Genomic DNA, 144,179 nt, shown 5'->3' with positions numbered 1-144,179 from the left:
CTTCTGTAAGTTGCCTTGGTCACCATATTACCAGCACACACCACCATGCCCAATTTGTCCCTGGGTTCACCTGGAACTCAGATTCTCCAGTTTGCAAGGCAAGTATTTTATTGACCAAGCAACCTTCCCACCCCTGCTTATGATACTTTTTATTACTGCTAAAAAGAAAAATATATAAATAAAATAAAAAACAAACAAAGCCCTTAATTTAATGTAATACTATCTTTGTCTTTTCTCCTCAAGACAGAGATTTTCTGTGTAGCCCTGGCTATCCTGCAACTCACTCTGTAGATCAGACTGCCCTTAAACTAAGAGATCTGCCTGCCTCTGTCTTCTGAGTGCTAGGATTAAAGGCGTGTGCCACCATGCCTGGCCTAATGTAATACAATCTTCATCTTTTATTTTCTTTACATTTAAGTTTTTGGTATATGGCCTAAGAGATATTTTTATAGCAAAAGGGTTTTTTGTATCTAATTTGAATTTCTTTATAAAACAAATTAAATATTTAATTAGTATACAAAGTAAAAGACTTTATTTTGGTGTTTCAAACTTAATTTGTTTTTGTTGAATTTCCTTATTAATGTAATTGAATATATAAAATAATAACTTTTATTATGGCCTTTTCATATGTAATTTGACCCATTCTTCCCACCCTGGACCCTTCCATCCCCAGTACTCTCATGTCAAATATATTCCATTTTTTGTCTTGATGACAGATTTTCTTCAGACACTTAACTTTTCTCTTTCATTTGTAGAACTATTAGTCCACCTGTGATTAAGATATGGATATAAAACTTTTAATAAAAAACAATTTTTTCCAAGACTAACCAACTCAGCTACCACCCAAGCCACACATCCAGGGCTTTGAGTTGGCCCATCCCAACATCTCCCCCATCTATGACATCCTGTAGTGTGTGAAGGGACTGACCTTGCAGAACCATAGCCACAGGATCTCCATGAATCAGGACAACAACAGGATATCCAAAAGGAGTTTCAGTGAGGATCCAGTATTGATGATGTAGCAGAAGCCAGAGGCCTTGGACCAGACCAATAAGACATTACACAATAAACATTTGCAAGTAAAGCTGTCTGGGCATACTGCATACACAGAATATAAAATAGTATGCTGCATGATACACAGCAGCTCCCAGTGCCACTATGATGATGAAGAGGTGCTGAAGAGGCTGGAAAGATGGAGTGGTGAAGTAGTTTTTCATTTGTTTCTTTTTCTTTTTTAAATTAATATTTTGTTTTATTTTGAGGCAGATGATACAAGAATGAAGGGAAGATATGAAGGGACTGGGGGTGAGTGGGATTGGTGGACATGATGTGAAATTCCCAAAGAATCAATAAAAAATATGTCTAAGAAAAGAAAAACCAGCCAGGTGGTGGTGGCGCACGCCTTTAATCCCAGAATTTGGGAGGCAGAGGCAGGCGGAACTCTGTGAGTTCAAGGCCAGCCTGATCTATAAGAACTAGTTCCAGGACAGGCTCTAAAACTACAGCGAACCCCTGTCTCGAAAATCAAAAAAGAAAAGAAAAGAAAAACCAATTTTCCTAGCAATATGTTTTAATAGCTATTTTCCCATTGATATGTAATTCTAACTTTATAACACATTGAGTGCTCATATATGAGTTTGTTTCTGGGCTTGATCTCTGTTCCATTGATTTATTTTTCCAATCCTTGCACTGTTTCACTATGTCCTAGTTTCTGTAGCTTTAAAATGACTCTGAATGTTTCCTTGTGTTAGTGAATTTGACAGGATCTAGAAAGAGCTGGGAGATGGGCCGTTGGGCACAACTGAAGGGGTTATCTTGATATAGTTATCTTGATTAAGTTAACTGGATGTGGGAGCACCACCTTCATTGTGGAATCCCCTGTTCTCCGGATAGATTTTGGATGGTGTAGCGGAGAAAGTGAGTTATGCAGCATACCTAAACTCATCCCTTTCTCTCTGTGTGTTTATTTTTAACACCATGTGACCAGTCGCTTCAAGTCCCTCCTTCCTTGACTTTCCTGCTGTGATTGGAAATACCTCAAATTGTGAGCCAAAGCAAACGCTTCCTTAAATGGCTTGGGCCAGGGTATTTTATCACAAGAGAAAGATGACCAAGATGCTCCTTGAACAAGCATCATCTTCCTTAAAACATGGCACCCAGAATCATATCCTCCCTCTTCCCTGGATGTAGAAAGGTACTGGGGATTTCCCACACACTCAAAATCTATCTGTATTAAGTAGGAAGGGACTGTCTCAAAGGCCACTTGAGAGCCATAATAGAATATTTGCCGCTATGGAATTACCTTGGATCTAGCAAAGAGAACTTACTTCTAGAAAGAAAGAAAGAAAGAAAGAAAGAAAGAAAGAAAGAAAGAAAGAAAGAAAGAAAGAAAGAAAGAAAGAAAAAGGAATATGCATGAAATACTGATTTCTAAAGGTGGATCCCAGGTGACTGGATAGGGGAAATGTATTATCCTGCTTTGAATAAAATAGCAGGTGAAAGAATCTCAGAAATGGAAAAGAGATGTCAAAAACAAAAGGCCTACAAACGAGCTCAGTGCTAGAACAAGTCCAGTTTTAAATTTTCTTTAGCACAGGATGTTTAGATACCAGTTGGTAACAGAGATGGACAAACAGAACCTTCCCATTGTTCCTCTTCCAGCCCCTGCTTGAACTTTCTCTGAAGGAATCAGAGGTTACACACCATGAACTCGTGAGAGGTGAAAAGGGCTCAGTCAGGGAAAGCGGGTGAGACACTCTGCACCCTCATTCCCATTATGTTTCTCCACCTGCTACAGGCTCAGCTTGGCCAGACAGAACTCCAAGTTTGTGAGTGACTTAGCATTACTAGTGCCGTGATGAACTGCCATGGCCAAAGAAAGTTGGGGAGGAAGCAGTTTATTAGGCTCACACTTCCACAATACTGTTCATCATTGAAGGAAGTCAGGACAAGAACTCAAACAGGGAAGGAACCTGGAGACAGAAGCTGATGCAGAGGCCATGGAGGGGTGCTGCTTTTTGGCTTACTCCCCATGGCTTGCTCAGCCTGCTTTTTCTAGAACCTAGAACCACCAGCCCAGGGATGGCACCACCCACCAAGGGCTGGGTCCTCCCCCATCAATCACTAATTAAGATTCCTACAGCTGAATCTTATGGAGGTATTTTCCAGTCATGGTTCCCTCTTTTCAGATAACTCAAGCTATGTCAAGCTGACAGTAGACTTGCCAGCACAGTGAGGTTGGAAGCTTGGACTATTACTTGGAGCTAGATATCTTTTTTTTTTAATTAGATATTTTAATCCATAAACTAGAATGGCTTTTCATGGTTGCTGTAGCCAGAAAAATCAATGACATCTGCCAGAGATTTCATTAAAAAGCAACAAAGAATTAGCCTTACAATTTCGTTTTCTAGATCAATAGCAAGAGAAAAGTATGGTGATTTATGATCAGTCACATCGCATGAGTCCTATTTATTTAAATATTTAATCTATAGTTTTTAGTGCACAGCTTAATTATCAAAACATATCTATTAGCAAAATAATAGAAGTTGTTTCTCCACTGGGTCTGTGACTTCCCTAGCTAAAGGTTTTTGTCCTGGCTTACATGTCTACATGTACACTCTTAAGTAGGATTTATACATAATTTTCTTTTATTTTTTTCCTTGTCATCTTCAGAACCCAAGTTATACTAATGTCACACACAAAAAGAGATTTAAGTAGCTTCCCTCCTTGGCTTTTATACAAACAAGTTGCATAATATAAGGATCTTATGTTTGTTGATGGTGGCCTCTAAAACCACCACCAAGTGATGTCAAAGGCAGCAGGCTGATAATATGATCCATGCTTCTACTTTGGTACAAGTAAAGTCTCATTGCCCAGAAGCTAGTGAAGACTGGGATAATCACTAGCCCCCTCTTATGTGGGACACTACTCTCAAGACACCTCATTTGCCATCTGTGGCACCAGGCCCAAGACTGAATAAGAATGTTAGTGTTGATTTAGATATTAAATTGTTAGCAAAGTTACATTTCTTTCATTTAAAAAAGTATATTATTTATCTGTGCATTTCTAAATGCCTGTGTGAGTGTATGTGCACTGGTGTGCGTGGGTGCACACACCTGTGCAAAGGTGTGGAGGGCAGAAGAGGGTGTTTGATGCCCTCCTCCAGCACATTCCTCCTGTTCATTTTGAGCAGGGCCTCTCCTTGAACCTGGTGCTCTCATTTTCTCAAACGGGCTGAAAGCCAGCAGGCCCCAGCAATCCTCCCGACTCCTCCCTCTCAGGGGCAGGCTGCAGGTGTGCTTGGGATGCACCACTTGTCACCCAGGTATTGGGATCCAAACTCTGGTCTTCATGATTGTGCTGCAAGCTCTCTTAAGCAACCAACCAATCCCTCAGCCCACTTCATTCCTTTTTTTCGGAATAAGGTTTGAATAGTGTCCTGGAGAACAAACTAAGCAGGCTCTGAAGCCAAAGCAATTTTCTCCATGGAGAAAGGAAGAGGAAGTAAGGGCAGTGACCACTTCTGGAAAGTTTAACCTTCAAGAGGTGTCCCGCGCTCGGCCTCGCCAGCAAGAACGACACGGGGCACTTAGGATCCTTCTGCAGCAAAGCTTTAATGCGTCTTGAGAGGGAGAGCATCAGCTTCCAAAGCGGAGACCCAGAATGAGGGGAACCCAGCCCTTATAAAGGAAACAGTCCTCGCTTCTGACGTGTCACTCTTGGATTGGTCCGCTGCCCATTATCCCAGGTGATGCCTCGGGAGTAGGCAGGGACGCAGCAGTAGAGAGTTACCAAGCACATGCGCTGGGATTAAAGGCATGTGCTACAATACCTTGAACTCACAGAGATCTGCCTGTCTCTGCCTCCCAGGCATTGGGACCAAAGGCGTGTACTACCACACCTTGAGGTCACAGAGGTCAATCTGCCTCTGCCTCCCAGGCATCAGGACTAAAGGCGTGTACCACCACACCTTGAGGTCACAGAGGTCAATCTCTACCTTTGTTCCTTGAAGCAATGGAGAATGTGGTTGCGGCCCTCCACAAAGAGGCTGTTGGATATTGTGCATTTCCACCTTGTTCAGGAATAAGATCTACCGCACACACTTAATAACAAAAAAGATTCCCATGGTTAACCCTGATTACTGAATCAAAGTGTTCTGGGAAGAGCGCCTGAAAATCTGCACTTTTAATAAGTATGGTAAAGAATCTTCGCATGGGCAAATGCGGGAAATACACATGAGGAGAATAAACATGTGCTGTGGAATTAGGCAGGGGACTCACTTTTAGTTCTTGTGTGGCTTTGAGCATGTCACTTAACCTCCCTGTGCTTCCATTCCTTGTTCAGAAAGGAGACAAACCATTCCTCTCAGGTAAAGTAATCTCCAAGACTCAATGGGAGGGTACAACACAAGGCTGGCACTCAGTCAGGCGTCGTCTTTACTATGGAAAGGTTCTAGACAAAATCATGAAACATCAAGCACCAGGCTACAAAACTAATTCTGAAGTTGAGAGGGAAGAACAGGACCTCAGCTTTTTGTCATTTGTTCAGTATCTGCTCCCCAGTTTTACAACCACGGTGTCTGGATTTTCTTAGTCTATACAATTCTGGTGAAAGATTCAATCGCGTCTTCCCACTCCAAAGATGAGAATGTCTCAGCCTACCCAGTCAGCAAACTGCATCCTCTCTGGCTGTCAGGGTCGGTTCAGAAGAGGACTGTGACATACACTGTCAGTTGAGATTCCGCTTTGGAATGTCTACTAAGGCTCTGTTTTCTACTAAGCTGCTACAAGGGGGAATGAAGGAGAATAAATTCCCCACAATCTGAAGCTCCCATAGCCACAGGAGATGAAGGAGATGAAGGGTGCAGAGGAGCAAATCTTGAAGCTTCATTTCTTGAGCAATGGAATCTAGATATGCGAGAGAGATCCTATTCCAGGACTTTGAAGTTGTATAAGTTATTAAACATCTTTCCTTAAACAGTTTAAGTAAGACTTTCTGTAACTTGAACTAAGATAGATCTTGACAATAATTCTTACTTATGACATTTTTTCTATTTTTGTCTCTAGCTCACTGTGGGGTCATACAAGCTTTTTTTTTCCCTTTTTTTCTTTCTTTTTTTTTTTTTGGTCTGATACATTCCCCTAAAATTTGGCCACTAGGTAGTAGAAACTGCTGAGGCATCAACCATCTCCGGGGAGCAGAAATTCAAACCTGCTCCATCTAAATGGGTCCTTTCTTTCAGAATAGGAAGCTGGTGAGACTGAGGTAAGTCTCTGCGCTGTTCTCCAGGCTATGAGAAAGGTTGCCATGCAAGGGCACAACAATGGAAAGCTGTGGGGTACGAGAATGACAAGCTTGGTTGGTATGCAGTACTGTGTCACTGAGATTAATCTCAATTAATGAGCAGACATTACACAATTGTCTCTTTCAAGTTCAGAGAGCTAATACATAATACACAATCAGAGGGCTTTGTACGTCGGAATATAACTCATTAGCCAGTGTCAGTTCCTTACCCCTTGAAATGAAATTTCAATTCCATTGCCTGTCAGAGCTTTATTTTAAGTCTGTCAAATTTGCAGCTATAGGCCCGGTGAGGATTCCAATTTGGGAAGAAGCCAATTGGGGTTAGAAAGAGGACTTCCGGTAGACATCCATCAAGCCCAAACCAGTGACTCGTAGAAGGACAGGCTGGGTGGTGAGGGAGAGGCAAACTGGAGTTTGACCTCGAGAGACTCCCACTCAGAGTCCCAGTCAAGGACCTCAGGTAAACTAGCTGAGGCAGCATCTGGCCCTTGTGAGGGACATCCCAGAATGGACATGTCCCTGTGTGACTTACCCAGTGAATACCAAATGGATTGGGTCATTTTATTCAAACCTGGAGGACTTGGCTGCCCAAGCACATGCTCTGTGGATGAACTCACTCTTCCTTCAGTCCCACATGGTGGCGGAAGGCTGAGCAGCTCAGACAGCAAGCGACAGCGGAGAGGAGAACGGAGGACAGATGATCAGAGAAATCCAAGGAAGGGGATTAAGTTACTGTCAGATCAGAGAGTGTGTGAGAGACTCCGGGTCAGACTTGTGGAAGAATCTACGCGCCTGGCAGAGAACTAAGAACTGGCACGGCCCACTGGAGTGAGCCAGCTGCCCTTGGTGTACAGAGCACAGGCTAACTGCGCAGGAGGGAGCCTTAGCAGTCACCCCGAACACGCGGCAATGCTCCAGCTCTACAGACTGGAAAACAGTACATGCTCTCTGGACTCCAAAGCCCCCCAAACCCAAGTGATAACTGTGTTACCCAGTTCCTCGCTGCATGGGGACATGCCCTGCTAGTCTCTCCGCAAATACTAAGAGCCTTCCAAATGCCATCAGCTCTGCTAGGTGCTGGAGTGATGGAGGAAGAAGACGTAGTATTTCCCTGGAGAAGCAAACATCTAGTGAACAGTTTCCAATGTAGTGTTGTAAGAACAGGGTAGAAAGAAAACACAAGGTCAAACAAAACAGACAAAAGTCCTAGGGAGTTTACATCCTAGTGGTGTAGGGAGAAGTTTTCTGGAAAAATGAAACAAGCACAATAGTGAAAGATGGGAATGGGGGGGGCATGTATGTAGGACGATGCTTGTAGCTAGCTACCAAGCATGTCTGCACATTCTAAAACATTACATATGTGCACGCTAACCCATAGCAGCCTTTGCTTTTAAATAGGATGCTGCCACGGAGTAGTTTAGGTAATGGTAAGGGGTTTGAACAGAGTGAACTATCCACGGGCTCTTGATCTGACCTCCAACAACCACAAACAGAGCAGACATTTGCTAAGCCTCTGGCTCAGATGGGTGAGGAAAGAAGCCCCAGTCATGGGAGCTTTATTCTCATTCCAAATGAAGCTAAACCGTTCCGGGAAGTAATGTCCTGACCTTTCACTCTCATCTTCCACCAACTAGCTTCAACAGCACACCCAAAGGAAGACAACCAAGGTGTGAAATATAACCAGAGCTCAGACGTTGAGTTATTGCGAGCCCTGCATGGCTGTGGGGGCTACTGTTACCAGGTGAGGTCGTGCACAGCCGATGAGAGGAAGCTGTTGAGTTGGGCTCAGTGGAAAATGCAGGGGGGGAAGGGTGGTTTATGCGATTAAAAATCTAACTCCTCAGCTTCAGATCATGACTTATGCGTTTTGGTGCCTATTTCAGGGCATAGTCCCGGAACAGTCTCTGCTCCTAGTCAGTAACTGGATAGGAGTTAGGCATGTGATCGGGATGAGGCAACACACTCTTCCCGCAGAAGGATCTCTGAATGAAAAAGAGGTGCTTCCTATTGGAACTGTTAAACTGAGAGAAAAGATTTTGGTGAATCCTCCTAACTAACACATGGCTTACTTAAAATGGTGTGAAAATAAACAAACAAACAAGCAGGGCCAGGAAATGAAAAGGTACAGAGTCCTCTGAGTATATTCAGCCTTGCTCACAAGGCGACAAAAAAGGTTTATAATGGTCATTCTTGTTTGATTGCTTGAATTTTTTCATTATTATTGACTAAATAATAAAAATTTGGCTATGCAATAGTGGCACACACCTTTAATCCCAGCACTCAGGAGGCACAGGCAGGCAGATCTCTGAGCTTGAGGTTAGCCTAGGTGGTCTACAGAGTGAGTTAGTTCCAGGACAGCCAGGGCTACGCAGAGAAACCATGTTTTGAAAACCACTATGTGTGTGCTTTTGAATATGTATATATACTTGCATGTAGATCATTTTGTGTATGGATGCAATGTATGCTGGCCAATCTCACTTTCTGTTTCTTTCATGTTTGCATCTACTAATCTTGTTTTGTGAGCCACCAAGATTAACCAGGGTCATCCGTGTGACTATGGATTTGGAGCTATCAGCTGGATCTGAGTGGGCTCAGCACTGGGTACACAACTAAAGTCAGTGTTTCACCTCTCCCCAAAACGACCCATAGCTAATAGTTCAGAAGTAAAGAGTAAGGCCCCTGAGTCCCTCCCTGTTTTTTGTGTGTTTGTTTTTTGCTTTGTTTCTTTGCTTTTCGAGACAGGGTTTCTCTGTAACTTTGGAGCCTTATCCTGGAACTAGCTCTTGTATGCCAGACTGGCCTCAAACTCACAGAGATCCACCTGCTTCTGCTTCCAGGGTACTGTGATTAAAGGCGAGTGCCACCACCACCTGGCTTCTCCCTGTTTCTTAATCAATCAGTGATAGGACAGGTCTTGTGTGAGCCCAATACAGGTCACTGCAGTTCCTGGGAGTTGTACTGTATAGGTTTTCCGTCAACTTGATGTAAGTTAAGGACCTCTGAGAGAAGGGAACTTCAATAGAGAAAATGCCTCCCTAAGGCCTGGCTGTGAGCAAGCCTGTAGGACATTTTCTTAATCAGCGGTTTATAGGGGAGGGTCCGGCCCACTCTGGGTGGTTCTGGGATCTATAAGAAAGCAGGCTGAGCAAACCATGAGGAGCAAGCCAGTAAGCAGCACCCTCCATGACCTGTGCAGCAGCTCCTGCCTCCAGGTTTCTGCCCGGTCTGAGTTCCTGTCCTGACTTCCTTCAGTGATGAACAGCAATATGAAGTATAAGAAAATAAACCCTTTCCTCCCCAACTTGATTTTTGGTCATGGTGTTTCATCGCAGCAACAGAAACCCTGACTAAGACAGGAGTTCAGAGAAATGCATTTCTAAGTCCTCCCGTCAATGGATTGAAAAACAAAACACAACAACTGGAGTTTAATGAAACCATCTTGTTATCTGCAGTGAAAGAGTTCTGAGTCTCTTTAATAGTTACTACACTCCCACGCTAATATTAAAGAGATGGGCTAAGGAAGTAAAAATCTGTAGGGCCCATGGGTCTACACCTCCTCCCGGGGTTCATCTTGAGGACAGTTTCTGGCCAGATATCTTGTTGCACTAAACATCCTGCTTCTTCCTGTGCTCCCTTGGCCCCACTGGTGATTAGCTATAGGGCCATTGTTTACTCCATCTTGGGCGTGGTAATTTCCCCACCTGAGGGGAATTCCACTGTGCAGCAGTTAGGTATATAAGGGATTTCCTAAACTCGAATAAATGGCATTTGGCTTATCTCCTCTTCAAAGACCTAGGTCTCTTGTGTGTGTTCTTTTTAACTTCCAGGCCCTGTACCGGAAGGAGAACCACGGGCATTACAGAAATCAATCCCAGGTGATAAGATATTTACACTCAGTTCCCACAGCTTTTGTTTTACCGTACTCAGCCTCCCAGCCTCGACACCTCCCTACTCTGCAGCGCTTCCTCACAGGACTCTCTTAATGTGAGGAAAGGTCACATTAAGTCACGAGGCCGGTTGTTACTTTGTCGAAGAGACCAGACCCTAGATGAGATCTGTCTGATTTCTACTCTTCAGCCTTTCTTTCCCTAAAGCAAAGTGGCTGTCCTCTGTGCTTTTGACCATAAGGTAGGAAGGGCCATGATTCCAGTGAGGTCATAACTGGACTGCATCCTGGATTTCTTCTCGTGCCAGGAGGAGGAATGTGTTTTTCTGAAACCGATTTTGACTTGGGATTCCCTCATACTTACCATCTAGACTATATTATCCTTGGAAAACAGAGGAAATTCTGAATTTCGACCAGGTCTTCTTAAAAATTCTGTTTCCTCTGGCATATTTGCTATGTAGTTTTACAATGAGAATGTTCCTTGCTTTAGACTGAAGTATAAACTTCTGTTAAAATGTAAATACTTTCTTAAAATGTTCATATTTGTGCTTATGACCCGTGTCCAACCTAGCATGAATTTACTTGGCAGGTCAGGCCGTAGAGCATATTTTCAAGGAGAGAGGGAAAGCAAAAGAGGAGAAGTTGAAGCCGAAATTCAAAAGGAAAAGCAGGAGGTGATACAAAAGAGAAATTAGTACGGAGCTGGAAAGATGGTGACGGTTCAAAAGCTTCCTTTCAAAAGTTACTTCTGAGGGAGAACTGCAAACCGATAGGCATGCTAGGACGTGCTGATGGGAAGCGTCCTGAAGAATCAAGTGGGCCGGACAAGGGCTCTGCGCCCTGAAGCGCGGCTCTAATGTGGTTCCAGAACAAGCTCTCATTCTCTGCACATGCTCCTCTACTGGGTCACTTCTGGCATTGCATAAGACCATTCATGAGCTCGAATTAGAGTCGCATCCAGAAATCAGACCCAACCATTCACAGCATGAGACTGCAGCTGTCCCACACTGTCAGCAAGCACCAGCCCCTCTGCGATTTACTACCTGGACAGAACTCACGGGAGAGCCTTATCTGCTCTCAACTGCCACCAGTGTCTTTGTCGATTCTTCAGCTACACAGTTTTAAGTCCCCATCAAGCTCCTTCTGAGTGGCTCTAATGTGCTAAGACTGACCTGGTCATCACAGTTATTTTACAACTGAACATTTCCGTTACTTGTCGGGTCCTCCAGTGCCCTTTGGTGATGTTACAAGTGAAACTAAAATTATGTTGAGAAGAAATACATCAACAAAAAGCAGACTAGAAAGTTTCAACTCTCTCCTGGAGAAACATAGAGGGGCAGGGAACTACTTGAATGGCTCTGTTAGTGTTATAGGCCAGGCACACCTGGCCCCGCCCCTTGGGAGCCCTGCACGCACAGCAGGTAGTACCCTGGCCTGCTGTGCGCTCCCTGCTGTGCGCTCTCTGCACACGTGCTGCACCCCATCCCTTTAAAAGATGGAATCTTCTCTCTCCCACCTCCTCTCTCTCTCTCTCTGGCTCTCTGTCTCCCTCTGCATCTCTCTCTCTCTCTCTCTCTCTCTCTCTCTCTCTCTCTCTCAGCTCTATGGCTCTCTGCACAATTAATGTTAAGACTATGAACTTTTGGAGTCTTACTAGAACAGTAACATAAAGAGAGGGAGAAATCTGGAACAGGTTTCAGTCTTTCTGATGTCTCGAATCACTTTCTCAATAGCAACACTTAAGTCTTTTTATCCTCAGACCTCTATAACTTGCATGTGCACACCTTAATAACTTGCATTTGCAGACCTTAAAACACCTTCTTAGACCCGAAAACGCTCGTAGATCCTCATATCTTACGCTTTCCATCTTTACGTAAGTGCACCTTAATGCGGCTGCTCCTTTCCCGTCCTTACCTTGACGCTCCGGAGACACAGGTGATTGATTGCTAAGTCACTGCCAAGGAAGTTCCTTTAAAGGAAGGAATGGTAAGAAGTTGCACTGAAGTTTGTCTTGAGAGTCTATCTCTCTTTCTCTTTTTCGAGTCTGGTAATGAGGCAAATTGTGTCTCGACCTAGTAGTATTGGCTCTAGGCAACTGAGACCCTGTCTGCTGCTGCCAAACTGGCAAAGCTATCATTAGCCTCGTCGTCAAACAGCATCAGAGTTCTAAGAAGGATAAATTCTACCCAAGCTAGCAATTAAAACGAGAGACGAGAGACCTACTTGCTGGCTACATATATATAAATATATATATATATATATATATTAAATATGAGTTGAATAAAATCCATTAGGTATATCTAAATCAGACATGTTATTTAGGCTTAAGTTTGCCCTCACTAAAAATGCGATTGAAGTATCTCTTTTAACCTCAAACAAATTGGTGGCTGTCCACATGGTAGTTAGGTCATCTGACCTGTCTGTTTTTGCCCTTGGCCAAGATGGCGCATGCTCACGTGTTGTAAGGTTTTGACAGACCACGTGCTGTTTTTTAGAGCAGTTTTAATTTGGAGTCAGAAATCTTACAGATTTTAAACCATACCCAATTAGCAAGACACACATACAGTGTTAGGCCCAGATCCGCAAAATTCCCCAAAAACCAACAAGGAGACTGAGTCCTATATGTAAAAGCAAAGAGCCTTTATTTTAAAAAAAAGTTTGTAAACTTGATCTCTCCACGTGTCCAACATTTTGGAATGATCTCAGAGTCCCGAGCTCAGTTAGAGTTGTATTTTTATAGTAGTAAAGGCAGGGGTAAGGGATTTCTAAGGTTCAGGATCCCTGATTGGCTGACATTTGTCTAGGGGGTGCCCTGGTGAATGTGTGCTGGCAGGTGATCCTATCTACAGTTGGAACGTTAGGAATTTCCTTTGGATGGTCTGTTCCTGGGTGGTGCCTGAGTGTCTCCGTTTAAGGTCTTTCTTGCAGCCAGGTATTGCCTTAGGGAAAACTACTGAGACCCAGGCCTCTATTAAGCTTATCATGACTGGGTCCTACGTATAGGGCAGGTAAACTCAGGTGTTCAAAACAATCAGAAGCACCCATGTGTGACCACACCATTCATACATATTTTTTCACACATATGAAACAAAACTTTGGGGCGGGGGGGGGCGGGTAGACGCTCCCAGGTGGAGGGAGGATCCTGCCCTAGACAGGCTAAGCCTTAGCCGTGGTGGGAAGCAGCGGGAGGCCAATGTGGTCATGGGATACAGGATCTCAGTGTGGCTGGATCACACATGGGAAACAAGAAGCAGACAGATAAGCAAAGAGAATAGGGAGAAAAAACAGAGAGAGCTTGGGACAATGGGCACTCCTTTCCAACTGTTGGATCACTGGAGGAAGTTGTGAAGGTCCCATGAAATATTAGGATTTAGAATGCCAGTAAGTCACCATTTGGATTGATATCTAGGGGATAAGACACAGTTCCCACGAGTGAGGTTAACAAAAGAATAAGGGGGGGCTGGAGAGATGGCTCAGTGGTTAAGAGCATTGACTGCTCTTCCAGAGGACCTGGGTTCATTTCTCAGCACCCACATGGCAGCTCATAACTTCTCGTATCTCTTGTTCCAGGGGATCTGATATCCACACACAGACATATGCGCAAGCAAAACACTAATGTACCTAAAATAAAAACAAATGATTAAAATGGAAGAAGAGGAGGAGGAGGAGGAGATCCAATAGCCTTTTATCAAGCAAGGATCGAACTAATGGGTCAAGCTGTCCAGTGGATCCTCAACTAAAAGAAGAAGAAACAGAGGCAGAGGCAGGGGCAGTAAGCCTGAAGGACTAGAGTCTGAGAGGTCAGAAGGCACGGAGGCTGAAGAGCTGAGCCAGAGGGATGCTTAGGTCCGAGGCGAGAAAGGCTTCAGTCACGGGGAGCAAGCCGGAAGTGAGGAAGGAGTAGCTTACCAATTACGCCGGTGTTGGGTGGGTGGGTCTAGAGATCCTTCAGGTGGAAAAAGGGCGAAGTTGAAGGTTGCAGGATCAGAGTGCACCTCAAACCTCAAACTACCGGTGGTAGGAGGAACAGCCAGGAGGGCCTGCCGAGTCTTTCACAACACCAATGTAATGATGATAAGGCAGGAGATAGACCTTGGTTGGGTCCAAACCAAGGCGGGTGAGGGACAGAGATGCTATTTAGACAGAGTTTACATGGGGAGTTTTATTGAGGAAAGGGAAGGGAGTAAGGGAAAGAAAGGGGGGGGGGAGAGAGAGAAGAAAGGGCCTTGTGAAAAGAGAAAGAAAGAGAGGGAAAGGAAGAGAGAAGGAGAGAGTAAGAGAGAGTGAGAGAGGGAGGCAAAGAGACAAATAGAGAGAGGTGGGTAAGAGAGAGTGGAAAAGAAAGAGGAAAAAGAGAGAGGAGTAGGCAGAGTTCCACCTTTTAAAGGGACAGGACACACACGTGTACAAAGAGACCACACATCTCTGTATGCAGAGATGACTCACTCTGCCTGATCCAGGGGCAGGGGCAGGGACAGGTGTATCTGAATGCTAACATAGCCTTCAACGGGTGAGGGGGAAAAAGTGAACACATTTGATTTTCAGAGTTTCCGTACTTTAGTTTTCAACAACAACGAAAGGCCCAAGACATACAAAGAAGTAGTGACCTGGGCTGCATGGCAACCATTGCGCTTGACAAAGTTCTCCGGCACCTTTTAACTTTCATTGTTAACGATTCTCACCTTAATGCCTTCTCCTTGGGGAAATTTTGTGCAGGCTTTGGTAAAGGACGAAACTGTGCTCCAGGGAACCGGGAATCCCATTGTGTCCTCCTAATTACACCAAGTCAGAAAAGTTAGAGATTTGCAAGACACACCTGATCCCAAGGACGAAATGCCTACAGTTCAGATCCAGAACCTGAGACCATTAAGGGCAGGAGTTCAGTTAATAAATATAGAGAAATCAGAATGATACGGTATGATGGGAAAAGAGTAAGAAAGACATCAGGACCTTCCATTTGAGAGCTTCATGATGGGCCCACGTAGTAGGACTAAGAAATAGTAGTAAAGTGTCTAGTCCCCAGAAGAAGTCTTTTTTCCAAGGTCAGACTTTCGGATAAGAATCTCTATTCCCTCGGGGGCTTGAGGAAAGTTTCTTCTTGCCAAAATAGTCATTCCCCTAATCTCTGGAAAGAGGAACTTGTGGCCCCTTCATTAACAAATGACTAGCGCCTATTGTCAAGGTCAATTCCTCAACGCCCCCCCCCCATTTCAAACGGAGTCTGAGCTCCTCCCCCTCCCTTTTCTACAATTTAATCCTGTGTACTAACATAGATTAGTGTATTCTTTTTTCATTTAAACACTGTTGGCAGTCATCCTGATTTACCCTCAGAGAGTGTCCATCCCAACCACACTCACCCACACCCATGACTTCACACCTCCTCTTTGGGACTTGATCTTCAGCAAAGTAGGAAAACCTTTAAAAGAAAATGATGTCTGTGAGGAAGCCCCGACATCAGATGCACTACACAAAAATCAAAATATGATCCAAGGGTGAAAAGAAAATGTGAATCAAGAAATGAAGAAAATCACTATTTGCAAGTTTATGTGTATCCAAGTCTCAAGGCTGAATTCCGAAGACCTCAGGTTTTGATACAGGAAGTGGGCCTTTGGGAGCTAATTAGACCGTGAGTGGCCTTCAAGAAGAGGCTCATGAGAGGCCCCTCACCCTTTCTTACCTTTAAAGACAAATAAAAATGGTAGCCATGCACCAGAAAACACACCACATACCATGACCACAAATATTTTCTCTAAGAAATTTGGGTCTCTGACTTCTATATTATTTTGTGAACGTACCCTAAGCAGATGAAAGCATATGATGCACTACTGAAGATTTAATATTAACAAAAAGATAGGTGTTCTGGCAAAAGGTCCACTTCAATCCCCCTCCCCCATCTTCCCCCAACCCTCCCCCCCCTCACCACACACACACACACACACACACACACACACACACACACACACAGTCTCATCTCAGAAAGCCCACCAAACACAGCTCCACCCCAAGAGATGCTGAAGACCACTCCCACAGGGTAGTTACACTGCCCCCCAGAAAACAGACATGTGGTATTTTGGTCTCTCTTCCCCATCTCCTCTCTGGGGGCCAGAAAATCATCCAGGAGCGTTTTACCCATTAAACTTGCGCTTTTTCTAATTTAGTTTGATTTGGTCTGATTTGGATTGCTATGTCAACAGAGAGTCTTATGGGGTGTAGAAACTTTTCAATGGGAAAATATAAAACAAAACAAAACAAATTCTGGAGCTAGGAAGTACAACAACTGAAGTGAAAATCTCACTAGAAGGAATCAGCAGAGCCTGACTGAGCAGTCAGAAGAAAGGATGTGCAGATGTGTGGTCCAGGCAAGCTGAAACTGCACATTTTGCAAAACAAAGGGAAATGGAGTAAAATGAGCAGAGCCTAAGGGAGTTTACAGACATCTCAACAGAGGATGAGGGGCTGGGGGCCTGGGAGAGGAAAGATTATTTCACGAAATCCTGGTCAAGGAAAGCTTCACAAGTTTGATGAAGTGCATCATCTAGTAACTCCAAAGAAGCCAAATGAACATGAAGTATGACAAACTGGAAAGGCTGCATCAAGACACTCTGTAAGTCAAACTTTCAAGACAAAATACATTGACGGCAGCAAGAGAATGGCTCAACACGTGGGAAGGGCTTTCAAGAAAATATCACCGGACCCCACATCAAAATTCTTGGCCAGAGGATGCAGACTGACATTTAAAGCAGTCAAAGATTAAAAACTGTCAACCCACTTACAAATTGTTTCCTCAAAAATGAAGAACCAGGACGTTGTATTGTCAAACAAACAGAAGCTGACAAATTCATTGTCACCTAAACAGGCCCTGTGAAAATTGCTAAATGGAGTCTAAGGCATTAAAATATAAGATGTTAGGTAGACACTCAATTGCATGATGAAATAGACCTAATAGGATGGCATGGTTTTGTGTCTAGTAGGCAGGCAGTCCCCAGCACGGAGTAAAGATCTCTTGCAAAGAACTTTGAAGATACATGTGTTAAACATTTTTAATAAAACTATATTATTGAGTACTTGGGTTTGAACTGTGCTCTTCACATATCCATATGTTGAAGTCCCAACGTTCAATATATCAAAATGTGTCTGTCGTTAGGCCTAACATCATTATAGATGCCATAGTTAAGATGAGGTGACAATGCAAACGGGTATCCCTGAGTCTAACAAGAAACAGGAAAACACTGGAGACAAGCACACAGGAAGGATGCCATGTGAAGAACAAGGATCATAATGAAGATAGGTGCCAGGGGATTATGGGACAGTTTTCCTCTCACAGCATCACTGTGAGGAAGCAGACCTCCTAGTCTCCCAACTGGGAGACAAAAAAATCTCCCACATATAAACCAGCCAGTTTGTGCTATTTTGCTATAGCACCCGTTGGTAACTAATATAAGCACACAATGCAATACAAGCAGTTTATAACATCAGTCACAGAGAGTGAGACGGGAGGACATATCTGCACAGGACTTTTGTATATGGTTGGAATTAAGTCGCCATTAATTAAAATCACATTATTATTATAATTTGGGGATGCTATATAATATAACTATAGTAGCCATAAAATATTGTGGTAGAATAGATACAGAAGGAAATGAAAATGGAATAAAAAGATGTAACTTCAAAACAATCAAGTAAATAAAAAAGAAGGCAGTAAAGAAGTAAATTAGAAACAAAAAAGCACCTGGGTATGGTGGTGCATGCCGAGACAGGCCAGTCTCTGAGTTAGAGGTTAGCCTGGTCTACAAAGTGATTTCTAGGACAGCCAGACTATACAGAAAAACCCTCTATCAAAACAAACAAGCAAATAAACAAAAATAGAAATGAGAACGCTCCCCTCTATATAAAAATAACAAAATGACAAGTATTAGTTGGTGTGGAATGATCCTGCATAGTGTATGAAGATATGTCGCTATGATTGGTTTAATAAACAAGCTGAGTGGCCAATAGTGGAATAAGATAAAGTTAGGCAGGAAAGCGAAACTGAGGAAATGAGGAAGGCCCTAGCCAGAGCAGTCAGCAGCCAGATGCACAGGGAGCAGGACAGGTACAAAATGAGGTAACAAGTGATGAGTCCTATCACAATACATAGATTAATAGAAATGGGTTGATTTAGATGTAAGGGTTAGCTAGTAACAAGCCTGAGCAATAGGCCAAGCATTTTAAACTAATATTAAACCTCTGTGTGTTTGTTTGGGACTGGGTGGTCAAGACAGAAAAACTCTACAATTAGTCTTTATTTTTTAATTAATTTTATTTTTATTTTTTAAAAGACAATCTTTTTTCATTTTACATACCAATCCTAGTTTCCTCTCCTTCCCCTCCCCTTCAAATATTCTTTATTAATGGAGCTGTAGAGATATTCCACAGCTAAGAGCACTTGCTGTTCTTCTAGAGAACCTGCAGCCCACAACCACCTGTAACTCCTGCTTCAGGCTGTCTGTTGCCCCCTTTGGCCTCCATGAGCCCATGTGCACACATGGCATATACACATACAGATGCATATACATTTTTAAAGGTATTTTAAATTTTATGTACATGGATATTTTGCCTACATGCACTTAAGTACACCACGTGTGTTTATGGAAGGCAGTACCACATCAGTCAATGCAGAAAAACACTTGAAAAGTAAGCCAACACCTTTTCATGATTCAAAAGATATTAATAAAGTAGAACTCAAATTAATACACTTCCTCAAAATAATAAGTGCCAAAGATGAAAATCCCACAGCTAACTAGTTTCAGAGCTAATTACTTCTTTTTTCTAAGATGAAGCACAAGAGGAAGGCTGTGGCATGAATAATAAAAACCCAGAGACAGATATTGGGGTTCAAGCTGAAGAACAGAAAAGCAAAGGAGCCAACCACTAGAGAGACCTTTTATCTCTACTAAATCTTCAGACCAAAAGGGTGAGATCCTGTTCCCGTGAACTCTCAGACTCCACACTCCAGTGAGCTCCTGTCTTTTCCCCTTAATATTTCTCTCTCTGCCCAGTCTCACTCCTGTCTCTACCTCCCTAGTGCTGGGATTAAAGGTGTGTGACTCCCAAACACTGAGATTAAAGGTGTGAGTCACCACCACCCAGATCTGTTTCTGGACCAATCTTGTGTAGCCCAGTTTAAGATGTAGCCTTAAACTCACATATGCCTCTGTCTCCCAAATCCTGGGTTTCAAGGTGTGTACCATCACTCCCTGGATTTACACAGCCAGGCGGTAGTAGCACACACCTTTAATCCCAGCACTCGGGAGGCAGAGGCAGGCGGATCTCTGTAAGATGGAGGCCAGCCTGGTCTACAAGAGCTAGTTCCAGGACAGGCTCCAAAGCTACAGAGAAACCTTGTCAAAAAAAAAAGTAGTTCCAGGACAGGCTCCAAAGCCACAGAGAAAACCTCTCTCGAAAAACAAAAAAACAAAACAACAAAAAAGCTTGGGTTTACACTCTGATCTTCAGGCAAGCTTTATTTATTAAAATACAAATAAAATATCACTATAGACAGTATCTTCTTCAGCTACTTCTGTTCATAATAGTACTGAAAATGCTAGCCAGAGCAACTATGCAAGGAAATGAAATAAAACTGCACCACACTTGAAAATAAGAAATAAAATTATCCATGCTTTAGGTAACATGATTTTATATTAGAAAATCTTAGAAAATCCACTAAACATCTATCAGAACTAAAAACTTGCAGAATGTAAAAATCAACACAGTCATTTCTATATACAGACAATTGACAATATCAAAGGGAAATTAAGAAAATAATTCTATTTACAACGTGTGGTAGTTTGAATGTATGAGCCCCTGTAAGCTCATAGGGACAGGCACTATTAGGAGGTGGAGTAGGTATTGCCTTGCTAGAGGAAGTGTATCCGTGTGGGGGCGGGCTTTGAGGTTTCCTATGCTCAAGATACTGCTCAGTGAGACAGTCAGTTTCCTGTTGCCTGCTGATTAAAATGTAGCCAGCGTGTCTGCCTGCATGCCATCATGCTCCTCAGTGATGATAATGGACTGAACTGTAAGCCACCACTCAATTAAATGTTTTCCTTTATAAGAGTTACCATGGTTACATTGTCTCTTTACAACAATAGAAATCCTAACTAAGATACAATGGCATCAAAAAGAATAAGATGCTTATGAGAAAATTTAAGAGGAAATAAAATATTTATACACTGAAGACTAGTACACGTGCAGTCCTGAGTTCTATGCCCAATACCACATACATGTAAAGGCAGCACACATCTATAATCCCATGATTTGAGAGGAGGAGATTAGAGGATCAGATATTTAAGGTTATCTTCAGCTTCATAGTGAACTTAAGGCCCACTTGAAATACATGAGAATATCTTTTGAAAAAAAAGAATCCTGGTGGGAGAGATGGCTCAGTGGTTAAGAGCACTGGCTGCTCTTCCAGGGGACACGGGTTCAATGTCCAGCACCCACATGGCAGCTCATAACTGTCTGTGACTCCTGTTCCAGGGGATCTGACACCCTCACACAGACATACACAGAGGCAAAAACACCAGTGCATACAAAATAAATATAAATAAGTAATTTTTAAATTATTTATTTTAAATTGCTGGAAAAAATAAAGATGGAAAAATGAGGGAAAATTCTAACTTTCTTGGATTGCAAGATTTACTATTGTAAAGATGTCAGTACTACACAAATTAATATACAGTTTCAATGCAATCCCTATCAGAATTCCAAATATTTTTTTATTTGTAGAAATAATAAAATCTACCCTAAAGTTTAAATAGAAACTCAAGGGGCCCTGACGAGTGAAACAATCTTGCAAAATAGGGAGTGAGGTGGACCCATACTTTGTGGTTAGGTGTCACAGTATCAGGCCAGTACAACACTAGCAGAAGGACAGGGCTGTAGACCAGTGAAGCAGAACAGACAGTGCGGAGGGAAGTTTTTGCATATATAATCAAATCTCAAGAGTGGAACCAAGTCATGCCCGCAATCTTAGCTTCTGGGAGGCTGAAGCACAAGAATCATAATTTTGACAGCCTATGGCCAATAGCCAGATCTTCTTTGCAAACAAACAAAAATAATTATAATAATAAAAATAAAACTATGCTGCCAAAGAGCACTGGGTGAAGGACAGGAGAGAATAAGCTCGGTGAGGCTGCTTGTTGAGATGTGAGACTGTCCCAACGTAAGAAGGAGAGAAGTTCAGCCGGGCGGTGGTGACGCACGCCTTTAATCCCAGCACTCGGGAGGCAGAGGCAGGAGGATCTCTGTGACTTCGAGACCAGCCTGGTCTACCAGAGCTAGTTCCAGGACAGTCTCCAAAGCTACAGAGAAAAACCAGAGAGAGAGAGAGAGAGAGAGAGAGAGAGAGAGAGAGAGAGAGAGAAAGAGAGAGAGAGAGAGAGAGATTGCTGAACAAAAATGGAGACAGAGAAAAACTGAAAAAATTCTGATGTTCATCGATTGGAAGACTTGCTAGTGCTGTGGTCGGTGACTCTAGAAAACAGTGCGGAGGGTAAACGAAAGCTACACACTGGCCACGTTATCTAGCAGGTCTCCTTGTGTATGCCAAATGATCGAAAGCAGAGCTTCAAGCACACACTTACACATCAGCGTTCATAGCAACACTACTCACTATCTCAAATGAGTGGGTAAATAAAATGTAGTATACACATATGCATTCATACATACACATTCATACCTAACAATGAAGTTCTGATACAAGCGATAGCTTGACATGTATATGTGAGGAAAATATATTGACTGAATTAAATCAAACACATAAAGACTAAGAGTGTATAATTATACTTATATGAGTATATAGTAGCACACTCTAATTCCATCACTCAGGAGCAGAGGCAGGTGAATTACTGAGTCAAGGCCAGTTTGGTCTAGAGAGTGAGTTCCAGAACAGCCAAGGTTATACAGAGAAACCGTGTCTTGAGAAACCAAAACCAGGCCAAAGTCAAACCAAACAAAAACTGGTAAATTGATAGAAACAGAAAAAAAAATGGTTGCCATGAGCCAAGAGGAGAGAAAGGGAATTGCTGTTTGTTTAAGGGATACAGAATTTCTGTGTGAAATATTGAAAAGTTCTGGAAAGGGTTAGCAGTTATAGTTGGACAATGATTTGATATATCTAAGTGCCATTAGAATCTAAAACAAAACAAAACAAAACAAAACAAAAGCCTGGCTAAACCTGGGAGAGCTGACCCGGATGGCATGGCATGGGCCTAGGAGAGCTGGTTCTGCCCTTCACCTGATGGGCCCATCATAGTGGCCTGACCAATATGCTCAACTACCACCCAGACCCACATCCTGGGCCCAGGGTTGTCCATATCTGTTCTCTTCTAGAAGGGATTGGTCTTGCATAACAATAACCGCAGGATCTCTATGACTCTGGGTAACAGCCGGGTATCCGAGAGGAGTTTCAGTGAGGGTCGAGGGATGATGGTGTGCCAGAGGCCTTGAACCAGATCAGTGACTCAATGCAATGAACATTCTGTGGATGGGCCTATTGGGCAAAAGGTTAAACTGCTTGATACACCAGAGCCCCCAGTTCCACTAGGATGAATGAAGAGGTGTGGAAAGATGGGGAACGAAGTGAGGTTTTTTTTGTTTTGTTTTTAATTGATTGGGGAGGGGTTCTTTGAGGAGGATGCTGCAAGGGTGAGGGGAGGATCTCGAGGGACTGGGAGGTGAGTGGGATTGGGGTGCATGATGTGAAATTCCCAAAGAATCAATAAAGAATTGTGTTATTAAAAACTGGCTAAAATAAAAAAAATTATGAGATATATACCTGTACATATATAATATCACAAAATTTAACTAGTTCACATTAAAAATTTATTTCACAATTCTCAAAGGCCACCCATTAGCAGATCAATTAACTTGATTTTCCCTTACTCAGCCAAAATGTATTTAATACCATCAAAATAGTAGTTCTCTTGCCATTTCCCAGCTTCCAAAGACAACTAAAATAAGTCTCTACTATAAAAGACTTAACTGTGAGTTCCCTATAGTAGAACATGCCTATAATACCAGCATTCAAGGATGAGGAAGGAAGATCAGTTCAAGTCCAGCTTTGGCTACATAGAGAGTACAAGGCCAGCATGAGCTACAAGAGAACCTGTCTGCTTGGAAAATCAAGGGAGTAAAACTAGAAAACATCCCATGTGATGAGGAATGCCACAGCGGTAAGAATAGGGAGGTTAGGAAACAGAGAAGTAGGAGCACTTAGCTCAGGCAAGAAACGTCTTGAAACACTTATGGGAGGACAGAGATAAATTAGCTGCCGTGGTAGTTTGAACGTAATTGGCCCCGTAAGCTTGTAGGGAGTGGCCCTATTAGAAAGTGTAGCTTTGTTGATATAGGTATATATGTTGCAGGAAGTGTGTCACTGTGGAGGCCGGCTTTGAGGTCTCATATATGCTCAAGCCATGCCCAGAGTTTCAGTTCAGTTCCTATTGCCTTTGGATTAAAATGTAGAATTCTCGCTGGCCAGTGGTGGCACAGGCCTTTCATCCTAGCACTCAGGAGGCAGAGGCAGGCAGATCTCTGTGAGTTTGAGGTAAGTTTGGTCTACAGAGTTCCAAGACAGCCAGAGCTACACAGAAAGACCCTGTCTTGGAAACAAAGAATTCTCAGTTCCTCCAGGACCATGTCTGCCTGCATGCTGCCATGTCCCACCATGATGATAATGGACTAACCCTCTGAACTGTAAGCAAGGCATCCCAATTAAATGTTTTCCTTTATAAGAGTTGTCGTGGTCATGGTGTCTCCTCACAGCAATAGAAACCCTAACAAAGGCAGTTGACTTTCTTGTCATTATGACAGAATGTCTGACAAAGCCATCTTAAAGAGAGGAAGGGTTTATTTGGTTCACAATTTCTATTAATCATCATGGCAGTTGGAAGATGTGAAATGTTAAAATAGATTTTCAATGTATAATGTATATATTGTGTGCATGATGTGTGTTGGGGGTACACATGTACCATGGCCTACATGTGGAGTTCAGAGGACAACTCTGTGGAGTTGGTTCTCTACATCTACCTTTATGTCATTTCTGGGGATTGACCTCAGGGTCTCAGATTTGCATGGCAAGACCCTTACCCACTGACTCCAGTAAAGTAGATTCTTTACCTCACAGTAGATAAAAATCACAGAGTGAGAAGGGACCAGAAACCAAGCAAAACTTTCCAAAATATGTCCCCACGTGATCTTCTTCCTCCCATTTGACCCCACCTCCTAAAGTTGCACCACTTTTCAAAATAGTACCATGAGCTGGGGACCAAGCATGGATCAGTAGGAGTTGGTCATTGACCTGAGTCATAGTGAGTGTGAAGTAGTCAGACAAAATAAAAAGGGGTTCGAAGATAAAAGATACATCATGTGAAGGCACAGGCAGAAAAGAGAGCACAAGGAAATTAGAAAACTTATATGAAATTGGTAGAGATGGGTGATGAAACGAAGAGTGAAGAGATGGACAAGATTCATAAAAGTAACCTTATACACTAATGAGAGCTCATGTGTTAGCCTAAGGGCAATGAGTACCCACTGCATAGTTCATAGAGTTGGGAAAAAGGAGTCAGTCATGTCCCTAAAACAGGCCTCCCTGATTGTCTGGTGAGAAAAGACAGAAGAGGAGACCAACTCTCCAACCTTACAGTCTATAGAACTGATAAAAGGCATGCTCATGATAAGGGATGATCGCGAAGATAAATAGAGTCAAGGATTGTTGATGGAAAAGACTCAGTTAGTAGTTAGATGTAAGTGATGGGAATGCTTGGGTTTCTAGCTAGGAGAATTTGGCACGGACAGTGGTGGCAAAAAACTTTAATCCCAGCATTCAGGAAGCAAAAGCAGGTGGCTCTTTGAGTTTGAGGCTAGCTTGGTCTACGAAGTGAGTTTTATAGTTTTCTAGACAGAGAAACCCTGTCTACAAAAATGAGAGAGAGAGAGAGAGACAGAGAGAGAGAGAGAGAGAGAGAGAGAGAGAGAGAGAAGAAAGAAGAATATTTGGCCAATGGTGGGATAATTCACTGAAATGAGAAACCCAGAGGAAAAATAGGTCTAGTGGAAGGGAGGAAAGAGCTCTGTTTAGAATGTATTGACAGCAGGATGAGGGGTAGGGAGAACAGATGGTTTTCAGGAGTGGAGTCTGGGAAACGCATGGTGTGCAGAGATTGAAAAGCCCACTGGACATAAAGGAGACATGGCCTGAAGTTTAAGGGAATTAATGTCTAAATGCAAATTTCCATAATTAGAAATAAATATAATCTTGCCAGTGGGTAATTTAAGCAAGAGAACAACTTCTCTATATGACATCAAGATCAAACCATATGGGCCATTGCCCACTCAGCTTTACATATAATAAGCTTATGAGAATAAATCAACTAAAGATAAACGTGGACACTTTCCAACTGGTTTTCATCTTGAAGCAAAAAGATGTTTTCTGTGGCAAATCAAAATCCTAAATTCTTTATATTTGAAACCAATCTTTTAGGGCTCTTGTTTGCAGAAAAGAACCAACAAACAAAAACAAAAACGAAACAAATGCTGTCATGTTCTGTTCTTGTATCAAAGAGTAAAGCATCATCAGTTTTTCCTACGGATGACAGGAACCCTTCCTAACCAGTCAGTTCTATCTGAATAATTCCCGAAGAACTGGATCAGATCAAACAGAAAGGAAGACTGAGCAGGGTGGTGGTCGTGGTGGTGGCGGCACTGGGGAGGCAGAGGCAGTGGATCTTTGTGAGTTCAAGGCCTGCCTCGTCTACAGAGTGAGTTCAAGTACAACCAGAGCTGTAACACAGAGAAACCCTGCCTCCAACCCCACACCCACACACAAAGGAAGAAGACTGGCCTTTAGATGAAGAAAACGCTAAACTGAAATCATATTCCATTTCTTAGAACATGTGCTCATGCAGGGTGTGGTTGCTCACACCTTTAAGCCCAGCACTCAGTAGGCAGAAGCAAGTGGATCTCTGTGAGTCTAAGGCCAGTCTAGGATACATAGTGAGTTCCAAGTTATCCAGGATTACAAAGAGAGACCCTGTCTCAAAGAAAGAGAAGGGAGTGTGGAGGTAAAGAATCCTCATGCAACAGATGACTGTACCTTCTTATTGATTGATTTTTTTTTATTTGACTTTATTTTATGTGCACTGGTGTGAAGGTGTCAGATCTCCTGGAACTGGGGTCACAGAGAGGTGTGAACTGTCATGTGGGTGCTCAAAATTGACCCTGGGTCTTCTGGAAGAGCAGCCAGTGGTCTTAACCACTGAGACAATTCTCCAGCCTGACTATACCTTTTCAATGTCATTGCTGCCAAGGGCTCTCTCCTGTTCATTTGGAGACTTTGACACTGTGTTCACAGGATCCTCTCTAAATTCTGCAGCAGCCTAAATGAGCCAGGGCTCTGCAGGGAGACAGAACCCATAGGATATATGTGCAGCCAGAGAGACGTTTATGTTAAGGAGTCAGCTCATGTAAGTGTGGAGGCTGTCAAGTCTGAAATCTGTTGGGCAGACCAGCAGGCAGGATTTCTACATTGCAGTCTTGGGGAAGAATTTCTTCCTCTTCGGGAAACCTGTTTTATTCCTGGAGTTCTTCTTCCTAGTTAGCTTCAGCTGTCATCTTGACACAGCCCAGAGTTATCTGAGCAAGTCTCAACTGAGGGAGAGCCTGGATTATACTGGCCTGCGGACATATCTGTGAGGCAGTTTCTTGATTGCTAACTGATACAGAAAGGCCCAACCCATTGTGGGTGGTACCATCCCTAGGCAAGGGGTCGCGAACTATAAAAAAAAAAAATGCTAGCTGGTGGGAGCTAAGGAGGAACCAGCAAGTAGCTTTCTTCCATAGTTTTTGTTTCAGCTCCTGCTTGCATCCCTGCCTTGAAATCCCACACATGGGAAGAAGTGTTAGCTGAAATGAACCCTTTCCTCCCCAAGGTGATTTTGGCTGTGGTGATTATCACAGCAGCAGAAAGCAAACTAGAGTATCAACTAACAGAAAAGCCCACATCCATCAGGAGCTCAGTCTGGATACAAATAGAGGAGCTGGTGAGATGGCCGAGGCAGTAAAATGTTGTACAAGCATGAGGACCTGAGTTTGAATTCTACATAAAAGCCCAGCACAGTGGCATATGTCTATAACCCTAGTGCTGGGAGAAGGGCAGAGACAGGTAGAGCCCTGAAAAGCCATGGCAAGTCAGCAATTCTATTCTAGTCAATCTGAAACCGAGGTTCAGTGGGAAACCCTGTCTAAAAAAAAAAAAAAGGTAGAGGGCTGGGAGACAGCTCAATGGGTAAGAGCACTTGCTCTTCATGAAGACCTGAGTTCAAAGTTCCAGCACCCTTGTAAACGCTGGCCATGGCTGTGAGTACTAGCAATGGAGGACACAGACAGGAGGATCCTGAGAGCTCACTGGTTACCCAACATTCCTGCTGAAACAAGTTTCCACCTCAGTAAGAAACTGTATCTCCAGGCAATAAGGTGGAGGACAATAGAGGAAGACAGTCGATGTTCTGCTGTAGCCTCCACATAGGAGTATGCATAGGGGTGCATGTTTACACACACACACACACGCACACACACCCCAGAAAGTTAATAAAGGTGGAGAACAACAGAGAAAGGCACCTGACATTAACTTCTAGCTTACAGGTGCATTCACACAAGTACACACACGTACACACACACACATACACACACACACACACACACAGAAAATGTGAATAAAATAAAAAGACTATGTGGTGGTTCAGTGGACAAAAGCATTTGTTGCGTGTCCTAGTTAGTTTTAATTCTCAACTTGACAGCCTGGAGTTGTCTGAGGGGAAAGCCTTGGTTGAGAAATTGCCTAAATCTTGCTGGTCTGAGAGAAAAGCCTTGGGTTGAGGAATTGCCTAGATCTGGTTGGCCTGTGGGCATGAGGTATCCTCTGGATTGTTAATTGATGTAAGTGGCGAGGCTCACTGTTGGTGGTGCCATCCACAGGCAGATGGTCCTGGACTGGGTAAGAATCTCGGTCAAGGCCCAACTGGAAGCAGAATTCACCAAAATGGTTTTGATGAAAGGGCTATTTTTAGAGCAGTTATCTCATGTAAGCAAACACACAAGAAAGGCCAAGCTACCTAGCAAAGGCTGGGAAGGATCTGAGATTTTACTAACTTGAAAGATAACTAAGTAACCTATTCGTGTTTCATGGGTGCTGGTGGGAGACATGGCACTCCTCCATCTGAGATGAAGAACATTGTATCGCATAATAACAATAGTAACCAGGGCATGAGCACTTTAAAAAATCATTAGTGTTCATTAATTGTGGAAAACAACTGGGTTTCAATGTGACATTTCTGTACATGGATATGACGCACTTTGAGCAGTGCGCCAGCACTTTTGTTCTACTTTGCCAAAGCTCAGAATGACATGGAGAGAAACATGTAAAATGTTCACAAGCAGAGGGACTAAGTTATGCCAACAAGACCTTGAGTTTAGAGAACTTAATCCCTGATAAAGGACACTAAGCCTCTTGCTCTGAAGGGAGATGGTAGAAACATGAGATCCATGCTGTGCAGAATTCTCTCTCTCTCTCTCTCTCTCTCTCCTTACTGTGTAGCCAAGAGTAGCCTATAACTCACTAACCACTCCTTGACCTTGCAATCCTCCTGCCTCAGTCTAAGTCTAAGAATCACAGGCATGTGCCAGCAGTCCTGGCTTAAGAATTCTATCTCAGCAATTCCTATTAACAAAAGGTATTAGAAATCTGTTACCGCTCGACAATCTGGTCACCAGGCAGAGGCGACTCCTCCCTGCGGAGCTCTCCTGAATCCCGTCCCAGCCTTTATCCAGAACCCTCATCTGGTGATGGATGGAGATGGAGGCGGAGAACCACGTTGGATCACTGGACCTAGCTCCCTAGGTCCAAATGAGAAGCAGAAGGAAAGAGAACGTGAGCAAAGAAGGCAAGGGCAGAGGAAACCTTCATCCGACGTTGGATGGCGATACAGATGGAGACCCATATTGGAACACCGAACTGAGCAATCCACGGTCCAAATGAGGAGCAGAAGGATGAAGAAAATAAAAAAAGTAATCAGGACTGCGAGGGATGCGAGCACCCACTGATACAAGGGGACTGATATAATGAGAGTTCACCAAGGCCTGTTGGACTGGGACTGAACGAGGACGTGATCCAACCAGATTCTCTGAATGTGGCTGGCCCGGAGCCTTTTTGAAAAGCCATTGACAATGACACTGGGACTTGCTTCCTCTGCATATACTGGATTTTGGCACTCCAGTCTGTTTGGACTCTCACCTTCCCTGGACCTGGAGGGGGGGGGAGGAACTTGAACTTCCCACAGGGCAGGAAACCCTGACTGCTCTAGGGGATGGAGAGGGAGGAGGAGAGGGAGTGGGGGGAGTGAGAGGGTGTTGGGAGGAGGGGCTGAAATGGAAACTTTTATAATTTAATAAAAAAAAAAAAAAGAAAGAAATCTGTTACCATTCATAGAGCCAGGATTAGAATGGCAAGAAAAAGAAGTTATCTGAGCCCAACGACATATGGGGCCTGGAGAAAAGGCCACCCAGTAAGGAACAGTCATAAGGAAGTACAGCGACTTACTACAGAGGCAGAGCTGAAGCTGAGCGAGTGTGGAAGAAACACTCCGATTCTTTTCTCTCACTTACTGTCCATGGCTAATGCAGCAAGTTTACAAGACCTGGTTTTATTCCTCTTTCTCTTCTTGCCCTTAAGAGCTTCATTTCTATGTCCCTGAAGTAGAAGCAGGTTAGCTTACATGCTCAACAGCTCACTCAGCTATGATGCTCAGCTTCTGACACTAACTGAACCAGGTCATGTGCCTGTAACCCCAGCTTGTTGTAGGACTTTCCCTGGACTGCCAGCTCCCAAATAATGACACAGAGACTTCTTATAAAATCTTGGCCTTAGCTTAGACTTGCTCCCATCTCTTATAACTTAAATTATCCCATTTATATTAATCTACTTTCTGTCACCTGGCTTTTTAGCTCTCCTCCACATTGTATGTCCAATTTCTCCGTGTCTTGCTGGCAAATTCTTCTTCCCAGAGTTCTTATCTCTGCCTGAAAATCCTGCCCATCCTCTTCTGCCTAGCTATTGGCCATTCATCCTTATTAAACCAACCAGAAGATGCCTTGGCAAAGACACATTTTCATAGAATACAAAAAGATTATCCCGTAACTACTTAACCAGCTACTCAATCTAAGGAAGATCACAAGTTTAAGCCAGCTTGGGCAACTTAGCAGATTCTGTTTCAAAATAAAAATTTTAAAAGAGGGGCTGGAGAGATGGTTCAGCGACAAAGAGCTCTGCCTGCTTTTCCAGAGGTTCTGAGTTCAATTTCCAGCCACCACATAGTGGTTCACAGTCATCTATAATGAGATCTGGTGCTCTCTTCTGGCATGCAGGGATGCCTGCATGCCAAACACCATACATGTGATAAATAAAATTTTTAAAAAATCTTGAAGATAAAGAAGAACTGGCTAGATAGTTCAGCAGTTAAGAGATGTATTGTTCTTGCCTAGGACCCGGGCTTGGATTCCAGCAGCAACGTGAGTTGACTCATAACCATCTGTAACTCTTTTCCAGGGAACCTGATGTCCTCTTCTGGCTTCTACAGATACACACACACACACACACACACACACACACACACACACACACACACACTTTAAAAGGATGGAAAAGAAGAAAAAAGAGAAGGAAAAGTTGAGGCCTATTTCAAGGACAGCATACACGTTCATTATGTCTGAAGCCCTGGATTCACACCAGAGCACCAAACAAAACAGCAAGAACAAACAAACAAAAACCCCAAACACTGGTCAGTCCCTTGCACAGCTACCTCTTCACTCATATGTGCATTCTTCTGTTTCCCCACTTGTTTTCAGGAACCTTCCTCAACTCAGGCCATCTCTCTGGTGTCTGGAATCCACAGTACACATTTAAACACTCTACCTCTTGAATCCAGCATTGTGGACTTCCTTTATTTTGCGTTACCCACCTCTGCAAACACTCAAGATTGGATATAACCAGACACTGTCTTTCTAATACATAGCCACGACAGAAGCAAATAGGAACTTTTGAGTAAAACACCACGGTGCACAAGGCCCATCTGCGCTCTATGCGTCGCCGTACAGTTCCCGAGCTGGGTAAGGGACTGGAGATTGAAACACACAAAGACACAGAAACAGAGAGAGATGGGGACATGGGTCATCCTTGAAGCCAGAATGCCCCCTTTATTGTAGTCAGAGGCAGCTTATATAGGGATAGCCACGCTCCAGCCAAACACACCAGAAACCATTCCCCTGCCACCAGGAACTCCTGAGGGTCTCGGGCTCAGAGCAGCTGTAGGCACTCAGATCAGGGGAAAACAAGTTGTTTACAAGAAATTCAGGATCTGGGGGTTCACAGCTCCCAACAAAACACAGCTCAAGTTGCATCTCAGGTCTGCCAGTTACTAAGTAAATAGACATGGGCAACCTATCTTAAGCCTTCATTTTACCTCAATAACTATTTCTACATATTGCATTATATACAATAAACACATAATAATATTTATCTAAGTGTTATCAGAATTAATAAAATAGTGAATGTAAGGAGCTTAGCAGAGTTCCTGATGCCATCAATAGATAGTGGCCATGGTAAGATTCTGCTCAAAATTCTCCAGATTGATGCTTCATAAATAGACTGTTCTCAACCTCTGCAAGATGTGTGTGAGGTTTGAGGATATATCAGGCTCTACCTTTCCAATTCCCTGTCTCTGCTCATCAAGGTCAAGCCACAACCCACAACTCTGATCTTGCTCTCAGCAGGAAACTTTGCTTCCTATGTCAGTGAAAACATTGGGAGAATCAGGTATCAAGGAAGATTCTCCTGGCAGAATCCTGGGACAAACATATAAAACATAATCCACTCTTTTTCAGGGTCTCATCAAATAGCTCAGGCTGGTCTGAACAATATGTAGACCAGACTGACCCTGAACTCACAGAGATCTCTCTCCTCTATCTGCCAAGTACTGGAATTAAAGGCATGTGCCACCCTACTCGGCAAATATCCATTCTTAAGAAAGTGAATGAGGAAAATAGGTGCTAATGAATGTCCTGCCCTGAACTTAATCATCCTCCTCCAGAAGACACAAGTTCTAGAACAATGACCTCTGTGTTTTGTATTCCTTTTTCTTTTTCTCTCTTTTTTTTCGATTTATTTATTATGTGTACAACATTCCTTCCATGTTCACCTGCACACCAGAAGGGGGCACAAGATCTCATTACAGATGGCTGTGAGCCACCATGTGGTTGCTAGGAATTGAACTCAGGACCTCTAGAAGAGCAGTCAGTGCTCTTAACTGCTGAACCATCTCGCCAGCCCATGTATTTCTTTTTCTAATCTGCCCCCTCAACCTCTTTTTGAGACATATGGCTTAGTTGGCCTCAAGCATGCTATGTAAACACTCTACCTAATCTATGTTAGCACAAGGGCCTGAGTTTGATTCCCAGCACAATAACAAAATAAACAAAAAGGAATGGATATTCTGCTCGTCTATTTGTCTTTCATTTTTTATATATGTTGTACTCGAGAAGTGGTGCAGTATACGCACATTTCATTCATTGATTGCAGATGGGCTTGGGAGAAGACAGCTTTAGGGTCGAGTTACCTAGTGAGTGAGCACCCAGAACAAGCAGAAGCCGCCTCTGCTGGCTAGTTTTGTGACAACTTGACACAAACTAAAGCCATCTGAGATGAGAGAGCCTCAACTGAGAAAATGCATTTTCTTAGTTAGTGATTGATGGGGGAGGGCCCAGCCCATGGCGAGTGGTGCCATCTGTGGGCTGGCGGTTCCGAGTTCTATAATAAAGCAGGTTGAACAAGCCATGAGAAGCAAGCCAGGTAACAGCACCTCTTCAAGGCTTCTGCATCTGCTCCTGCTGCCAGGTTCCTGCCCTGTTTAAGCTCCTGTTCTGACTTTCTTTGATGATGAACAGCAATATAGAAGTATAATCCAAATAAATCCTTTCCTCCCCCAATTTGCTTAGGTCATGGTTTTTTGTCACAATAGCAGTAACCCTGACTAAGACAATGGAAAACACAAATCTGTCATTCCTTCCGCTGGTCTCTGTTTCTGGGTGCCGCTCATGGCTCATGGGGTGAGTAGCTAGCAATGAAAACTGGAGTCTAGAGTTTCTGAAGTCAAGCCACTGCCTTCCTCTCCTGTTCAATGAAGGAACGAATTATCTGCTTGGGCAGAGAAGAGAACTCACAGGGCTGGGCTAATTGAGAGAGACATGGCAGTCTCTCGTGGCTCATAAACACAATATGACTTGCTTTATAAGTGATTTAAGAGATTTTAAATGTTATTTTGACTATACATAATTACTTGTAACATATTTGCTGTATTATGTAAAACTTTTCATTTGACTGGAAAATCATAAAAATGAAGAGACCAGCAGAAACTGAGTAGAGAAGCAAATGGCATATGGAGCATGTTAGAGAGAGATAAAAATAAACAGACTCCATGCTCTAACCTACATAGACAGGGAAGAGGGGACCAAAGTGTAGCAAATATTCATGATTTGTCTTAGCTAGGGTTATTACTGCTGCAATGAACCATCATAACTAGAAGCAAATTGGGGAGGAAAGGAGTTTTTTGGCTTACACTTCCACATCATTGTTTATCATCAAAAGAAGTCAGGACAGAACTCAAGAACGGGTGGAACCTGGAGGCAGGAGCTGATGCAGAAGCCATGGAGGGTGTTGCTTACTGGCTTGCTTTTCATGGCTTGCTCAGCCTGTTCTCTTTCACCAGGACCACAAAGTTCATGGATGGCACCACCCACAAAGGGCTGAGTACCTCCCCTATCAATCACTAACTAAGAAAATGCCCTACAGGCTTGCCTACAACCAGATCTTATAGAGGCATTTTCTCAATTGAGGCTCTTTCCTCTCAATTGAATTTAGTTGGGTCAAGTTAACATAAAACTAACCAACACACTAACAATACATGAGACACATTAAACTTTCAGCATTTATGTCTTAAATGAGCCACTCACGGTTGACGTTGCTAGTCCTTTGTCTACCTTCCTAACGTAAACGGACGTAGAACTACCCCATCAAGTTGGTTGGTAAGATTCAGCTATTGGCCAGCAGAGCTGCCCTGCAACCTCTGCTATCTTTCAAATATAAAATTACATAAGCTCCATGTATCTTCAATCTATTGGACGCCTATGCTCAAATATGAACTCTGATCCTCAGATCCACATCATAAAAGAGGAAAGCAGTAGCATGATAAATAAAAACCCAGAGACAGATACTGGAATTCAACCTGAAGGTCAGAAAAGCAAAACAGCCAGCCACTGGCTCTTAACCTCTACCTCATTCTGAAATGGCGATCCTGCCCCCAGTAATCCTCAGAAAGAAGAGTGACTGAAAGCTGCCTGCTCCTGTCTTATAGTCCTCTCTAGATCTGAGATTAAAGGCATGCACCACTAACTACCCGGTTTCTGTGCCAAACTAGTGTGGCTACTAAGATTAAAGGTGTGTGTCACCACTGCCTGGTCTATACGGCTGACCAGTGCAGCTGTTTTACGCTCTGATCTTCAAGCAAGTTTTATTGATTAAAATACAAATGAAACATCACTACAGAAAGCTGACATGGAAAGAGACGAACAGAAATATGAACATTGCAGAATCCACAGTCAGGTGGCATGGTCTTCCACTCCACTATACCTTATCAACTATGTTGATCTACCTTATCTCTTTCCTCATATCTTTCACTGCGGTCTCTTAAATTTTACAATCAAATACAATTCAAGTTTCTTATTTTAGTCAGTGGTTCTGTTGTTGTTTTTTGTTGCTTAACTTTTTCTGGGAAGGCAAAGAAATTTATTCATACCAGACAAAGAAGACATCAGCAAGCCAAAGAAAGGATTACATCCAAGTAAAGCTTGATAAACCAACAAGTGTTTAGGGTCAGCTGTGTGTTTCCTTTTTCCCAATAAATGCCTTTCTTCAGCTTGATTCTGTCTGCTGCTAATGGTGGTGTCTAAGATTTCTCTACTGCTATCTGTCCTGCTCCAGATTTTTCCTGCCTTTTAATTCTTTAATTGAGAAAAGAACAAAACAAAACAATTAAGACCCCTATACTCTTATCACAAGGAGGGAAGGATCCTCATGAAGTTCTGAGGAAGGCTAATGCATTTTGTGAACCTCATGTAGCCCCATGAGCCACACAAATTTTGTGTACTCCCCCTCCCTCCAGGAGGGAATGTCAATGGGCCTAATGTCATGAAAGTCCCCTGTGGACAATCATACTACTCTGATTCAAGATGATCATATCCAACCCAGAGGAAACAGGTATACAATACTACAGTTTTTCTTTTGTTTCTTCCCACCTCATCTTCTTGAGCATTGGAGGTAATGATATAAAAATTATATAGGTATTATTCCAGAAGTTTGACAAATTATGAGTTTCCACAATAATTATGGTAAGAAGTTTCTATTACCGGCAGCTGTCATGAGGAGCAATCTACGGGTATAAATACAGATATTTAGAAAGGAAATTTATAGATACATTACATCTGTTTAACAGAGCAATAGCAGCAGCCCCTCCGCTCCTGCACCATCTTCCTAGCAATAGTTTTCTATCTGTGGTTACAATATGAAATATGAATCCTCTCCTCTTCAAGGCTTCTGCATCTGCTCCTGCTGCCAGGTTCCTGCCCTGTTTAAGTTCCTGTCCTGACTTTCTTTGATGATGAACAGCAATATAGAAGTATAATCCAAATAAATCCTTTCCTCCCCCAGTTTGCTTAGGTCATGGGGTTTAAATCCAAGCAGAAGATAGCAGGGTGCACCCACAACAGTCATGCCAATGTTGTACCAATAGGCACATCTTGCCAGGAATGGTGACAGCATAACATGCCGAGAGCATAGCTGAGCAGGACCTTTAGTAATAATTGTATCCCAGCAGCCCACATGTGTATCAGGCATATAAATGCTAGCCAATAGGAAGGAAACTTACAGCACAGTCCAAGTTTGACTTTTCTGTGTCCCACAATCATACTATATAGTGTCGTCAGACATAGGAACTTTCCACTTAGTTCTAGTGTGTAAGCAAGAGCAGTGAGAAGAGCTTGTAGGGGACGCTGGTGGAGAACAGGAGCTTCCCTGGACAGCAACATATAAAGAAGCAGCCCACTCTGTCACTGGCAATTTTAACCAATAACCTTCGGGCTTTCAGAATGCTCTGTCACACTCACACAGGGAGCCTTTGTTCAAACTCATTAGCTATTGTTTTCACTGTTCTCCTGGATGTTGTTCCAAGTCCAGAATACTTTTGAATCAGCATTATATAATGAAACCTTTGCAGTGTGTGTGGACAGGATCTAGGAAGCTTTGGTGCCATCATTTCCAAGCAAATACAGTTTGGTCTTGGGACCTAATAGCTAAGGGGTTGTTACTTAGGAGGGTCCAGTATAGCCTAAAAAGACCTGTCCCAACACTTGTGTCATTTGTCCCATCAAAGGAGAGATACTGAACATACTGTTGTGGAGGAGGAACCTCACATGCGAGGTATCATGATAATCTTCCTGGGGGAACTATTCATCTATATAGAGTAGCACTAGCAGACTCAAGATAGGTTCCACCCAAGTCCAGATTGGGGAAACAGGGACTATATTGAGATTGCTGCAGAAGTATAGGTGACACAGGCAACTCTGCCACCAGGAAGACCCCTGGGCAAATGTGGGCAGCTCCATCACTGAGGAATCCCACCTCTACAATATCATCCATGAAAGAAGCACCACTTTAGAGTCCCTTGACCAATTTCTGAGAAACTGTCCTACTGAGGAGTTCCCAACCCCCAATCAACCTTCAACCTCCTATGTAACCTTGGAAAGTAGAGGGACTCTGTGAAGATTTCATGCAGATTCATGAGCCCCATTAAACGAACTCCAGGAGTTTCCCCCCTCTTTCCAAAAGAGAACACTAATCTGTCCAAACTCTTGAGGGCTGCCCGTACTAAATCATGGCTACTCTGATACAAGATGGAGATGGTCACAATCTAGAGGAAACAGATGTAGAACTCTGCTGTTGTTTTCACGACTACTTTTCCTAAGGCTTTTGGAAGCAAGCGTTGCCCCAGGCTAACTTCTTGTATAACACAAGCTCACTTCAGAAACTTTGAAAAGAAAAACAAAAAACAAACCTGTGGTTTTTACAGTTTCATCGGTCATTAAATATGTCTATTAGAACATAGGTTGAACAATTACATGCAATCACATTCAGATCTCATCAATAGTCAGTGGATCTCTGAATTTGAGGGTCACCTGGTCTACAGATCAAGTTTCAGGACAGCCAGTGCTATGCAGAGAAATCCTATCTCAGAAAACGAACAAAACACCGGGCAGTGGTAGTGCACGCCTTTAATCCCAGCACTCGGGAGACAGAGGCAGGCGGATTTCTGTGAGTTCGAGGCCAGCTTGATCTACAAGAGCTAGTTCCAGGACAGGCTCCAAAGCCACAGAGAAACCCTGTCTCAAAAAATAGAAAACAAAAAAAAAAAAAAAAAAAAGAAAGAAAACAAACAGAACTCATGAACAGAGATTTAGGACATCAGTATTAAGTACAATAGTTGGCCGGGTCTCTTCCTTGTTTCACAAAGAGGATGTGAAGTTTCTGTTTTACGTGGAACAACTGCACCATGAGTTTACGAAATGAGAAACAGACAAAAATGTATATGCAGTCAGCATAGGCGGCACACATCTATAGTCACAGCCTATGGAGGCCAAGAAAACAAATCACTTTAGCTCAGGGTTTAAGATTAGCCTGGACAGCAAAGTAATACCCCATTTCAGGAGAAAAAAAGAAAAAAGAAAAAAAAAGGAAGAGAATGAAATGAAGGAAAGAAGGAGGGATGTGTGTTGTGCTCTTTATGACATCATCTGCTTGGTCTGTGCCTCCTTCTAGAAGAGGCATTTCATAGCCTCATGTCTGGCTTGGAAGCTGCATGGTTTTGTGGGGCCTCAGCTGCCTTAATTCAAGTTGACTGACTGAGAAATGAATCCAAATGGACTAAACCAGGAAACCTGGGAGTATGAATTTAAGATCATACACATTTGTATGGTATATTCCTGTGGATTACAGTATATTAGGGTTATGTACTGATACCTTGGGTTCTGGAGACAAATTACTTCTAGTTAAATCCTGATTTTGATATTTAATATCATATGATCTTGGGTAAATGTCTTATAGTTTTGATTGTGAGCCTAGCCTTTAACGACTGTGTCATCTCTCCAACCCATGGGCAAATGTCTTCACCTCTCTTCAGTTACCTCATTTGTCAGACTGATAACCAGAGTATTTGTTTCATATATGTACAGTGAACAGAGCATAAAAGAGCATCTTCTACCCATGTATGAACACGCATGCATATCAAGTCTTTGTCCGGCGTTCCTTCTTATACTATACCATTAGATAATCAAATAACAAAAGAGGATTAATTTCCTTTGTAACTAATAAAATAAGATGAATAGAATTTGTAGGTGGATTTTTCTTTGGGCCCCCAGCTCACAGACAATGACACAGAGACTTACTATTAATAATGAAAGCGCAGTCTTAGGTTAGGCTTGTCCTACTGGTTCTTATGACTTAAATTAACCCACTTATACTAATTTGTGTTCTGCCACGTGGTATTACCAAATCTCCTTCTGCCCACTCTGTTTCCTCCCATTTCGGCTAGCAACTTCACCTTCTTCTCCAAGAGTTCTCTCTCTGCTCAGAAATCCCACCTATACTTTGCCAAGCTATAAGAGTTCAGCTTCTTATTACACCAATCACAGCAATGCATCTTCACACAGTGTACAAATACCCCACACCAAGAATTATTATATCACCACATAAAAACTCCTAATCAATTAGTTGATATAAACATTACTCATCAGCGGCTGTTAGCATTGCAAAAAGAAAAAGGCTAGCATACATTTTTGTATTGCCTAATGGAAAAACACACAGCCACCTATGAAGTCATCTGTCCTAAATAAAAATTGAATCTGATAAGACATCTAGAGCCCATTACTGATTCACACAAAAATGCAGAAGGGAAGGGAACATGTTATACATATCAAGTGTCAAAATCTACACTGTGGCAAATAACATAATATAATCCTTTATCCCCAAAGAGATACCAACCAAGCCAGGAGTGGTGGTGCACGCCTTTGATCCCAGCACTCAGGAGACAGAGGCAGATGAATCTCTGTGAGTTGGACCAAGCCTGGTCTACAAAGAGAGTTCCAGGACAACCAGGGCTATTACACAGAGAAACCCTGTCTCAAAAGATAAATAAATAAATTAAAAAAAAGGTATCAACCAAACACAAAATAACTCAACAAACTGGGAAAAATATTATATTATATGCAAATGTGTATGGGCCCAGAGAAGCTACGGTAGTGGTTGCTCAGGACTGGAGGGCTGAGATAAGGAGAGTAATAGCTAGTAGGTCTGGGTTTCCTTTTGGGTAATGAGAAAGTTTACAGATTGACTGTGGTGATAGTTGTACAACTCTGAAATATTAAGAATCTCTGAATGGCACACCTTCAATGAGTGGATTGTGTAGTATGTGAGTTTCATTTTAATAAAAACTGTACACATATATTACATACATTACAGATACATATGCTACATATGGTATGAATTATTGTTGGTCTGCATGGGTCTGAAGATGATAAACAGTAGCTGGACTTCCAGGTTTGAATGAGCAAGTTTAGAAGAACATAGCATGCAAAAGAAAGAATAAATAGGGGCTGAAGAGATGGCTCAGTGGTTAGGAGCACACTGGCTGCTCTTCCAGAGGTCCTGAGTTCAATTCCCAGCAACCACATGGTGGCTCACAACTATCTATAATGAAATCTGTCTCCCTCCTCTGGCATGCGGGCATACATGGAATGTTGCATACAAAATAAATAAATAAATCTTTAAAAAAAAAAAGAAAGAATAAATAGCTGGGCAGTGGTGGCGCACGCCTTTAATCCACTTGGGAGGCAGAGGCAGGCAGATCTCTGAGTTCGAGGCCAGCCTAATCTACAGAGCCAATTCCAGGATATCCAGGGCTACACAGAGAAACTCTGTCTTTCAAAGCCAAAAGGAAAAAAAAAAAAGAAGGAATAAATAAGATAATAAGGAGCAGATAGAAAGCAAAACATTATCCAATTGGGTACTTAAAATATCTAGCAGGAATTGACTGGGGAAGCCCCACTGAGGCAGCCAGCTAGAGTTCCTGACTGAGAGAGCGAAGAGTCTCCTCAGGGGACGCTTCTAAGGGAAAGAATAAATAGCAGCAGAAAGGTAACATCATCAAATTGGATTTTTAAAACCATCTGGCAGAAACCGACTGATCAAGTCGAAGCAGTCAGCTGAACCTCCAGTTTCCTCTGACTTCTGCAGGCGGCATTTTAGTAGCATGGGATAAACAACAGTAACCTCTGCTAGAAACGGTTTGCCTCAGGGCTGTTTTCGAAGACTCGCTGTTTTTACTCTTGGCTTGTTGGACTATTTTCATCCTCTTGCTGTTCCAGAAGTGTGTGTGTGCTAGGATGGCAGCTCATTCACAGACAAAGAAGCCTTGGAAGAGACTATGAGAAAAACAGGCTTCCCTCTTAAATGGGGAGCAAGGAGGCAACCCCATTTCCAGAGACAACTTCTCAGTGAGATCAAACAGCACATGAGCATTTACCAATATTATGTACAGTAGTTTATGTAACAAATATATTTCACATTATTCAAAGTGTATCACATAGAACTATCAAATATGTAAAAGAAGAGTTCTGAAAATGGAGGAAAATATCCAAAGAATGGAATATTACAATTTAGGGAAAATAATGTAATCAAGAAAAAGCATGGTATTTTAGAGATTAAAAGAAAAATCACTCTGTGATTGTCATGTTTCTTTGAAGAAGACAAGGAAGGACCCTGACAGTAGTGTTATGAAAACCACAGTAAGAGCTTGGGACTTTACCTGAGAACAAGAAAAATTGTTGGCTGTTGATTGACAAGGTTTCCAAGCATTACAATTCTGGCTACCGTTTGGTTAGTGCAGAGAAGAGGGAGTCAATTTTGGAACCAGGTAAGCCATGTTACTATTTTCTAGGTGCCATCTGTTCTGTTTCAGGATGGTGGCAGTGGGAATGAGCATACTTAACAGGAGTTGTTCAATTGGACTGACTTGCAGTAGGGTGGGAAAATGACCAAGATGACCTACCCAACTGAGCGGATGATGAAATGGGAACATTAGAGAGAGGCACGTTTCAGGGTAAGGAAAAGAGTTTTTGTTTATATAGTTGGAAGAATCTAAGAGGAAGAAACTTGAATTGTGTTGTAAGTAAGTAGTGGACTCTTGCTGAAATAATTCCAGTCAGACTAGAAATCTTTCTGGTGAGTATAAAGCATTCTATCTCTGAAATATGTTTTGATTTAAATAACTGAGTTCCCATTCAACAGTAATGATCTACCACAAGAAAGTACCGTTTTTGCAAGAAATGAGTCTCCCAAGCAACTCATGGATAAAATAATACCCCCCTCCCCGGAATTTGCCTGGAATTTGAATTCCTCAGAATCATCCACACTGGGTTAATAATTAAAAGTCCCTCACACTGTCTAGTTTGTTTGTCTCACCTGTGTACAGGATTCCGATTTCACAAAATCCTCCCAACAGAATTATTCAACCTGGTGTCAAAGAAAGGTCTACCTAGTCTAGCAACCCAAGGGCAAGTCTCTGCTAGCTCGGGAAGAAAAGAGGTGGGAGGCTCAAGAAGCCACAGAAGCTGATCCTGCCCAGAACCAAAATACAGAAGAGGCTTCCAGCAACAGTCAATCTTCTTAGCATTTTTTTTTCACAACACCTTCTCCAAGCATCTAGAACTCCCCCTTTAAGAGACCAAAAGTCATTTGTCAATAAATTCTTCAGACATCAGGTGGGAATGGGATGAGAGGATGATAACGTTTTCGAAGCCAAATGAGAAGTAGACAAAGCTTAAGAGAGAAAAGGAAATGAGATGAGAGAATTAAAGCTGTGTGCGTGTGTGCGTGCGGGCGTGCATATGCGTGTGTTTTCTGCCCAGTCTGTCAACATTAGCTACCACCTCAGTCCCTTGAGTCACAATTAGAACAGTCCAATTGAATGCTCTTTTATTGACTGTCTATTAACTATCCTAAGACTCTGTCTACTTTATTCCCACTAGATTCTTCACCAGTTGTTTCCATGACACATGTTTTCGGCACATACGCCATCAAGGGCTTTAAACTCAGGCACCACCCTAGACAGCGAGATTCTTCAATTCTCAGTGCAAAGACAGGCCCAAAGTATTTTAAAAACATGATAGAGTAATACTAAGAAATCTATAGATTAGGTTGTCGAGGATTGAATACCTTCTATATACTTGAAAATTTTTTGGAAACTGTGAAGGACTACCGCAGACCTTGATTTCGTTACCTTTATTTGAAAGAACCTTTCTTTGGGTAGGGAGCTCCGATGCTTGGAGGTCTGCCTCGTGGAGGGTGGATTAAAGTCGGAGGTCAAGTGTCCAATGCAACCGGGAGATCAACCTACCTCGCATGAAGAAGTCTTTCGGTTTAAAAGCTGGAGGTGTGGGTACATAGTATACATATACAAATGCACAGCGCCCAAGGTGCAGAGCCTTGACTGGCATCCTGCCCTCCTCCACTCTTCCTTGGGCACAATGCCACTTGTCTCCGGGGGTACTCCAGGAGTACACCCCCCACCCCCACCACCCCCACCCCCGGCTAAATCACCACGTCGGGTTCTCTGAGGTCTGAGGAAGTCACGACTTTGGGAGTTTTAATACCTAAGCACTGATTTTGCAGGCGACCAAAACTTGAAAAGCCCTTTAGACTGTAACTGTCAAGTGACCCGCACATTCCCTCCCCCAAGAGCAGAGAAGAGTCGGTGTACGAGGATGCCTGCCATTCACGGTTGGGGAAGGAATAGTTCACAGTCACTTTAGGTTATAGACGCCACTCTGTGTTGGGGAAACGAAAGAGGCATGGGAGCCGATTTTTTTTTCTAGTCATCTCAGAACTGCACTTCCTGCCACGGTAATCAGAAAAATGCTAGGGCCACCTCACAGCACTACTAGGATGTCAGGCGCGTCAAGACGCTCTGTGGTACCACTTGTAAGCGATCCCTATCCATCATGGAGAAAGCAGGAGGACTCGCCAGGTTCTCAGCGGCCCTCGTGGCCTCGCCTTGGTAGGCCTCAGTTTCCACGTGCGGAAAAAGGCCACATCACCTGAACTCCTTTCCCGACAGAGAAGGACTGGGGTGCTTTGCAGCTACAACTACTAGAGAAAAACAGTTTCTTTAGGCTTTTAGCTTCAAGGAAAACCAAACCGTTCGAACGTTTCCCTTGGTGGTGCAGCTCAGAGCACGGCTACAGAAGGACAAACTGGACAAGCCTCATGGCGCTTAGGCACGTGTAGAAGCACACAAACAAGTGCACAGACCGGGTCAAGGCCCCACGGTGCTTCTGTGTCTGGCTGGCTCGACAGGCTAAGGACAGCTCGCTCTGCGCTTGCGCAATAGCCGCGCCCCGCCTTCAGCCCAGCCCCGCCCCTCCCCTTCCCGAGCCCGGCCGTCCGCGCGGAGCATTGTGGGACACAAACAAAGTGCCCCCAAACAGGCTGGAGTGAAACGAGCGGCTACGGCGGCGCCGGCCCGCACGCGCGCTGCGGCGGCTCCCTCCCAGCCTCCCCTCCCCTCCCCTCAGTCCCTTTCCCCCTTCCCCACCCCGCCCCGCCGGGCCAGCGCAAGCCGTCGCCCGCCCTCGGCAACCGCCCCCAACGGCCGCCCGCGCGCCGCGGGCTGGGCCCCTCGCTCCTCCTCTCAGGCCCCACGGGCGCCGGGCGCTCTCCTCCCCGCGCCTCGTACTCTCACACCTCGCGGGCACGCGAGCGAGCGGCGCCGCCATGCGCGCCCGGTTCCAGGCTGCACACTGGCCTAGGCGCGGCAGCCCGAGATAGGGTCCCCTGAGCCTCCCGGGGGAGGAGAGGAGCCAGCCGCGCGCTCCGCCCCCTCCCCCCGGGGTTGCCGGCGCCGCCGCCGCCGCCACCTCGCCGCCTCAGCCAGGCGGGGAGGAGGAGGAGCAGGAGCAGGCCTCCGGACCCCCGCACCGCCGCCCGCAGGTAACGGGGAGGGGAGGGCCGGCGGGAGGAAGGGGGGAGGCGGCGGGCCCGCCCCGGGACCGACACCACGCGTCGCCCACCTGGATGAGGGGGGCGGGAGGGAGGAAGCCTGGTTTGTCACCCCGGTTCGTACCGGGAAACACCCCACAGGGCCCCCTCATTGGCATTTAATCGGGGAGCTGGGGGGGCTGGCCTGGGTCCCTGCGGACCTGAAGTAGTCACCCGGATCTTCCGAGGGAGCAGATTTGCAAGACAATCCGCCCAGCAGCAAAGGCGCTGCTGGCGGGGTGTTTGTACGCGCTCACCTGGTCGCCCCGCGAGCCCTAGACCTGTTTATTCCCTCCCTTCCCGGCTGCTTCCTCCAGCCCCCCCCCCCCCCAACCCGTTTTTGAACGACACTTTTCTTTTAAAAGAAAAGAGGAAGAGGATGCAGACACACACCGCACACACACACACCTACCTGAGGATCTCTCTCTATCTGGTCATTTTACTGTCGGCCTAACAAAAAGAAAGAGGTACCTGCAAGTGAAATGACGACTAAGTTATAACCGATTAAAGGAAATTGCATGTTGGATTTTTTTTTTTTTTTGGAACCAGAATCTATTGTAAACTGCGATGTTCGTGTACTTTCTGGTAACTTGCAGAATTTAAGACCAAAACTTATTTTTTTAATATGTAAGCTTACTAATCTGTTGAATGTTTATCGAAAAAATTCTTAACTTCCGCTTAGTATCATTTTATGCGGAGATAAGTTAATACCCAAAGCAAACTACAGTATAATAGATACCAGAGGCTGGATAAAGCGTTGATATTGCTTTTGCTCTTTTGATAATTCTTGGTTTAAAAAATACTATATAGATCTTAATCTTTTTCTCATTCACATTGATTTCCAGTTGACTTACAATGTTTGTCTTCTGTAGTTTTCCACGTGGAATGTAAAAATGAGTGTTTTCTCAATATTTTCTGATTTGATTTAATAAGGAGAACCAGACTTTGTGCAACAGTGTTTTGCTTTTTATATGTGTAGTCTTAGTCTCAGAACCCTATGATGTAGGTAACTTTTGAGTTTTATAGAAGAGACAGAAACTTAGTAACATTACTTGTAACTTGTCCTAGGTTATGCAAGTAGTAAGCTGACAATTGAACCCAGGTGTCTTTCTGCTGGTCTTCTCAGCAGTGATATTTCATTTATGGCCTGAAAGTTTTCAGTTTTACACAAGTTGTCTGGAAAATACAGTGACTGTATTAGTACAGATTCAGTATTCAATGTCTCTTCCTGTATTGTTGCATGTTTTGTTCTTGTTGAGACAGTGTGCCTCCTCCTGTTTGATTCTTAAATATTTCCTAAAAATACCAAGTCAGTAACAGTGCCCATCAAAATTTTTTGTATTCAAGTTTCCTCAGTAGTCCCAAAGTAGATATCTCCACAGCTGTAGTCAATCGAGATTCCTGTACTGCATTTGGTGATTATGTGTATTTAGTCATGCCTATTGTTCAAAAGGGTAGTACCCAGACTATCCTTGGGGGGGGGGGGTGCACTTGACTGACCAAACCTGTTGTTTTGTAAAACATTTGAGCCTTGACCTTGTCCTCTTGAGTGTCTTTTTATTTACTGCTCTTTCTTTTTAAGTGAAAGTTTGGTTCCAGACCTGCCCAACTATGTTTGCATAAGGCCAAGGATATCTATGAATACAACCCAACACAGAGTTGTAAACTGAAAATATTAGGTTTTTGTGTGGATAACATGATTATGTGGACCTTTGAGAACTGCAGATAGTAATGATAGTATCTTGTCAGGAGATTGGACATCTCTGGAACAGATTTCATTGGTTTAAAGTGAGGCTTTGTGCGGCAAGAATGCTTAAATAGGTGATGCCCTATGCTCCGATTGTATGTTAGGAGTTGATCGTGTTGGAACACCACACACTTGATGGTGTTAAATAGAACCACTTGATTAAAGGGGTGACTGCCAGGTCTTTTGTAAAGGTGTGGTTTGACAGTCTGATTATATGTGGCCTTAAGATAATAACTGACAGGAAGCAAGTAACTTATTTCTGACCATACTTTCTTTCCTTAGTGATTTTTAGCTCTTAATTGCTTTATTGAAGAAACTCTAAATTTTCTTTTTTAAGTATGAACTAAATTACTTCCTAAAAGTGCAGATTAAATGCTTGATTTTATCACCTTAATTGTTGGTTAATTTTAGAGTAAAGAGCTAGGGAAATTGTTATCCTAATGAGCATATATATTTTTTTTCTTCGTTTTACGGGGGTTATTAAACCATTACGGACTTGGGATTTGAGGGAGTAATATCACCAGGGAATTTATTAATTTTATAACCAATTAGAATCCTTTCTGAGGGCCACATTGTCACCAGTTTGGACATAAGAACCCTTTCAAACTGACTACAGTGTCTTTTGATACTTTAGGCTCACCTCTTTATCTTGGAGCACTTTCTTGTAAAAGGTTCCCTTGGCTGCTTTTGCTGTGCCATCTGGAAAGGACTGTTTATCCAAGGAGTCTTGGTCTTTTCAATGAGAAATGATATATGTATACATGTATGTATGTATATATATATATAAAGATCCGAAAGTTTGGCATAGTCATTGCTGCCTGAATATTACTGTTTCTAGACTTGTTTGAAAGGATAGAACTAAGAATTTATTTAGACAAGGTCTCACTCTGGAACTCACATCCTTCTACCTCTGCCCTCAGGTGCTAGGCTGCCACACCTAGCCATTTTGCATTTGTTTAATCCTGAGTTCATAGTGATATAGCCAATTCAAATTAGCAAGATACACTTTTGTCATCTTTGATTCTACTTTATCAAAAATGAAGTTTTTTTTAATTTTTTTTAATCTTTTTTTTGAGACAGGGTTTCTCTGTAGCTTTTGGAGCCTGTCCTGGAATTAGGTCTTGTAGACCAGACTGGCCTCAAACTCACAGAGATCCGCCTGCCTCTGCCTCCCGAGTTCTGGGATTAAAGGTGTGCACCACCATCGCCCTGTCTAAAAATGAAGATCTTGCTAACAAAAGTATGTTTGTTTTCTGCTCTATTTAAATCATTTAAAAATTGCAATACCAGTACTACCGATTTTTACTAAAATTGGAGATTTATTTTAGGTTATGTTTTTTAATATTTACCATTTTTTGTGTGGGGGTGTTTTGCATACTTATGTGTCTGTGTACCACATATGTACCTGTTGCCCTCAAAGTCTGGAAGAGGGTGTTAGAACCCCTGGAACTAGAGTTACAGTTGGTTGTGAGCTGCCGTATGGGTATCAGGAACTGAGCCTGGGTCCTCTGCGTGGAAGCAAGTACTTAATTGCTAAGCCATCTCTCTAGCCTCAGGCTTTTAGTTTTGAATGTATAAAATACATACATAGTTCTAAAATAATACTGTAAAAATTATGCCTTTAGTCAGGCGGTGGTAGCACACGCTTTTAATCCCAGGCAGGAAACAGGCAGGCGGATGTCTGTGAGTTTGAGGCCAGCCTGGTCAACAAGAGCTGATTCCAGGACAGGTTCCAAAGTCACAGAGAAACCCTGTCTTGAAAAACAATCAAAAAAACAATACCTTTAGAACCTACACTTAAAGCTGAGTGTTTAATCCCAGTACTCGGGAGGCAGAGGCAGGCCAATCTCTGTGAGTTCTAGGCCCGCCTGGTGTACGGAGCAAGTTGCAGGACATGCTCCAAACCCTGTCTTGAAAAACAGACCAAAAAAAAAAAAACCTTCAGAAAACTCCACTCAAGGGCATAGGTAGAGACTATAGTACTATCAGAAATCAAAATCAAAACCTTGGCTCAAGTGCCAGAGGGTTAGCAGTAGGGTAGGCTGAAGCCACATAGTACTACAGTTTTACAGTTGCATTCAGATGCCTTTGGCTAATCTTCAGAAATTTGCAGAGTAGATTTGAAGCCTGCTATTGCAGGTGTCATATATTCATGAAAGAAAAACTGCAATTATTACTTGGAAAAACCTTGTTCTGGGGAATGGGAGTAGCTCTGTGGATAAAGTACCTGCTATAGCAAGTGTGTAGACCTGGGTTCAAATCCCTAGCACCAGTGTGTGGAGAAGTGGAAGCCTAGGATTTGAGGTGTGTGTAGAAGTAGCAGGATCCTGAGATTTGCTAGACAGCCAGTCGAGCCGGTAGACGATCTCAGGAAAGTAATAGAGGAAGACAGGAGACTAACCTTGTACCTTCCTTGTTCCCCACTCAAATCATCCTTAAAGCTGAATATATTTGATAAATGTTTGTGAATATTTGCTTTTATACTATACAACAAAATTGGCATGCATATGCTGTCTGCAGATGTAAAGGTCGTTTGGACACATGATCAATGAAGATAACACTTTTTGTTTGGATTAGATAAATTGTGTTAAAACTCATAATTATGTGGAATGAAATCCTGTGTCCATAGTTTTCAGAGGAAGCAGTGGTTGGCTAAAGTGTAACCATGCAGCAGCTATAGTTTTTGTAGTATGCTGTGTGGGCTAATCTGATTGTAATTACTAGCCATTGCTGTACCTTTCCTGTGCTAAATATTTTGTGAATTATCTCAGTTAAGGCTCAGTTTAACACTTAGATATTTTTACTAGTATTTTATTTTGCAAGTAAAGAAACTGATAGCTAGAAGAATTAAATGACATGTCTAAGATGTCACAGCTAGTGAGTGGCAGACCCAGGTTTCAAATTCAAGTGTATTTTCAGAGTTAGCACTCATCTAGTTGCTGTACCTCACAACTGAGTATAACAAGTTAAGACAATGAACTTATTTCCGGAACTATATGTAAGGAACCACATGACTTTACATTATAGGGTAGGAACACTGAAATTGTAGACCAGAAGTCACAAGTATTTGTCATTATCTATTATAAGTCCTTAGATTTTCCTTCTAAGAAACTTGGGAGTCCTGACCCTGTGTCAAGAATTGTCTGTAAGATAAGATTTTATTTAAAAGTGTCAGAAATCAAGATGAATTGTTAAGTGGATAGGTTTGTTTAAAAAAAAAAAAGCGGGAAATTACAGTTGGGGGAGTGATTAAACATCCTTTTTTTTTCCCTCCTCCTCCTTTTTCCTTTTTTTTTTTTTTTTTTTTTTTTTGAGACAAGGTTTCTGTAGCTTTGGAGCCTGTCCTGGAACTCACTCTCTCAGCCGCTTGTCTTTTCCTCCTGAGTGCTGGGTTAAAGGGATGCTCCACCACCACCCAACTAATGTCAATTCTTATTAGAATCCAGGACTGTAGCCCAGCAGGTGGGGTTCTGGCATCGTGTAAACTGAAGGTAGTAACAGACATGATGAGCCTGTAATGCCAGCACTCCAGAGGTGGAGGAAGCAAGAGGATCATTCTAGACCTAAGCCAGTTTAGGTCACCCTGGATTGTTACATGTGATCCTGTCTCAAAATCTCAAAGCTACAATAAAGTTCGTCAAGAGTTCGTCAAGACAAAATAAACAACCACTCTTTACCTCCAATATTATGGCAGTTAACACAGAGACACACACCACCCCTCTACACACAAGGCCTACACACCCAGTCACTGCTGTACAGAGACTAGGAGATGTGATGTACTTAGCCTTAAATGAGACATATTACTTCCAAGGCTTAGGATCTCCTAGGAAGATGGGCAGAAAAATTGCAAGAGCAAGTCAAAGGTGGTGGCTGACTTCAAGGAAATAGTACTTTCTGGACACAACAGGGTTGCTGTTCACATAAACTCAGTGATTGTGACAGCATGAGCAAGACCTGCACAAGATCAGGCCAGACAAAATCCCTGCATTGTGGGAATGGGTGTAACAAGTCTTTGTCCTGACAGCCAACTCCCAAATAGCAACATGGAGAGTTATTAATTATGAAAGCTCAGCCTTAACTTAGGCTTGTTTCTAACTCTTAAAGCTTAAATAAACCCATTGCTACTAATCTACATGCAGCCATGATGTGTGTGGATTTTAACTCTCCTGTATGTCCTGCTTCCTCTGTGTCTAAATGGTGACTTTCTCTTTCTTCTTACCAGAGCTCTCTCTGTCCGGAAGTCCCACTTATACCTGCTGCCTAGCTAGTGACCATTTAGCTTTTTATTCAATGAATCACAATGACATATGTTTACACAGTCTAATCAAATATTTTGCAACAAATGGGCAGTGGAGAGGGGCACAAAAATCCTATGATAAGCCGAGGAACCATTGATATTTGATAGTTGTTGAAAGAGACAAAGTTGATTTTCTATAATGTTAAGACTCCTGGTAAATTGACCACACTATAGGGCAGACCCACATGCAAGAGTAAGTTGGGCAACATAAATTGGATTCATGGAAAAAGGAGGAGAAAAGGAAAATTGAAAGTTAGGTGGGCAAGGGAGTTGAGGTGGCTTTGAAAGGAGTTGGGATAAATATGATCAAAATATGTGAAGTTCTCAAAGAATTAAAATACTGTTTTTATCTCAGTATTGACAACTACTTAAAAATCAGTAAAATACAGTATCCCCCGTGTCTTTGTGTACAGTAATCCCCTGAAACTTCTAGTGAATCTTTATAGTTTTTTAAAAAGATTTTTAAGAAATTATATTGGGGGAGATGAGCATGTAAGCTTAGGTGAGTGTAGTTAGTTATAAGTAGTTGTGAGCGTCCTGACATAAATGATAGGAGCTAAACTCCAGTTCTCAAGCATCAAGGGTTAAGAGGGCTCCTATCTGCTGAGCTATCGTTCCAGCCCCTTTTTAGACTTATAAAGGGAGTTTCCTCATTGCTTAAGAGGCTCTTAATTAAGTTCCTAACAATAATTTTTAGTGCCCTTATAATTATTACATATGTCAAAAATAATTTCTCCCTGTGGTTTCTTGATATTTTGTAGAATGCAATTCATATAATTTTATGGGGTAGTTTTGTTTTAAATGCCTCTTCATTATGAAACAAATAGTTCTCCCACTAAATAAGGATTGGTTAATAATTGGGTTAAACTGAAAGTCTTGGGGAAGTTGTTTGTTGTTCTTTGTATTAAAAATACTTTGTTTTACATTATAAGCTGAAAATCTTTAGACTTAGTCACAGTAGGTTTTTGGTATTAGCGATGTTTGCTGAGATTGGGTTTTATTATGTAGACTGTTTCGTAACTCAGTATGTATGCTAGGCTATCCACGAACTCCTGACAGTTCACTTTCCCCAGTGTTGGGAATTGAAGGTATTATACCACTATCTATGCTTCAGTTTACTCAATAGTGACTGCATGTATGTTTGCCTTTAAAACTACAAAGAAACCGTAGGTTCGCATTATACTCTTGCCTGAATGCTACATTAATATCTTCATTTAACATTGCTGTCTTAGATGTTCTTTCTTGGCCAGCAGTTTTACTTATTCCTTATTCTGGAGTAAATCCTGGTTCCCAAGAGGCCAAAAGTAGGTGTCGAATCCCCTAAAACTGGAATTATAGGCACTTGTGAGTCATGTGAGACTAAGAACTGAACTTGGACTCCGAAAGAGCAAAAAGGTGTTCTTAACCACTGAACCATCTCTTCAACCACTCTGAATTTTTAAAATTTTTTTCCTTACATTTCATTTTCTTCACTGATAAAATTGAGATTCTAAATGTCTATCTCAAATGGTTATGTGAAAATGAAATCATGTACTATGAAAAAATACTTTAAACATTGCTAGGCACTTGTTATTAATGATTATTGTTACTGTTTTCAATAAAAGAGAATTTTTTTTAAGTTTATGAGATACAGCTTAAATGTAACTCAAAAAGCCTTGGGTCATTCCTGCTACCGATGTTGGCTCTCTGATTTAAATTGAGTTGTCAGTGGCTCCTTGCAGTCCTTCTGGTTTGGCTTGGTTGGTTGGTTGGTTGGTTGGTTGGTTGGTTGGTTGGTTTGGGACAGTCTCGCTGTAGTGTGCATGCTGGCCTGTGCAGCACTCCTCCTGCTTGAGCCTCCCAAAATGTGGGATTACAGGCACTTGCATGTATGTCTGTTTTGCTTGAAAGTGTGTCTATACCACATGTGTGCCTGGTACAAGTGAAAATCAGAAGAGGGCATTGGATGCCCAGGACCAGTTACCCCATCCGCCTGCAACTTTCAAATCAGATGTGAGCACTTAGCTACTGCTCCACCATCAATCATGCCTACCTGCCTACTTACCACTATGCTTCCTTCAATGATGATCATGGAGTAACACTCTGAAACTGTAAGCAAGCCCCCAATGTACCACCCTTTTATAAGCTACCTTGCTTGGAATTTTTTTTTTCACAGCAGTAGAACAGTAAATAAGACACACTGTAAATGGAAAGTGTCATAGAAATAGGGATTGCTAACATCTGGGGTAGAGGGAGCAAAAGAGTAGAATTTAACCTGTTGAGAGCATTCAAGTACAACTTCCCAAAAGGGCACCAGAGGTTGAAAACTAGAAATGCATATGTTGTATTTAAAGAATGAGGAACTAGAGTAGGTTTTGCTGAAGTAGAATTCATATTAGAATCTGTGGAGAGATAAATGGGAGCCTAAAGCATCTAAAAGAGTGGAGAAGATAGTATGTATATATGAGTGAGAAAACCTAGCAGGCTTAAAGTTCATATTCTGGCCTTGTGATGTTTCCCCTCCCTTCTTTCTTTACTCCCTCCCTCCCTCCCTCCCTTCCTTTTTTACTTTATGTGTGTGGTGTGTGTGTGTGTGTGTGTGTGTGTGTGTGTGTGTGTGTGTGTGTTCTGTACATATAGGTATGCATATGGAGGTCTGAGGACAATGTGACAGAAGTTGGTTTTCCCTTTTACCATATGGATTCTGGGAATTGATCTCAGGTCATCAGGCTTAATGACAGGTGCCTTTATCCATTGAGCCATCTTGCCAGCCCACATTTCTTCTGAGTCTCCATATCCTTGTTAGTATAGGAAATAATGATTCTTAGGTTAATAATCTTGTATCTTAAAATCAGTATTAAATGTTCTAGCCTATGAAAAATGCTACAAAGCACCAAGGGTTAATAGTTGTTTAATGTGCTAAAACATGAGCTAATATCTGAACTTCAGTGATTGTCTTATTTAAGTAACAGTAGAGAATTTAAGTTTGGGTAAACTCAATAGTCAGGATACTGGTTTGGGGGTTTTTGTTTGGTGGTTGTTGTGTTTTTGTGTGTGAGACAGTTTCTCTCTGTGTAACTCTGGCTGTTCTGAAACTTGTTATTGTAGACCAGGCTGGTCTCGAAATCACAGAGATCCTTATGCTTCTGCCTCCTAAGTCCTGAAATTAAAGGCCTGTACCATCATTCTCTGCTAGATACTGTTTTAAGTAGTCTTAACATACTTGCAATATAGAAAGGAATTTGGTCGGGGCTGGAGAGATGGCTCAGAGGTTAAGAGCATTGCCTGCTCTTCCAAAGGTCCTGAGTTTAATTTCCAGCAACCACATGGTGGCTCACAACCACCTGAAATGAGGTCTGGTGCCCTCTTCTGGCCTGCAGGCATACACACAGACAAAATATTGTATACATAATAAATAAATATTTTTTCAAAAAGGAATTTGGTCTTAATGAACAGGTCTATGTTGAAAGGAAAATAAAAAGAATTGTATTAATTTCTAGATTATCACAAATTATGTAATTTACAATCATATCTAATACTTTTCCATAAAGGTGACACTAGTAAATACAGATTAGGTAGGATCAGGACATTGTGGGGAAAGTATTTCTATTTTTGTTTTTGTTATTGCTTCCTGGAGGCATTGAAACTTAAAACGTACTTTTGTAAGGCATGAGAATAGAAGTTGGACTTTGTATTAGTCAGGCTTTTGTAACTGATCAAATATCTGATAGGAACACTTTAAAGGTGGGAAAATGTATTTGGAAGGGGAGAAGGAAGGAAGGGGAGGGGGGAAAAAAGAAGATGTATCAAGGTTTGAGAAATTTTTAAACTGTTTCTGTCAGGTGGGCATGGGGAGTTCAACTCATGAAAGCCTTAAAACAAGAGAGATTTTTGTTTGTTTGTTTTTTGTTTTGAGACAGGATTTTTATGTGTAGCAGTTGTAGCTGTCCCGGAACTCGCTTTGTAGACCAGCTGACCTCAAACTCACAGAGATCCACCTGCCTATGCCTCCGTGATTATGAGCATATGCTACCACTGCCCAGCTAAGAGAGAATTCTTAACTGGTTTTCTCTTTTTGTTTCACCCAGGACCCAGCCTATGGTGGCATACTCCCCACATTCAGGTTCTACTTTTTCTCTAGTTACTACTCTCTAGAAACATCCTTACAGAGATAGAGTTAAGCTTTTTCAGTCTCCTAGGTTCTTCCCAAGCTTAGCAAGTTGACAGTCAAGATCAGCCATCATAGGGCTGGAACGATGATTCCTAGTCAAGAGCACTTGTAGCTTGTACTAGTTAGGTTTCTATTATTGTAATAACACCAAGCCCAAAAACCAGCCTGGGGAGGAAAGGGTTCATTTCTTCTTACAACCCTAGCTCACAGTCTACCATTAAGGGAAAACAGAGCAGAAACTCAGGCAGGAATCTAAAGGCAGGAACTGAAACAGATATACATGGAAGCATAATGTTTATTGGCTGTTCCTCATAATTTGCTCAGCCATAGCCATCTGTCCAGGAATGGCATCACTGTCTGAGCTGTGGCTTCCATATCAATTACTAATCAAGAAAATGGCCCACACAAACTTGCCTATAGGCAACCTTGTGGAGGCATTATCTCATTTGTGGTTCTTCTCAGATGACTATCTTGTCTTAGGTTAATTAAAAAACTAACCAGTACATCCTTTTTGGAGAAGACCCAAGCTCTGTTCCAGCACCTACATCAGAAGGCTTACAGCCATCTCTAACTCTAGTTAATAGGGGATCTGAGGCCTCTTCTGGAATCCAGAGCACCTGCACACATACATTGCACATGCATACACTTGGGTACACACATATAAAATAAAACTTAAAAACAAATCTTAGCAAAGATAAACCATCACTGACCATTTGAAGTATCTATGAGATAGCTATATGAGGATACTAGTTTTATATAAAGTAATAGCAATCTTGATTTGAGTAGCTAAAGCAATAAAAGCATCTGTCATTTCAAATAAGACATAAACACTACAGGAGTGCAGCTATGGGGTTGTTTTATTTAACAACTCAATGACATCATACACTTACATTCTCACATTTTCATTTTGCCATTCTTACATTAGCTCATTGATGATTACAAGAGACTTCTGATTCCCAGTCTTAAATTCAGAGATGAAAACACTGAAAGGACTTGTTTTGTGCTGTACCCCCCCCCCTTTTTTTAAACCAAGAGATTTAACTGAAGTTCCTTAGCAGTTTCTAGTTTTCTTGGCCAGATAAACATATTTTTTACAGCTACACTGAGAATCTGTTGAGGTCTGTACCTCTGCCCAATAATACAAACATGTCCTTCCTTTATGACATTTTAAGTGTTAAATGACAGAACAAACTATTTGATCACTTGTCATGAGACACTGATTTATTGTTTTTCAGGCACTGGTTAGTGGTTAGTGTTGTCTGGGGACTCTTGTGGGGATCCCTAGAACTTTTAAGACTCACTGAGGTCAAAGCAATTTCATAATAGTTTTTTTTTATTATTATTATTATTTGATTTTGGTTTTGGTTTTCAAGACAGGGTTTTTCTGTGTAGCACTGACTGGCTATTCTGGAACTTGCTTTGTAGACAAGGCTAGAGCCTCAAACTCAGATTAGCTTGCCTCAAAGATATGTGTGTGGTGAGAAAGCTGTAAAGAGCATTTAACAGGATTTAAATGCTCTTTATGGCTTTCTTTTTCTTTTCCTTTCTCTGATGTACAGTAGAGATTTCCAGAACTAGGCATGGTAGGTAGTACATACTGGTAATTACAACATTTGGGAGCCTGAGGCAGAATTACTAGCTTAGTCAGAGCTACAGTGTAAGCTCTAGGACAGCCTCGGCTAGAGTGAGACCTGCCTTCCAGAACAAAATCAACCAACAATAGAAAATTCTGTGAAACAGCAGCGTGCAAGTGCAATGGAAGAATTCTGTTGATTTCCAGTAACCAGAATCAACATCACACTTTCTGCCTCCCCTTCTTTTGTCTGAGAAGTTTTTTTTTTTCTTTCTTGAGCACTGGCTGCTCTTTTATTTTTTTTAAGATTTATTTATTCATTATGTATACAGTATTCTGTCTCCCATGTATGCCTGCAGGTTAGAAGAGGGCGCCAGATCTCGTTACAAATGGTTGTGAGCCATCATGTGGTTGCTGGGAATTGAACTCAGGGTCTCTGGAAGAGCAGCCAGTGTGTGCTCTTAACCACTGAGCCATCTCTTCAGCCCAAAAACATTAAAAAAAAAAAAAAAAACTATTTTATGAGGTGGGCGGTGGTGGTGCTCACCTTCAATCCCAGCACAGAGGCGGGCCTCTGCAAATTCAAGGCCGGTGTGGTCTACAGACATTCCAGGGCAGCCAGGTCTACACAGAAACTAGCCTTAAACCAAACAACAACGAAGTTCTTTTGTGTTTACGTGTGATAGACTTGTTTTTAACGGAATGATTTTTTCCATATTTCTATTGTGTGAGTGTAGGTGTGTGTGCTCGACAGATTAGCTTGCAGGAGTCACTTGTCTTCATCTACACGGTGTCTCCTGGGGATGGAACTCGAGATGTTTTCAGGGGTGGCAGCAAGCACCTTACATGCTGGGCCCTCACACCAGCCCTGAGGCTTTTTTTTTTTTAATTTGCAGGTTTTAATTTATAATATGGGAGGTGTTAGAAATATGCATTTTACATACACTTAAGAGTATAAAGAGACAACAGAGTCTGAAATCTGACTGCTAGGGTTAATGTCATCCTAGCAGCGTACATCAGAGTTTGTTTCTTGTTATTTTTCTGTCTCTTTTCTTGATTATCAATGTACATACCATGGCTTCATATGCTGTAAGGGTTCTTGAGGGTATTTCAGTCATTCCTGCTATTTAGTATTTGTCCCATTGATAGGGCAGTGTGCTTAATTCCCCCCATTCTTTGTTAATCTAGCTATTTCTGTACTTATTTCAATCAGAATGTCCTATTTTTGTTTCTTAGCATTTTTTAGCATTTTTACTGGGTTTGTACCCACAAAGCATGATGGATTTTTTTTGGTAAGATTTTAAAACTAAGCACAGAACAAAGCAATAAAGATCAGAAATCCAAGAAATAGATGACATTATAAGTTCATTATTATTGACTGTACATGTTAACACATACATATAATATAAACTCTCAGAATGAGACTGAAGGTCTACCAGATAGATGTTCAAGGCAAGCCTGGACTATATAGTAAGTACCAAGCTAGAGGGGGGCTGCATAACAAGACTGGTCAAACAACAACAAAATTTTGTTATTTCTTAGTAGTAGACACAGTTAATATTCTTGCTCTGGAAAATGGCTTTATCATTAAACGTAAGTAGAAGATAGTCCTTAATCTGAAATTTTGGCTATAAAGGAAAATACCTGAAGGGTGATTTCCAGGTTTTGGTAGGTTGGGTTGGAGAATTATAAATGAACAGTTTCCTTTGTCCGCGGCTTGACTTTTGCCCTTTGAGCTACTCATGATAAGTTGTAAATGCCTTAAAAATTTTTAAGGGGGCTGGAGAGATGGCTCAGTGGTTAAGAGCACTGACTCCTCTTCCAGAGGACCAGGGTTCAATTCCCAGCACCCACATGGCAGCTCACAACTGTCTGAAGATCCAGTTCCAGGGGATCTGACACCTTCATACCAATGCACATAAAATAAAAGTTAAATAAACTATAAGAAATGTAAAAAAAAATTTTTAAGAAAAAGATGAGGTCTACATAACTTTCGGTATGTATATTGTTAAAATTGTACTATGTGGTTTTTGTTGTTCATCTCTTTCCAGTTAGGTCTGAATAATAGGGGTCAGTACTATTACTACACATAGCTTCAGGCATTCACAGAGGCTTTTGTAGCCTCAAATAAGAGGGAACTATTACTCTTAGATTTTAAGCTGAGTGGCTGGTCAGTTGAAGACATCCATCATTAGAGAAGCCCATGCCTGTAATACTAGAAGAGGCTCACATAGAAAAAACCATAAATCTGAAGTCAGTCTGGGACTCAGTAAGTCCTGTCTCAAAAAAAGAGGGGTATGAAGAGAAATTGTGTAGCAGAATGTTAGCTCAGTTTTAGATACTGAATTTGAAATGTGGCAAACACATCCAAGTGGAATTATCAAGCACTCTCACTGGTCACTAGAAGCCTGAAATTGAAGTTCAGGAAGGATGTTGGAGACTTGAGATTGATTTAATCAGACATAGTAGTCAAATAAACCATTGTTTACTCAGTGCGGTACCACATCTGTGTGTGTACTGTGTGCTAACACTGGGATACTTTACATATCTTCATTTCATTCCTATACCTAACTTAGGTCATCCAGCTTCTTTGGTAATACAGTGATGATTCAGGGTTCTCCAACCACAAAACTCTTTCTGTTTTTGTTTTATTAAACTAGGCATTGAATCTAGGGATTCATACACAGCAAACACTGTATCGTTGAGCTATGACCTCAAACCAGTTTTACTTTTATTTTAAGACAGGGTCTCATTAAATTGCCCAGGTTGTCTTTGAACATTCTGTTAACTCAAATAGGCCTTAAACATGTGATCTGTCTTTTCCTACTAATTTTATAGGAAGTGAAGGAGTCTTGCTACATTTGGGGCACTACAAAAAGACTGTATTTTTAAATTACAGTAATGTACTAAAGGCTTGGTGGATTATTAGATGGACAGATAACGGAAATGTCTGTCACGGCAGATTTTGAATTAGAAACCTTAATTGGAATTGAATAGCTATGATTTAAGATACATACAGTTTATTGGGAAGACTTGAAGTAATAGGTTTCTAAGAAAATAACTGAAGTTAGATCCCATGGCTTGTTTCTTGACCCTCGGAGCTAGGTTCTGTAAACCTGCCTGGAGCTCTGATGGTTAAGATAGACATAGTACTGTAAAGCAGGAATCAGATGAGTTGTGTAATTTGATGGAGACATGTCAGCAGCCGGATAAACAGTGCATTCATAATATGTCAAATGGTTGAGAAGGCAGGCCAGCTAGTTCATCTCTGTAGGGGAACAGTAAGAGCGGGGATGCAGCATGGGAGAAGGGACCAGATGACTGTAGAACGTACTTTTTGTATGTACTGCTTAGCAAAATGTTAACCTTTTGTCAATATTCCTGCTTGGACCAGGAGAAGACCTTATCATTCCATGAGTCTGAGGCATTGGAGTTACTAACTTGGCCATGCTCCAATCATGAATACTCATTTACACAGGAGTAAACTTACTCTCCAAAGGCATGAGCCTGTTCTTGTCCAGCTACTAGGGTTGCTAAAGCAGCATAATCTCTTGAGTCACTTTAGTTTTAGTTTTGTTTTTGAGACAGGGTCTAGCTATGTAACCATTTCTCAGTCCTGCTCAGCCTCACAAGTGCAGGGATTATAGGCGTACACTACTATGCTAGACTGAGCCCAGGAGTTCAAGGCCAGATTTAGCAATAAACAAGATCCAATATTTAAAATAAAATTAAAGGGACTGGCGAGTTGGCTCAGTAGTTAAAAGCATTTGTTCTTACAGAGAACCCAGGTTCAATTCCTAGTATCCTCATGGCAGTGCAGGGCAGTCTATAACTTCAGGGAATCTAACACCCTCTTCAGACCTCTGTGGGCACCAGACATGCAAGCAAAACACTCATGCACCTAACAAGAAAAAAAAATCTAAAAAAAAAAAGTTTAAAAATAGTTTTGTTTTGTATTTCAAGACAGAGTTTCTCTGTGTAGCCTTTGTTGTCCAGAAACTCACTCTGTAAACTAGGCTGGCCTCACTCAGATCTACTTGCCTCTGCCTCGGTGCACCACTACTGCATGACAAAATAAATAAATGTTTTCAAGAGGCTTTTTTTGTAGTTTTCATTTTCACTTGCAGATTGAAAAGTATTTCTCTGAGACACTCAGACAAGACAGTCTTATATGCTACTGTCTGGGTCTTCATAATCACTTTTCCTTGCTTGGTTTTCAAGCAGCAGCGCTACATGAGAGAGCTTTTAGAATTCTAGCCCAGGCTGTGGCTGTGGCTCAGAGGTACTTGCCTAGTGTTCTGTGGTGTGTGACTTGATCCCTATCACTTCAAAAGTGACAATCATTATTCTAGCCCAACAATAACTTTTTTCAATCTTTTGTTTTGTTGTTTCAGTCAATAATAGTGACCTTTAATTTTTTTTTATTTTTAGTCTTTTGGTTTTTCAAGACAAGGTTTCTCTGTGTAACAGTCCTGGCTGTCCCAGAACTCACTCTGTAGACCAGGCTGGTTTCGAACTCACAGAGATCCGCTTGCCTCTGTCTCCCGAGTGCTGGGATTAAAGGCGTGTGCTACCACTACCCAGCTTTTCATTTTTTTTTAATCTTAATTTTTTAAAAGAACCGTTACTAATGTATAGTATTATTAATAGTGTGGTAGTTATCAGTTATTGGAGTGATTTTGATTATTAGAATTGTAGTATTTGGTGTTTGCTTATCATTATCACTACTTTGCAGTTCAGGGGATTCAATTCAAGGTCATGCACATATTGGGGAAGCACTGTGTGTTTTCATTGGGCTACATCCCAGCTCTTGCTATGTGAATCAGCTGTCTCTGACTCCTGAGTACTGGAATTAAAGGCATACATCACCATACCTATCCTGAATTTAATATGTATGTATATATATATATATTATTTTATGTGTATGGTGTTTTGCATATGTAAGCTTGTGCACCAAGTATATGTCTGGTGCTCATGGAGGCCATTTCGAAAAGGATGTTGGATTCCCTAGAACTGCAGTTATCCTTCACCATGTGGATGTTGGGAATCAAACCCAGGTTTTCTGCAAGAGCAACAAATGGTCTTAACCTCTGAGTCATATCTTCCTTCCCCCCAGCAATCATTATCATCATCGTCATTATTATTAGGTCGAGACAGGATTTCTTTGTGTATCCTTGACTGTCCTGGAACTTAGTCTGTAGATCAGACTGACCTTGAAGTCTCTGACTCTACCTCCCAAGGACTAGCATTAAGGGTGTGTGCCACCACCACCCAGAACATTAATAATTTTTTTAAGGGAAGAAAGAGTATGATAATTGTTGTCATCCATATTACTTACAGGCATCTAAGATAATAATGAAAAAAATTCCAATAATACCTTGTGTAGATTATATGAGTTCTAATATTAAATTTGTGAAAATTTTTATTTATATATAATACATGTATTTATCTTTGATATCTGGAAGTAAAAAACAAAGATTTCATATGGTCAAAATTGTTTTTTAAAATGAGGTGGAATATATTAATTATATAAAAGCAACAATTTTGTGCTGTTAAGATGGCTGCACTATTACAAGTCCAACAGCTTCCATGCCATCTCTGGAAACTATGTAAACATAGCCAGAGAGAACTGACTGTACAAAGTTGTCCTCTTACCTCTCTGTTATCATGCCTTCCCACACATAACATGCACACGTATGATAAATACATTGTTTTAAGGAAAAATTTGCTGCCAGATATGGTAACAGATGAGACTGTTAACTTGGAAAAGAAAGAAATGTGAACCATTTAAAGTAGCCACTGTTCTGAAAATACAGTAAAATGCTAGGATTTGATGTTTGAGAGGTCTTCAGTCAAGTATATTAGAAGGCTGTAGGGATGCATGGTCATTCAAAACACCTTTCTAAAGAGTTTGAATTTGAGCACATCTCAACGGGTAAAACAAGTGCGATACGTTCACACAGTGTTGTAATATTACTGAGTCTTAGAGAGCAGGGAAAGGTTGATGAGCTGTGGTGTAGATCAGTTAGGAGAGAATTGTGCAAGTGACTACTTGAAAACCTTGAATTGTGAACTGAGACAGAAAGTAGGAAAGTGTCTTCTAGGAGCCAGGGACAGGGAAGGCTGAAGAGTTGCTGTTTTTTGGGAACTGAGTTCCAGTTCAAATTGGTGAAAACAGTTTTGGATTACTGTCTCCCAGAAGTGTAAATATACTTAATGCCACTGAAGTGTAGACCTATCTCAGAGTAAACTTTAAGTAGCAAGTGCTCTTGAAGGATGAGCCGTATTTCCAGCCTCAAGAGGTTTTTAATTACTTCTTCAGTCATTTACTAGTCTTGAATTTGTCTTTCTCATTTTGGTTTCATGAGTCCATCCATTTGAATCTTCTCTTGAAAGGGCTTAAGCATAAAAATGCTTGTTATCTTTCTTTTCCTGACAGACTACTGGTACAAAAGCAGCTTATGGTACTAAGGGTTTGGTTTGTTTATTTTGGAGATAATGGTTAGAGGACAGATCTGTGGATTTTCTCTTGTAAGAATACTTGGTTGACTTCTGAGGCATTTTGTTTTGGGGGGAAACACTTCTAGGTAGCCCCAAAAGGTGTCAATAACATTGAATAAACCACTTAATTATCTGTATTTAGATATGCGTGAAATCCATTTGCCAATCCTATCTAGATATGTTTTCCCTCAACTAAGTGGGAAAGAAAGAGGTTAGCCTGAGATGTCCTTGAGGACTTACAGGCCTGCAGATAGAGCAGTTTTTACTGAATTAAAATTATAATTTAATTCCTGGTTTGAGAAGTAGATAAAGGGGAATATGGAGATTGTGAGAGATGTTGCCTTGTTGACAGAGGAAGGATTATTTTTTTTTCTTGTAGGAAAGCCAGAATCATTCTTTGTTAGCTTCTTCCTTTATTGGTTCCTCCTATCTTTTAGCCATACTCAGGAATGATTGAGGAAATGAATAGCCAGGGCTGCAGTGACTGGGAAGGACAGCTTTCCTTGCTTTTTTTTAATCCATCCTGATATTTTTGCAGTGTTTCTGAAGCTTGAGTCTTTTGTGTCCTGTGCAGTAGATAACTGCAGCCTGGCTTGGGTTTTGGGCAGCCCCAGTTAAAAGTCCTCTTCTAGATTGCTGCATGTGAATGCAGGATGTGGAAGGCATGTTAGGAGTCAGTATGTATGTTAAGTCTTGTACTTTTTCCAGAATGAGAGCTCTGGTAAAGGCAGTAAGTTATATGTCTTGAGGGTAGATGTTGTTTAGGGGTATGTATAGTTTTTATAACTAAGAATCTGCCCCCACGCAATATGTATGAGATTGTCTATAACTTCAGTATTCATAAATCAAAAGATAGAAACAGGCGGAAGAGAGAACTCAGTGGCTCAGGTACTTGTTGTATAAGCATGAGGATCTGAGTTCAGCTCCCCAACACTCATAAAATGTTGGGCATGGTGTTACGGAGCTGTGATCCCAGAGCTGGGGACACAGACAGAAAGATCCCAGGGACCTAATTGTAGTTTTTGGTTCTTTTAGGATTGAAAGAGACTACTACTCTTCCAACTACTGAATTTCTCTGTTGCTTGTTGACTATGTATTCGATTAGCCTCCAATCTCTGATGTAGGTTCTGTTATCGCTGTTTTACTGCTGCAGAAATTAAAGTACAAAGGTTAAACTTCATATCATACATGACGTGATCAAGATGATAATCCAGTATTCTGGTTCCATTCTATGCTTTTAACCACTTCACTCTTGGCTTTTATATATTGTTAGAAAATAATAGTATATTTCCCATCTTGGCTGTTCTTTAAATCAGACTCATATCCTTCAGAACTTACCCAAGTATAATAGGCCTGAGATAAAGAGAAAACATGCCTCTGCTTTTAAAGTTAGGCCATTAAAGTGATTACTTTAATTGGCACCATGTAGTTGAGGGCAGTCATTATTTTTTTCCTTTCAGGAAAGAAGAGAGTTGAATAGTGTTTGGAATTCAGGACTCACTGATTATTGGCAAAACTCCTCTTTTAATTTCTAGCTCTTTAATTGTAGAAGATGGAGGTAACACCAGATTGAAAAAGGTTTTCATTACTTTCTTGTCTGGATAGCCTTGAACTTTCTTGAAGGCAGGTACAGTATCTTAGGATGTCCACCCAAATCAAGTTTGAAGTGGTCTGATTTTGGGATTCTGTTGAACATTTTCTAACTATCATGCTTAATTTCTAGGTTTTTTTTTAATACCTGAGTTCATGCAAATGGTCCCTAGGCCTTGAGCATCATTTGCTCTGAAGGCATGCTTCTGCTATCAACCACATGATGGGAATCAAAGTATATTTACTGACATACAGTCAATGAACAACACATGTATACAACTTCCTGTTATACAAATAAGAGAAAAGATTATCAGATTCATTAAGTTATTTTCTGCCTAGATCAATCCTAATTGTATTATCTCTTTGTGATTACATTGGGGTTTTTGTTGGTTTGTTTAAGTTTGGGGTTTGGGTGTTTGTGTTTTGTTTTGTTGTTTTGAGTTTTTTGAGACAGAATCAATGTGTCGCTGGTTGGCCTGGAACTAACTAACCATGTAGGTCAGGTTGGCCTTGAACTTGTGGTTATTTTCCTAATGTACTGCCCCTACAGTGCTAGGATTACAAATGTGCTGCAATACTATGTCTGCCTGTGATTACTTGTATTTAGGAAAAATATATGGAGTAGGACTTGTTTTGAGGTTATCTTTAATGATCTTCCTTGATTTTCTTCTCCTTTGGAGGATTGAGCAACACTTCATTCTGTATAATAAGTGCTTCTGTAGGTTTGAATTTGGTCAAGGCATTATTTCTACAGTGTCAGCTCTCTACCTTCTTAAGATTCATTTTATGTTATCTTTTATGATGATGTCAAGTGGGGAACAGTTTTGTCTCTTGTCATTAGATTATTCAGACTTTTAAAAAATCTTGAAATCTTTCTTTGTCCCTTCTCCCTTTCTCCCATACCTTTATCTGAATAAAACATTTGACAGAATCATTATATAATACTTGCCTGACATTATTTACTGCATGTTCATATTTAGAAGCAGGGGTAATTATATACCTTCTGAGCAAGGTGTCTTTGCCAGTCAAAAGATTGTCATGTATTAAGTATTTACAGCAGTTTCTAGCACATAAAAGCACGCTATAATTGTCACCTAACTATCATTTTAAAATGCTGTTCATTACTAAGACCACTGGTTAATGGTGTAGAGAATATATTTTTATTATTTGTGCATTCATTGTATTTATTTGATATAGGATCTTATCCTATAGTCCAAACTGGCATCAAACGTACTGTGTAGCACAGGTTGGTCTTGAGCTTATGGCAGTCTCCTTACTAGGATTATAGGAATTTGATACCACAACAGGCCATAAAATATATTTTAATACATCCCATACCTGAAATTTTTCTCTTTCACTGTCTTATTTTAGGCTTTTTATTTGACACAGTGGTTACATGAAAATAGTATAAATAGTCATTTTATGTTTTGTTTTCTATATTTTTTAGGACATTTCTGATTTATTGCGTCCTTGAAGAGCATCAATAGAAGAGGAAAAAAAAGATGGGTGTGAAAACATTTACTCACAGCTCCTCTTCCCACAGCCAGGAAATGCTGGGAAAACTAAATATGTTACGAAATGATGGACACTTTTGTGATATCACTATTCGTGTCCAGGATAAAATCTTCCGGGCTCATAAGGTGGTACTAGCAGCTTGCAGTGATTTCTTTCGCACAAAACTTGTGGGCCAAGCAGAGGATGAGAACAAAAATGTGTTGGATCTGCATCATGTTACAGTGACTGGCTTTATACCTCTTTTAGAATACGCTTACACAGCCACTCTGTCAATTAATACAGAAAATATTATTGATGTTCTAGCAGCAGCCAGCTATATGCAAATGTTTAGTGTTGCTAGTACCTGTTCAGAGTTCATGAAATCAAGTATTTTGTGGAATACACCCAATAGCCAACCAGAAAAGGGTCTAGATGCTGGGCAAGAAAATAGTTCTAATTGCAATTTTACTTCTCGAGATGGAAGTATTTCTCCAGTGTCTTCAGAGTGCAGTGTTGTGGAAAGGACCATTCCTGTCTGCCGAGAATCCCGGAGAAAACGCAAAAGCTACATTGTTATGTCTCCTGAGAGTCCCGTAAAATGTAGCACACAAACAAGTTCACCCCAGGTATTGAATTCCTCAACTTCCTATGCAGAAAATAGAAATCAGCCAGTTGACTCTTCTTTAGCTTTTCCATGGACTTTCCCTTTTGGAATTGATCGAAGGATTCAGCCAGAGAAAGCAAAGCAGACAGAAAATACCCGGACTTTAGAGTTGCCTGGCCCATCTGAGGCAGGTAGAAGAGTGACTGACTATGTAACTTGTGAGAGCACGAAAACCACCTTGCCTCTAGGTACAGAAGAAGATGTTCAGGTCAAAGTAGAAAGATTAAGTGATGAGGAAGTCCATGAGGAAGTGTCCCAGCCTGTCAGTGCATCTCAGAGCTCACTGAGTGATCAACAGACAGTGCCGGGAAGTGAACCAGTTCAAGAGGACCTTCTGATTAGTCCACAGTCTTCCTCTATAGGTATAAATGCTTCCTATATTTTTCATTTTTTAATAGTTCAAACTTTTTATTTTCTGTGCTCAGTCTTATAAAAAATCATAAAAGGGGGAGGTTAAAACATGATAATTGAATTTAATTGTTTGTTTGTTTGTTTGTTTTGGGTCCGGGTCTCAATATATAGCCCTGGCTGGCCTGAAACTCATAGAGATCCACCTGTCTCTGCTTGCAAAGTGCTAGGATTGAAGGTGTGTGCCACCATGATTAAAGTCTGATGTTTGGATTTTTAAAATTATTATTAGCACTATAAGTTTTGTGTGTGTGTTAAACAAGTTACACATTGAGGAAGAGGGTCAATGGGGGATATAAGGTCAACAGGGGATATAAGGGAGAAAGGCAGAGATAAAAATTGTGAGTTACTGTTTTTTTAAAGAGACAGTCTTACTTTGTAGTCCAGGTTGGCCTTGAATTGCTGTTTCTCTTAACCTCAGTCCTGGGTGCTGGGATGACAGGTATATATACCACTGCACCTGCTGCTAATCACTTTCAATATTAAAAAACCCAGATTTTTGAAATCTAGATAAAGAATCTAGGCACAGTGATGCAGACACTAAGAAAACACAAGCAGGAGGGCAGTACCTCACAACTGTCCTCAGCTACATAATCGAGATGGCTGTGAGAGGTCCTGTGTGTTGTGGGGATCCACTTACTGTTTTGTTCTTTATTAAAAATAGGTGAAGGCATTTGCTGCCAGAGGACCTAAGTTTGAGCCCTGGAACCTCTCTGATAAAAGACAGATCTCCCTTCCCTTTCTCCCTTTTCCTCTTTTCCCTCTCCCCTCTCCCCAACACACACACACACATACACACACAATACATAAATGTAAAAAATAAAAATATTTATTGAAAATTTAAACCGTGTGCAATGCATGGTACTATGTAAGGAGAAGACATCACTCTTACAACAAAAGAGATAAAGATGTCAGTAAGTGACTACAACAGACTAATGAAGATCCTGTGTTAGGCAAATTAAAGGCATTATTAGTGTAGCAATAGAAAGAGCAAATTAACCACATATATTTGAATGGAATCTTAAATAACAAGAATTTGCCCAAATAAGCCCACAAAGTGAAGATGTTAAGAAACAAAGCATCTAGTAGGAGAGCTTGATGGTTTAGAACATCCAGTAAGCAGCAGATTTAATGCAAAGTTATATATAAAGGAAGCATGGATACTTGAATCTTTGAGGAATGAGTGGAAAGCCCAAAGGAACTGTAAGAACAAATTGTGGAGAGCCTTGAACACTAGTTCCAGTTAAGGGTTGCATTCAACTGCATGTAACAGAGCCCTTCTTCAGTGACTTTACCAAACAAGATTTTATTTTTATTGCATGGTATGTTCTAGAATAGGAAGTCTAGAACTTGTAATGTAGATCTACAGTGTAATCAGTGTTCCAGGCTAATTGTATATTTATAACTTAACCATCTTTAGTTACCAGTTTAGATGTAGGCTTATTTGCTTTGTGGTGATGACTTCGTCTTGATTTGTCTTCTAGAAAGGGATAGATAGCACTTGTAGTCAGAAATGCACTAATGAAGGTTTCCTAGAAGCTCTTCTTAAGATACTAGTGCTAGTTTGTGCTGCATGATCTTTCTTAGCCACAGAGAATCTGAGAAAGAGATTATTTGTTGAGTAAATGACTACTTTGAACAGAATTAGAGCAGAGTAGAGCTGATTGTAGCAATGCATGCCTTAACTACAGTATTAGGGAAGTAGATGGATCTTGAGGACAGCCAGAGTGCTATATAGTAAGAGCTTATCTCAAAAATAACAACAGCAATAAATAGCACAGAGGATATTGAATATGCACAAGCATTGCCCCCCCATAGATAGGCTAAGTAAGCTTATATTTTACCCTAGTTTATCTTTAAAAGAATTTTTAAAGTATGCATATACTTAAGGAAAACTAGTTAGTTTGCTTATTTTATTTACTTAATGATTTTTTTTTAAATGTATGAGTGTTCTGTCTGCCTGGCCTGCATGCCAGAAGAGGAGCTTTTTATAAGATGGTTGTAAAGGCACCATGTGATTTCTGGAAATTGAACTCAGGACCTCTGGAAGAGTGGCTAATGTTCTTAACTGCTGAGCCATCTCTCCAGCCCCTAAAATCTTTTAATTACAATATTTTATAAATAACACAACCTAGTAATGTTGAGTGTGTACAGTGAGACAAAGAAGTCAAAGTACTCAGGATTAAATTTTTTTCTATTATATTAATTGATTCTAAGTAACAAGTTTAGTTTATTGTCTGAATTCAGATGTATCTTACTATTGATAATCTTTGCCATTATTTTTTTCTTTCTTAAGGACACAAAAATTGATAATTATAAGATGGATAGAATTTTTGTCATCTAAACGCAGTAACTACAGTATGAACATTGGTAGGAGAAGGTTGGAACCTCACTTTTAAGAATAATCAACGAGATCAGTTGTGTGTGAATTTTGCTTGAATATGACCAAGCAGTGTCAGGCCACAAAGAAATCAAAAGGTGGGATTGATAATAATTTACAAATTTGACTTTAAGAAACTATGGAAGAACCAAAACTCTTGAGAGATTCTTATACTCAAGGTTGGGAAGTGATAAAACTAATAATAATTAGTAATGATCTCTTTAAAAGGTTAAAACACTAAGAACATATTAATTTTGTTAATTTCTTGTTTGACACACTGTTGAGTTTCCAGGACTGCTACAACACAGTGTCACAAACTTGATAACTTTGAAACAGTACAAATTTATTTTCTCAAAGTTCAGAAGGCTCAAACTCCAAAATAAGGTGTAGAATATCTCTGTTCCTTTTTAAAGGCTCCCTGGGAAGAACCCTTTCTTGCCTCTTAAAGGTCTCACAGTTGCCAGTCATCATTTACATTCCTATAAATTACAGTTTTATCATTAAAATCTCGACTTTCCTTGTGTATCCAGATCTGTCTCTGAATCTCTGTCCTTACGAAGATGCCAGTCATGGTACATAGGACCTCACTTGGTCCTATGTAACCACATTCCAACTTGATTCTATCCACAAGAGCCTCATGAGCAAATAAGGTCTTATTTTTAGTACCAAGGTAGGACATCAACTTTTGGGAGACAGTTTTATACTGTCTTATACTGAATTTGAGTCAAGAAATTTTTGAAGACTTTGAATAAATATAACATTGATAAAATGTTCAATGTATACAGATCAGAGCCATTTTGAGTCTTTAGTCTTAAAACTATCTTAGTGTCTTCTAAATAGTAAATAATTACTATTTACTTATCTGAAAATTTAGAAATCCAAATATTTAAATATCTTGGTAACTACATGTGAAATATTCATTCATTACTTCCAGGTATATCTAGTCAGTTTATATTTTGCCTTTACAATCTTATTAAGCATTGGTATATAAAGAAATAAATATGAGTAGACAAAACCTTTAAGTTATATAAGCACAGTTTTGGCCTGTATTGTGGATTCTATACCATGAACATAGGAATATCTGTCCTAGATATCATGTAATCACATACTCTTAAATGGATTTTTTCCTGCTTTCATATCAAGTGCACTAATTGCTTTAATCTATCTTACATCAACAGATTTCTACATTAAAGCAAAAGTGTAAAGAACAAAAATAAATAAATAAATTCCTAGGATACTCTGGTTAGTCATTCTGTATTTCAGAAGAGCATTAATGTGAATAGTTCATTTTACTTACTAATTCATTAAAGAAACCAAAGTGATACCTTAACATTCCACCGACTGATAAATTTGATACCTAATACATTTATTTTGAAATTCTGAAGTAGTAAAAATTTGACTACCAATAAATTGTATTCAAATGGAATTTTACTTATATTTTAAGTCCTTATTTTCACCGATTGCCCAGTAAGAGTAAAATTTAACACCTTGAATATAGGGTAAGTAAAAGCATTTGTTAAAACAAATCTGAAAGGGAAAAAGTGTTGCTGAGATGTATCTTATTATCCAGAAAGATATGGCTGGAGCTGGAGAGATGGTTCAGGGGTTAAGAATGCTTCCTGCTCTTCTAAAGGAATAGATTCAGTTTCCAGCACCCACCAGGTAGCTCACAACTGCCTACTAACTCTAGCTCCAGGAGATGCAGTGCCCTCTTATGGCCCTTGCAGGTAGTACATTCACATGCACGCTCAATGCACACACAGGTAATTAAAAATAATTTTTTTAAAAAAACAGAACAATTTGTAGAACATTACTCTTAGATGTAATGTCTTCATTACGATATTTAAAGTATTCAGTTATCTGTATTCACCAAGGACAAATATAAATGACTTTAGATAAGCTAGCAAAGGAATTCTGAACTCTAGAATTCTACCATTAAAAATAAAGTGACTAAAGTTTGCTCAGTCACCTTTTCCAGAAGACCAAAACTCAACTTTATGAGATTGTCAGGAGCAACTCTTAGTGTTATTGAAAGCAGCCCCTCACTGTTTGCCATAGAGTTGGAGGCAGCATGCCCACTTTAAGAGTAAATCATAAGAATCAAAGTAAAATTCCCAAATGTAAAAGACTGTCTATTCTCTTACATGTCTTATAGAAGACAATAAAACAATTTGTTTCACCAGGGAACAATTTATATCTGGTTAAATGCCAAAATACTCCTAAAAAAACCGTACTTATAAGAAGCAAAATAGCTGGAATGTGGTGGCGCACACCTTTAATCCCAGCACTCAAGAGGCAGAGGCAAGCAGATCTTTGTGAGTTCGAGGCCAGCCAGCTCTACAGAGCAAGTTCCAGAACAGGCTCCAAAACCACAGAGAAACCCTGTCTCAAAAAAGAAAAAAGAGGCACCAAATAAGCTGAGAGGTGGCACACACTCTAATCCCAGGATTTGGGAGGCAGACGCAGGTGATCTCTGAATTCAAGGCCAGCTTGGTTTACAAATTGAGTTTTAGGACAGCCAGGACTACACTGAGAAACCCTGTCTAAAAAAAACAAAAACAAGACAATGAAGAAGAAACAAACCCAGCAGCAAAGAGCAGTCACTGAAGTATTTGAGCTTGGTTCATGAATTTACCTACCAGGCAAGAGCAGTTTGCATCTCAAAGGATTTGCCCGGCTAGCTTACATCCTAAATAACCACACAGAAACTGTATTCATTAAAACACTGCTTGAAACTAGAAGCTCTAGTTTCTTATTGACTAATTCTTACATCTTAATTTAACCCATTTCTATTAATCTGTGTATCACTATGTGACTGTGGCTTACCAGCAGGATTCTAACCAGCGTCCGTCTCAGACAGAAGATCCTTAGCGTCTCTCACTCTGCCCTTCTTCCCAGCATTCAGTTCTGTCTTCTCCACCTTCCTAAGTTCTGCCCTATCAGGCCCAAAGCAGTTTCTTTATTCATTAACCAGTGAAAGCAACACATGAACAGAAGAACCTCCTACACCATTTCCCATTTTCTGTTTAAACAAAAAGGAAGGTTTTAATTTTAACATAATAAAATTACATATTCTAAAATTACACATTCTAGTCTTCAGTGTTAATTAAAGAGCTTTAATGCATGGCAGCTAGGCAATCTCCTAGGCTACCATTTCTGTCAAATCCTGTCACCAAAGACTATAATGAACAGTTTACTTCATCACTCCTTTACAAGGATGATCACACCACAAGGCTTTTAGGGCTTTGGGGTTTTTTTTCTTTAAGATGATCGAAGAGATACCAAATAAAGTTACCGGAAGGACCCCAACTCAAAATGGCTTACAGATCACTAGAGCCGATTATTTTTAGTTAAGACCTTTGTCCAATTCCGTGTTGCAAAATATTGCTTGTGTTGGGCAACGTCTTCTGGCTCTGCAATCAGAAATGCTCCATTTGCCATCATGCAGTGCTTAGCCAGGCAACCTGTTAAACACGGAACACTGCCACCTTCTCTGCCTTATGAAAACTGCCAGGTGAAATACATTTTCAGATATGGTTTTCTGGCCCAACTTTCTTACAGTGTTGAAGTTGAGGACCCTAGCCAAAATGGAATAGGACCCTGATAATATCCCACATGGGCATTTGGCCTCACTGTTCATAAAGTACTCACATTGGTGCCTTGGCCTGAGCTATGTGATAGTCAAGATCATGAAGGCCACGATTGTGAACCTTACCACCAACCGTATGTACTTGCATTTCAAGAACAATAACCAGCCTTATATCTTTATTCCAATTCCCTCGACTTTCAGGTTAGTAAGATGGGACTCAAATACTATCAAGCAGGTATGTCAGGAGTAGTGTTTCTCACAGATGAGCTAACACACTGTTGGTTCTGAAGAATGATAGTTGTGTGGTGATAGACTCCAGGGAAAACCAGAAGATCCAAGGGTAATATACTTTTTGTTCCTAAGAAGCCTCTTGGCAAGAAAACAACCATCTGTGATAGCAAGAAGTGTATGTGACCAGTTAGAAGTACTGATGTCCAGAACTCCTCGAAAGCCTGAATTCTACCTCTGGAGACTGTTTGAGTATCACAGGTTTTGTGTCTCAGCTACTATCTTGTGAACCCTGACTTTGCCTGTCTGCTGCAGTATCTACTCTAGGCTTTTTCACGGTGACCCAAATGACTTCTTATTTTTAACTATCAACAGCAGTCTTCCAAATAACCTACTATTGATCATGAAAGAATATCTGGACATAAGACCCTGCTGTGCAAGAACCAAAAAAGTCTGGTATCAGCCATGACAGAACCTTCTTTGCTGTACTCACACCATTGTATTCTTTATAGTAGCTGTACATTGGTCTGTGGTAATTCTGAAAAGGTTTAGAATCCTGAATGGGAAACAGAAAGTTTGAAGGAGCTCCACTTTCAGGTTTGCCATTATTTGAGTTTTGATTGTGAACCATCAAGTTAGACATCATGCTTGTTTGTTCTTTTCTGGGAGAGGTTATTTTTATAGCTATCTATCTATCTATCTATCTATACAGTATTTTGCCTGCATGTTAGAAGAGAGCACTAGATTTCATCACAGATGGCTGTGAGCTGGAAATTGAACTCAGGACCTCTGAAAGAGCATCCAGTGCTCTTAACCATTGAGCCATCTCTCTAGCCCTATTTTTTGTAATTTTTAAATAGTTTTTTCTAGCTCTTTAGAAGCTCTTCTGTATCCTTGCTGCTCCTCCTTTTTTCCCTTTCTCTGAAAGAATAAATGAGGTCTTCTGTTGTGTAATCAAAACTTGTAGATTTTCAGCTGGGCACGATAGTGTGCCTGTACTCCCAGCACTTAAGTGAGACAGGAGGATTAGAAGTTAAAAGCCAGCCTCTGCTTTGTAAGGAATTTGAGACCCACAGGAGCCACATGAGAACCCTGTTTCAGAAAAACCCACACTGAAAGGGCCTTATTTTTTTTTTTTTTAAGGGTTTTGGTTTTGTTGGTTTTTCAAGGCAGGGTTTCACTGTGTAGCCCTGACTGTCCTGGAACTCTCTCTGAACCAGGCTGTTTTTGAACACAGAGATTTGCCTGCCTCTGCCTCCCAGGTGCTAGAATTACAGGCATGCTCCACCACCTACCTATGGGCCTTATATTTTTTAAGAAGAATACAGAACTAACTAGTCATAGACTCTCTAGTTGAGAAGAGAGTGTTGAGGGCTTTGCTAGACCCAGAGGGAAGAGTATGGAAACCAGGTTTCTATATGAGCAAGTGCAGGTTTTTTTCAGTCTTAGGTTGCTCACTTTAAAAGACTGGATCACTAGAACTAAACCTGCTCCTTGTCCTTCAAACTCTAGGACTAGTCTGTAGCAGTCATCTATGACTGTTGGCAGATTAGAAGAGGGAGGAGGAAAGTGGGGAGGTAGTTTATTGGGTAAAACATTTGCCAGAGTTCAAATCTCCTAGCAACCACATAAAACCAGGCAAGCATAGGATTTATAATTGTTTAGAAGATAGGACCACCCCCCACTACTCCCCCAGAGCTGGCTACACTACACTAGCTGTATTGGTGAGTTTGGTGAGAGACTTTACTGAATTCAGTGTATTCAAGAAAGAGCCAGGTGTGTACATTTGGCCTACACACATGACTACATGCATATGAAAGAAAGAGAAAAAAAAACCACTTCCCTGAAAAGTGGTCACCCACTAGATCACTCACACATAGTCAGTCATTTTGGGTATGCAACATGTGGACAGGCCAGTAAACTCTGCAATATCCTCTCCCTTATATTTGCATGTTTTATCAAACCCTCTTTCTCTAATAGTCTCTATTTTGTCTCTTCTCAACAAAACATTAAAATGATAAGTTTCTGTCATCTTCTCTTTGTAGGTGTGTCTCTCTGTTGCCTTGCTTCCTTGCTTAACCCGGTTGTTTGTGGACTTGTTTTCTGTCTTTTATGAATGTAAGGGACCAGGCCAGCAGTGGTGGCACACACCTTTAATACTAGCACTTGGGAGGCAGAAGAAGGTGAATCTCTTAATTTCAAAGCCAACCTGGTCTACAGAGTGCGTTCCAGGACAGCTGGGACTACACAGAGAAACTGACTCTACCCGCCCCCCCCCCCAAAAAAATCCAGACAAATTCATGCAGAAATATAAGTATTACTTATACAACACAGTGATATCTGTAGGCCTAATCATACAAAGTACCAGAAAATTTGTTATAGAATTGAAACAAGTAGGAAAGGGAGTTGAAGCTGTTGACCATCTTTGTATTGTGTAGGAAGTAGTAAAGGTTTTGGTTAGACTTGGTAAGTTATACCCTGCCCCAGGTTCTAGAAGAAGGAGTTGTTAGGGACAGAACCCAGGTCTTTGTCCATGCACACCCCAGCCCAGCATATATGTAATGACTAAGATAACCAACCAGTAGAAACAGTAGGGAAGGTATAAAATTTATAATCCAATAGGGAAGGGAAATTTGGATCATACATATGTGCGTTAAGTTACTTCTGCAAGAGCATTTACACAAGCATAGTTCATACTGCCCTTACAAGGGGATGTGTTATTAATATTCCATAACAATGAAAATAACCTAATTATATATAACATGAATGTCTACAGTGTCTGAGGAAGCAAACCCCATGAATATGTATGAATATGTAATTCAACTTTACATATAAAGTTTATAACTAGACATCACTGAACTTTTTTGTGGGATTTTGGGGGGGTTGTAAATAAACCAAGATACTAAATTGTATTGTTTTTAGTGGGTTGATAAGCTTTCTCATAAATATCAAATAATAAATAACTCAGACATAGATGCCATATAGTCGCTAGCACAACCACAGCCAGCCCTGTCACTGTATTTAGTGGGATTAAAACTGACACTGACTGTCAGTGGTAGCATGTTTGGTACATATATTTGATAAAAAGATTACTTTTAAAGTCAAGGGGGGGACCAGATAATAAACATAAAAATGGGCTATTGGAGTAAGGGAGATTACTGATCAGTGAGGACTTGTAGGATGTGGATACTACTTCATTGTGGCTTGTATGGAGGCCCCTTAAGTGTTCACTTTTTGTCCTTTTAATTTTTTCCATTATTTGTTTTATGTGTGGGTGTTTTGCCAGCATGTGTCTCCGTGCACCACCTGTATTCTGATGCCCTTAGAGGTCAGAAAAGGTGGTCTTATGCCCCGGAACTGGAGTTAAAGACAGTTGTGAGCTACCATGTGAGTGTTGGGAATTGAACCCAGGTTTCTGGAAGAGCAGCCAGTGCTCTTAATGCTTATGCCATCTCTCAATGTAGACCCCTGTCCTTTACATTTTCTGTAGCAACTCTTAAAAGATCTAAATTGTCAAATGCTTTCTTAAAAATATGGTTAAGTATCGTTTTAATTTTATATGGATTTCAATTTGCATTTAAATTGTTGTGTTTTTTCATAATTTCTATTAAAGAAATATACCTGAAAGAATTTAAATATTAAAGCTAAGCTACATTTATTAAATTATCTTGCTGGCTTTAAAACAACATTTAATCAAAAATAAAATATAAATACTACTTTTTAATAGAATGTGAACACTGGATAAGTTAGAGGATTGTGTTTGTGGCGTGCAGTTAACGTTTTGGCTTATTTGCATCATGCATTAACAACTGTCCCTCTTAAAAACCCTTTCACAGGCTCAGTAGATGAAGGAGTTACAGAGGGGTTGCCTACACTTCAAAGCACTTCTAGCACCAATGCTCATGCAGACGATGACGACAGGTTAGTACCAACATAGTGTGTCTTTTTCTCATGAAGGTTGGGCTTACAGCTCTAAATTCAGACTTGTATAAGAAATTTATTGAGACTTTATTACAATTTTGCACATCTCCAAATTTGTCTAGCCCCCCCTTATATATAATGTTTGCTCTCTTGCCTGCTACAGTTTCCCTAGTCCTGTTCTACATATCATCCATAATTCCCGAGGAATTGTCTTCATTCAGCTTCCGAGAACTGTGTATTATCCTGTTTCCATCTCATCGCTTCTCACTTCGTCTTCCTGTATTTAATCTTTAAGTTCACTTTTCCTCTGTATTACAGTCACGTTGGTTTAAATAATCTTACTACCATAGTTTTCTTGAAATTGGCCCTTGATTACATTCTTCTCTTCTTAAGTCCATTCTCCATGTATTACCAGAGCATTTCATTTTTAACTAAGATGCCATGGTTTTTATTTAAATTCTAAATTCTTGCTGGGTGATGGTGGCACATACCTTTAATCCCAGCAGGTATTAAAGGCAGAGCAGGCAGATCTCTGAGTTCAAGGCCAGCCTTGTCTGCAGAATGAGTTTCTGGGACAGCCAGGGCTACAACCCTGTCTCTAAAAACAAAAATAAATCTAAATTCTTTGCTGTTTATAAAGTCCTGCATGATTCAAATTTACATGACCCTCATCAGTTCTTAAAACTGTCCATATTGTTCCTGCCTTTGATCCTTTTTATCTCATAACCTTTGCTTAAAATAATTTCTCCTCCCCTGATTTCTACTCACTCTTAATTTTAATAATTTTATATATATGGGTGTTTGGCCAGCATATATGTTTGTGTACTATATCTCTGCCTGATACCTGCAGAAGCCAGAAGAGGGCATTAGATTCCCTGGAACTGGGGTTTCAGATGGTTGTAAGGCACCATGTGGATACAGGAATTCAAACCCTGGTTCTGGCAGAGCAGCCAGTGCTTTTAATAACTGAGCCGTCTCTCCAGCCCCTTCTTTGACTGTGGCTTTCAGATCAATGATTTGTCAGTTCTCAGACCTTCTGACTACCAGCTTAAACCAATACCCAATCACTGTTGGATCTTTCTGATTCAATTCTCTACCTTCTGGTCCTTTTCTATGATTATTACTTATTTCTCACCACTGAATATAGATTCTACTGAATGAATAATTCCTCATATATAGAGAGCAGAACAGTCTTAATACCTACATTTGCTGAAAACTTGAAGAATTCAAAGATGTATTATCCTCAGGTAGTTCAACCTGGAAGATTATGAATTAAAATTATTTAATTGTCCTTATTCCTTAATTTTAAATAGTAATCAAGCTGTCTGTTCTTTGCCAAGTCATGGGAATATGGAGGTGAAATAGCATTTTCTCTTGAGCTCCATTGAGTTTTCAGGGAAGGAAAGAGGTAGAAGATGTAGGGAAGCAGATCATCAACAATAATCTGCAGGGAGTTTGTACTGTGTTTAGGAGATTACCTACTGAAGCAGTAAACCAGTGTAGGTTTTCAGGAAGAGAAGGTACTGACTCAACTACATTTTATAAAATGAGTGAATACGACTTAAGCAAAGAAGGTAGACTTGTAGAGAAAATTCACTGTAGGAAAACACAGCGTATGGTACATTAGAGGAATTATTTTGCATCAAGTATATTTTGGGGAGTGGGAGAGTAACCAAAAAACGAGGCTAGATATGGGAAGATAAGAGTTCATATATGAGTAGATTTAGACCCTTGGTGGGGGTTGAGAATTTATTCTGAAAGGACACTTTTAGCAAGATTTAAAGGGGGGTGGGGAATGATAATGGCCTAAATTAAAACAGGAGCAGAAAAGAGGGAATTCAAGAGATTAAAGGGTATCTAAGGTAAAATAACTTGTGATATGTTCTGAGGGGTTTATGTTCATACTGAAAGACACAGGCATTTTGCACAGTAATATTGCTTAACAAATATTTCTAAGTGAAAGTCTTTGTAAAAGTCTTTGTTTTTCCTCTTTTCGCTTAGCAGAGATGTGTGTTCAACTTAAAAATCAGAGCCTGGTTTCCTTCTTTGGTTTATTTTTTTAGATTGGAAAATGTTCAGTATCCCTACCAACTCTACATTGCTCCTTCTACCAGCAGTACAGAACGACCAAGTCCAAATGGTCCAGACAGACCTTTTCAATGTCCAACCTGTGGGGTTCGATTCACCCGTATTCAGAACCTAAAACAGCACATGCTTATCCACTCAGGTAATGTCACCTTTGATGTTGTTGCATAAGGGGCATACCAAAACATTTCCCAATTAAAATAGAGTTTGTGTTGGGCATACTGGCCCATGCCTGTAATCCTACCACTCAAGAGACAGAGGCAGAAAGATCTAGAATTTGAGATCAGCTTGGACTACATAATAGAAAGCCTCCATCCAAGAAAGGAAGTGGAGGCTTAGTGGAATGAGGGAGGTGTATTAGAGAACAGGGAAAAAAAGTTAAAAGTCCAGAGAAGTCAGATGACACTAGGTTGACTAGCTCTGATCTTCCCCTGCCCCCAAATTGTGATAGTGACTATGATGATACTGTTAGTATACTTTATAACTCCCTTATTAAGCTGGGCATAGTGGTGCACACCTGTAATCCCAGCACTCAGAAGACAGACGGCAGATGGATTTCTGAGTTCGAGGGCCAGCCTAGTCTACAAAGTGAGTTCCAGGACAACTAAGGCTGTTATACAGAGAACAAAACTCCCTTTATTAATATCTAACAATATTAAATACTCAAAAGCTTATTTACCATAAAGTGAGCCTATCATGATCATAACATACAGAGATGTATGTAATCTCTTATTTCTATCTAAAGTAGTATCTTAGTTTTCTTGTTGCTGTGATAAAATACCCTGAGAAAAGCAACTTAAAGGAGAATAGGTTTATTTGGCTTACAGTTCCAGGCTACAATAAGTCCATCATGGCAAGGAAGTCATAACAGCCAGGACTTGAGAGAACAGTCTTGATCCAGTGACGCTCAGAGAGCAGTGAATAATGTATGCATGGGAGTATCCATCTTGCCCTGTTTGCTAATACAGTCCAGATTCCCTGCTCAGGAAAAGATCTCACTGGCAATTAAGCTAGATCTTCCCACACCAATTAACTTACTAAAGATAAATCCTCAAAGACATGCCCAGAGGCCCATGAATCATGACATACCCTACATGAATCCTAACAGATAGGTTTCAGTGTAAACCTCTCTAATGAAATATATTTTCTTATTGGGGAGTTGGGGTGTCTAAGTGGTATAGTTTAAGTGTGTTTTGTGGCTAGAGGTTTGACTCCATGCTGGAGGAATTGCTGCTTGCTCACAAGCTCATACTTAGCTAGTTTTCTTACACAGCCTAGAACCATGCACTCTACCGAGTGCTGCTACCCACAGTGGGCTGGGCTTCTCTACATCAGTCAGCCATCTAGACAGTCCCACAGAGAGATGCAGGCTAATCTGATCATGGAATTCCTAAATTGAGATTTCATTCTGATATGACTCTAACCTGTTGTCATGCTGACAGTTAAAGCTAACAGGACGATTAATTCATTTTTGATTAATTCATTTTTAAATGCATGATTCAGAAAACAATTCAATGGATAGTACCCAGTTGTTTCCTCCCCATTTTGCCCTTTTTTAAGCACTAGTGACTTTAAATATTATGGAACACCTCTGAAAAACGTTTGTTTTATTCACTTTTTTTTTTCAATTATTATAAAATTGTTATTCAGACGTGAGGTCTTAGGACCTTTTAGTTTATTTTAGTTTTCAGATGGTATTTTGCTGTTTTGTTTTATAGGAATTAAACCATTTCAGTGTGACCGCTGTGGAAAAAAGTTCACCAGGGCTTACTCGCTAAAGATGCATCGCCTAAAGCATGAAGGTAAACGCTGTTTCCGGTGCCAGATATGTAGTGCCACTTTCACTTCCTTCGGGGAATATAAACACCATATGAGGGTTTCCCGGCACATTATCCGCAAGCCTCGGATTTACGAGTGCAAAACATGTGGCGCCATGTTCACCAACTCTGGAAATTTAATCGTGCACCTGAGGAGTCTGAACCATGAAGCATCAGAGCTAGCAAACTACTTCCAGAGCAGGTGAGGTGCACAGTGAAAACCCAACCAGGAAAACTGCTTTCTAAATCTCCTACTTTAGGGCAGCCTCTATTCTATTAGCAGGTGGCCAGCTAATTAGTCTCATCCATTTTCAATTGCCACTGTGCATATAAACTCTGATCTCCTGATCTGATAAGCTTTTACTAAATCTCCTAAGTGACAAAGTCATATATGTTGTATAGTTGTATAGTATTAAAAAGATATTTACTACAAAACAAATAGTAAAAATATCCCCACAGAAGGCTCTTGAATATTTTTTTAATGAGGTTAAATAAATTTCTATATTGGATCTTAACTAAATTTTACTAGGAATATCTTAGTAATATGCAGTTCAGACTAGCCGCTAGCAAAGTTCCTCAGCACCACCCCCCTATTTAATATCTTATATTGCTGGGTGGTGATGGTGAGGCATAACTTTAGTCCTGCACTCAGGAGGCAGACTCAGGCAGATCTTGTCTGGTTCATAGAGTTTGGTTCCAGGACAGCCAGTGTTATGCAGAGAAAACCTGTCTTGAAAAAGGGAAAAGAAAAATTGAAATCTTATATGAAGGAATATCCATTGATCAATAAAAAGCATTGTTTGACAGCTATTACCATGGATATGATTAGATCCAGTAAGTCTCCTGTTTTACTTGGTTTAGTGCTCTGGCTTTTAGCATTAATAATTTATTATGATATTATCTTTCTGATTTATAGGTTATCCAAGTAAATATGGTTCTATTTCTAGCTCTGCTGTTGATTGAGCATGTCAGGTATCATTTAAAATTTAGCTGAAGATAAAACACAAGTTTTAATAAGATGATATCTAAATCCTCCTGTAGATATAAAACTCTATTATGTGTGTTTTTTAATACTTCCTAGGAATTCTACCTCTTAGTTTCTCAAATATAAAAATCCTTCTAGTGCTCGCTTCGGCAGCACATATACTAAAATTGGAACGATACAGAGAAGATTAGCATGGCCCCTGCGCAAGGATGACACGCAAATTCGTGAAGCGTTCCATATTTTTCTATCCCTATGTCATCCAGGAACTTAGACCGACTTTAAATGAACTGGGAATTTCCACTCCAGAGGAACTGGGCCTTGACAAAGTGTAAACTCCCCTCTATGGGCTTCCCAAGGACTCACTGCTATTGCTACTTGATTAAAACAGTTGCCTGGAAATTTTATTTGAACAAATTTTCCTTTGAGTATCAAACCATGTAATAGTAACTTGGACTTTAATAAAGGGAAATGAGTTTGAACTGAAAAAAAAATCCTTCTAAATCCTTAGTTTTTAATTTATCTTCTTTTTTTTAAAAAAAAATCTTTTCAGTTCCAAATTATTCATGAATAGATTTTGTTTTTCCCCTTCAAACCAGGCATTCATTTTATTTAATCACTTCTGATTCTGAATATGTGGTTATTGTTACTAAAGCTAGATTATATACTTAATAAAAATAATTGTTTAGGAATAAAATTGTTCAGTTTCACTACTCCTATGTGTATATTTCCCATATAGGGCCCTGTATCTTATACTGCTCTTGTCTAACCCCTGAAGACTATTTAGGAAATACATCACAAGACATTAGAAATTTCTTTGCAGACAAACAGATTTTATTAATACTGAATTCTCAAATTATTAAGTGGTTACTTCAAATGTGTTATTGACAGATCTATCATAATATCCTCTTAAGTTCAGCAGTGAAGGTTTTTTTGTTGTTTTTTGTTCTTCAATACAGGGTTTCTCTGTGTAGCCTTTGTTGTTTTAGAACTAGTTCTGTAGACCAGAGTGTTGAACTGGTGTTGAACTCACAAAGATCCACCTACCTCTGCCTTCTGTGTGCTGGGGTTAAAGCAAGTACCACCACCACCCAACACAGCAGTGAAAGTTTAAATAAAATATCTTACTTATTTTTAATAAGAGATTCTTTCTAAATCCTTATTATTGAAAGGTAATTTGTTACTGTTTGCATATACTAAATTTGCTAGTAAAATGAGCACTGTTTTCTCCATTTTTCAGCTTCACACTGTAGAATATATGTAACATCATCTATGCATAAGGGCTTAGCTTCTTAGCTAACCTCTATCCAGTTGGTAATATAGAGGGAGGTTTATATATACCTCCTACTCAGTGTGTGTTCCAAGAGAAGTTAAACATTTACATTAGTCACATGAGTTTTGCTTTAGTGAAGTGCCACTTACGTTATATACAGACTCCTGTGCGTAGATTCAGAAAGACCATTGAAGTTTCCAAAGAACCACTGGAAGTGATCATTAATCTTTTTTTATTGCTCATAGGGAGCTGTGATGCATCTACTGATGACTTCAGTTCATATTCAGGAAAGCTTATTAACAATTTCATTGAAGAATTAGTGAAACAAAAAGTTCTACTCTTGTTATACAAATGACATTTCTTTATTGTAGTTTGAAAATTAATTCTGTATTTTATTCTTTGCCTTCCGTTTAGTGATTTCTTAGTGCCGGACTACTTAAACCAGGAGCAAGAAGAGACTCTTGTTCAGTATGATCTTGGAGAAAACACTTTTGAAAGCAACTCTTCTGTTCAAATGCCTGTGATTTCACAGGTCTCCTCAACCCAGAATTGTGAAAGTTCTTTCCCTTTGGGGTCTCTTGGTGGGCTTGCAGAGAAGGAGGAGGATGTGCAAGAGCAGCCAAAGACCAGTGCTCATGCTGAGGCCACCCAAGATGACCCCCCAAAGTCAGAGCTGTCTTCTATAACTATCGAGTAGTTTTGTGATTTGGCCTTGGTTTTGGTTTTTGGAAAGTGCCTGTGCTTGGTCTTTAATGTTTAAAGTTAACTTTTTAAACAGAGAAGGGTACCCTTTGTAAGCCCTGAAATTGGAGGGTTGCTTTGTTTTGTTTTTTTTTTTCATAGCTGAGAGATTGCTTCTGTATGTATACAGTAAGATAACATTGAAACAGAACATAAACTCTTGAGAGTTAAGGAGAAGCAGCTGATTTCAAACATGGCAATTCTTCCCATTGTTAAAAGTGGGCAGCAGCAGATCAGAAGAAACCTGGTTATTGTTGACCTTCCTAAGATGAGAGGGCTCATGGGAAGTTAGTAAACAGAATTTGACAATGCCTAAGTAAATGTTTACTCCTAGATGCAGGGTGTTATAAACCCTGTAGTTTTGGAAGTATTTATGGTGATTTTTTTCAAATGAAGGTAAATAACTTTTGAAATCCAGCATATTCTTTTTTTAAGCCATTATGAATTTTCATGGTAAAAAAATGGTATCGGGCAGGCATTTCCTGTACCTTTATAGTACCACTCCAAAGGCTAAGAGGTGTGATTGAGAGAAGTCAGGCTGTGCATGGAATGGCCAGGGTACAGAATGAGGTATGTATACCCCAGCTTTATAGGAATTGTTTTAATACTGTTTTTCTTACTAGAATGAATGTTTACCTGGCCTTTGAATGCTGATACCTGGCTAGCTAGGACATTGCCCAGAGAAGTGTCCTATTGTCCCATCAACAGTTCTTTCACTTGCATATACTATTGTGCTGCCATATAAAAGAAAAATATTGAAGATATTCTATATTTTATATATAGGTTTATGTATTGTTGGGGATGTTTATGCTGTGCTGTTTTGGACAAAATAAAAGAATTCTGTTTTGAGGCTACATTCTTAACCCAATTAAGATTGTTTACAAGATCACATACGACAACAATACATTATCCTTATTCTATAATGGTTTGAGGTATTGCCAAGTTTGTTAAAAGTGGTTATAGTTTCACAGGATGTAAGCAATAATGTGAGAGATAAGAAGAGGTTGTAAAATGATCATCTGTGACTCAGAAATTGGGGGTTGTTAAAGACTAAAATCTAAAAACTTTGCTACTCAGATGGTGACATTTATATGATACCCTAGATTGGGATATACTTTTTTTTTTAATCTGGTGCCATTAAAGCCTCTTTGATCTCAAAATATTTATGAGTCCATGAATAATGAACTTTTGAGTAATTTTTCTGTATAGAAAATCACCCCAAGGTTCATCATTATGATAGCACCTGATAGGTCAGAAAATAGAAACAACATATGTTCGTTATTTGACATTGAATACTTCTGTTTTGTGACAGGATCATAAGTCGCCATATGATAGCCTGGCCGAGAACTCATGGTCCTCTTGCCTCAGTTCCCTCACAACTCTTTCTAGCATTATAATAGACACTTGTCACCACACCCAGAGGAAACTAGCTTCTTAGTCAAACACATAATCTGAATTTTGTTCCAATGCCAAACCTTCCTTACTTTTTACATTATAGTAGCCTATTTCTTTAAAATTTATTAATTCTATAATTTAGTTTCTTCCTCCTTGTCCATATTCTGCTACCTTACTTCTACTTTTTCTTCTTAATATTGAGAATTGGACCCGGGACCTTGGACAGCATAAGCACATGATCTTTGACTGAGACACAACCCTAGGCCTTTATTTCCAGTTTTTCATCTGACTCACTTGCTCCCAAGCATAGGTATATGACTTTCAGAAAAAATTATGAAAGTCAATAATTTTTACTTTACTGTCATATATGATCCTCTAAAACTGTACCTACTAATAAGTAAATTCTAAAACTCAAAATCCTATTTTAAAATGGCAAAGATGTGTTAAATTGCTATCAAGAATTATGTTTTTGGTTCCAAGTTTTATTATTTTGTTAAGAGTCAAAAAAAAGAAGGAAGAATAAATTAGAGGCGAACTTTTGAATTCTTTTCAGCTTTTTTGGTTGAACGTGTTTTAGTCTACCCTATCCTAAGAATTCTTGAGTTAGGATGTCCCTGGCAGCCTCCTGTTAAGGACACTCCTCACTGTGAACTTTCATTGCTGATGACAAATCTTGTAGCCAGCCTTTGTGAAAGATTTGAGTATACCGTGAAAACACGTATAGTTAGTTGCCAACTGCCCAAATATTTTGTAAAGGTGCCTGACCAGAGTTTAATATGAAATGATACAAAGGCCTTTTTCTGTTCCAGTGAGAATCTACATCTTTGAGGACATTTGTTTATGGGTCTATAATAGGAAATACAACTGCAAGAGATCATTTTATATGTAGTAACATTTAAGGTTTATTGAAACTTGTTGATGTCAGAAAGAATGCCTAGATAAGTACTTTTTACCAGAATGTATGGAAAACATTTTGAAGAGATGAATGCCAGTCATATGATCCCTTCCATAGAAACCACCACGGTAACCAAGAAGAAGAACATTTTTGTTTAGAATATTTAAGGTAACTATCTTTCATAAGGCCTAAGAGGGTAACTCTGTGATATTTTAAGGGCTTAAATTTTAGAATGAAGGATGTATTACTTTTTTAAAAGCTAAGCATTTTATACAAGAAAAGCTTTTGTTTTCATTTTTTCCCCAATTACCAAATAGATAGGATGTACTTTAGGAGTAAGTTTTTTCCGTGGTATTAGGTCTGGCCCCTCCTATCACACATTGCAAATCCAAATGCATATCACTTGTATATGCGAGTGATTCTACTGATGTAAAGACAAATTGACCGTGGCTTTTACTTTCTGCATTTGAACTTTTCAAGAAATGAATGTAGATAAAAGTTGCTATCCACAAATGTGTTTGGATGAATATGTCTTATTTGGCCATTTTAAGTAGTCCTAATTTTTATTTCAAGTAACCACAGTTCATTATATTAACTAGCTTTTGTTTTGGGTTTTTGGAGGGTGGCATTTGGTTTTAAGTTCACAGTTTTGTTAAAACAAAATGAACTAAAATATTTAAATGGCCTCATTTAGTCTTAAATTTGAACAGTCTAACTCCCATTAAATAGGTTCCATGTTAAGATACTTTGTTATTAAAGACCAACAAACAAAAAAATACTTGTATTTTATTAATATGTTTTACGAAATAGAGTGAAGTAATCAATGCCTCTGATGAGCTGAGTCATTGGTAACCCAGTTACTGTCTATAAAGTGCTGAGCCAGTCTCTCCTGTTCCAGAAACTGATCCCATTCCTATATTAAGTCTTTCACTCCTTTAAAACAAAAAACAAAAATAAAACCCAAACAACTTATTTTATTCTATTAATCTAATAGGAGCCACTTATGCAGTTAGTGGCTTCTGTGTAGGTTTTGAGACTGCTTTAGTCTGTTACCTGTGAATTTCCCACAAGGTGTATCGCCATGCAGTGTCATGGTAGATTTCAATTCTCTACAAATATCACAGAATTGTTTCTTAGGACGACAAATGAGCAGTCCTGATATTTTAACTGAACAGATTTTTGATTTTTGGAAGTAGTGAACAGGCATATTGGAAATTTCCATTGGTACTGCATCATCTGCCAAAAGGGCCTTAAAACTCTGAAGTCTACATCTAAGTGAAGGAACGAGTTTTGAGCTCTTAACTAGGGGTGGGGAAGAAATTAGGAAAGCTAACATACGGAGCAAGCCACCCAAATATGGGTTCTCAAGGTAAGTTGTTGACATCTGGGTTTTTTTTTATATATTTTCACAGTTACTAAGAGAATGTGTAGAAGCCAGAAGGCAGTGGAAGAATTGAGGGAGCAGAGAGACTTTATCATGGTAAAGACAACTATGAGGAGCATTTATAACTAAACACAGGTTTTAAGAAAGATCATTAAAATTAGATTCCTTATTTTGCTTATATTAGCATTTATCAGTGTCATTTTGACAGAATGTAGTGACATGGAATTTTTTTAAAATCCAGCTACCACCAGGAGTTAGACTTTTTATTTATTAATTTATACTGATGTGATAAGTTAGATGTTTCCCCATATCATAATTCTGTTTTTATAACATAAAAGATAGTTCCATAATTTTAGAAATAGTTGCTGTAGCAATTTCAGACAGTGCATTAGAGCTTTGGTTTGGCAGCGTCAGGGCAGCGAAGCTGTCTTCATTTGTTTCTGTGACTTCATTACCCTGCGTAAGGCCCAGACTGGTGTAGCAGACACCAGGTTTACTATACACAACAGTTGCAAAGAACTTAGTTCAGACCATGGTTGAAAACATTTTAATTAATATTTTTATTAATTAAAAATAAAATACAAAATTAAAGTTTAAGATGAAATTTTCTTTTTAGTGTCAAGTTTATATAAAGTCAAGTCCTTTATTTCTTTATTAAGTTAATTTTGCTAAGCCTAAAGCCCTGGGCTCAGTTGCGATGTCTTATTGGTAAAATCACTGATAATCATTTGAGGAGCTATAGTATCATGACTCTTACTAAACTCCTTTGTTTTTTTCAAATGCCAGTCTGACCGTACCTAGAACTTGAAAAGTCATGGTGTGAAGGAATGTTGGTTACCAAATTGCATCACCTGCTGGGGAGTCTGCCTCCCTGCACTAGGGAATGTTGTGTTGTCTTCAAGACAGGGAAGCTGTTTTTGCAGTTCTCATTTCCAGAGAGCCTTTTCTGTGGCTGGCGTGTGAGTGTGCCTTCTCCAGGTTTGTCATTTTAGGTAGCAGTTTTCAAGTTGACAGACGTCAAGGGACGCCTCTCATTCTGAGCGTGCATTGCAGTTTTGAAAGGTGCGCTGTGCTTCTGCTCCCTGGAGTGACTGGCATCAGGTATTTAGAAGTAAAATCTTAAACTTTGGTTTTTGCTTATACAGAACGATGGCTTCTGATGTTTAAAGAAACAGCAGTCCCTGATAGGGTAAAATTTGGTTTTGACCCAAGTTCCAATGATGTATTTAGTTTGCTGGTACTGGTGTCACCTGTTGCATCAGCTAGATGTTGCCTGCCTCTTTGTTAGGCACCCTGTGGCACCTTATGTTCACCTTGAAAAATAGTATGTGGCCTATTGGTGCCTCTACTATCTTTTCAAAAGCCATTTTATAAAAAAAAATCTTAGGTAGCCTATTTTAATATTTAAATATATATATTTGTGAAAGATACTTTTAGAACAGACTTTTTTTAAACATTAAAATTCCTGTATTCCCATTTTTAAGAGTAAACTAAAGCTTTTCCAGGCTTAGGAAGTATCTTTTTTTAGACCCATAATAAGAAAGTCAGTTTGAGGTAAGAAACTGGAGAGTTCAATGATAGGGGAAAAGATGTCTGGTGAGGGGAAACAAATTTAAAGGTGAAAACAATTGCTTTGATGTAACAAAGGAATTTTTAAAATAAAATTACATTTTGTCTCTGATTTCATATTTGCTGCTACAGTAGCTCACTATTTTACAGGGCTAATATATGAATCTGGCCCCATTTAGAAACTGGAGTCCTTTCAATAAAAGCAGCCTGGAAAGAGATTGCACCAGTCTGCCAGACGGTGGCCAAGTGTTCCGTGTAGCTGATGCATGCTTTAATATTTGCCTGTAGCTGGCAACACGGAGGTCAGGGAAGCTTCCTACCCTGCCAGCTAGAGCAGTAACGACTCTTGGGGAACTGGTATCTGTGAAACAGGCCAAAGGGGACTTGTGAGGAGAAAATGTGAATTCGGTTACACGAAGGAGTGTTTCCATGTCCTCTACCCCCTCCACTGTGCCAGTCCCCAGCTCACCAGCTTTGTCCCAGTTGTCGTCATCTCATTCAAGTGTAGCTTTACTTGGTGACAGTGGCCATAGCTAAATTACTTGGCATGTTTGACTTCCTACAAATGGTCTTAAATTGTTTTGTTTGATTTCCTTTAAAAAAATGTATACAGTGTCATAACTTCACATTTTATATACTAGTATCTGGCTATTAGTATTTTACAGAAACCATGGTTCTTGGTGACTACATATATATATATATATTTTTGTGACTTTTTTGTAAACTAAGTGCCGTTTCAACGTTACAATCATTTTTAGAGTTATTGTAATCAATGTGAATATCATGTTTTTCCAAATCTGTTCTGAGCCTAGTGTTTGCTTTGTGAACATACGTGTATTGTATATATTCTGTATAGTTAATACTGTACTGAAATAATAGCTTGTTTGATATGAGAAAAGTATGTATTGAGTACTTTTTTGCTAGCCTGATTACTTAATCTTTTTTTAAAAAGATTTAAACTTTTTTTTTAATCTTTAAACTGGCCTTTATTACATGATCACAAATAAAGTTGCAGTTAGGGATGGAGAGGGAAAAATTAATCTTGAGTGTTTTTGGATAGAAACATGAGACTAAGATTGATTTTTCTTTTTCATCATTAAAATGTCTTACTGGTGTTTTATGAAATAAGTTTTCCTGCTGTTGTCATTGACTGCTGACTAGAAGGAGGACCTGGTTATTGAGTATGTGCAGTCTAGAGACTTTTACACTGCACAGCACCTGTCATCTGCCCGAGTGCAGATCCGATTGTACCATGTTCAAAGAGGGCAGCTGTCGTCTGCCCGAGTGCAGATCCGACTGTACCATGTTCAAAGAGGGCAGCTGGGGAAGCTGTCAGGACTTGGAGCTAGGAGCCAGGTTCCTGGATAAAACTACTTACTGGGTGGTGGGTTGCCTCTGAAATTTTTTTCCTTTTTTTTTTTTCTTTTTTCTTTTTTGAAGCTGAGGACCGAACCCAGGGCCTTGCGCTTGCTAGGCAAGCGCTCTACCACTGAGCTAAATCCCCAACCCCGCCTCTGAAATTTTTTAAAAATTATTTTCTATTTAATATTGACTAGAGACACATTGCTGCCATTTCAGTGATGGCTCGCAAACAGGATCAAAACAAGTGGGAAATGGAAAAGTAGCTCATTGTGGAAGTTAGTGTGCCCATGCAAGCCTAAAAGGGGCCTCAAAGGAGATGACTGTCATGAGCTCAATCAGCCAGGATCATTTTAGTCAGTTAGGTTCAGGGACAGACAGGTTTTATTTAAGAAGTGCTTTGGTAGTGGGCACTGTTAACAAGTTTATCAGATCTCTAAAAGTCAGCAGACTCGTTCCTTGGTATCCTGAACCATACATAATAGGGCAGAGGGAGAATTGAAGATGATTTTATCTTGCTGTTTTTATGATTAGAAAGATTCAAAGAATGATACTAAAAGCAGCAACCAAAGATATATCTTCTAAATTGGTTAAAGTTAAAATTAATAATTCGAGCCTTTTCTTTTATAAACAAGAAAGTTTGTTCTAAGAAAAACAAAGTAGCAAATTGCAAACCTACTAAACGTTAAAGGAGGGGAGGTGTGTGCAAATCTCTATCCTCTAAATGTGATTCTTTTTTCATATCAGTAAAGTTCACAGATGTAAAAACAGAGATAGGTGTGTTTAAACTAGAAAGCACCCCCTCCAGTAGACTGCTCTGTGACCAGGGTTGACACTGCCATTCCTGTTCCCCTTCAGTTCTGATCGGTGTACTTGGATTTTCCTACCAAAAAATATTGAAGTAATTGTACTTTATAAATAGGGAAAGACCATTTCAAAGGCCATGAGCAGAGTTGGCAGAACTTCCATACAGGACTCTCCTCCCACCCTCCATTTGTCAGTTCCTACCTAATTTTTTCCATGACCATGTTTTTAGTTGCTTAAATTTTACCCATAAAATTTATTAGCAGTATACAGCAGGCTACTAGACAACACTTCATTTTAGCGATAAACAAAAATCCAGTATAGCTGTCACCATCACTTCATACAAGGAACAGACCCTTCTCTGCCATCTTTGTATTTACCTCTCTTTCCCTCCTCAGAATTTCTCTTCTGTTTCCTTTTGAAAGCATTGATTTTCTTTTCCAGCTTCTCAGGCTATTTCAGAGACTTTACTATGCTACCTTGCAGCATGACATAGTGTCTTTGACCTTCTTCCCAGACCTCTGTCCTCTATCCTAAGTCCTTTTGTTGGTTTTACTAGGAGCATTTACTGAATAAGTCTCATTTATCAGAGAACTTGGAAACTTGGGCAGGATCAATACTCGTCCCACCCCACTTCTGTGCACAGCTAGTATGTGGCCAGCCTCAGGTAAATTGCCATCTAGAAATCATTGGGAAAGTAGCTATAGAACACAACCAAATAAAGATTCCCAGACTCTGGTTTAATTGGGGCCAAAGGCAGAAATGCTCTCTTACAGTCCATACATATGTACATAGTAGGATCCTCCAGTAGAACGTTTTTCTTTCTTTCTTTTCTCTCCCCTCCCCTCCCCTCCCCTCCCCTCCCCTCCCCTCCCCTCCCCTCCCCTCCTCTCCTCTTTTGGTCCAGTGGGCTGGCCCTGAACTCACTGTAGCATAGACTGATCTTTAATCTTTAGAACAACTGCTCTTGGCCAGGTCAGAGATGCCTCACACTTTCCTGCTCGCAAGTGGGGCTTCCCCTTGCTTTAACATAATGTTCTCTATTTTCATTACTTGTCATTGACAACCATCCTGCTCACCTACAGGTTGGGTTGCAGGCTCTTGACTGTCTGAGTGGATGAACCCTCAATCTTTTGGAGATGATGGCTTTTGAAGTAAAGAATTTTCAAAAGAAAAAGAACAAACTAGAGGAACGCCCTGACTTGACCTGACTGACAGGAAAAGAAAAAGCCTGGGGAGGAGCCAGCACCGAGTGGCTCCTGAGAAGAGGGTGTTTCAGGTAGAGTTCTGAGTGAGTGCAAGGCCGTTGGCTGGGCATTATGGCATTCCTGAACAGGATTGTGATGAAAGCTTGGCAGAGCATGAACTGCATACAACACCCACCCATAATCCCAGCACCTAGGAGGGTCAGAAATTCAACAATGGCCTGAGAATTTTTTGAGGCACTGTCTCAAACACACTGTATTTGGTAGGAAAATGGGTCATGTTAACTGAGCAAAAGACCAGGATCAGAGCTCTCTAGAAAGATTAAGAAGTTTTGAGAGAACAAATACAGACTTTATTGAGTTCCTCAGACTTCAAGTTAGAGCCCAAGAGAAGATGAGAGAATAGAGATGCCAGAGAAGCAGCAAGTTGGAGGTTTGACTGAAAAGTGGGCCTTGAGCCTAGTGCAAGTCTTGGGTCCCAACAGTGTTGAATATGTACTATATCTGTCCTTTACCCATGGCCTATTCCACTGCTCTGGCAGCCTGGTCTTGGTTTTGAAGGGAAACTCCAGAATAAAGAAAGAATGAGTTCTGACTGGGAAACTGCAACTTGCATGTAGAGTGCGCACTCACGTGCCAGAGGCCCCAGGTATGATTCCCATCACTACAGATCGAAGGGCGAGCTTGCATCAGGCCGAGGAAAGTGTCCCTCCTTAAAATGGTTGTATGATGCTTAGCTTCTTATCAGTGTACTTGTTTTTGAGCAGAATTTATCTACTGAACCCACCAAGTTGCTGAGATTGAGTATTCCAGACATTCCTTACATAAGCATTGGACAACCCAAGAACAAGGTGTGGTGTTGGGCATACAAGCACAGATCCTGCCCTGCTGGAGTTGTCCTGTGGGAGGGGGGAAGGCAGGACCAAAGAGGGGGGGGATATATAGGTTAGTACGTGCTACAGGAAAACATCTTGGTAGACTGAGGTCAGGTGACTAAAAGTGACAGTTAACTAAAGTCCCTTAAGAGATAAAACAGTGTCACAGGCATAGGGAATTATGGTTGTGAGCTGTCACGTGGGTGCTGGGAAGAGAATGTGGGTCTTCTGGAAGAGCAGTCAGTGCTCTTAACTACTGAGCCATTTCTTTGGCTCTTAATTAACATGCTAGTTGTACAGAATAATGACTAACATTTTCCTACATGAATATATCATGCCTTGTTCTTTGTCACAATTTCTCATTCTCCCTTTTTCTCACCTCCATACATCCTTCTCCCTGCCCCCTAATCGTTTCTGTCTTCAGGTCATCTTAGTTTTTGTTTTCACATGTAAAGGTACATGTCCTCTTAATCTAAAGTATGTCCTGGCTCCAGTTGTTTGCCATGCTGAAGATAGAACCCAGAGTCTCCAGCATCTGAGCTAAGTCCACAGACTCCAATACTTGTCTTTCTAGGGATAAGTTACTTAATATGCCTATCCCTTTTCTTGCAAATGACAGAATCTCATTCTTTATTGCTGAATAATACTCCATTGTATACATGAACTATATTTTCTTTATCCATTCATTTGTAGATAGACACACAAGCTGATTTTATAACTGGGTTATTATGGGCAATACTACAGTAGACATGGGAGTGCAGGTATCTATATTTGGGCTGATTAGATTCCTCTGTGTGTTCCCAGGATTGGTACTGAGTCATTTGGGGTTTTGTTTTGTTTTGTTTTTGAGAAGCTTCCACACTGACTTTATATTGTGTTGTGTGTAAGGGCCTGTTTTATATCATCGCCCATATTTGCTGTTGATCACCATTATGACTGGGGTGAAAGTAGAATCCCAATGTGGTTTTGATTTGCATTTTCCTGATGACTAAAGATACAGTAGCATTTTTCCCATTTATGTTGGTCAGTTATACTCCCTGAAGAAGTATCTATTCAGGTCATTTGAGCATTTTAAAAATCTGTATTGGCCAAATAGTATTGCAGATAATATAGTTTCTGTGTGATTATTTCGGGGCTGATCAGCTGGAAACAATCAGCCTCCTACTACATGAAGCCATTATAAAGTGAAATTTTTTACAATCTCAACAATGGCCTCATGACCTAAATTACAGTTACAAACATTTTCAATAATCAGAAACAACAGTAATCTGATGGTACTTTTTGAAGCCTTCCTCAACTATTTCAGAAACGCTTTATTTCTTCCTCAGAAATGCCTGTTTGTATTTATTGCACCATTATTGAGTGTATGTCTTTTCCCCACTAAAGCATGAGCTCTTAAAGGTCAAGGACAGTGTCTTCCTCATTTTTAGGGTCTAGAAGAGGAGTCTGTTGAAGGGCTGGTACATAGTAATAGCAGGTACTCAATTAAATGAAGATTTAACTCTGAAAAAAAAATCTAGTCCACCCATCACTCTTTTTGTCAAGTATTTTGAGTACCTTTTGGTAGCTATTAGCCTGGTAAGATGGATAACTGGCAGAATTGCAGTCAGGACACTGGGTCCAGCGTGACCCAGTCTGTGCCTCTTTTCTTGTTATTTTGGAGTCAATGACTGTACCCTTAGTGGTTGGAAAAGAAACTTGGTACCTGGTAAGAAATCAGTAAGTATCCTTGCGGGTCCTGGTAGGGAGAGCAAGCACATTAGGGAATCCTGGACTCACTGATGACCTTAGAGCCAAAGGAGAAATGGGAATGTGGCTGGAAAGGGTGCTGCAGGTGCTGCATGGGGAACTCGAGCCACAACCACTGAAGTCAACAAAAAGATGTATAGCCAACTAACATGACGTGGAGGCTGCGCCAGGAGAATCACTTAAGACCAGGAGTCCAAGAGTCAGTGAAGGCACCCCAGTTACAAGCTATTCACAGAGCAGCCAAGTTCCAGCTCTTGCATGCTCTTTGAAGGCCACAGTGTTGTAGATCTGCTGGCCTGGCCTGTCACCTGGGTACCCTGTCCCTTTAAGAGACATGCCCCACCCACTCCTAAGATCTCAGGTCCTCTCCAGCCTGTGCTTTTTCTGTGTTCATCTTGCCTCTTCTAGAGGCAGCTTCTGCCTCTCTCCCTTCTTCCACTCTTCTCCCCTTTTCCCCTTCTCTTCCTCTCACTTTTTTCTCTCCACCCCTGCCCCCAACTAAATAAACTCTACCCAAGCTCTGTTTCCCACCTGCCAGGGGACCCCTGCCGCCATGCAGCCTCAGGTCACCCACATCATGAATAACACTCAGTACAAGAGATAATGCCACAAGATGCTTTGCACAACCTTAGCTTACATGTACATACCCCCCGTCTTCAACTTTCCTGGTACCTGAGGTGAGCAGGAAGGCTAGAAAAGCAGGCTAAAGGTATTAGGCACATTACCTTAGAGAGGGAATGCGTTAGGGAATGAAGATTTCCAGGTGCTTTAAAGGGAATGAAATCCAAACTGCCCAACCTGTCCTGAGGAGCACTTACAGGCCGGCCTCAGAGAATAATGAAGGGCCCATGCAATGGCTCACTGGGTAAAGGTATTTGCCATCAATCTTGTATTGGAGTTCTGTCCCTGGGACCTACATGGTGGAAGGAGAGTTGATCCTGTAAGTTGTCTGACTAGCTCTGTGCTGTGACACATCACTCCCCACACACATCCCAAATAAATAATGTAGTTTAAAAAGAATGCTTGCTGATGGGAGCAGATGCAGAGACCTACAGCAAGCATTAGGCGGAGAGAGGGCCCAAATTGGACAGCTCCATAGTGTCGCTCCCACTGGAGCTCGGGGGTAGGGGAACCCCTCCAAAAAGGAGGAGGAAGAATTTTAGAAGCCAGAGGGGCCGAGGATACCAGGAGAACACAGGCAACAGAATCAGCTAAACAGGGCACATAGGGTCTCACAGGGATGGAAGTGGCAGTCGGGCCTGCATGGGTCTGTGCTAGGGTTCCTCTGCTGATGTTGTGGTTGTTAACCTGGTGTTTTTGTGGAATGCCTAACAGTACGAATTGGGGGGGGGAGTATTCTCTGACTTTCCTCAGCTTTTGGGACCCTTTTCCTCATAGTGGGTTGCCTTGTCTAGCCTTAATATGAGGGTTTGTGCCTAGTCTTGTAGCCTGGAAGGCCTGTTCTTTTCTGAAGGAAAACAAAGGAGGAGTTGATGGGGGTGGGGGAGTGGAGGAAAGGGACACTCCAGTCAGGATGTATTGAAAACAAAAAATAAATAAATAAATAAATAAACAAATAATGCTTAATTCCCAATCGCGAAGACTATGCACCCACTTCCTTGGCCTCCCACAGACTAGCTCCAACTTAGGTATCAGCTGAGAAAGCCTGCGTCTTATTTTGAGACAGGGGCCTCATTATGTAGCCTTGGCTGGCCTGGAATGTACTATGTAGACCAGGCATGAAGATTCACCTTCCTTTGCATCCCACGTGCTAAAATTAAAGATGGAAGATACCACGCCAGCCCAAAGATGCCAGCTTCCACCCTTGGCTGCGTCTGTCACAACAGTGAAGCTCCCTCCACATGAACAAGTGTTGTGTTGGTTGTCCAAGAGCTCAGAAGTCGTTCTGGTCCTTAAAAGGAGTCTGCCAGTTCTCCAGTTGTATTAAAAACAACAGGCAGTATGTGCTGTCACCCTTGTGATGTTCACATATTAGGGCTAAGCTTACAGCATAGGAAAGCCAGCAAAACCAGTCATGGAAGGCCACCTTGACAATGGCATGTAAGCCTGTTATCGCTCTTTATGGGAAAACAGGTGGTCATCATCTGTGCCTGCTAAGATCACGTAATTGCACGGGAGGAGACTAGTGGAGAGCTGCCCAAAGCTGCCATCTGAACCTCACTTCCATCTCATCCCGCTGATCTGAGTACAGTGTGTGAGCACCCACTACTGTTCTCATAAGGAATTAACTGCAAGGGAGGAACTAAAGACAAACTAAGCTTTCTGTATTTGTCTTTACAAAATATTTAAAATCCAATCAAAAAGTTTTTGTTGAAGCACCTAATGAACTTGTCCAAACTTTTAACTGCTTGAGTTTTTGTGTTCAAAATTCCTTAAACAATAACACAATGGAATTGTTTTCATTCTTACTCCAGTACCCAGTTCCATGTGAAATCCTTTGCTCTCAGGTATTTCTACCCTCCACATGATCAATGTGTACACCCCTGAGATCAAGAAACCTGACAAGGGGGATTACCCTAGACACAGTGGCACCTTCCCATGCCTCCAGCCATTTCCAACCATCTTCCCAGGCCTGGTTCAAGGCAGAGCTACCTGCATTGTGGGCTCTGTTCCTTTGCAGAAGCCTCTCATGAGGCCATGCTGTTTTCCACAGGAGTTCAGGGCTCAGGGAGGCTGATGAGGGGCAGGGGCTAGTCCTGAACTTGAAGATGGAACATGGTGTTCTGCTGCCCACAGCCAAGACCTCAAGGAAACATTTCTCCATCCACACTGCCCCAAGCAGGCTATAAGAGAAAGCAGATGACTTGGCCCCTGAAAGAGGGAAATGCCCAGGGGCTACTAGAGGTGGCCAAAGAAATGGGAAAGAAATGGGGCCAATTCAGCCCAGCTAGTGAAAGTTCCTTTTAGCCTTTTCCACATGTGCCTCAGCCAGTGAATTTATTATCTGGCAAAAGAGTTCTGGCAATTTAGAGTTCCAGGTGGACAGGGCCTTGGCTCCAGAAAGGAACCGAACTCCTCTTTCCCCCAGGCAGCTATAGAATTCTCCACTCCTCCCCATTACTGAGAAACATGGAGCAGGGCATCTCTGGGCCTGCTGCGCCCGCTTGATGACAATGATTGGTCCCTTCCAGTGGCTGTGTGGGGAGGGAAGCAGGGGCTGTGTACAAGGCCATCGGCACGTGTTGTGCCGCCATTTACACCAGTGAGCAGATAAGCTCAGGCCTTGTCCATCTCTAACACTCAACATGATACAGAGGGACCCTCATCCCATTTGAAAAGGGCAAGTATGCAGAGTGGAAACACAGTGACTCTTCTCAAAGAAGCTTGTCTGCTCTCCTGACTTAAGTCATTCCAGTCTTCCCAGGGTCTTAGGTTTAAGGCCTTTTCCCCTGGAGGTGGAGGATCGTGTTCTTCCTCTTCTCAAAGGGTTGCCTCAGCAGTTATCCCAGGAAATATTTGACACTGAAGATCTGAATGGTTGGATAAAAGTCCTTGCATAGCCAGTAAGATGGCTTAGCCCATAAGGACATTTGCCATCAAGTTTGATGTTTTAAGTTGTCCACTGACTTGAAGTCATCCTATATCAAGTACCCTCAGTCCCAATCAGAGCTGGCGTCATGCTGAGTTCATGAACAAATCTTTCCTCTTCTGCCATGACTTATATGATTAGTTTGGCGTTTCTTTCTGTTTTGCTATAGTTACAGCTTTCAAACAGATTTTATTTTTTTCCTGGACTAAATCTGTATTCCCATGCTGTCTTGTAGTCTAGCTATGGCCCTCTAAGAGGGCTAAAGTTTGCTCTCTCCTTTATGAACTGGCCTCTGAATGTACTCCTGTTTGAGGGAACCCCTGCCCTCTCTTAGAGGGCCTACTTTTTTCTTTGCCTGCATCCCTGCACACCCTTGGAGTGTTGGCCAGGCCAGAACTGAAGAATTTCCCTGTTGTGTTAAGCAGGACCATATGGAGTAGCAGAAAGCTGGCATGGAAATGAGCTATTCTGGATCATGGGTGTGGCAGGGAAAGCTGTGATAACCTCCAAGGTGAAGGCAAAGGCGTTGTGGAGGGGGAACCACATGAGTTAAGAGGAAGGGAAAGTTGAGCTCACACTCCAGGAAAGCAGGGCCTCCTGCTGAAAGATGCTGAGACAATGGAACAGACAGACAATGGAGCCTGTCCACCTACGCCTGGAAATACTGGCTTTTTAGGAAATGAAGGGAAGCGAGTGTGCGTACAGCTGCAGACGTGGGGAACGGGACAAGGCTCACTGAAACCCTGAGTTAGGTGTGTCTATTTAGTTCTCTCTGCCCAGTTGCCACTAGTGTGACATACACATCTGTTTGGGGCAAGATGTTGAAACATCATTCTGTGTGCAATAGGGCTGCTTGCTTCTTATGTCCCTCTTTCTACTGTCTCTCTCACGAACTCAAAGGAGTCATCTCAGAGCAGAGCTGGGCCATGGCTGTCACTGGCACTTGCTGGTAGTGGGTTTGCAAGCACCTATGAGAGCTATGTTTGTCCCTCTGTGGAAGAGAAGCTTGGTCCAGCCTTTAGGCAATTCCAAGATCTGAAACCAGGTGAGAAATAGCCTATTCTTACTATGGAGTTTAACCTCATCATGCCCAGTGTTCTTGGGTAGCTTCCCAGACATTCCAGGCTCCGTTGCTGATTGCCACCCAAAGGAACCCCACTCCAGTTTCCTGGCCTGAGATACCTATTCATTCCATTCCCCACAAAACATCCTTACTTGGCAAATTGAGGTGGCTACAAAGCTATTGACTATTAGTAGCTGGACCCCTATTCTATTGGGCTGGCAAAGCCAGAGGAAGGGATGTGCATGACAGGCCTAGAGCAAGCCCCAGCCTAGAAAATGAGCCTCCTGGCTTAGAAAGTCCAGGGGAAGTCATGCCTGGAAAAATAGTTCCCAAATACTGGACCACACCTCCCAGCTACCCTGAGGCAGTTTCTCTGGCATACATAAAGAAAGAGGGCCCCAAATTAAATCCTTTAGAAGACATTTGTACTAAAGAGTATGAGCCATCTTCACTCTGTGTTACAGTTTCCTTCTTCGTGGAACAGTGGTAGTATGCAAACATAACAAGAACATGCTAGAGGGGACATTTGTATCAGCACCATAGATAGTGTATGGCTTCTGAGTACAGGCCCTGGGGCTGCATCACCAGTGTTCAGATCCCACGTCCATTTTTCTCTAAGTGTGGGCTTCGGGGAAGTCATCTAAAGTCCTGGTCCCCTGGTGTTCTCTGTAAGATGGGGATGACATAAGACTGTTGTGAGGATTGAGGAGATCCCATAATAGACCACTTCTTGATTCTGTCATTTTACAGCTCCAAGAAAATCCACTGCCTAAGGTTCACCAGTTGGAAGAAACATTTCCCTTACATGTGGTCGCGGGGTGGGCAACACACAGACTCCACACATCACTTATTCACATAGCACAGACTTAGGATCCATAGGGACCTTGAATGTTGTTTTGGAGGAGGTGCCCTGTGCCACCCAGGTCTTCTGACATAATCTGATCAGTTTGCTGATAAATAAGAGTCTGATCATGATATGCCCCATTCCATTTGTTCCCACAGTTCCTCTCTCCCTCTCTCTCCCCACTCTGTGTGTGTGTGTGTGTGTTATGCACATACACACAATACATTCCTCCAAAAGTTTGTTTTCTCCTAGGGAACTAGACTATTTTATAGACTTAGGTTTGTTCATTATGCAACACAGCCAGCTCATTTGCTGACAGTAAAGAATTGGCACAGACATGCCCATGTGTTGTAGGGACCAAGGTGAGCTGTGACAGGTACCTGTTGTTTCTTATGGGATACTTCTTTACCCCTGCTTGTCATTAGAGACGTACCACTTGACATGAGACCATGACTGCGCTCCCACAACATCTTTTGAGCCTGCATGGTAATGAGTTCACTAGATTCTGATGCTGAGAGACAGTGGGTCCTACCTGCAGGCCAAGGGCTGGAGAACTGACAGAGAAATGCTTTGGACTGGGGCACCTTGGCTGCTAACCCTGAGACAGGAGCCAATTCTACTGCACTGAAGTATAATTAGAAACCACAAGGTGTGGTGCACACCTTTAATCCCAGCACTTGAGGAGAGGGGAAGAGGCAGGTGGATCTCTGTGAGTTAAAGGCCACGGAGAACTTTAACTCTGTGAGTTAAAGAACCCAGAAGGTCCAATCGGGTCAAGGGCATCAGGAAAACACAGTCCACAGAATCAACTAAACCAGGCTCGTAGGAGCTTACAGAGACTAAAGTGACCTTGCGGGTCTGTGCTACGTCCTTTGCTTAAGTTATGGTTTTGTAACTTGATGTTCTTGTGGGACCTCCTAACAGTGAGAGTGGGGGTGTCTCTGACACTTTGACCTACATTTTTGACCTGCTTCCTCCTATTGGGTTGCTTTGTCCAGCCTTATTGAAATTTGTTGTGCTACATTCATTTGACATCCCTGGGCAGTCTGCTCTTTTCTAAAGGGAAGAGAGGAGTGGATCTGGGGGAGAGAAGAGGGGGGGTGGATGCTGGGAGGAGTGGAAGGAGGGGAAATTGCAATGCAATGCTTGAGAGAAGAATTTCTTTTTAAGTTATATTTTTTCTTAAGATATAATAAGTGAAAGTAAGGAGGACAGACAGACTAGAATCTGGCCCCACCTTGGGAGGGACTCTCACCTCTATGACAGCACAACATTGCCACCATGTGGACTGAAACCTGAATGACCAGTCCTGCCCAGCGGCTCTGAATCTGGAGTCCCATAACTACAGGATTTGACACCTTCCCTAACCTATTTCAGCGTCTCCTGCAGAACATTGATGGAGGCAGTTCTTGTAGATGCAACACACAGGACCTGAGTGGGTGGGTTCATGAACTTCTGAGATTTTTGATAAGAGATGCCAGGCAGTTTGGAAGGACCGAAAAAATGAATGGCTTTGAGATTCCCAACGGAAGACAGTCAGCCAGGGGAAAGACTCCATGACGTGTGCTGAGCTCATGAGGCCAGTTTTAACACCAAGCTGTCTCCAGAAAGCCCAGCTGCACACAGGTTATCTGCGAGCAGGGAGGCTCTCAGCCTGGCACTGCTGCCACCTCTGCCTTGTCCTCTCAGATCCAGCTACATCCAAGTGACCCGACATCACCAGGTCTTAAGATGCCTTCACCTATGCAATGGGACAGAAGCCAAGAGGCTAGATGTTACCCACCACATCTCACCTGTCATGCCCACTTCTTCCAGCTCCGCCATACCCATCATCCTTTAACTCCATGTCAGGCTGCCCAGAAAATGGCACAGGATACAAGGCAAGCTACAGAATGCAGAGAGCAAAATGAAGTATATAGAGCCCTGTTTAAAGGCCAGCGTGGAGCATGGAACCGAGTGAAGGGCTCCTCTGGGCAAGGAGCTCAGCACTTTTCAGGCATAGGAGAGACACCCCTGCCTGGCCGCCTGGGGTGGAGTAAAGGGCTCTCTAGCTTTCAGCACCTTCGCCTCAGGCTGCAATGGCAGTAAGTGGTCTCCAAATGCATTATTCATCCCATGCCCTGCACAATGGACCTGGCTACAGCTATTGCAGCCTGTCCTAATTAAATTGAATTTTTTGTTACACGCTGAGAGCTGAGTTTGTGCATTGAAAATGCAAATGTGTGCAAAACAGTCTTGGCCCTGAGTCCTCCTGATCTGCCTCAGTAAAACTAAGATGGGCTAATACCCAATACCACTGCAGAGCGGTGTAGCCAAGTACTCCACAGTGCAGTGGCGTCTCTTTTGTCCCCTGACTCTGTGGTACTAGTGACTTGTCCCTCTCAGTGAGCCTCAGTGATGACTCTGAGTTCCTGCTGGCTATGGGTCCTTAGCCTGTTTTAATCTGTCAATAGAATAGCCAGACTTGGCTTCATAACCTTTATTTATATACAATTTTATTTATTGTTTTAGTACATTTCTTTGTGTGTCTGCCAGAGTGTAGATAGAGTACAAAGAGCAACTTGAGAGAGTCAGCTCATGGATCCTAGGGCTAGAATTCAGGTTGTCAAGCTTGGCGGCAAGCCCTTTTACACACTGAACCACTTGCCAGCCCTCCAAAATCATTTTTGGAAGCATCAACATTTGATGGAGTTCCTAGGGATTAAATGCGATTCCAAGGGTTCTGCCAATACTTTGGGGTCAAGAATAATACCTCAGCAGACCTCGCTCAGGATGTCATATGGAGCCCTCCGTGGCAACCTCAGAGTAACAACCCCTACTGACACTGCTTCTCCATCTCCAACTTGTGTTGGTGACCCTCAGGAGGCCTCCAGCGTGAACCGCTGCTGCCTGCACCTCCGGAATGAGATCTCAGGAGCCCTGTGGGGAGTTCTTCCTTCAAATGCCCCAGGCTCTAAAAGCTCCTGCCCAAGGACCACTCTTGGAGATCCACTGTCCAAGACTACAGGCCTAGTCCCCACCTCCAGGGTTCCGGAAAGAAGGAAGGGGCCCCGAAGGCTAACGAGTTCTCAGGCAGAAAATAGAGGGTGGGGCCTACATTAACCTGGAACAGTGGGATAAAGCAGAAAGCCTTTCCCAAGAAGTTTCCCGTCAGCACCGCCTGCATGTTTACTGTCAGGGAGTGTGTCCGTGCTGTGTATGGCAGCTCTGGTGGACATGGAGATGCTCTGTGGGTGGCCCAGTCTGCACCAGCCTCCCTGAAATAGCATGTGTGAGCTGGCTATGCACATACACATGGAATCAGCCCACATATATGTCCTGCAACCCCTCACTTAACATAGAGCCTGGGTCGTCTTTCTGTTCCACGCCACCAGGAAGGGGCAACATGTCAGGAGAAAAGGAATGTTATGTATGTGGTGAATCTTCCTAGAAAACGCTCAGGCTAAACCAGAGACCCTGCACAGACAATAGCTCTCTTCCCTTTTGTTAACTAAACTCACCCAGAACAAAGTCCAGTAGCGATAGCACCATCCAGGAGTTTGAGAGGTCGATGATGGGCAAAGGAAGATGTCTTCTCTCTTGACGCTAGCACAGTCCCTGCTGAGTCTACCGGGGGCCACTCCTTTTCCCCAGCCTCACCCAAACAGGGCTTCGGGAGCCTTCTAAGGGCCTTTCAAAAGATTAACAACCTCTGCCAGGCAGTGGTGGCACACACCTTTAATCCCACTACTCAGATCTCCATTGAGTTTGAGGGCAGCCTGGTCTACAAAGCCAGTTCCAGGACAGCCAGGATTATTACACGGAGAAACACTGTTTTGAAAAACAAATAAAAACAAGAAGCGGGGAGGAAGGAGGGAGAGAGAGAGAGAGAGAAAGGAAGGAAGAAAGAAAAATCTCTAACCTCTCCCCAGATCTACCCCCCTGGAATACTCCCGAATAGGGAGAGAACATTTTATAAAGTCACAAGAGGGATGGACAGGAGGAGTAGGTACCCATCTGCAATGCAACATCATCATCATCCCTCAACTGGGACTCGTCTACCTAACCCATGCTGACAGCGAGTCAGTGCACACCCCATGTACACATACATGCACACACTCAGCATATATGACCACCTCTGCATTGAATGCAAACCTACAGCCCTTTGCACCTTCCTCTTCTTCTGACATGTCACCACCAGCATCCCCCACCCCTGGTAGGGCCAGGCGTGGACAACCACAGCACCCTCTCTCTCTGCATGATACCTCTCCCCGAAACTCCCTCCTGACCCACCTACTGACGCAGTCAGGGAGCCAGGCCCTGGTATAACTGAGGACAGAAATAACCTCTGTCCTAGGGACGGCAAGGCACTGTGGTCTGCACCCAGTATGGCACCACACAGTCTATGCTAAAGGAAATTCCATTCCAGTTTGTGCAAGGGGAACCCTTCATAGAAGGGGTTGGGGAGGAAAGCCCACTATGGCAAGAAAAACAAGTTACCTAAAAAGAAATAAAATGTTTTACTAACAAATACCCACCCCTGGTGGCAGCAACACAATTCCAATCTTACATTCCACTTTTTTCCAGGGTCCCTGGGGGTAGGGTTTCCTGAAGAGAGTGACCCTAGGGGGACTTCAGCCTCTCCACCCACAGGGCTCCCAGGGGCTCAGTGATCGTTGCCCCTTTAGAGTCAGGTCTCTAGGCAAGGGTCATCTTCACCAAGCTCAGGACAAGAGTGGAAGGCTGCCATCAAATCCTGGCCACCGGCACCGAAGTTCTCTGCCCAACTCCTGGCCCCACTTTAGGAGCCAAGGAGGAATCCTGAGTCCTGGAGATGCAGCTCACAGCCTGGGTTGTGAGGCCGAGGCCACAGATTCAATGTCCTCCATGGTCCTGGCCTCTTTCCAGGTGTGCACGTGGGTCATCCCTGTGGGTGTTCATGGCAGATCATCCACGCTTCTACACCCCAGTCTGATCTTTGATCCAGTCCCTAAGTACAGGGAGCCTCGTGTACACGCCTGGCTTGTTCCTCTGAGCGCAGCCTTCACCCCAGCTCACCACACCAGCCTGGAACATTCGCCCTTCTTTCTCCACACTGGATAAGGGGCCACCAGAGTCACCCTAAGTGAAAACAGATTCTCTGCATGAGGCCCTTGCCCAAACTCTCGGGAGCGGCCTCCACCAAACTGGCCTCTCCCATGCCCAGTCGACCCCTCGGCTTGCCCTCTTGACTCCTGCTCTCCCCTGCCCAGGCTTTCCCTAGCTCCAGCCTAGTTAGGCCCCTCTTTTCCCTGCCTTTCCCTAGCGCCACCTCTTTCCCAACACCCTCTGCGTGGCCCTTCCCCTCCCTGGCCTGGCCTTTCCCCAGCTCCAGCCTTTCTAGGTCCCTCCTCCAGCTCGGCCTCTTCCCCGCAAGTTCACACACCTGACAGGAGTCTACACCCCCGCTGAGGAAACCCACACACATCATCCGTGGGGTGATCTGCTGCGGCAAGAGGCCCTCGCAGGTGGTCTGGTTGATGACGCGGATCTCGCCCTTCTGCAGGACCAGTGCTCCAGTGCCTGGGGAGACAGTAAGCCAGGGCAGACTGAGGCAGGCAGTTCCCAGGGGAAGCCACCCTGCACAGGGGGAACTTAGTGGAGATGTTCCCCACCCTCAGGTCTACAAGCAGGGCTTGGAAATAGCCCCAGTGCCTGCAGCCGGCAGATAGACGGGCAGGTAGCTAATAGCACATGGAAGGGTACTGTGCAGCCATGCACAGTGACAGACACTTCTGCAGGCAGGTCGTGCACCAAGGTAAGGAAGGCATGGGTAGAAAGGAGGAACACCAAAAATGCCACCAAATGCCACTGTGACTGTCTGTAACCCTCTAAGTCACAATGTACTAGATTGGTCTTGTAATAATGGAGTTTTTCAATCCAAGGTTGCCCTACAAACTGCCTTCCCTCCACAGGGCACAAAGGCCCCGCAGTGGAGGCCCAGCTCAAAGGCTTGTCTAAGTCAAAAATAGCGCCCACCCCTCAGTCACACTCAGCATGCCTTTGCGGGTAAGGAACCACAGTTACTAGATGAAGCAACTGGCCACTAGGCTGTTGGGTGGCAGAGTTGAGGCTTTAATTAGGAGCCCAGCCTGCAAACTCTACACCTTTTACTAGGAATTTCCTATTCCTTTCCACCCACAACGGCATCATCCTGACAGGCACCAGGAAGCTGAGTAATCCACCAGCCCTGACGTCAGGCTGAACTCTGTGCAGTCAAGGCTAGACACCGAGGGGCTGCAAGTGTGTAAGCAGGAAGGCCTAAGGCTCTCTGCAGGTCCTGGCCTGGCTTGACGGACGCTCACCTCCTTCTTGGGTGAGCCCCCAGCCTGTGACCCAGATGGCCTTGCCCGCAGGGAAGACGTGGGAGGTGTCGGGCAGGCAGATGGGTCGCACGACGGTGCTGTACTCCGCGGGCTTCTCAAGCTCCAGCAAGGCAATGTCATAGTCAAAGGTGAAGTCATTGAAGGACGGGTGGGTGATGATGCGTTTGAGCTTGTGCTCCTGCACCCCAGAGGAGCTGCGCTTGCTCTGGTCCAGCAGACCCAGGAAGGCCGTCCACTTCGTGGCGTCCGAGTACCTGGCATAGAGGCGGGACAGCAGTCACACATCGGTAGCAGGGTATGAGTGCCCGGGCAGCGTTCTGTGAGCTCCCACAGACTCAGAAGGCTCCCCACCATAAACAAAGCCCTAAGCAGCTGCCGAGGACCAGGAGGCAGAGGGAAGCCCTCTTAGTTGGGCTTAACCCTAAACCAGAGACTTTGTTAAGCATCGTAAAAGGTCTTGGATTCCCCTGGACCTGGCGTCATAGGCAGCTGTAAAGCGCCCAGTTTGGATGCTCGAGGACTCAAGTCCTCTAGGATCAGTATGTCCCCTTCACCACTGAGCCATCTCTCCAGCCCAAAGCCTTCCACTTTCTAATGTGGCCTCCCACTCACCCTCTACCCCAACGGTGTATTTGTCCACCCGTTTGTTTATTCACTCATTCAATCGTTTACGGACGTCTACGATAGTCCAAGAATGGCCCTAGAGTCAATGTTGAGTTCAGCGTGTGCGTGGGGTGAGACGTGAAAACCAACTACAGAGTCCCACAGAGGACAGGATGGTGACAAGGACTGCATGGGAGGGAGGAGGGAAGGAAGCAAACCTCAAACTCAGCTACAGCTTTGCCGGCCAAAGCCTGAGGAATGGGGGCTGGGGACGAGAAGATATGAAGCACAAAGGGAAAGTTCGGGAGGGTCGGGGAAACTTCACCCCACCAGCCCAGCCTCCTACACGAGACTCCCTTTACCGGGGCTTCTGAACCGGCAGGCCCAGCAGACAAACACCACAGCTCCACCACTCCGCTCAGACCCGCCTACTCCTAAAGGCACCCTCCAGCCACCGGCCTGGACCTCTCAGGAGGTCCAAACAGAACCAGCGCCCAACGTAGCCCAAACCTATTTCCGGCACAGCTTTCACTGCACGTGTGTGCCTATACATGTGTGTCTATGTGGGTGCACACAAGCATGTATGCATATTTTACCCTCTATCCTAGCCAGCCTGTGAAATACATAGAACAAGTTTTATTCACACTTATTTCCCAAGTACCAACACTAATGATGGAAGCTGGCTATATCAATCCTTTTCTTATTTTATTTTATTTTATTTTATTTTTGAGACAGGGTCTCATGTATCCCAGGCTGGCCTGGAACTTTAACTCACTGTAACCAAACATGACCTTGACTTTAAGATACTCCTGCCTTGCCAGGCAGTGACAGCTCACGCCTTTAATCCCAACACTCAGGAGGTAGAGACAGGTGGATTTCTGTGAGCCATATATAGTGGCCTATATAGTGAGTTCCAGGACCGTCAGGGCTATGTAGAAAGACTCGTTTGCAACACGCCCCCCCCACCACCACCACATACCTGCCACTCCTCCATCCCCCTGCCCTGGTGCCAGTTCACCCTGACACAGTTCACACACAGGAGAAGGCCTTACTGCACGCTTGGATACTTACTTGAAATTTCTGTCATCCATAAAGCAATGAGCTGCAGAGACCAGCCAGTTGGGAGAGATGAGCGAGGCCCCACACAAGTGGCCCTGGCCCTGGGCGTGGAGGCTCACCTGCCAGGGCCACTCGCCCTCGTCTGCATCCGTGCCACCAACCACCCGGGCCTGTTTGGTAAACGATCGCAGCCCACAGTCTGGAGAGGGGACAAAACCAAAATGAAGCCACTGAGCATGAAAGGGGCATTCACTGCGCACAAGGAGACTGCTCGGCACAGGAATCTCCACGGGGCATGCGCAGCAACACTAGAGCCGAAGGGTGCGAAGCCTCACGGCTCCTCCGTCCTCCCCTCATCCTCCATCTCCCCATCCAGTGCTGCACCGCACAGGTACATCAAGACTCCAGACACCAGTCGCTTTGCTCAGGCTCGGTGTGGTGTCGCTTGCCTAGATTTCCATGCCCAGTGCTGCCCCCAGCTCAGAGCACAGTGCACGGGGACACGAAGGCAACCCAGCCAGCTCTTCTAGGGCACACAGGCTGTAGCTTAAGGAATGCATGGATGAAAACAAAGCCCTGTCTCATGCTCGGGCAGTTGGGCTCTTCCTCCTCCGAGGCACTCACCCAAGGCTATCTACCTTTGGAGCAGCCATATGCAACACAGTATGGCTGTGTCTTGGAGGTGCTGACATGCTTGCTGGCTTCCCATGGAACAGTGTGCTTATGCCAAGTTGCACAGTGGGCACTGGGCTGGGGGAGTGAGGTTCTGGCAGGATCTCCACCCCTGAGCCTTTCCTCAGATGCCTGCCTTACACAGCAAGCACCCTGGCACCACATGCAGTTGCCCTGCTTACCACAGTTCTTCTCATCCGAGCCATCACTACAGTCGTTCTTGCCGTCACACTCAGGGTTGCCCTTGTTCAAACAGAGCCCATTTTGGCAACGGTAGGTATATTTGGTGCAGGTGACGACATTCACTGTTTATGGCAGAGGACACAGAGCAGGGAAATCAATCTTTTGGTAGTAAAACCCCAGATGGCACGTCCGCCTTGCACCCCTCACCCTAGTGAGCCCCGTTTTTCACACCTATGTCCACTGTCCTTTCAGACTGGCTACAGATTCTCCACCTTCTGGAAGATTCTTCCCAGACTTAATACACAGGAAACTTAAGTTTACAAACTCTGGGTGCACTCCATAGAGCCTGATACTAGCTACTACGCTGGGGTGCAACTTTAGTGTGAGAATGTATTTTAAGATGTGTTACATTTGTTCATGCTGTGGAGCATTTGTTTAATGGTGCAAAGATGAGTTGCATTCTTTTGTGCTGCATTTGTTTAGCTCTGTGAAGCGGTATCACTTTGCCTGTCTGAAACACCTGATGGTTTAAATAAAGCGCTGAACGGGCAGTAGCAAGGCAGGAGACAGGATGGGCGGAGCTGGCGGGAGACAGGATAGGCGGGGCTGGCGGGAGATAGGATAGGCGGGGCTGGCGGGAGACAGGATAGGCGGGGCTGGCGGCAGAGAGAATAAATAGGAGGAGAAGGAAGGGCAAGAGAGATGAAGGAAAAGAAAAGAAAGGGCCAGCCATCCAGCCAGCCACGGAGTAAGAGTGAAAGTAAGAATACAGAAGTAAGAAAAGGAAAAAGCCCAGAGACAAAAGGTAGATGGGGTAATTTAGGGTAAGAAAGGCCAAGCTAAGCCAGGGCATTTATAAGAAAGAATAAGACTCTGTGTGTGATTTATTTGGGATCTGGGTGATGTGCACACAAAACAGCCAAAAGAGAAAAAAAAAAAACAAAAAACATTTTGCCATTCCAGTGTGGGACTAGAGCAAAAGAACCCCCCGCCCCCGATGGAAGAGGGCCAGGCCTCACCACTGTCACACGAGGCCTCATCAGACCCATCGCCACAGTCGTCCTTGCCATTGCACTTCTGGCTCTGAGGGACACACTTGCCGCTGGAACACTTGAACGTCTCAGCAGGACAACCTAGAAAGGCAGAGGTCCTTAGCAACTGCCGGCATGTCCTGGCTCATCGAGCCAGGCAGGCACTGGGAGGCCATAGCAGCCCCCTCCTGGGGCACTTACTGCACCCCTCCTCATCGCTGCCGTCCCCACAGTCGTTGACGCCGTCACAGACCCAGAAGAGGGGCTTGCAGAACTTGTTCTTGCACATGAACTGGCTGGTGGTGTTGCATCCTGGATGGGAGCAGAAGAACCAGCTGGAAGCCCCCAGCAGCAGCCTGGGCAGTCACAGCTCACGGCTGCCAGAGATGCTGTCCCATCTGAACGGCAGCGAGCTGCTCTGCACCATTAGACATTGATGCTGACAGACACTCGCCTGCCTGCCAAGGTCTCCCATGGCGGGGGGGATAGGGATGGGGGTGGGGATACAGCAGTGAGAACAGGGTCACACTGTCTTGTGTCTTTCTGCCAGGGTGGACAGCAAACAAGGCCACGAAACTGACAAGACAGGACCAGGGCAGGAAAAGGGAAAAGGTCAGGCCACTGGACAAGGAAAGGGGATGAGACAGTAGGAAGAGCCAGGAGGGGGCAGGGCAGGGGGAGAGAGGGCAGGCCGTGGCAGGACTTACGACAATTGATCTCGTCGCTGTAGTCTGGGCAGTCTGCCCAGCCGTCGCAGCGCAGGTTTCTTTGGATGCACCGTCCGGTGTTACACATGAACATCCCTGGGCATGCTGTAGGGAAGAAAGAGGCCTGGAGTCCCTGGTTGTTCCCTCTCTCCCTAGCAGTCACCTCACAACCCCACTGAGAACTCAGCCTGCAAGCAGAGGGACACTGAGGCCTGGTGTGGGAAGTCCTTCTGTGTATGTGTGGCTTTTATTGGTTAATGGATAAAGCTGCTTTTAGGCAATAATTTAACAGAGTAAAGTCAGGCAGGAACTCCAAACAGAGATGTAAAGAGAGAGTAGGCGGAGTAAGAGAGAAGCCATGTAGCTGCCATGGGAGACAGATGCCTCTGTCGGAGCCTGCCGAAACCTTGCCAGTAAGTCACAGCCACATGGCGATACACAGATGAATAGAAAAGGGTTAATTTAAGATGTAAGAGCTAGCTAGCAATGTGCTTAAGTGATTGGCCAAGCAGTTTTTTTTTTTTAATAATAGAGTTTCTGTAATTATTTCCAGTCTGAGCAGCCAGGAAATGAATGAACATCCTCTGACTACAGAGGCCCAAATCTGACAATGGGAGCTCTTAAATCAGCAGCCAGAATGGGCAGCTGGCAGTTGGCACTGACCATGGACTGCGCTGAGCACAGCCATGAGGGAGAGCAGCCAGCTGTGTGGGGAGCCGTGCACTACCCTGTGTGTTCCCGGCAGAGGCCTCTGACATCGCAAACTGCCCATGGGGTTACAGGGCAGTGGGTCCGTGGGGTGTGCGTCCCAGCCAAGTGAAAACAACACCAGTCCTTCATGCTAACATGATCTGAAGTTCAGTGTTCCTGAAACAGGGAGAGGTCTGACAATTGCTCCTTGAAGGAGGACAGAACTGTGGGGAGTCTGTTGTCACTGCCCCCGTACACACACACTTTCGTCACAAGCATGTCCTTACTTCAAAGGTATCTGCCATCTAGTAAGATTCTTGGAAACTATGTCGTTGCATTGCTTTTTGTCTTTCTCTTTCTTTCTTTCTTTCTTTTTTTCTTCCTTTCTTTCTTTCTTAAGGTTTATTTATTTTTATTTTTTTTAAAGATTTATTTATTTATTATGTATACAGTATTCTCAGTATTCTGCATGTATACCAGAAGAGGGCACCAGACCTCATTACAGATGGTTGTGAGCCACCATGTGGTTGCCGGGAATTGAACTCAGGACCTTTGGAAGAGCAGGCAATGCTCTTAAACCACTGAGCCATCTCTCCAGCCCTATTTATTTTTATTTTATCTGTGGGAGTGTTTTGCCTGGATGTATGTCTGTGCACCACATGCATGCAGTGCCCATAGAGACCAGAAGAGGGCATCATGGCCTCTGGACCCAGAGTTAACAAATGGTTGTGAATCAACCACTCTATGGGTGCTGGGAACCAAACCCAGATCCTCTGCAAGAGTAATAGATGCTGTTAATCCCTAAGCCATCTCTCCAGCCCCTGCAGTTACATCTTAAATCAAAGGTGAATTTAAGTACTTAAAATGCCTTCTAAAGGGTTACTCCATGATTCAGGGTCAAAATTGAAAGTTACAGGTTGAACATCCCTCAGCCAAAACACCAAAGCCCAGAAGGATGCAGAATTTTTTTGAGAGCTGATATAACGCCATAGGGGAAAGCCACATGCCTGACCTCGTGTGACCAGTCAGAACACAGGTGTGTTGCTGTGCTGTGTAATGAGGTCCAGGAGAAACAAACTTCACTTTTACGTATGTGTGTGTACATATCCGTGTGTCTGTGTTGCACATATATGTCTGTGCACACGAGCCCAGAAATCAATATCATGTGTCTTCCTCGATCGCTCTCCATTTTTTTTTTTAAAGTCAGGCCTTCTCACTGAACCCAGAGCATTATCAATTTGGCTACAGTGGCTGGCCAGCAGGCTCCCATGTCTGCCTCCCCGGCTCTGAGATAGGGGTACACAATCCACCTTGGTGTGTAGGTGTTGGGATTCAAATCCAGGTTCTCGTGCTATGCGGCAAGCACTCTACTATCTGAACTACCAAATTCCAAGTCTAGACTTGGGTCCCCTTCCCAAGATACCTCACTATGTATACACCCAAAAATGTTAGGGCTAAAATCCACCACACTTCTAGTCCCAAGTATTCTAGATATGGGACACTCAAACCTGTACTAGGTATGCCAACGGATTGCTGTTCACACAGACAATCGTATTCTCTAATGTTTCAAAACTACAAAGTAATCCTAGAAGTGCTAGTAGGTTCTCAAGAGAAGTACAGATTCTCAAAAGTCACTGTGATGCTGAACCTAAGAGGCGGGACCCAGGGAGTCTGGGAAGCAGAGCCCTAGGGCTTCCTGTGCCGCGCTATGGGGAGCAGACCTGAGAAGCACGGGATACTAACTCTCATCCTTTTTGCTGTTTTCATGCCAACGATCGAACCCAGGGCCTCACAGGTGCTTGCTTAGCAAGCTCTGCTAACACAGGGCTTCACCCCCAGTCCAGCCTTTTAAAGAAACAGACTCATTTTCCGGTAAAGCTGCTAGGAGATGCATGGGACGCTGTGTTCTCTCAGAGGACGCACAGCGCAGGACAGAGCACTTCCTGCGCCAATCCCTCCACCCATCGGCACCCGCTGCATCTACTCACGGTTGTTGGAGTCATAGGATAGGTACTCGGCGAGGAAGCCGGTGTCTGTGTAGGACTGATCGGAGTGGAAGCGGACTGTGATCTTGCTGCTGTTGCTGCTGACTACGAACTTGGACTTCTGACCACAGTACCTAGAGGGCAAGTATGAGGCTGAGGACGACTAGGGGTGGGGGGTTTACCAGACAATGGGGGGTGCTGGAGCCCAGCCCTCCCGCCCCTAGGGTGATGACTACACCCTCTGGGGCTCACCTCTCCCCGTTAATCTCTACGTAGTCCTTGGGGCAGGTGCCCAGTGGTACGTTGGGGTCCACCAGATAGAAGAGATTGAAGCGCACCTTCACGTTCCGGTTGTTAGGCACCTGGACAGAGAGATGCATTGGAGACCCTGGCTTCTTTTGCCGTTTCTTAACCCAAAGGATGTCCACGGGAGGTCAATGGAGCAGGGTGGAGCAGGGTAGCAAATGAACCCCACACACTATGATTTTTTCCTCTTAGATATGGCTCTCCTTTTTTGCTTTTTTTAGGTTTTAAGATTTATTTTAACGGATACATAAAACATAAAAATGATATACATTAGTACTACATAATCCTTACATCGGAGTGCCCGGCTGCCCTCTCGCTGAATATCACCCCCACCAGTCAGCTGCTCCTCCTTACTCTCCCCAACTTCTTTGGTAACCACCAGTTTCTCAGTTTCTAAGAACTTTAAGGGATTCCACAGATGAGCAAGGTCATGTGACTCTTATCTTCCTTGTGCCTGGCTTATTTCTCTAACATAATGACCCACAAGTCTGAACAACATCAACATAATGGCTTCTTCACTAATCTCATGAAATCAGACATTCACCTATGGTACTTTATATCTTCTCTGTGGTGTAGCCAACGAGCCAGCATTTGGGGACCATTATTAAGTAAGAGTTCTTTGAATGCAAGCACTATGATATACAATGGCCAGTGTGATAACCAGGAAGGTTATTAAGTAATTTACAGGCAAGTAGCACATACAGCCTGGGCACCCTGGATAAAGTGATTATTACCACCCATGTGGATAGACTAGGATTGCCAACGATTTCACCATGTTCCTCAGAACGATGAGCAATTTAAAATGCATGAATTACTTATTTCTGGAATTTTCCATTTAACGTTTTCAGATTGTGACTGACCATAAGTAATTGAACCTTGGAAATCAAAACCACAAATGTGTGAATGAGAATTTGTATTTTACTACTTTAAACGGCTAGAATGGTGTCTCAAAATCTTTAAGGGAAGACTTCCGAAAGGGAGGAAGTAAAAGGCACCTAAAAGCCCCTCTGACAGCTGCGCAAGAGCTTGCTCTATTTCACACACTCATGGCATCATCATGACAACACCTCGCAGACAGACACTCAGCCTCAGTTTACCCAGAAGCAGGCTGGCACACATAAAAGACAAGCAAGTGGCCATGTTCTCTCAGCAGTTACCTAGGACGTAAGTCTGAGTGTGGCCAGTCTGCAGCAAACGGCTTCTTGGACTCTTGGCCCAGTCTTGTGAGGCTCATGAATGTGGCTGTTTGGGTTATAAAAGGAGCCATTGTCTCCCTCCTGTTCATCCTCAAGTTCTGTCCTGATGCACTCAACCTCCTACACACACACACGCACACACACACACACACACACACACACACACACACACACCTACCTTGATATTCCATGTGCAGTCGATGTTGGGTGGGTAGTGGCCTGGATAGTAGGGGCTGCTAAATGTTCCTTGGACTTCATTCAAGGAGCCTCCACAGTCTGAGAAGAAAGGCAGGAGAAAGGGGGGAAGTTAAGGATCCCCAGTCAGGGGGTGCGGAAGAGCTGTACAGTCTAGAACTCAAACCCTGTGCCACCTGTTTACAAACAGGACACTGGACTTTGGCAAAGTGCTCAAAACCAACTACTTTTAAAAGTGGTCCCTTATCTGGGCATTGTGGCACCCGCCTTTAATCCCAACTTGGGGGGGCAGAGTCAGGCCGATCTCTGTGAGTTCGAGGCAGCTTGTTCTACATAGTGAGTTCTGGGACAGCCAGGACTACACACTGAGACCCTGTCAAATAAAAAATAAAAAGAATGGTCCCTGACCTGGGTGGCCTTTGGTCTCAGCTTCCAGCCTGTCCCCAGGAAGGGCCAGTCTGCCAGCTTCCTGGGTTCGGGAGACCCTCTAAGGCCTACACCTATCTATAATTTAATAGCATGCCCACCGTTGGCCCTGCCCATCCTTACTGCGCATCTTAGGCAGCTGGAAGAAAGTGGCCTCAAAGCCGGGATGCCGCCGGTCGGTGTTGGTTATCAGCGTGACAAGGAAGACGTTCTGGGAGGAGAGGAAAGTCAGGTTGTAGGAGGGAGGGTAGGTGCCACACAGCCTGCAAGGCAGAGAAATGGCGTTAGTGACAGACCTTTCACACACAGCTTAGCTTCTGACCAGAGAGGCCCGGGGACCTCATTTCTAACCCTACACTTGAGCACAGAAGAGCAAGGGCAGGGTCAAAAGGTTTTCAACAAAATGAGGCATAGTAGCACACACCTGAAGCCCCAGCAATGGGAGGCTGAGGGTTCAAGGCTAGCCTAGGCTACGGAGTAAGACTCTTGGGAAACAGGTCTCACTGTGTAGTGCCTAGGCTAGTCACAAATTCTTAGTTTTCAGCCTTAGTCTTCTGAGTGCGGGAGGTAAAGGCATGCACCGCCATGCCAAGCTAAAATTTAATTATTTTATTGTTCTAAATTATTTATCAGGTATAAATTTAATCAGCAGTCCTTATGTTAGCAGCTACAGTGCAGCGGGAGCATCCTGTGCCTTCTACGAACTGTAGAGTGTGAACTCTCAGTTGTAGTTTGTGATTTGTAGCCCTTTCCGAGGCTGCGTTATCAATCTGGGAAGCTCCCTGAGCTACAGACTGGCCTGGGGCTCCACAGAGTTTTGAGATTCATTAAATGGCTCAGTGAACCTAACAACAAAGAACTTGTCTGTGGGGTGTTCTCCAACCCAGTAAGAGTTTGGGACCCTCAGAGTACCCCAGTGCTGTTCAGCTGTCTCCTTGGCAACAGGCTTCAGGCAAACTCCAATGGGTTAGCACCATGACGGCAGGTTTACCGTGAGAGTATTTGCGGCCACTACATTACACGCGAACTCTGCATATGACATGACCTTGCTTGGCCTCAGAGCCAGTCTGGATGCTTTAATTGAGCCTGGAGAAGCACAGAGCCTCAGATGAAAGCCCACTACACTGGACTGTCTCTTTCCCATTGCTCCAGCATGGGCTTGTGCACAGCCAGCTTGGCCCACCTGACAGTCGCTGACAAACAGAAAACTAGAGATTATTCTGTTTGTTTTAAGAAAAGGTCTCACTACGTAGCTTTAGCTACTTAGAACTCAGATATCTGCCTGTGTTTGCCTTCTTAATATTTTCTTATTAAGAACACGTCCAAAAGGGGCTGGAGAGATGGCTCAGTGATTAAGAGCACTTGCTGCTCTCTCAGAGAACCTGAGTTCCATTCCCAGCACTCATGTCGGACACCTCACAACTGCCCATAACTGCAGCTCCAGAGCATCTGGGACCCCCTTCTGGCCTCTGCATACTCATTACATTTACTAATACTTATCTATGGATAAGAAATAATGATAACAATAAATCTCTTCAAAAAATAACTTGACAGACATAGCTCTCGGTGGATGGTTTGTGTTCATTTCTTTTCAGAGCTGGGAGTAAACTCAACTCTATACAACCACTCAACTGCTGCGCTACAGCCCCACACGACCACTCAACTGCTGGGTTACAACCCTAGCCAATGCTCTTAAATCTATTGACTCAAAATCTCCATGACAATCTACAGTAAGCACTAGAACCACCATGTCACACAGAAGGACATTGAATCATTGAGAGAGGTTAAGAAGCTTGCCCTGGATTCTATGCTTAATATGTGATAAAAGGGGCGGGTGGCGCACGTCTTTAATCCCAGCTCAGGAAGCAGAGGCAGGCAGATCTCTAAGACCAGCTTCATCTGAATAGAGCCTCCTCTCTCAAAAACAAACAAAACCCAAAACAAATAACAACAAAACAAGCAAATACAGTGTAATCCTTTCTGTGAGTTTGAGACCAGCTTTGTCTGAATAGAGCCCCTTTCTCAAAACCAAAACAAAACAAAAAAAACAAAGAAAAAAACCCAAATATCAACAAAACAAGCAAATACAGTAAAATTCTTCCTAAAGGCATGCACACATTTGCAAGTCGGGTCGGGTCGACCCTAGCGGTGGTTGATCCTAGCTGGTGAGGAGAGGAATCCATGTGGTGATTAAAGCTATCAGCTTGATGCAATCTAGATTCACCAGGAGATGAACTCTTGGACATGCAAAGGGAATATATAAATGGTGGAGCGACCCATTCGTGGTGGGTGGTGTTATTCCCTGGTGGGGACCCTGGACTGCATAAAATGGAGAAAGAGGCACCAGGCGTTCGTCACCCTCTCCTTCCTGACTGCGGATGCCATGTAACCAGTTCCCTCTGGCTCCTGCCACTGTGACTCCCCACCATGGTGGACTGTGACCTGGAACTCTGAGCCAGATAAACCCTTTCTCCCTTAAGTGGCTGTTTTCAGGGTGATTTTTGTCAGAACAACAGCAAGAAACTAAGACCGCCATGGTCACTCACTCTCCTGCTCGTTGAGTTCTAATGTTTTCTTTCCTGGATTTCTTTTTACTAGTACTGTCACTAATTAGTGTATGTGTGGGAATGGGGGGGGTGGGGGGGACCTCACACTTGTAGCCCAGGCTGTTCTAGAACTCACTAGGTAATGCAGACAATCCTACTGCCTCAGTTTTCTAAGTGCTGGACTCAGTATAAACCACATGCCTGGCTTTAGGCTTTTTGGGGGGTGTGTATGGGGTATTTCTTTCTTTTTTTTTTTTAAAGCTTTATTTATTATGTGTACAGTGTTCTGTCTGCATGTATGCCTGCAGGCCAGAAGAGGGCGCCAGATCTCATTACAGATGGTTGTGAGCCACCATGTGGATGCTGGTATTTGAAGACAGGACCTCTGGAAGAGCAGCCAGTGCTCTTAACCACTGAGCTATTTTTCTAGCCTCGAGTTTTGTTTCTTAAATAAACCGTGAAATCTTTTTTTTTTGGTTTTGTTTTTTTATTTTATTTTTTTAATTAAAAATTTCTACCTCCTCCCTGCCTCCCACTTCCCTTCCCTCCCCCACTTCCCCTCCCCCTCCAGGCCAAAGAGCAGTCAGGGTTCCCTACCCTATGGGAAGTTCAAGGTCCTCCCTGCTCCCCCCAGGTCCAGGAAGGTGAGCATCTAAACAGACAAGGCCTGTCCATGCAGTAGAATCAAAGCCCAGTGCCATTGTCCTTGGCTTCTCCGTCAGCCTCCACTATCAGCCACATTCAGAGAGTCAGTAAACCGTCAAATCTTCCTTACTCCCTCCGCCTCCCAGCTGACCTGGCGCTTCCGGTGTTACTCTGTATGCTGAGCTGAGCTGTGCTGTACCGTGTCCCCTCCTCTTGGGAACTGTAACCATCTACCTTCTCAATGGTAACTGTCTCCTGAACTGCAGGCCTGGCTATCTCAGCTTGATCACAAATCTGCCTTTCTGGCAGCAGACTCAAGTTCTCTCGGCAGTCAGGGAGGCCCATGCTCCTCTGCTGGACACACACTAGTCTTGACTCTGCCAAAGCTGAGGATCTCCTGGCTTACTCCCTGGAGCTCATGCTGGTACGCACCATACCTGCCCTCCCCTGTCTGTTTCAGAGTGGCCTGTGACCAAACGTCACAAACTACATCCCAAACCTATACCACAATCAGGTCAGATGGTTCATCCCAGCAAGGGCCAGGCTCCCTCAGCCGAGACCTCCCTTGTTTCCTACGACACTCACCGCACCACGGCATGGGGTTCCATGGGGCTCAGGGTATCGTATACGGTGACCAGGTCACTGTCATAATCATCACAGGGAGCGACATCAAAGCTGCGGAAGGTGAGGCTCAGCACAAAGTCGGCGTCCCCCCGCAGGACCCACTGGCAGCGGGCATGAGCTGGGTAGGGGCTGTTAGGGAAGCCAGGGGTGGTGAAGCGCATCACCTCCCCACCGTGGGCATGCAGGGCAAAGTTGCAGCTGTCTGTGTGAGAGAGAAGACAGAAGGAAGCTGTGCACCCTGCAGGCCACACCCCAGGCATAGCCCCACCCCCAGTACATCCCAAATCAAGGAAAGCTCAGGTAGACACAAGGAAGGGGGTTTCTTTGAGGGGAAGGGGGAAAAAAAGGGAGGCCTGTCCTTCAAACATCCTCTAACTTCTGGGGGCCCCGCGACTTAAGGGGCATCTGACAAGCTCTCTTTCTTTCCCACCAGGGGTCAATATGATACTTACAGTCCTGAGACCTCTGCAGCAGTCTGGGGTCAGTGGCTGAAGGACAAGAAGGCAAACATTTCATTGAAACCATCAGTTTCCTTATTCTTGCTTCCTTATTACCAAAAGGGAGGAGCCAGGCAGCAAGCAGTCCTCCAGGGCACCTGAGCGGGTGAGGCTGCTCTCCAGCCCCGCTCCTCTATATGCTGGGCCACGTGTTCCCACCCGGGTCTGCCCCTTACTCACGGAAGGCTACCACAGAGGTCAGCATGAAGGATTTCAGTGCCCGTGCTCGCGGTGGCAATGTGACCACTCGCTCCACGGCCATGGCTCGTTCAACCTCTTCCTCCAGGTGCGGGGGGATGCTGAACTCTGACCAGTAGTAGGCGATGACACTGCCTTCACTGGGGAGACAGGGGGAGCCTAAGATGGGGTGTTCCAGAGACCTACATTCTCTGTTACCAACGAACACACACACACACACACACACACACACACACACACACACACGTAGCAGTTCAGGCTACTCTGAGAGACACTAGCCTGCCTCCGGCTCTCTACTTTAGCCCTTGACCCTTGCTTGTTTCTCCTGGTATCAGCCCTCAAGCAGACACATCCTGGGGCCAGTTCAAGTTTAGGAATGGGCTGGAGAGATGGCTCAGCGGTTAAGAGCATTGCCTGCTCTTCCAAAGGTCCTGAGTTCAATTCCCAGCAACCACATGGTGGCTCACAACCATCTGTAATGAGATCTGGTGCCCTCTTCTGGCCTTCAGGCATACACACAGAAATAAATAAGTAAGTAAGTAAATAAATAAATAAATATCAAGTTTAGGAATGAGGAGGAAGCCCAGCCTAGGCTTGAGCTCACGACATCTCAGCAGAATCTTCCTGGGTCTGATTGCTCTTTTGAGACAGGCATGAGAATACCACTGCCTGCTGCCCTGCTTTCAAGAAGCTTTAGCCGCATAAGCGAAATCAAAGCACTTCCGAGCTGGGTGTGGGAACAACACCTGCAATCCCAGACACTGAGCCAGGAGGACTGCAAGTCTGAGGCCAGCCTGGGCAACCTGAGGAGATGATGTTTCCAGAGAAGAGGCAGAGGTTGTCAGCTTAGTGGCAGAGTACTTAGCATCAGTGAGGTCCCGTGGTCATCTCACAGGACAACACGCGTGTACACGGCGAGCCAGGCGCAGTGACTCTAGCCTACAGTCCCTGCAACTCAGGAGGACGCTAGGCCAGGAAGGTCACCCAAGTCCACAAGTTTGAGGCCAGCGTAGGGAACACAGTGAGCACATGTCTCAAAAATAAGCAGGGGGGAACTCATTGGTAGCACCCTTGCCTCTTATATGTGAAGTGATGGGTTCCACCCCCAGTGCTGTAGAAAAATGATGAAAACAATTCAATATTTTGGGCAGAAAGTCTATTAAAAAGGAAACAAAAAAAGAGGCCAGGAGGGGGCACACGCCTTTAATTCTAGCACTCAAGAGGCAGAGGCACGGAGATCTCTGAGTTTGAGGCCAGTCTGGTCTACAGAGTGAGTTTAGAAAGAAAGAAAAAAAAAAGAAGTTTGTACTTGGAAGCCTTCCTGGGCACCAACTTCCTCAAACCCAAATTTGGAAAATTGGTCTCTTTCTGGGCGTGGCACAAGTGGCAATTCCTGTGGAAATGGTGTTTGTGGACTTTACCCAGCCAGCACCACGACTGTCACTCCCTGCCTCGGACACAGAAGGACCAGGTAAGTGTTCTAAGTCAGTGGTACAGGGACAGACACACGATCCTATTCCCGGCAGTCAAGGCTCCCAGCAGCACACCAAACCCACCTGAATGCAGTTACCGTCGACCGCTTGTGGTAGGGACCCAGGACAGGGACTTCACTGTACAGCTTCTTCAGCTGAGGGGAGAAGACAAGGCATAAAGATGGCCAAACAGCAGAAATGACCCCTTCCCCAGGCTGTCCCCACGTCGTACCCCACCCCCAGCTCAGGTGTCTGGAGGCAAACGTGAGCTGAGTCACGGCAGGGGTCCTGGGACGGGCAGGGCAAAAGGACATCCCCTGGGGGCCTAGACTCACCGCTTCCTTCACCTGGTTGGCCAGGCTTTTGAACTCCGTGGAGTTTGAGTTCTCATAGGCATCCAGAAAGTTCTCATTTGTGACCCTCAGGTGACCATTGAAGACCTTTTGGACCCGAACATTTGAGTCTGTCAAAGGCCAAAAAGTGGTCATGGACCATGGTACAAATTCACCAATTTCACCCTGCTGCCCTCGGCTGGGAGGAACACATGGCAAGGAGGCCAGATCTGACTAGTCCCCATCATTCACCATCACGGCCTGAGAGGGCTCAGGGAGACAGTGCGCTGGGACGTTTCCCACTAGGCCTTCTCCTCCCATCCGCTCTCATCCCTTCCCCCACTCCCTCCCTGTCCACCACAGGTGGCCCTTCAGTCTGTCCCCTGAGGGAAGAGGGAGCATGGCCACTATGTCACCCTGTCACCCTCCCACAGCCCCCGTTATACTCACATTGGAAGTGCCACACCAGCAAGCCAACCACAAGTGACAGCAAGAGGAAGCTGACCAGCAGGGCCACCAGCACCACCCAGCGCCGGGGGCCTCGCTTCTCCACCTTCTTGGCATTGTTCACAGGCAGGAACTCCACACCCTCCTCAAAGCCATTCATGTTCTAAACAGAAAGATGTTTCAGGGCTCAGAAACACTCCCCACAATAGCTTCCCAGTCCCGGAAGTTCAGTGATGTGTGTGAGCTTGGGAGAAGCAGGACTGGGCCATAAAGAAGGGGCTTCACCCTGAAGTGCAGGCCTCTGTGCCCAAGCATCCGCCCCCCCCCCCATTCCAAGATACAAAACACTACCCTGGTGGTGGAAGTGAAGGGGCTTCTGGCCACACCTCCGTGGCTGGTAGGTACAAACTGCTTAACAAAACCTGGGGCAGGATGGGCTGCCATAGTCCTACAAGACCAGCACTTGGGGCTTCAGAGCAGGGGATTAGGAGTTTAGGACCAGTTTAGCTACATGAGGAGTTCGAAGCCAGCCTGAGCTATGTGAGGAGTTTGAAGCCAGCCTGAGCTACACGTGACCCTTTCTCAAGATAAAACCAAACAAGTACAGGACTTCGAGAGTGTCTACCCCAGCACTGAAGATCTGGACTCGTGCAAAACATCTTTGGCGTGGGTGGCTGTCTAAATGCGGGGAGAACCAACAGCCCAGGAATAAACGGGCTCTGTGGGGACTTCCAAGACCAGCCACGACTGTACCCAGTGGTCACCTGGGCCAGAAAGTCCGCGGGCAGGATGGAAATTGCCCACCCCGTCTGCTGCCTTATCCCTGATACTGCAAAGAAAGCAATGGCCCCACGCTGATCTCCTCCCTGACACCTCAGCTGTTTGAAGTACTGCCGATGTTACCTAGGTACTGTATGTCGGGCTCCAGCCAACATTCCTTCTTCTTTTAAAAATGTGTGTGTGCGTGTGTGTGCGTGTGTGTGTGTGTGTGCAGGGCAGAGGGCAGCTTGCAGGAGTCTATTCTACTTCCATCACATGGGTTCCAGGGACTAAAATGGGGTTGTCAAGCTTGGTGACAAAGAAGGCCTTTAGTTGCCCGGCCACCTTGAGGCTGTTCTTAGACAATTTCATACACGTTTATGATACATTCTGATGATTCTCTTTCTACATTCTCTTTCCTCCCCCCTACCCCTATCAGCTCCCCCATTCTTTTTTTTAAAAAAATAATTTATTTACTTTTATTTTGTGTGCATTGGTGTTTCGCCTGCATGTATGAGTGTGAGGGCGTCAGGTGTGGAAGTTACAGACAGCTGTTCGCTGCCATGTGGGTGCCAGGTTTTAAACCCAGGTCGTCTTAACCACTGAGCCATCTCCTTAGATCTCCACCCCCACCCCATTCTTCTTAACCGTCTCTTTCCCAGATTTATGACTTCGGGTTTTATGGCCGGCGCATTTAGTCTCCCCAGGGCCGTGTGTGTGCTGATTGGATAGGAACCTTCACTGGAGACTTAAGAGTCACCAGTGGCAGTGACTTTCCCTTTCCCTGAAACCATATTCACTGTAGCTCAGGAATGAGAGCCCAAGCCCCTCCTCCATCCATGCCTGCCCGCTGGCTGCTGGCTGGCAGACCCAATGCAGGTAGTCACAGCCGCTGTAAGTTCATAATTACAACGGCTGAGTCTTGAACAAAATGGCGTTTGCCGCCCTCCTGAATATCTCCCAGCCCTTCCATTCTCTCCGCCTCTAACACAATGTTCCCTGGTCTTAGGTCTTAGAGCAGAGCAGTGTTAAGTGTCCCAGAGATAAGCACTCATTCCTTATTCCCAGCACCTTGAGTCTTCGCCTAAACAATATTCGATCTGTCACAGCATTACCGTTGATGTGACAGAACCCACCCCTGCCACAGGAGAATACTCGCACCTCAGAGTTTCAGGCCTTTGCTTAACTGATCCCACAGATGTACATCTCAGAGGTAAGCACTCAGAAATCATTCATCCTCCTTCTGGAAAGTCACTGTATAGGGCAGACTGACCTCAGATTCACAGAGATAACCCTGTCTCTGTCTCCCCCAGTATGGGGATTAAAGGCGTGTGCCCATGCCCGGATAACTTTCTAAAATTCTGTTTATCGGTGTGTGGATATATGAGAGCAGGTGCCTATGGAAAAAGGGTGTCGGATCACCTAGAGTTACAAGCATTTGTGAGCTGCCTGGTGTGGGTGCTGGGAGACAATTTAGGTCCTCTGCAAGGGCAGCAGGCGCTCTTTATTGCTGAGCCCTGATTTGCTACTTTGATAATGAAATTATAACATTCTTCTTTTTTCTCCTCCACCCCCCCCCAAAAATCGTAGTTCCAAATTTAAACAAAACAAACAAACAAACAAAAAAAACACCATAAACTAGGTGGTGGTGGTGCACACCTTTAATCCCAGCACTTGGGAAGCAGAGGTAGGTGGATCTCTGAGTTCAAAGCCAGCCTGGTCTACACTCAGAACTACACACAAGAATCTTTCTTGTCTCAGAAAGAAAGATTATATTCTGATATACCGCTAGGGGCAATGGCACACATCGGTAACCCGAGTGCTCAGCAGGCAAGGGACAGTAGGATTGCCAGTTTGAAGCAAGCCTGAACTACATAGCAAACACCAGACCAGCCTGGGCTACACAGGAAGACACTATCTCAAAACAAAACAACTCTCCCAAACCAATCACTTTTTAAAAAATGAATGAATAAATAAATCTTTTCCTTCTTTTCATTAGACTAGTTCACTCACCATTGTTTCCTCTCCTATAGAATTTCTTTCTTTTGCTACAATGTTTCATTTACTTAGATTTCAATAAACATTCCAGTTTTTACATAGAATTGCTAAGATCTTGTAATTCTTCTCAACCTTCCACATATGAAGGCTATCAAATAACTCACTTCACTTTCTCCCTGTGAGCCTTTCTCCCAGTGCCCTCGTCCTCTCTCCCATCCGAGCCCTCTGTCTTCCCACACCTGTGGCGGACTGCCCCCCCTCACCTGGGTGCTTCCTTTGACTTTGTCTTGTGTGGAAGCTTCCGTTTGCCAAAATCCCACGTCTTCATCTCTTTGGCTCATTACACTTTTACTTGTTTTTTGATGTTTTGTTTTGTTGTTGTTGTTTATTGGTTTTACGAGCAGTGTAGCCTAGGCTAAACTGGAGCTCACTATGTAGCCTAGGATTGAACTCAGTGACTCTCCTGTCTCAGTTTTGAGACCTGCAATTGCAATCATGAGCCACTCTGTCCAAAGTTTATTCCACTTTTAGTGGCTTTGTGAGACAAAAAAGTTTTGATACTTTACATGCTTTTAAATATAGTTTTCTCTCTCTCTCTCTCTCTCTCTCTCTCTCTCTCTCTCTCTCTCTCTCTCTGTGTGTGTGTGTGTGTGTGTGTGTGTGTGTGTCACACACCTTTAACCCCAGCATTCAGGTATTCAGGAGGCGAAGGCAGGTGGACCTCTGTGAGCTCAAAGCCAGCCTGGTATACCTAGTGAAAAAAAAAAAAAGAGCCTCCCTATCACAAAAGTATAAATAAATAAACAATATATATATATATATATATATATATATATCTTTTTTTCTACACTCAAATTTGTTGATAGTTGGGGCGGGTATAGAATTATAACATTAAAATAGCTTCCATCTAAACTTTGAAAACACCACATTTCTAATTTTGCTTCTGAGAGACATAAATCTGTTTTCTTTCATTTCATGGTTCGTCTTTGAAAACCTCGAAATGAACTCTGAATTGGCTCTGAATTTCATTATGCTGAAGTTGCCATACGTCTTCTGAGTTTGGAAATTTCCATGTTTCAATCTAAGACACTTTCTTCTGATAGTTCTTAATTTATTCCTCTCCATTTTCTCTGATCTGCTTTTTTCTAACATCACCAACCCTTACTATCCCGTCTCTGTATTAACCATCTCATTCTTTCGCCGTTTTACTACATTGGGTCATGTTTGCTACCAAAACTTTAATAAGGTTTTTCATTTCCCCTTTTATTGTATCTCGTGTTTGTTTTGCAGATGTACGCTTTTCTCTTTATACTTTCTCACGTACCTTTCCTCTGTGTTGAAGCTTCTCCTCAGATCCTCAAGGACCCTTCATTGTCCATTCCCATCACAAAAGGAGACCCTAAAGGCTGTTCAAAGCTCCACGTGCATGTGCTGCTGTCCGGCAGACTTTCTACTGGGCACTGCCAACAGCATGTAGATCATTCTACGGTATGGTGTCACTGCTCCAAAGAACACGCCGCTTCTACACGCAACTGTTAGCTTCCGGGAGCAGGTGGAGGGATACACCCATCTCCCTTCCTCCACCTCTCCCTACAGTCTTCTTCTGACTTTGAGTCCCCAAGTCACCCCGTTCTCTGGTTACACTTCTCCAACTCTCCCTCCCATCCACTGTGGGGATCTGGAGAGGCAGATGTCTCTTTGCTTGAGGAGAGACAGAGACTTGGAGATTCTGAACTATACATTTCCTGGGGGCTTAGCAGTAGAGTGCTCCCCAACAGTCATGGCGGGGAATTGATGCAGCAGGCAAGCGTGGGAGCTAGAACTTTCAGCTGAGGGTATAAACCTCCAACCATAAGAAGGAAGGAGAGAGAGAGAGAGAGAGAGAGAGAGAGAGAGAGAGAGAGAGAGAAGCCAAACTGGGAATGGTGCATAGCTTTTGATACCCTAAAGGCTGCTCCCACCCAGGGATGTGTACTTCCTCCAGCAAGGTCACATCTCCTCAGTCTCCCAAAACACTGCCATCGACTGGGGACCAAGTATGGAAATGCCTGAGGAAATGGGGAGCTCTCACTCAAGCCGCCATGCTATGTTAATGAAATTACTCAGTAGGCACAAACGCCCTGCCAGAGTGTTTGTATCGAATACACTTTCACTTCCATAGAATGAAGAGCTCACTGTGGAGAGGTCTGTATGGCTGAGGAACCACCACCAAACTGCTTCACGAAGTGGTTGTGCCATTTCACATTCTCATCAGCAACACATGAAAATCCTAGGTGTTCACGCCCAACCTAGTATTCTGTAGGGTCAGTGTACTGGTTATTGTCAGCCAGCCACAAACTAGAGCCACCTGGAAGGCTGGAACGGCAATTGAAAAAAATGCCTCCATCAGATTGACCCGTGGCATGTCTATGTAGCATTTTCTTGATAGCTGGTTGCTGTGAGTGGGTTCAGCCTACCGTGGGTGGTGCAAATCCCTGGGTAGGTGGTCTTGGGTTATCTAAGGGAGCGATCTGAGTTATCCACAAGGAGAAAGTTAGGAGGCAGTTTTCTTCCAAGGAAAGCCTTGGCTCTTGTTTGAATCATTGTCTCAACTTCCTTCACTGACAGGCTGTGACCAGGACTATAGACCAACTGAACCCTTACCTCCCCAAGTTGCTTTGGGTAATGGTATTTATCACAGCAATGGAAAGCAAGCTAGGGCAGTCAGTCTATTTAATTTCCATAGATGCATGTGGTGTCTCTCCGTGACTTTAAATGGTTTTTCTCTGATGGTCATAATGCTGAGTGATGATTCGCGCACACCACTGTCCTCGGCCGACCTTCTTGGCTGGTGTTTTCTCTAATCTTTTGCCTATCCTTTTAATGACTACTTACGTTCCTGTCATTGCAGAACCACATAACACTTGGAGGCCGATCCATGATTTAATTTCTGCCTCCCTGCATGGTCACCTTCCAGAATTTAGGCAGCAAATAAGAGTCCTTGGGGTCTACTCAACCCAGATACAACGGTTTAATCAGTAACTTGCCTGTCCCTTTACCTAACCACAGCTTCCTGGCTCCATTTTCAGGCATCAGAGAGGCTGTCTTACGTAATTCCGTCATTTTATTGATGAGGAAACTGAGGCTGAATGAGAGGGAGTGGCCTGTCCAAGGTCTCAAAGATAAAGTTAGCAACGGGGTGACTCCGGGACAAGAGCCAAGCTCTGCCGACTGGAGGCAGGATGTCAGGAATGTGTGTGCTCGCCCCAGAGTCCAGTGAGGGAGGACGTGGGAAGGACGAAGGCAGCAGAGAGCCCTCTCTGTACAACCTGGTGTAACTTCACCCATGATCTCTATGCAGGCAGAGACAACAGGAGAGAAAGTACACCTGCGCCTGCCTCTGTTTCTGCTCCTTAGATGCAAACGTATCTGCAGGTGCACAAACAAAGCACAGGGTCGTGAAGCCAGGTGCTTGCTCACCACAAACAGAAGCCTGGTAGCTATGGTGGCCTCTTCCTGCCCACAACCTCCCGTTTGCTACTGGCCAGAGTAGCCAGAAACACAACATGGCCCCAGGGCATTGAGACAAAAGAGTGCAGGATAATTTCTGAGGAAACAGAATGAGTGGCTTGAAGTGTGTAAATCAGTCCAGGCCCTGGGGCATGAAAGGGGAAAGCCCTGGGCTCAGGTGGCAAGGATGACATCAGAGTATCCATTCCCACTCAGCTTCCTGGAGGGAGAGGCCCTACGGTCCAGAAACCCAGAAGGAAAGAGCACAGAAACCAGAAACCCTGGAGGAAATAAAGTTTTCTTTCTTTATTATTTTATCTTTCTTCCGTGTGTGTGACGTGTGTGTGTGTATGTACATGTGTGCATGCAGGTGCATATACACATGAGTGCATGTGTGTGTTCAAACGCATGAACGCCGGAAGACGCAAGGTGTCTTTCTCAGTCTCTCTCACCTTGTTTTTAAGACAAAATCACGGAGCTCGCCTATTACACTGCGCTGGCCACCAAGCTCTGGTGATCCACCCATCTCCTTCCCATGCGGATCTAAACTCAGGCACTTTTGCCAAACGACCCACCTCTCTGAAAATCACATTTTCTGTTATCCTAAGCACACTGGTCCTCGAGACCAGAGCTCATCAAAACAAACAGCAAACAAAAACCTTATTTATAAAAGCAAAAAAAAAAAGTGCATTGTACTTCCTGATATATTCCATTATGTAGGAAACCAACCATGGCTGAACGCTAAACACTGTACTAACAAAACTTTTCAAATCTACTAAAGGAGCCTCTCATTGGCAGGCTCCCTCTGCTGGTTACCCGCCCATACAGACTTATCCCCAGGGCGTAGTCTCTGAGGTCTATAGTACGCCTGGTTCTACAACCAACAAATCAAAGCAAGAATTTGCCATTGTTAGCTCTGAGATCAGAAAGAATGGCCCTATCAGGTAATTTAAATAATGCAAACTTGGTCCAGAAAGAATCTTTAACAATGCCATAGAAGAATCGGGAACTGGTCAGGCTAAATGTGGCCAACCAAGCTGACCATGGTCCTGCAACAGAGGTGTGGCCTCTAAACCCAGACTTCCCCCAGAGTCAAACAGCAACCAGTCAGGACTGCCCTCATTTGCATGTCCGTGGTGTTGGGGGGGGGGGGTTGAGGATGGCTCCCAAAGGGAAGCCACCAACCACTACAGCCCTGGCCAAGGCTGGTGGTTCTTCTGCTACAGTCCTTATCCGTGGCTTCCTTGCAATAAACTTAGCATTTTCTATTCTGGTCTGATCTGGGTGAATTCCTTCACTGCCTGTCCGTTCCTTATCACACTACACAAGATCCAAAGAGATTCCATCCAAATCATAGCAGGAGAAAAATAAACCTTCACTCCGGGCTCATATCTTACAAGTTGGGTGTGACCTGCTGGGAAGACAGGGGTAATCACGGAAGCCTGAAGAGGTTACTCAGACTCTCTCAGGGATGGTGAAGGGCAGTCCCATGATACTGACAAACCTACGTCTGTCTGCTGCTCTAGATCAAGGTCAAGGGGCAGAGGTGATGTCATCTTCTGGGGACACCGGAGTATGGCTCAAACCTGAGACCAAGACAAGGGTGGCTGGACACATTAGCCACCACCAGCTATCACTGATGTGGGGCAGTGACTCAGTGTAGCGACGCAGCAGGTGGGATGGAGTTCAGCCCCATAATGTCACCACCACGTAAAAATCTCCCTATGGCTCTTCAAACAAGCAAAGAAAGTGCCAGGGCCATGGCTGAGCACCGGCGGCGCCACCACGGCGAGAAGACAGCCTAGAGCATCTTGAAGTCGTCTGCCTGCTCAAGAATGACCCACCCCACACAGCCTTGCCAGCCAGTTCCCCAGAAATACCACAGAGCCAGAGGCCAATGAGCACCGGAGAGGAGCAGGTGTTTGTCGTCTGGGCAGGAGGCGCTGAGAGAGGGGCGGAGCCAGAGAAAGGCCAGAGGCCAAGATGCTGATTACATATCTCATTTTATTGCACTCCACTTCATTGCTGCAGAAATAGGGCGCAGCTTACAAACCTAAGGCAAGGCCACCTTCGGTCTCCCAGGCGCCATTTTCGCAGCAGTTCACATGATCGCTTACATTGTTTTTAGCAAGAGTGTTCTTTGTTAAGTTGCTACATTGTTTTGTTTGTTTTTTTACATTTAATGGCATACAGAGAAAACATTAACTTCCATGTGAACTGGAAAACCAGGAATCTAGGACATTCTGGTTTTTGCAGGGGCCTGAACCAAATCCACAACATCCCCCAGGGCTTTCCTGCCAGAGGGGCCCTGCTGAGAAGGACTTTCTCCAGTGAACCAGCAGCCCCAGAGAAAGATGGATTCCATCATTAAGGCTTCACCCAACAAACCACTACCACAGTGCAGAACTCGGCACAAACTCTAATCCAAAGAGGACCTTGGGCACACAAGAGAATGGAAGAAAAAGCACACACTAGACTCCTCCCACCCAGCCATCAGTCACAGCATCTGATCAACCGAAAAACCAGAGAGGCGCCTCTGGTCCCTGAGGAGCTCACAAGTCAATCCTCCCTAGACTTGTCTAGTAAGAACAAACAGCACTCATTCGGCGTCTGGATCCTTATGCCCATCCCCCTCCAGCACACACACACACACACACACACACACACACACACACACACACACCATTCCCTGCCTCTCTCCTGGTCCCCAGAGCCTGCAGACCCTGGTGTCTTGGGCAGGGGCAGGGCCTGGGATCTGGAAAGGTCTAAACAAGTGCTTGGGTCACTTTTAGGCAGCTGACTCTTGAGAAACTCCACCCCCCCTTTCCAGTTTCCAGGCAGTCAGGCTCACCCACTTCTCATCACCAGGGAAGAGGTAGCCCGGTTTACCAGCCCCAGCCAGTTTATTTTAAGCCACGGGGATGCAAGGAACCTGTGGTGTGGGTTGACTTTACTTCCTGCCGTGGGGACCCTCCCATAATAGTTAAGGCGTCTTCCTCAAATTCCCCTGGGCTGTCGGAAACACACACTTGCCATTCACCAAGCCAGCCTCAGGCCAAGACACATGTGGGGTGGGGTGGGGGGTAGGGGCTCCTCAAATCCCATGGTCACTTTCCCACACAGCCCTCTCAACTTTGCTCTCTGACCCTGCCACTGGCCTCAACTGTCCCATCAGACATGAATTCTGGGAAATGAGTGGATGAAGAATTTTCGTCTGTGTGCAAGCTACAGTCCATCAGAACAGAACACCAACAGAATAAAGTCAACCAAAAGTCCCCATACCTGATTCGATCATGAGAGAAAGTACCCAGGACCTACCTGACTTCCACAACACACAGAAATGAGACTCTTTGCCAGGGACCTGCAGGCTCCTTCTGTGACTCTTCTATGCCTCCCCGCTAAACTGAGGCCCAGGGTGGCTGCCAGCACAGCCTGGGGACAGAAGCCACACATCCCAGGAACAAGACACCTTCCTTCCCAGAAGAGAGGGAACACACTGTGTGAAGAGGGCTGCCTGCCATAAATCTCTTTCCTTTTTTGTGAGGCGAAGTGGGTGTGACCTATATGGCGATTCTGGGCTGAGCCCCCTAAGTCCTTGGGGCAAATACTTTTCATTGGGCCTCAGTCTCCCTCTCTTAAAACTGGGTTAATGACCCCTTAGAGAACATAATTAGCTAATTCCTGCTAATGACAGGGCCTCCCTGCTGTGCCTCTTTGATTTTTCCTTCCCCACCCACCATGAATCCACCTATCCGGAGCAGACTTGACAAGCCCAGCACAGACCAAGCTCAGGTGTGGCATGGGGCATGCCATCGAGGCCAGCCCAGTGCACCTGCCTGCGTGAGCCACAGAACCAGAGAGGCCTCTTCTCCCTCACGTCCTCCATCCTCCACCCCACCCAGACTTATCACATGACTCTGATTTGAAGTAGGTGGGATGAAGCGGTGGCTAGGGATTGAGACCTGGCCTGACCACCTCACCATCCTCTCTGCCCAGAATCACCAAGTGCAACAACAGCACAACCCCCAACACACACACACACACACACACACACACACAGAGTCACTAAACTAAACTAAACAGAAATGGGAGGTGTGCTGAGCATCTCCTAACTTCTCATTCATTTCCTTGACTTTCCACTGAGTCTACATTCCAATTTCACAGACTAGTATGTTTTTTAATATTGTAATTTTTGTTGCAATAATTCAGATTGCCACAAAATTGTGAGAAACAATGAGATGCTTTCTAGGCTGTGCCTGAGCCTCTCCCCTTCCCCCACAGCCGTGGTCGCACTTGGAAAAGTCTTACTATGTGACACTGATTCAACCCACAGATCTTACCCAGATTTCCTGTCTGACTTGGACAGTGTGTCCCTCCATGTGCTGTGCCTCGGGGGCAGGTTCCCATGTCCACTACGGACAAGCCTGTGTGGCACTCCAATGCGAAGGTTCCTCCTGTTGTCTCTTTTTTTGTGGGGGGAGGGGTTGAGACAAGACTCTCCACACAGTCCTGGCTTTCCCGGCGCTCATTATGAAGAGCAGGCTGGCCTCAGACTCGCAGAGATCTGCCTGTCTCTGCCTCCTTGTGCGAGCATTAAAGGTGTGTGCCGCCACACCTAGCCCATGGTCATCTTTTTGGACCACACCTACCTTCTTCCTGTCCACCGCGCTTCAGTCTCTCAGCCACTAATCTGTTTAAGCTTCACTAATGGATCATTTTTTAAATGGTATCTAAATACACCACCACGTGTAGGATTCAGGGACAATTGGCTTTGTCCCCCCTCTGTTTCTCCACTGCACGAAGTTCAGCGGTAGAGGCATTGCTTCTACCAATAGATGAGTGATATTCTTTTCTCTGATTGAGGAATAACCCAAGATAGGTTGATACCACTCTGCCGTTTGTGCTTTGGAAGCTCTTGGATCTGCAAACAAAACCCGCAAACCTCCACAAATTGGTGAGATTCCGAAACACCTGCTCTGTGGCTCCCAGGCCCCTAATTAAGCTGAAGATCTAAGGATAGGTTGGCGTGAAAGGACTCAACATGCAAACAGGGAAACCCTTCCCGCTGAGTCCATAATTACAAGCCAGAATCTTGAGAAGGAGGTGGCAGCAGTAGGCTGGGGGGGGGGGGCTTTGTAGCTCCAGCCTTCCCGTGGGACAGACAGGCCACACCCCTCTCCCGAGCTCTCAGAGCCCTTAGCTTCTGCAGGAAATCTCATTCTCACAGGACGCCAACAACACAAGTCTTTCCTCTCTCGGGTGTGCTCAGCCTCAGAACCCTTCCCTATCAGCACTCCGCGTGTTCTGGCTCCGCTTTCTCTAGCTAACCATGCTTGATTCCTCAAATCAGGCAAACGGAACATTTCCCAGACTTCTGGCCATCTGCCTTAACCTCATCATTAGTCATATTCCTGTGAACACGATCTGAATTCAACAAGAGATCTGACCCAGTGGGTTCCATGAGCGGCCGGTGGTCAGGGACAGCCGTCATCCTTACTACTGCATCTCCATTAATCATCCAAGGACACATCAAGGGGCTCACCCAAGCCATCGAAGGAAAGGAAGGGGTGAGGGATAGCACAGCCATTCGAGGGAGGCTTGAGGGATAAGCCAAAACTTCCTTTCAAAGAATAGGTAATGAACAAAGAAAAACGAAGATCGACAGAAAGAGAAGTCATATTCGTCTGAACAAGTCGCCCATCCCTAGCCACAGAAGACTAGCTCCAGGTTTCAATGGATGCCAAAATCTGTGGGCTTTCAGGTGCCGGCACTTCCATAAAACGAAGTACTGTTTGCACAGAACTCTGACACATCCTTCTGTACACTTCAGACCATCTCTAAATGTTAACTGACAGTGTGCTATGTGTTTCAGAGAATAAAGGCAAGAAAAACCTACACGGCTGTGTGTTTTTCTCCAAATATTTTCAGCCAGTGGTTGGTTAGCTCTGCAGAACAGATCTGGAGGGTCATAGCAAATTCCTGCCCCTTCTATGACCATCAGATGTCCTCCGAGAACTCTCTGGGACAGAGCCCTTCCCAGACTCTCAATGTGATGGGGGAGGCAAGGAGGGGGGCTACGTTTTAGCTCTATAGTTCTAGCATGGATTAAGATATTAATAAGACTGGGTGGTGATGACGCATGCCTTTAATACCAGCACTCGAGAGGGAGAGGATCCAACACTCTCACACAGACATACATGCAAGCAAAACACCAATGCACATAAAATAAAAAAGTTTTAAAAAATTATAAAGTGTGGGGCTGGAGAGATGGCTCAGCGGTTAAGAGCACTGACTGCTCTTCCCGAGGATCCGGGTTCAATTCCCAGCATCCACATGGCAGCTCACAACTGTCTGAAAATCCAGTTCCGGGGGATCTGACACCTTCATACCAATGCACATAAAATAAAGTTAAAAAAAATTATAAAGTGTTTGAATTAAGTTGTGACAGCCAAGTCTTTGCCTGAAGAATGGAATTACATTATAATTCCATTTGGGAAGAATATGTATACACATATCAATTCTATTTTCTTTCTTTCTTTTTCTTTTTTTTCTTTTTTTTTGGTTTTTTGGTTTTTCAAGACAGGGTTTCTTAGTGTCGTCCTAGCTGTCCTGGAGCTAGCTCTGTAGACCAGGCTAGGTTAGCCTTGAACTCACAGAGATCTGCATGCCTCTGCCTCCCTGAGTGCTGGGATTAAAGGTGTGTGCCACCACCACCCAGCAATACCCCAATTCTTATACGAAGAGATGACTTGTTAGAAAATGAGCACCAGCGATTAGTCAGCTTTCGGTTACTGTCATGAAATACCTTAGATAATCAACTGATAAAGAAGAAAGATTCAACTTGATTGACAGCTGTGGAGGTGTTAGTTCATGACCCATTTACTGAACCTGTGGTGGGTCCCGGCCAAGAGCATACAGCAAAGCAAAATGCTCAGCTAGTGGTAGGAAGAGACCAGTGTCCCAGGCTCCCCTCGGAGGGATGCCCCGATGACCCAAAGACTACTGGTAGAATCAAGTCTTTCAACATATGGGCCTTCGGAGGACACCACCAACTACTAGGGCACTTCCTATAGGATCGAAACCTTAGGGAGCAAGGGGCTGCAGAGATGACTCAGTGGTACAGAGTGCTTGCACTCCTACAGAGGACCCAAGTTCAGTTCCAGTGCCCACACTGAGGGGTTCCAGGGGCTCTGCTGCCCTCTTCTGCCTCTGAGGAACCTGCACATGTGTATTTATACACACAATGGTGCACACACATAAGCAAAAATGAAAATAATTTATAATTTTTAAAATCAATACCTTGGGGAACAAATTCCAGAAAAATTCACTTTCTAATCCAAATCTTTCTACACTGCTTGACTTCAAACCCCTCCCTTAACTTTTGTAACCACAAAGAAACAAACCTTTAGAGAGCACTTGGGAGGCAGAGGCAAGCTGGTCTCCACGAGTTCAAGGCCAGCCTGGTCTGCACAGTGAGTGAGGGCAAGGACAACCAAAGCTAAGTAGCAGCCGCCGTGGAAAAACCAGAGAGAGAGAAAACATGCATAAACAACAGCAAATTGCTACAACACTTCCCCCTCATTTAAAAATTCTGGCTATCAGGTCTGGAGAGATGGCTCAGTGGTTAAGAGCACGGCCTGTTCTTCCAGAGGACCTGGGTTCAATTTCCAGCACCCACATGGCAGCTTACAAACTTCCTGGAATGCTACCCCCAAGGAATCTGACACCTTCACACAGACATACATGAATGCAAAACACCAATACACATCAAGTAAAAATAAATAAATCATTTAAAAGGAAACTCTGGCAATCTGGATTGACGATATTTTCTTTGAACACATAATTCCGTAGCCTTTTAATAACATTTTAATTTTTCATTTTACTTTGTGTGTGTGTGTGTGTGTGTGTGTCATGGTGCAGGCGTGGCAGTCAGAGTACAACTTTGGAAGTCGGTTCTTTCCCTCCACTTTACTTTGGCAGGATCTTTCTTGTTTTCTGCTAGGCACTGTACTGCAGGCTAGCTGGCGCTCTAGCTTTTCAGAATTCCTTCTATCTCCACCTCCCATATCACGGGAGGAACTCGTGGATTATAGATACGAGCCGCCATATGTAGCTCTTGTGAGTTTCAAGAATAAAATTATAATCATCAGGCTTGTTTGGCAAGCGCTTTTACCTGCTGAGCCATCTCGCTGGCCCTTAAAGATATTCTTTAATAGATCTAAATAAGTACGGTCCGGGAAGAAAGCAAAAGCAAAAACCTTTTCTTTAGACTTGGAACAGCCACATGACAAACGCCAAGCCTGGCCCGTCCCTGTCAGTTCACCTCAAAACTCTGGATGTACTGGGGCGGAGCTGGCTCCTCATCCTGCACCACGGAGGGAGGTGATTTCCGGTTCCGCTTGAGAGAGTGTTGTCGCGTGGGTAGCTAGCATTTCCTCCAGACCCGGATGGACACGTTTCCGTTTCGGCAATCCATCCAGAGGCTAGCTGCTCCTTCTGACTCAGCATGAAACCGTCAGTGTCGCTGGCCTTTCCCTCCTAGTTTAGTGTCATGTGCAGAAGCCAAGAGGCGAATGCCCCGAGACGGAAGGTCCCATCTGAAGTGTTACTAAAGAGGAAAAGTCACAGTGCCCAGCAGGAAATGAGGGGCAGCCCCGAAGGTCACCATCCAGAAGGACCTTCTTCAGCACAGATGCTCAGTCATTCATAGACTTACCCAACCATGAGACTTCCCAGTCCCTAGCCCTCCACGATGCCCGGAGGACAGGATCGCTACTGTGCCTTTGCCAGGCTAACGGCTTGTGCACAACAAACAAGGTAAGTCCATGCACCAAGTGAGGAATGGAACAAGACAAAGGGAATGGACTGATCTGATTCGCCAGTGTGGGTTGGCTGAACTGTTTTTCAATTTAAAGTTGCGCCATGGTTTTTAATTATGCACGTAATAAATGAAGGTACGTTTTGTTGAAAGCCATGTTGAAGTCACATGTGCTGGGCTCCTAGTCTCTCAGCTAACGCAGTCCATCAAAAGAAAGACCAGACAGGTTTGGAGAGAGAAGACTTGGGTGCGCTGGTGCTGGCGCCTGGTGATCACCACTTCTTTTTTTTAATGTGCTCACGACGCCCTAATGATGTGTTCTGGGATTTGCTGAGCTGATGCGTCAATCACTGCTGTCTTTGGAACACAATTTTATAATAGCATTGTGGTTAAGCCCATGGGCTTTGAAGTCACACAGATCAAGGTCTGAAATCTTGCTCTACCTCCCACTGCCTTTGGGAAGTTTACACAAGGCCTTTGAGCCTCCCAGTTTTCGTCTGTAAAAACTACGCTTTTAGTTTCTCCCCATCAACGTTGTGGCGGGTGAGACAACGGACTGAAGCACATGGACTTAGGCAAGGGGAGAAGGGGCTCCATCCGCTTTTCCTCCATTGACATCCAAGAGAGCCAATCTACCTCAGCATCACCCGCAGGGGCCACAGATAGGAAGATCTGAGAGTCTACCCACTTAGACAACAGGCACAAAACTTCCAGAGAAAACCTGACGTATCACCATATATGGCATACGTATCATCACGTATCTGCCATCAGCCAGAATGGGCAGAATAGGAAGACAAGTACCTCAGCAGAACTTTTAGTAATACCTGCTTCTAGAAAAGTTGTTGGCAAGGACCAGAGGGCTGCCCAGAGCCAGGACAGTTGTCCCACGTGCACAAAGCCCTGGGCTTAATCTTTAGCACCGCAAACAACCACTAACAAATAGAAATCGCTGATAAATAATTAAATAAAAACTGTATCTGTGGGGAACAGGTACTGACATTTGTTTATCTCTAGTTTAATGACCATTTTTATTGTGTTATATACTGTAAGTAATTTAGAGATGACTTGAAGTACATGGGCATGTGTTAGGATTATATTGAATAGTCAAACTCCACAAAGTAGACTACCACATACAACAGTATATACCATACAGCTCCAGTACATGGCAGGCTACATACACCAGACCACCTAATGACCAAGCTCTTGGAACACTTCCCTGCAGTGAATCCAATCATGGCTGTACAATGCCATCTTACCGAAGGTACTTGAACACTTTAGATTCTGGGATCCATGAGGGTACTAGAAACAATCTCTTGGATACAAAGGGACATTGTGACCGCTGAGAGGACAGTGTGGGCTCCCAAGTACTAGCAGCAACAGCTAGTGCTGTAGTTGATCTAGTCCTGTGGTCACCATAGAGAGCCAGATAGCATCTTTAAGACCTGGACTCTCTGGAGACTGTCCTGTCCTCCCTCCCATTTCAAGAACACATGCACTTTGGGAGAGAAGAGCCAACAGCCTGGGGAAGAACAATAGAGAACAAAAAGACATCAGGGGAACTCCAGGGCCACGGGGCTCTGAGGCCGCAGTCCACAGAGCCCAGGTTGAGGAAGGGAGCAAGACGGCTTCTCCTTCCAGAGTCTGTGATGACACCTTAGTCACAGAGGGCCCTCAGCAAACCCTCCGGGAACAGGAGACCCAGGCACACAGAAGCAGTGCTCAAAGTCTGGAGGTCCCCTCGGTCTCAGCTTTCCAGAGGCCTAAATGAGACGGCAATCTCAGATGTTCCCAGGAGCCGGGGGAGGGGTGAAGCGTGGGTCCTCTAATACCCACTGGAGAAAACAGCCTTCCTCTCCATTTCCAGCCTCCATTCCTCACCCGCACAGACTCCCAGGGCTCACAGCTTCCTCTACTCTCTCCCTCACCCAGCACCCAGTACTTAGGAGAACAAAGAAAGATCTCGACAGGTGTGTTTTGCCTGGTGGGAGCGGAAAAGGATCGGAGGGAAATAGAGTGAGCAAGCCACTCATGTTCTTGTCAAAAAAGGATCTTTTTCATAGAAGCTGGAGATGGTGTGTGTGTGTGTGTGTGTGTGTGTGTGTGTGTGTGTGTGTGTGTAAGTAAAAGAACTCAGGGAGACAGCCCGCATGGCAGAGAGCTGGGGATGTTGCTCCCCAGTTCACCCTCTGTGGTGTCGTGGCCACTGTTCAGCCAGGCATCTCAGCACTTACAAAAAGTCAGGAGCCCATTTAAAGTGAAGACTCTCCTGATTTGCATCCCCCCACCCCCAATAAATCAGCTCCTAGTGGTCTCAGGGCCTTTTAAACTCAAAAATCCCTACTGCTTGATCTGAAACCACTGCAGATTGACAAAGGTTTCCCATGAAAACAAAGTCCTCCTTTGAATCTTAGCAACAAAACTGGGTCATACATGCCATCCCATTTCATAGCCAGGAAAACCGAGGTTAACTGGGATTGGATAACATCTCAGATCGCCTGGCTAGGTAGTAGTAGCCCTGGGTTTTGGTCCCATGTTGTCCCCTCTGTCACCACATCACAGATGCCTGCAGCCTAATACAGCTGCTCTGGCAATGCCACAATTCCAGCTTGGGCTAAACAGACGCCTTTCTTTCCTTTCCTTTCTTTTCCTTTCCTTTCCTTTCTCTCTCTCTCTCTCTCTCTCTCTCTCTCTCTCTCTTTCTTTCTTTTTCCAAGACAGGGTTTCTCTGTGTAACAATTCTGGCTGTCCTGAAATTCACTATGTAGGCCAGGCAGGCCTCGAACCTGGAGAGCTACCTGCCTCTGCCTCCTGAGTGTTGGGATTAAAAGTGTGTGCCGCCACCACCCAGCAACAGATGCCCCTCCAAATGCCCACCCTGTGCTTGTCCATACTACCCTCAGCGGCCCTGAAGTCAGGGACTGGGACTTGGATCCGTCTCAACACCTGGCACGTGAGTGGTCATCGGGTACTTAGTAAACACCTGTTATGCAAATGAGGGACTGAATGAATGGGTGAATGTTTGACCAATTAAAAGGTGACTGTAAATATTCAGGGTTGGAAGACCTAGCTCCCAGACACCTGATTTTGACCCACAGCATCTAGGTTCCCAACCTGTCTCTCTATAGTTATGGAACACTGAATCTCACCTTCGGAAATCATTACTGATCATACATGCATTATGTCAGGGCATCTTCACAGCCACCAGCAAACATTCAACATGGACTTAAGTGAGATCAACTTCTCAGTTCTCACCAGTGGCCGTCACCACTGGCATCTACACACCTGCTCACACCTGGGCAGGGCACGCACAGTAGTCCCAAGATACGTGCACCGGGGAAAACAGCGCCATGTAATAACAGTTCCCCTCCATTGGAGTCACGGGGGCAGAACAGGGACCAGAACAATAAGTCTTAGGAAGGAGGCAGTCAAGACACAAGGAACCCAAAAGCCGCGATAGTGTTTGTCCTGGGACCCAACATGACCTGAGCCAGGCTCTGTGACAGAAGTTACCCGAGAGGCAGCAGCCATACAGGCGGATCAGAAAACATGCCCAGGCGGGTCTATAGACCCCCAACTGTAAAGGGGCACTGCTGGGCGATGCCAGGGAGGTGTAATCAAGCCTAGGGTGGGAGACATACTGAAAACTTCCTGGTATGAAAGCAAGCTGTGGCTACTGCCTTGTGGACACACTGCTTCGTGACAAACTTTGTGCGTGTCTGTTCATATGTCCCACAAGACAGCAAGTTCCTTAAAGGAGTCAGTCGCATCTCTCTGAGAGCCCCCTGGGGCAGTGAATGCCTGGCCGAGCACCGTTGAGAAAAAAAAAAAAAGACAAAGTAAACCACATATGAGAAAGATGAAGTAGGAGTGCAGAAGAGACGAATGAGGACCTGGGGTAAGGAAGACGAGGTGGAGCTGCTGGTAGAGAGGAATCTAGCAGGAGCCCACGGACCAGGGAGGTAAGCCCCACCCGGACTCCAGTTGGGGAGGAACTTTATGCACTCCCCCCCCCACCCCCGTGGGATGGGGTGTAGCCCAGAGAGGAGACTGAGTTCGGTCCCCAGAGGACCCACTTTCATTATCAGTAACAGTCTTTGAAAGGGAAGTCAGGAAGGGTAAACTTGGAAGAGGAGAAAAACAAAGTTCAGAAACCAAACAGCACACAGCAGGAAGCAGGAGCCCGAAGCAGGCAGTTACTAAGGATTCCCAAATGCCCCAACTACCGATAGGAAGAGAAGGAGGCAGCAGGTGGGAAAGGCCCGAATGCATCTCACAGCAAGGCTGAAGCACAGGCTACAGGGACTCCGGCCACAGAGAGTGAAAAGTGGAGACAGTAGCGCCACCCCTCCCCCCAGATCTCGTCTTCTGCAAGTCAGTACGGAAAGAGTGCACGAAAAAGTGTCAGAAGAGGAAAGCAGGCTCCAGCAAACTGCCTTGCTCAGAGCAACAAGCCTCACTCACCAAGCCTCTTGCCGCTAGTCCCACCAGAGCACTGCCGCCACCTCCACCTTGTGTGTGTCCTTCAGTAAAGTGACTGAAGCCCTCCCTCTCTCTGTACGGTAAAGGACAATGCTTTGGAGGTCTTTCAAGAGACTTCTCCAGGCTTCTGCTTCCTGCTTCTGTATCTTCCAAAATCTGGTTAGAGGCTCCATCACCACTGCCCAGACAGCCACCTTCTCAAGGGCCAACAAGCCCTCAGCTCCACGCTGTGTGTGGACAAACTGCTCTGAGATTACCCCTACATAAGAGCCACAACACCTTTTGACCAGGAAGACCAAAACTAAAGCAGAAGTCAAGGACAGACAAGTCTCCAACCCTTGGATATGTCCTTGACATAGCCCAGATCACCTACTCAGGGCACCGTAACCCAGAACGAATGGGACCACCACGGAGGTTCTCTTTTCAAGTCAGAGAGAGGGCGGGAGGCAGGAGTAGCTCCCCGACGCCTCCAGGCCCTGGGGCTTCCCGCTTCCTCGGTGGCCGGTGCGAGGCAGATCTGGGGCTGAGGTCCGGCCAGCCCCGCCCTGCAACCAGCGGCCAGGCACCCACCGAACAGGAAATTCCACCTGTGCGCCCGAGCCCGGGCCACCCACGGGTCGTAGAGCGGAGCTCAGGCGAAACCGAGAGCCTCGCGCAGGTGCTGGTGCGCGAGAATTCTGACTGTGGACGCCCAGCCCAGGTTCCCCGCTCCCGGGTCCCCGGACCTCGTTCACCTCTCGCCGGGAGCTGTACTTAAGTCCCTCGCTGAAGTCCTTCGATCCCCCTCCGGCCTTGCGGCCCCGATTGCTCCCCATGGTCTCGGCGGCCCGATCGCCGGTCTCAGACGCGTGGTCCCTGCAGGCAGCCGACTACCATGGCCCGCGGGGCGTTGGGGACACGAGGGACGCGGAGTGCGAGGAGAGGTATGGGCCAAGTTCCGGGGCAGGCCCAGCGCGCCCGGCCGGCGGCAGAGGCTCCCGTTCTCATCCTTCCTCCCGGCGCAGGTAGTTTCAGGGTGTGGCCTCCCCGGTCGCCCCGCCTCCAGCCTGCCAGCCCCGGCGCCCGCACACCTGTTACGACCGGTCCCGCCCTCCGCCATACCCCCCACACCCAGGAAGCTCCTCCCCTCTCGCCAGAACCCCCGAAAAGGAGCACCGGGAAGTGCTGGTGCTTTCTTTCTCACAGGTGGCTGGTTCTTCTGGGGCGCAGCTCTTCCTCGCGGCCCTTTGATACTGACCAGTTCTCCACCACGCCCTTAAAGCAACTTTATAATCTCTCTCCCCTGGGCCTTTCCCCACAATCATCTTGACAGAGATGTCTTGTGTCTCAGTCATAGTACCACCAAAATCCGAGCTAGCTGCTGTAAGACCCGGCCTTCCCCCGCGTGCCATGTGCCACAGACGGACGCAAAGACCTTCCTCCTTGATTCCTCAGGGGACAGTAGCAGCTTCTTCGCTGTGGGAGGCGCTGACGGTGGCCTGTGCCCAGAGAAATAATAGTCGATCCTTAGAGTCATCCAACTGTTTGCCACATCAGATACTGAGTGCAGATCCCTCTTGAAAAGAGACTTTCCTGTATTTTTTTTCCCCCGAGACAGGGTTTCTCTGTGGCTTTGGAGCCTGTCCTGGAACTAGCTCTTGTAGACCAGGCTGGCCTCGAACTCACAGAGATCCACCTGCCTCTGCCTCCCAAGTGCTGGAATTAAAGGTGTGTGCCACTACCACCTGGCTTCCTGTATTTTTAAAATCCTTCAGACCCTTAGACACCAAGGATCCCAACATTCACTCATCAGCCTCCTGCTTTTTTTTTCCTACACTCCTTTTAAGTTTTCATATAATGTTGTTCCGTTTGTCTGTGTGTGTCAGGGAA

At 43.7% G+C, this 144,179-nt stretch overlaps 2 protein-coding genes and 1 non-coding gene across 6 annotated transcripts; 2 read left to right on the top strand and 1 right to left on the bottom strand.

The window, feature by feature from the left end:
* Positions 1-43,989: 43,989 nt before the first annotated feature.
* Zbtb44 (zinc finger and BTB domain containing 44) lies at positions 43,990-85,079 on the top strand. 3 transcript variants are annotated; one of them, XM_085689777.2, is made up of 6 exons: positions 43,990-44,429; positions 65,783-66,855; positions 76,935-77,019; positions 79,137-79,246; positions 80,823-81,123; positions 83,591-85,079. In XM_085689777.2, the coding sequence occupies exons 2-6, from the start codon at positions 65,838-65,840 to the stop codon at positions 83,871-83,873; spliced, it is 1,797 nt and encodes a 598-aa protein (XP_085545903.2). In that variant the 5' UTR covers positions 43,990-44,429; positions 65,783-65,837; the 3' UTR covers positions 83,874-85,079. The 3 variants fall into 3 exon arrangements, with proteins under 3 accessions (XP_085545903.2, XP_085545902.2, XP_085545901.2); XM_085689776.2 differs by having other exon boundaries at positions 43,991-44,429; positions 79,134-79,246; XM_085689775.2 differs by having other exon boundaries at positions 44,005-44,429; positions 79,083-79,246.
* LOC125416122 (U6 spliceosomal RNA) lies at positions 82,044-82,150 on the top strand. The gene has a single exon (XR_007236789.1). It is a non-coding gene; the product is annotated as a U6 spliceosomal RNA (small nuclear RNA).
* A 20,010-nt stretch (positions 85,080-105,089) lies between the features above and the next one.
* On the bottom strand, positions 105,090-143,323 carry St14 (ST14 transmembrane serine protease matriptase). Of its 2 annotated transcripts, none has more exons than XM_087905738.1 (19): positions 143,036-143,323; positions 122,771-122,930; positions 122,324-122,451; positions 122,073-122,143; positions 120,499-120,656; positions 120,274-120,309; positions 119,783-120,023; positions 116,130-116,269; positions 115,564-115,661; positions 114,136-114,245; positions 113,887-114,017; positions 111,209-111,313; positions 110,703-110,813; positions 110,490-110,603; positions 109,470-109,592; positions 108,628-108,814; positions 106,933-107,207; positions 106,014-106,150; positions 105,090-105,709 (listed from the first exon to the last, which is right to left on the bottom strand). In XM_087905738.1, exons 1-19 carry the CDS (start codon positions 143,123-143,125, stop codon positions 105,548-105,550), a joined length of 2,577 nt encoding a protein of 858 aa, XP_087761864.1. In that variant the 5' UTR covers positions 143,126-143,323; the 3' UTR covers positions 105,090-105,547. The 2 variants fall into 2 exon arrangements, with proteins under 2 accessions (XP_087761864.1, XP_087761865.1); XM_087905739.1 differs by having other exon boundaries at positions 143,045-143,323.
* Between the last annotated feature and the right edge of the window lie 856 nt (positions 143,324-144,179).

Source organism: Myodes glareolus, chromosome 4, assembly GCF_982192425.1.
Source record: "Myodes glareolus chromosome 4, mMyoGla1.1, whole genome shotgun sequence".
In the NCBI taxonomy this organism is placed as follows: Eukaryota; Metazoa; Chordata; class Mammalia; order Rodentia; family Cricetidae; genus Myodes; species Myodes glareolus.
Note: the sequence above shows the minus strand (reverse complement) of the source record. Positions and strands in the feature narration are given on the sequence as shown.

Bases quoted from the DNA above. Each gene is read 5' to 3' on its own strand.
- Zbtb44 (XM_085689775.2), top strand. From the start codon at position 65,838: ATGGGTGTGAAAACATTTACTCACAGCTCCTCTTCCCACAGCCAGGAA. The intron at 79,247-80,822 runs GTAATGTCACCT...TTTGTTTTATAG, and splicing joins GCACATGCTTATCCACTCAG to GAATTAAACCATTTCAGTGT. The intron at 81,124-83,590 runs GTGAGGTGCACA...CCTTCCGTTTAG, and splicing joins GCAAACTACTTCCAGAGCAG to TGATTTCTTAGTGCCGGACT.
- St14 (XM_087905738.1), bottom strand. From the start codon at position 143,125: ATGGGGAGCAATCGGGGCCGCAAGGCCGGAGGGGGATCGAAGGACTTC. The intron at 110,814-111,208 runs GTAAGTCCTGCC...GCTCCCATCCAG, and splicing joins CAGCGACGAGATCAATTGTC to GATGCAACACCACCAGCCAG. The intron at 110,604-110,702 runs GTAAGTGCCCCA...CTGCCTTTCTAG, and splicing joins CAGCGATGAGGAGGGGTGCA to GTTGTCCTGCTGAGACGTTC.